General features: G+C 41.6%; 5 protein-coding genes, 2 long non-coding RNA genes and 1 other non-coding gene across 11 annotated transcripts; 3 read left to right on the plus strand and 5 right to left on the minus strand.

Moving 5' to 3' along the window:
• The first annotated feature begins 6668 nt into the window (after window positions 1-6668).
• patl1 (PAT1 homolog 1, processing body mRNA decay factor) lies at window positions 6669-35424 on the plus strand. Of its 2 annotated transcripts, none has more exons than XM_056408572.1 (20): window positions 6669-6748; window positions 7740-7845; window positions 8406-8630; window positions 8926-9183; window positions 9564-9649; window positions 9939-10019; window positions 12944-13144; window positions 13495-13593; window positions 16308-16394; window positions 18768-18985; window positions 19226-19370; window positions 21868-21985; window positions 22081-22178; window positions 23394-23453; window positions 29318-29463; window positions 29687-29846; window positions 34275-34400; window positions 34550-34641; window positions 34762-34950; window positions 35142-35424. In XM_056408572.1, the coding sequence occupies exons 1-19, from the start codon at window positions 6734-6736 to the stop codon at window positions 34913-34915; spliced, it is 2475 nt and encodes an 824-aa protein (XP_056264547.1). In that variant the 5' UTR covers window positions 6669-6733; the 3' UTR covers window positions 34916-34950; window positions 35142-35424. The 2 variants fall into 2 exon arrangements, with proteins under 2 accessions (XP_056264547.1, XP_056264546.1); XM_056408571.1 differs by having other exon boundaries at window positions 34762-34911.
• Window positions 35425-37108: 1684 nt separating this feature from the next.
• LOC130189660 (uncharacterized) lies at window positions 37109-43399 on the minus strand. The gene is made up of 7 exons (XM_056408574.1): window positions 41211-43399; window positions 39707-40208; window positions 39533-39604; window positions 39177-39395; window positions 38472-38844; window positions 37753-38332; window positions 37109-37624 (listed from the first exon to the last, which is right to left on the minus strand). Exons 3-7 carry the CDS (start codon window positions 39542-39544, stop codon window positions 37543-37545), a joined length of 1266 nt encoding a protein of 421 aa, XP_056264549.1. The 5' UTR covers window positions 39545-39604; window positions 39707-40208; window positions 41211-43399; the 3' UTR covers window positions 37109-37542.
• Window positions 43400-50835: 7436 nt separating this feature from the next.
• trnar-ucu (transfer RNA arginine (anticodon UCU)) lies at window positions 50836-50927 on the plus strand. Its single transcript is given in 2 exon segments — window positions 50836-50872; window positions 50892-50927. It is a non-coding gene; the product is annotated as a tRNA-Arg (tRNA).
• A 779-nt stretch (window positions 50928-51706) lies between these two features.
• LOC130190424 (fibrinogen-like protein 1) lies at window positions 51707-55986 on the plus strand. The gene is made up of 7 exons (XM_056409833.1): window positions 51707-51969; window positions 53018-53186; window positions 53812-53971; window positions 54097-54194; window positions 54321-54409; window positions 54870-55075; window positions 55257-55986. Exons 1-7 carry the CDS (start codon window positions 51913-51915, stop codon window positions 55489-55491), a joined length of 1014 nt encoding a protein of 337 aa, XP_056265808.1. The 5' UTR covers window positions 51707-51912; the 3' UTR covers window positions 55492-55986.
• A 3389-nt stretch (window positions 55987-59375) lies between these two features.
• On the minus strand, window positions 59376-60710 carry LOC130190426 (uncharacterized). Its single transcript, XR_008830958.1, has 2 exons — window positions 60392-60710; window positions 59376-59725 (listed from the first exon to the last, which is right to left on the minus strand). It is a non-coding gene; the product is annotated as an uncharacterized LOC130190426 (long non-coding RNA).
• A 7872-nt stretch (window positions 60711-68582) lies between these two features.
• Window positions 68583-71442, minus strand: LOC130190425 (uncharacterized). Its single transcript, XM_056409834.1, has 4 exons — window positions 70418-71442; window positions 70183-70314; window positions 69750-69773; window positions 68583-69354 (listed from the first exon to the last, which is right to left on the minus strand). The coding sequence occupies exons 2-4, from the start codon at window positions 70307-70309 to the stop codon at window positions 68666-68668; spliced, it is 840 nt and encodes a 279-aa protein (XP_056265809.1). The 5' UTR covers window positions 70310-70314; window positions 70418-71442; the 3' UTR covers window positions 68583-68665.
• A 2279-nt stretch (window positions 71443-73721) lies between these two features.
• On the minus strand, window positions 73722-117865 carry LOC130189799 (microtubule-associated tumor suppressor 1 homolog A-like). The gene is made up of 14 exons (XM_056408738.1): window positions 117553-117865; window positions 111750-111941; window positions 110327-110482; window positions 103339-103448; window positions 89487-89834; window positions 81850-81916; window positions 78529-78652; window positions 78284-78374; window positions 77768-77873; window positions 77461-77534; window positions 75977-76075; window positions 75131-75247; window positions 74825-74922; window positions 73722-74275 (listed from the first exon to the last, which is right to left on the minus strand). The coding sequence occupies exons 1-14, from the start codon at window positions 117863-117865 to the stop codon at window positions 74062-74064; spliced, it is 2109 nt and encodes a 702-aa protein (XP_056264713.1). The 3' UTR covers window positions 73722-74061.
• Window positions 117866-126562: 8697 nt separating this feature from the next.
• On the minus strand, window positions 126563-129851 carry LOC130190106 (uncharacterized). Of its 3 annotated transcripts, XR_008830905.1 has the most exons (7): window positions 129575-129851; window positions 128719-128743; window positions 128314-128476; window positions 128097-128185; window positions 127646-127692; window positions 127437-127515; window positions 126563-127121 (listed from the first exon to the last, which is right to left on the minus strand). It is a non-coding gene; the product is annotated as an uncharacterized LOC130190106 (long non-coding RNA). The 3 variants fall into 3 exon arrangements; XR_008830904.1 differs by lacking the exon at window positions 127646-127692 and having other exon boundaries at window positions 129575-129845; XR_008830903.1 differs by lacking the exons at window positions 127437-127515; window positions 127646-127692 and having other exon boundaries at window positions 129575-129828.
• Between the last annotated feature and the right edge of the window lie 14328 nt (window positions 129852-144179).

Below are 144179 nucleotides of genomic sequence, written 5' to 3' on the forward strand. Positions count from 1 at the left end.
TAGTGTAAGAAAATTAACATAATAAAAACCTACTTTATGAAACTTATTTAAGTCTGTATGTTTAGTAATTTGTTGTCTTCCCCTTCATTAATACACCAGAAAGTTCAACAACTAAACCAATCTAACATTAAGGTAACAACCAGCCAGTCAGCATGCGTGTTGTGGGTTTTTTACAAACAGAGAAAATCCGGTCAGCATGGTGTCACCTCTAGTTTTTAACCCCAACTGCAAGTATAAAGTGGATACAAAAATGCTGTTTGAGTAATGTCAACCAGGTTGCAGATGATGAAAAGGCAAGTGGTACAGAAAAACAAACTTGGCCTCAGTTAACACAACACAGAGCAAAACACTAAATTAAACGATTACATATGTGTTACAGCTTTGAGAGGAAGCATAAGAAATGTGTTTGTTCAATTAGATCATGTTGAGTGCATGTCCAAGAAAAACGTAACGACATGAAATTGCACAATATTCAAGTAAAAAAATTGATGTATTATGTCATGTAAGTCCTTGAAAGGGAGTTAAAGCGTCTTCAGCGTCTTTATTCTTTCATGTATTAGCCTTTCAATAGTTTAATAGTTGTAATTTACAAGAGGAATTTAAATCAAATCCTTGCATTTGATTGGACCGCTAAAAAGTGGGCATACTTAGAGTTATGGATCTACATGGGATGGTTGGATGCACACACACTCCCTCAACTGTTATTAGATGAACGAGGAGTAGGGAGAGATAATAGGGTCACCTGGCCAACATTTATCTGCATGTACTGTAGTGACGGAGCTGATTGTAAATCAGTTTCCCTTAAATTATTGAGACTTCTACCATGTTGTTTTGGAAATTAAAACCTCTCTAACTTCCAGACACACTACTCTTTCTATCTCTCTCCATAATGCTCTGTTAGCGACTACAATTGTACAAACGTTCAAGGAATGTTAACATGTAAACATTTGTCTCCCAAAGTCTCATTTGATTGAATATTTTTTTTACAAATGCCTGAGTGCAGGACGAGTCATCAGACATTTGAAACCGTAACAGAAGCTAAAGACGGTTTCACTGCACAGCAAGGTGGAAGCAATTGTAATTATTTAATGAATTAAATAAAAAAACGGGTAAATTGAAGTCATGTCTTTAAAATCCTTTTTCAAATATAGGCTTTTCTTTCTCTCTGCAGAGATATGTATTTGATTGTCAGTATATTGTTTGACGAGCTAATGGCTAGCAGTATTTGATAAATTCCTCCATTCTGAAAAGAAAGCTAATATATTGCTTCAAGACATTCTCCTCAAGACTCTTCCACAGGGTACTGTTAGCCTTGACAGGTTAGTGCCCGGTGAATTTAGATGCACAGGGCTGAGTATTAGTCTCGTTCATTCAGCAGTCAACTAGCCATCGTTTTTCGTGTGTAAAAATGAGTGCAACACCACAAATCTCTGGGTGCATTCAGTTTACAGGATTATCTTCATTTGTACAAATCATCGAGCCTCTTTCTTTTGACACTGCCTTCAAGAACAGCCATTTAAAACCAAGACCAACGTGTTTTTCCTCTGGACATGGTCTGGCAAAATTCTTGTTTCAAGCTAACTGAACTCTTACAGGATTTGGCTACAAAAAAGTATTCAGGATCAAATGATTGTTTCCGCCATTTTGAAAGCCGTCTTAAAGCTCTTACTTCTGCTCTCAGGGACGAGGAGAGATCTCTGAGGAGCCTTGAGCGATTAAACACAAGAGCAGCTTTCACAGAAGTCCTATAATGGCAGAAACGCCCATTTATTGGATATCAGTTATTGATTGGACACTGCAGCTTACTGGACTTCACTGAAGTTTCATTTACAGAGAAGACCTTCCAGATTCAACTCAAGCGTATCATCCCCACCAGTGGCGACTGGTGGAATTTTTTTAGGTAGGGCCATCCAATCAATTTCAGCAGTGTGATTCAATGCAAAAAAATCTAATATAGTATCAAATATTTAACATTTATTCCAACACTGACATAATAATGACATCTTATTCATACAATTCAGTATATATATATATCTATATACACACCATATAATAATATTCAGCATGATAATATATAAATATTGTACCATATAATCATCCAGCTGGTATTGATGTTCACTTTGCCCAACATGGCTGCTTGACGGAGTTATCCATGCATGCCCTGTGGTTCTCATGTGTTCTTAATGTTGTTGTCATGTTGTTAAAAAAAGCAGCCTGGCAAGAATGCACAGCTTTTGGGCCAGATGATGTTGGCCCAAAGCTGAATCTATTAAATACAATTCAATTCAATTCAGTTTATTTGTATAGCCCAATTTCACAAATTACTAATTTGTCTCGGAGTGCTTTACAATCTGTACACATAGACATCCCTGTCCCAAAACCTCCCATCGGATCAGGAAAAACTCCCAAATAACCCTTCAGGGGGAAAAAAGGGAAGAAACCTTCAGGAGAGCAACAGAGGAGGATCCCTCTCCAGGATGGACAGAACAATAGATGTAATGTGTACAGAAGGACAGATTTAGAGTTAAAATACATTCAATGAATATGACAGAGTGTATGAACAGTTCATAGTAGGCATATTCCACGATGGAGACCTCCACGATCCATCAGGCAGATGGAGGCAGAGAGGAGGAATGGGCGGAGTCTCAACAGTGGGCGGAGTCTCAACAGGACAGTGGCGTAGTTGGTAGCAGGAATTCCACGATCCAGACCTCGATGATCCATCAGGCAGATAGGATCTATGCCGTCTCATAGGGTCATCGGACCCTATGAGACGTGAAGTCAAAAGGACTCCGGGGAGAAAGCAGAGTTAGTAATGTGTGATGGAGAGATAAAAATGCATCCATAAGGAGTGAGAAAAGAGGAGATAGGTGCTCAGTGCATCCTAAAACGTCCCCCAGCAGCCTATAAGCCTAAAGCAGCATATCTAGGGGCTGGACCAGGGCAAACCTGATTCAGCCCTAACTATAAGCTCTGTCAAAGAGGAAAGTCTTAAGTATACTCTTAAATGAGGTGACTGTGTCTGCCTCCCGGACTGAAGGTGGAAGCTGATTCCATAAAAGAGGAGCTTGATAACTGAAGGCTCTGGCTCCCATCCTACTTTTTAGTCTAGGAACTACAAGTAGCCCCACATTTAGTGAGCGCAGCTCTCTAGTGGGGCAATATGGTACTACAAGCTCCTTAAGATATGATGGTGTATCACCAATCAAGTCTTTGTCGGTTAAGAGAAGAATTTTAAAAGTGATTCTTGATTTTACAGGGAGCCAGTGCAGAGCAGCTAGTGCAGGAGTGATGTGATCTCTTTTCTTAGTTTTAGTGAGAACACGAGCTGCAGCATTCTGGATCAACTGGAGGGACCTAAGAGACTTATTAGATCAGCCTGATAATAAGGAGTTGCAGTAATCCAGTCTCGAAGTAACAAACGCGTGACAAGATGTGCCTGATTTTTGAAAAATATTACGTAGATGAAAGAATGCAGTCCTTGAGATTTGCTTTACATGGGAGTTAAAGGACAAGTCCCGATCAAAGATAACGCCGAGATTCTTGACAGTGGTGTTGGATGCTAGGGCAATGCCGTCTACAGAAACCACATCACCAGATAATTGATCTCTCTTAAGTCGACTCATTTAAGAGTCGACTTAAGACTTTCCTCTTTGACAGAGCTTATAGTTAGGGCTGAATCAGGTTTGCCCTGGTCCAGCCCCTTGATATGCTGCTATAGGCTTATAGCTGCCGGGGGACGTTTTAGGATGCACTGAGTACCTATCTCCTCTTTTTTCTCTCCTTAAGGATGAATTTTCATCTCTCAATCACACGTTACTAACTCTTCTCCCCGGAGTCCTTTTGACTTCACGTCTCATGGGGTCATCGGACCCTATGAGACGGCATAGATCCTATCTGCCTGATGGATCATCGAGGTCTGGGTCGTGGAATTCCTGCTACCGACTACGCCACTGTCCTGTTGAGACTCCGGCCACTGTTGAGACTCCGCCCACTCCTCCTCCCCACCGCCATCTGCCTGATGGATCGTGGAGGTCTCCATCGTGGAATATGCCTACTATGAACTATTCATACACTCTGTCACATTCATTGAATGTATTTAAACTCTAAATCTGTCCTTCTGTACACATTACATCTATTGCACCTGTCCATCCTGGAGAGGGATCCTCCTCTGTTGCTCTCCTGAAGGGTTCTTCCCTTTTTTTCCCCCTGAAGGGTTATTTGGGAGTTTTTCCTGGTCCGATGCGAGGTTTTGGGGCAGGGATGTCTATGTGTACAGATTGTAAAGCACTCCGAGACAAATTTGTAATTTGTGAAATTGGGCTATACAAATAAACTGAATTGAATTGAATTGAATCTCTGAGGTGCTGAGGGCCGAGTAAAATTACTTCGGTTTTGTCTGAGTTTAGCATCAAGAAGTTGCAGGTCATCCATGTTTTTATGTCTTTAAGACATGCTTGAATTTTACTGAGTTGGTTGGTCTCCTCTGGTTTGATCGATAGATATAATTGAGTATCATCTGCATAACAATGAAAGTGTATGGAGTGTTTCCTGATAATATTGCCCAAAGGAAGCATGTATAAGGTAAATAAAATTGGTCCAAGCACAGAACCTTGTGGAACTCCGTGACTAACGTTGGTGGTTATCGAGGCTTCAGCGTTTACAAATACAAACTGAGATCGATCTGAAAAATAGGATTTAAACCAACTTAGTGCCATGCCTGAAATGCCAATCGACTGCTCCAGTCTCTGTAATAGGATGTCATGGTCAATAGTGTCGAACGCAGCACTAAGGTCTAACAAGACCAGTACAGAGATGAGTCCTTTATCTGCTGCCATTAAGAGGTAATTTGTCATTTTCACCAGTGCTGTCTCGGTGCTGTGGTGTTTTCTAAATCCTGACTGAAACTCCTCAAATAAACTATTTTGATGTAGAAAGTCACACAACTGATTTGCGACCACTTTCTCAAGGATCTTGGAGAGGAAGGGGAGGTTAGAGATCGGTCTGTAGTTAGCCAACACCTCTGGATCCAGAGTGGGCTTCTTCAGGAGAGGTTTAATTACAGCTACTTTGAAGGAATGTGGTACGTGGCCTGTTAACAAAGACACATTGATAATATCTAATAGAGAGCTGCCAATTAAAGGCAAAATGTCTTTAAGCAGCCTCGTCGGGATGGGGTCCAAGAGACAGGTAGACGTGTTAGAAGTAGAAACCGTTGAAGATAATTGGTCACGGTTGATGGAAGAAAAGCCATCTAAATATACACCAGGGCATACAGCGGTTTCCAAGGCCATTCCACTTGAGGACAGATTGGCACTGGTTAAAGGCAAGAGATTATTAATCTTGTCCCTAATAGTTAAAATCTTTTCATTAAAGAAGTTCATAAAGTCATTACCACTGAGGTCTATAGGAATACTTGGCTCCACAGAGCTGTGACTCTCTGTCAGCATGGCTACATTGCTAAAGAGAAACCTAGGGTTGTTCTTATTTTTCTCTATTACTGGTGAGTAATATGCTGCTCTGGCATTACGGAGGGCCTTCCTTTAAGTTTTAAGACTATCTCGCCAAACTAAGCGGGATTCTTCCAGATTAGTTGAACGCCATATGCTTTCAAGCTTTCGTGACGTTTGCTTTAGTTTGCGGGTCTGAGGGTTATACCAGGGAGCAAACCTTCTCTGCCTCACTGTCTTCTTCTTCAGAGGGGCTATCGAGTCCAGTGTCATTCTCAGTGAGCCTGTGGCACTATCAACAAGATTTAGGACACTGATAGGCTAAATTGTATGTCACTCATTTATATCTTTAATCAGTAATATGCTGAACTGCTTCTTAGACCCGTCTAAAAGCATATATTTTGAGTGTATATATATATATATATATATATTAGTGCTGTGAAAAATAACGCGAAAAAAAGTCACTTGCACCCTCAATATGTCGATCGCGGTCGCCGCAGAGCTTCGATGCTGGCGCGCGCATCGCTCTGTCTCGCGAGCCGAGAATTGTTGAGGGGGGGGGGGGGGGGGTAGACGAAAATTATAGGGTGACGGGTGGAGATTTCCCCCTGTCATAATAGGAGGGGAAACACTGGAGTTGATAAGCGTGTCTTCTTGTCTGATCAATACGCAACTGTGAGGTGCGCGAATGGACCGAGCGGTCAGCTGCTGATCACTCACTCAACGAATAGACGGTGCACCGAAGACCCATTTTGACCCAGGAAAAACCCTGAATGTATATATGGGATTAATCATGATTAATCCACAGAAACCTGTGATTAACCTGATTAAAAATTGTAATCGTTTCACAGCCCTAATATATATATATATATATATATATATTACTGGGTGTATTCCATATAATTTGTGTATATATATATAGAATATTTTTTTTTTAATGTGTATAATTTATAAATATTATTATAATATATATTTTTTAAAGCAATATGCTACAACAACTGAGGATGGCAATGACTGCTATAATAAAAAATAAGATGATGTTAGTCAGTTTATCCGTGCTCATGTGATTTGTGTAACTGTATTTAATAGTTCGCAACTCTTTCAGATTTCCAACGGTGGAATGAACGTTCACAAGATGACAACAGTCAGTTGCAGTGCCGTATCAAATGCGTGCTCGTTCACGTGGTTGCACAACGCACGTTTAAGTGGACTACGTCGCTCTGCGTCATTTGCGCGCCGCCTCGCTCCCGATGCAATTTTCTTCCCGAAAGCCCAAAAGATAGATGTTCCGATTTCAGGTTTGTATTTTACCCCATGACAAAGATGCCCTTTTCCTGACTATAATGCTAGATATGTTACAGAGAACTCGTGGTAATCGCCTGGGATGTAGAGAGTGAATGTTGTCTATTGTTTATCGACTGCTAAATTCAATGCGGTTGGTGGCCTGTGAAGCAGGCTGTTTGCCTGTTACATGAGCCAGAGGTGAGCGCTCCCTTCTGATGGATAAGCTTATTGTTGAATACATTGATAACCTTTATGAAAGGCAAATGTGTGATAGTTCTAAGCTGTGTCTAAACAGTTTTATTTTGGATAGTTATCAGGCAGCAGTGGCAGTTTTCCATCGACGTGGGTCCTGCGTGATGTAACAACAGCATTAGCATTGTGGCTAACGAGTTATTTTGCTAACGACACAGGGAGTGAGAAGGTCCGGGAAAAGACCGCCTTGCGTTCCGTGTGTCCATAGTATGTCAAATGAGCAAAGAGAAGCTTCTAGGTGTTATAGTTAACATGTCTATAGTCTGATGTTTTTCACAGTGTGAAATCCTGCTCGGCCACTGTTGATTTGGCCAACTAACGATGACACGGTTAGGCTAGCTTAATTTAATCGAAATAAGTCTTAGTTACTCAGTCTTAGTTATTAAACTGTTGATGATATTAACTAATCTAGCCGTATTCCCCAACTTCTTTATGTCCGTGTCATGTAGCATCCAAGACGGATAGTGTAGCAACTGCAGTGTTAAAACGTTGCATCGTCTGTTTTTTGGCTCACCTCTTTCATTGGCTTAATCCAAAATGTTTGCTTTTACGACACTTCCAAAGGTCTGAAACTCAAATTGGTTTAAGATTCATTGGAAATTGAGCCAACTATAATCTTCCTCCTATTTTCTCTTTAACCGTGTCATTTTAATTCCCCCATTCCTTGACCAAATCATCATGCCCTTCCATTTTCCTACCTTCCTCTTACTCTGTTCCTCGTCCCTTCATCGATCGTCCCTGCTGTCTTTGCAGTCCCTGGATGAAGACTGTACGTTGGAGGAAGAAGATGAGGGACTGGTAGAAGAGGAAGATGAAATCAATCAGTTCAATGATGACACCTTTGGAGCTGGGGCCAATGGTGAGTTCTCCAGAAAATTTGAAATGCTTTTGGTGAAATCACCATACTTCAGGGTATGAAAAAGAATCGCTCCTATGCTCGTTCATAATTATTCACTTTCATTGGAGTTTAGTTATAAGAAAAAGGTTTTAACAAAAGTCACACTTGTTAAAACAATAGTCACAATGAGACACTGAAGCGGGAAGACTTCTAACCAGAGTTGTTTTTTTTACCTTTTTAAGAAAGGCAGCAAAAAGGAAAGCAAGAGGTTCTGTCGTAAAACAGAATGGCGGCAGCCTGTGCGTAACCATATGTAGTTCATTGAGTGTTGCATTTTCCTTGTTTGTGTGCTTAAGCAACAATATGTATACGTATGTATTTGTATCACAATGAAGACGGTATTGCAAATTTCATGTTGTCACCCAACATGGCAATGGAAAAAAAATTGTATACTGCCCACCTAAAGGAGAGGGCAGTTTATCAAAGTATGTATGTATGTATGTCTAGAACTTAAGATTTCAGCACAGATGATTCATCGCCATAGAACAAACAACCACTCTGTTTGTCTCCTCTTCTTCCAGATGACGACTGGCAGGAGGAACACAAACGCCTCGCTGGGCTCGATGACAGGGATGGGTTAGGAACGGAGCTGGGGTTGGGAGGACGGGGAATGGGAGGAGAATTACATCAAGGCGGAGCTGAAGACTCATCCTTCACACAGCTCCCTTCCTCAGCGGGCCATCTCCCCCTTCCATCTTCCCTCCCTTCACTAAAATTCTCCTTGTCTTCTGCTGGACCACCCCCAGGTAAGTGTTGTAATAAGAGGAATGCTGACTTGACCCAGGAATCTGGTTCAGTTGCGGTATTTCTTACTTCACTGGAGATTTTTAGTCTTGAGATCATCTAAAGTACTTAGTTTGATTTTTAAAAGTTTAAATTTGGCTTGGAAACACGCCTAATTGATTGGATATCTCAACAGAATTGCTGGCCACAGATCTTTCCCTGACTGATAGTTTAATATTTTGTATGTAGACCAATAATATATCTCGAACAAAAGATATACAATTGGGTGAAAAATCCAAACTAAAACTGTCGTTTCAGATGTGGAGGATCGAGGAGGGGGAGTTGACTTGGCTGAGTCCTTGGCCAGACTCATCCTGGAGACTGACCCGGCCATCGCTGGGGTTGGAGCTGCTGAGAGACCGGGTCCATCCCAGAGCTCTTCGTGTTCCAGTCTGTCTGATCTACAGTGTTTGGACAGATCCAGAGTTCTGCCCCAATCCTCCACCATCTCTCATCCCAATCAACCACACCAGCATTCCCATCACCCCCAGCACCAGCTATCTCCTGGGCCCTCAGGTGAGAATGAGTGCAATCATTATTTTGTGTGACGTGTAATATCTGGCCTGAAACATAAACTTTGAACAGTACCAACAGAATGTGAAGAGGTTACAGTGTTGGCATTTTGTCAAAGGATTCTATGTATTGTGTTACAGAGATGGTAAAAGTGAATGAAATGCTGCCCCTTATTTGTTTGGAGCATGTGGCCAAGTGTTATACATTGCACCAAATTTGCCAAATGTTATGTGAATGTCCAATCAGTGCTGATGGTAAATGTAGTCCACTGAAGAAATATAATCTCCAGTGTGTGCTATATTGACATTGATTTAGTGAATTTCCTTGTTTAATTAGGCTAATACAACTAATAGAATCTGCTGTGTCCTCCTGTACTACTCCAGGCCTTCCTCTCGGCCCTCTCTCTTCAATGCTCAGTTACCAACAGCAGCAGCACTTACTGCGCAGAGGGACTGCTCCTATGGCCCAGGTTAGTCAATCTCCTCATATTTATTCGGACTATGCTGTAGAATATGTGGGAGAAGAAGCTTGCTTCAATTGAGTGGTGCATTTATAATAATGCATTATGAATATGATATTAATAAGGATGAATTTGTGTTCTTTTTTATTTCCACAATTTAATAATAAGCTTCTCATCTGGATTTCAGTTCAAGCTGTGAACTATATTTTGTGTAACTGGCTGTTTGCAATGAAATTTATTTAAACTTTGTTTGTGTAAAATATTTTAGCTTGAAAATGTAATTTCTCTCTATCTCTAGATGAACTCTCACAGTATCTGGGAGAACAGTATGGGTTTTGGGCCTCTCGGTGTCCCCCCCGGACTGTTGACACACATGGAGGTGAGGGACACTCGCACTTCTGCTTCTACAAAATGGCATGCATGTGGAGTAGAGCATAACTAAAAACATAGATTCCGATGAACCTAATAGAAAATGTTGGCTCTAACACATCTCTAACGCAACACATTTTGAAAGGGAAAGTAGACTTTACTTGAACTGCGCTTTTTTAGTCTTCTGACCACTCAAAGCACTTTTACACTACATGTCATCATTCACCCATCCATACAGTGATGGTAGGGTGCTACATGCAAGATGCCACCTGCCATTTCGGGACTATCAACAATCATACATCTTACACAAAGCTATTGGAACAATTTGGGATGAAGTGTCTTGCCCAACAATACATCAACATGGAATAGCAGAGCCTGAGATCAAACTGCCAATACTCTGATTGAAGGACGACCCTGCACTACCACTGAGTCACAGTTGCCCAACAATTATCATTGAAATGTTAATCCCCTCTTCATTTTTAAACTATTGCTTAATGGCCACCATTTAAATCCATCTAGATGTAATTGCATAACTGCAAACTTGTCGCTTTTTGGCGAAATTCTCCGTTATGAAATCAAAATATGTCATCCACTTGAATCGTGTAGATCCGAAGAGTTTTTTGCTTTGGGTTAGGAGGGTCAACTGGCCGGCCAGCGTTTCTGAGATTGCAGTGATACAAGGAGAAAAGGTGATGTTGTGATCTTTGCAGCGCACACACTGTTCCGCTCCCTGTCATGCTGCCTGCACATGCTCACTCACAGCGAGTGATCGCTGGGCAGCCCCGCCACCTTACAGTCAATTATTATTAGGGCCCGAGCACTGATATAGTTGAAGCAGAGGACCTAAATGTTTATTATTAGTATTATTAACCGCAATTTATGTTCTTAATCAGTACAGAACAATCAATTTTACGTAGCATGCACGTGTTTTTGACGTCAAAGTGTGTTTGTACAAGTTGTTATTTTATGGTAAATGGAGAGTTGTCTTTTTTTGAAATGCCTTATTGTTTTAGCATATACTTGTATGCTAAAACAATATTATATATATATTTTATTTTGCTGTGTCAACATCACCAATGGGTTTATGATTACATTTGGTTGTTAGTGGAGAACAGTGGTAGATGAAGTGTGAAATATTTGAGTTAAGTAAATGATACTACCAGTGTAAAAATACTAGCATTAGCATCAAAATATACTTTAAAATACCAGAAGTATTTAGGTAAGTAAAGTATTACTTCAAGATTATAATTATTGATTTATTAATGTCTTCATCACTTGCAAAGGTGAAGCCAACTTCTTTGAATATTAACCCTAGAACACTAGCATTGGGTGAGTTTCAAAATCTGAATTGGCAAAGTAACTGGAAACTCGCATTGCCAAAATATGAATGTCCCTCTAAGATGTTGTGGCGTATAATTACAGTTTACAAGAGCCCAAAGTTGTTCAGAGATACGTCCTCTTAGTTTTGCTCTCAAAGTGCACCAGATTTGTGCATTTAACTATAATATGTGCAAAATGTTCTTCTCGAGTTTGAACACAGTCTCTCAAAATCAATCCTGCGGCAAACACTGATGTATACAGATTATGTACAATTTGATTTTGTCATATGTAGGTTGCCAAAGTACTCAAGAAAATTGTCATGGGCTGACAGGCCTATGATGGGGAATTATGCACAAATATTATGTTGCTCTATATCAAGTATAGACCACAATGTAAATGTCAGGTAAATCGGATGCTGTTTGTCACATATGGCTGTGTTCCTGTTGCCAGTAGGTGGTGCCAGTAGGTGGTGCTAGGACTGAGTGAAAATTGGCTTGTAGACAGCTTAAGGCCATGACTATGATCAAGCATAGCATAGTTTGCTAACACCAGAATGAATTGAATGTTATTATTCTCATAGAAGCTAAAGACTAATTAAAAGCTATTGACTAAATTTGAAGTCGATCTGAAAAGGCAGAGTTTGTTCATGTATCGCACCTTGAAATAGGCAAAAATGATGGAAAAATTCAATGAAAAATCAAAATGGGTGACTGGTGGGGTTTAGAGCATGGTCCTATAATGATAATAATAGTAATAAGATTCCTTTTCATTCAATTTATTTTAAATCATACATTTTGAAAATTGAAGCAACGATCTGTACATATACGACATGTTCTGTCCCAGAACCTCGCATCGATAGAGGAAAAACTTCCCCCAGAAAAACCTGAACGGGGAGAAAGAGGGAAGAATCCCTCAGATAAGCAACAGAGAAGGAGATCTCTCTCAGCATGGACAGAACTACAATATGTCATGTTTACTGAATGAACATTCTGTAAACATGACATATTGCTTCTGTCCATATATTTACAAAGACATTTAAATAAATTCATCTTGACCAAAACCAATTGTCTTAAGGCTTTGCCTCGATCAAATGAATTAGTTGGTTGTCATTTCTTTTTGGCAGTAGGTGGTGCGATACCTATGTGAAAAATCTTGCATGAAAAAGGAAACATTTAAAGATTTTCCAATGTACCTTTTGAGTTACAACAACTTCCTGTTTGTGGAAAATGGCACCAAATTGTCACCATGTCAAGTTTCTTACATGAAAACTTTTTAGCATAACGACCTTCAGATCATCCTGACCGCTACCGAATATCGAATTAGATATGCATGTTTTTGAGCATATAAAGGCCCCCAAAAAGCCGATTAATTTGGCAGAAAAAGAAACATTACAGTTTCAACAGGGCCTTTGCCCAAGCTGGCTTTTTGTCCGCGGTCCCTAATAAGAATGCATAAGAAATGAAATTTCCTTTTCTGAATAGTGTCAATTACATGCTGTAAAAAATATTTCTCCGAATTTGATATACTAGGCTCAGTGTGGAAATAGCTCAACCAAGCGGTTTATTTTCGTCTGTATTTTTCTCATATTTTATTTACCCCATTTGTCCCCCTCAGGATAATCCTCTAATGTCTATAATCAACGAGGTGGGACTTCCGAAACGACCTCATCAGGGTGGGACTGATGAAGAACGAGATTTGTCAGAGAGGGTACCACCTCCACGCTCTTCTTCCCCTGTGATTGGCTCCCCTCCAGTGAGGGCAGTGCCTATTGGAACCCCTCCCAAACAGCCAATGAGCCATGCTCTAAACCATCAGGTGAATAACAGATGACCGTTCTTCTCATTCTACACTGTTTTACTGATATCCTTCCTCGATCATTTACCTCTTTTAACGATTTACAAGGACCAAATGAACACTAAAAAAGCCCCACATTATTGTGTCTGTTTGCCAATCTGAAAGGCTATTTGTCTTTGTTGAAGACAAAGGTTTTAAAATACACTTGCCTACCACAGTGAAAAGTTATCTGGTATTATGTTGCTGTTTCTGAGGTCAGTTAGCCACATCTTAGTGTCTTGCAGTCTCATTAGTTGTCGTACTTGGCGTGCTGCGTTATGTTGTTTATACTTAACATGTAGTTGGCTTTGTCTCTGTCTCTTCCTGTATAGGTCCATCATCCCATGGCAGTTCATGTGAGAGCCCAGGTTCAGCACAGATACCCTCCTTTCCCTGAGCGTGTGTCACCCAACACCCTCCTCAATATAGCTGTGAGTGTTTTTTTCCTCTTCTCCATCCTGCCCTCGGTTTCTCACCTTTGTTGATTTAAAGAACATTCTAGGGTTCGTACGGTCATGAAAAACCTGAAAAAGTCATGGAAAAAACTTAAATCACAAGTTTTGGAAAATTTGTTATATTCACATGTTCATTTATGTCAAGTTTGATATAATGAATATGTTTTTGAAAGAAAGACGCTCAAAATATAAGCCAGCATACGCTCTCATACTGGTGGCAAAAAAACTTCTAACTGTGGAGATAATGTGGCCACTGAAGGTTGCCAATTCACAGTCTTCTTTTAAACATCCAAAGATGCCAGCCTGCTATTTTGACGCTTGTGTTGAAAGCAAATGCTCATCTCTCTGCTTATTGGGGCTCCTTCACTTCAAGAGTCTCACGTTGTCAACGTGTTGAAGGGCCGATGTCTTTCTATCTGACCAAAGCCTGAACCACTATTTACAGTCCAATCAGATGGATTTGCACATAAAGGACAATAGTTTGATTACAATAATAAACATTTAGATAAATGTTTATACAAATAAACATGTATATAAATGTTTATTCTTTGAATTAAACTATTGTCTCTCATTCATTTGTTTCATTTAAGGTATACTGTATGCTTTGGAATTCACTTTTTTTTTTAACTAAATGTTCTCACTTTTTCACACATACACCAATATTTCAGTTAGGTCATGGAAATGAAGTTTAAAGTCATGAAAATCCATTGGTCAAAATGTGTAAGAACCCTGGTTATAGTGAAATGGCACAACACATCTCAAGAAATTGGTTTCTGTGATTTCATCCAAGAACAGCTTGAACATTAGTCTGCAAACTAAGGATGCTCATTAAAACATGCTTTCTCCTGACTGATAGCCGAACCCCGTTAACTGATTTGCTCTTAATGTTCTGTTGGGAAATGAAGCTTATGTGCCAAAGGAAAGGTTATGTGCCAAATGAGATATTGGATGGGACCAGTAACTTTCCAACTATTGCCTGGCAACTGGTCACGGCCAAGAATTATATAGCCTCCACTTAAAATAATATTTGTAATTTTTACGTTCTGGTTTTAAAGGATTACAAAATGTGACATGCTATGTCAATTAGTGAGCTTCCTGATGCTGATATTATTCTGCTAAGCAAAGTTAGCCAGCTGCTGGTGGTAGCTTCATATTTGTGGTACAGACACGAAAGTGTCATTGATCTTGACATTTAGCTCTTGGTAAGTAAATAAATATGCATTTAGGGCTGCAACTAACGATTATTTTGATAATCGATTAATCGGTTGATTATTTCATCGATTAATCGGATAAAAAAACTTAAATTTTCAACCCTTTATTCAAAACAGGGTCCGTACGGTCATGGAAAACCTGGAAAAGTCATGGCATTTTTAAATGGCTATTAGCAGGCCTAGAAAAGTAATTGAAAAAAATAAAATCCCAAAATATTTGGAAAAGTAATGCAAATTTGTTTTATTCAAATGTTAATTTACACGGAATATATACGGTATGCTTTGGAATTATCATTGTTATTTTAAATACTACATCTTCTCACTTTGTCAAGTATAGACAGAGTTTTCACAAAATGTTTAATCATGGATATTTGGTTTAAAGTCATGGAAAGGTCCTGGAGACCCACTGATCACCATGGTGATGACCCTGTTCACTGGTCACCATGGTGATGAACCGTCACAAACAGACTGACAGCTTTACTCTCCTGAGCAGTGGTCCCCATGTGGACCGGCCCCCTGAACAATATCAGAGACGTTACGATTTATTATTTTTTTCACCTGGCCCGCTGCCGTTGAGATTGCAGTGAGACGCGGAAAAAATGTGAAGTGGTGCTCTTCGCAATAAAACATCTTTGATGAGACGTGTCGAGTCTCGGCCAATCAGCGTTCAGATGTCGACAGCGTTTGGGAAGTTAGGTTAGCTTGAACGTTAGTCCGCTACATCTGCTGCTGTCACGCTGCACGGTGTAGCGATGCTAACAAAGTACCCGTACGTTAAACACGATGTGATTTAGCATATTTTTAGTATCGATACTTCATTAAAAGAGCGATCAGAGTGCACGCGCTGCTCCGCTCCGTTAAATGTTGTCTGCACGCGCAGCGCAGCGGTCACAGCGAGTGGCGTCGGGGCTTATCTCCATTGCCTTTCTCCGTGGAAAAATATTTTCCGCTGTCCGCCACGGAATAAATAACCACGTTTTCTACGTTATACTCTTGTGGAAATGCCACACACGTCGTGACATGTCGCGCCCTAGTGTCTGGGTTCATAACGTCACCCGTAGGCGCACTCAGCTCCGTGAATGTCTCCGACTACGTGAATGACTTCCGCATCCAGCGCCACGTGAGCAGCAGCAGCCAATTAGATTCATCAACAGAGGAGCAGCTCAGCGCTGATTGGCTCTTACAACGCAGCGTTCCGTCTGTCCGCTCCCTCCGCTCCGCTCTTGTTTCTCCTGCGCTGCTCTGCGCTCAACTCAACTTTTTTTTATACTCCGCGACGTATTGAGGGCCGTAATAATCGCGCGACACAACGAATCGATAATGAAATTCGTTGTCAACTATTTTAATAATAGATTTTTATCGATTCGTTGTTGCAGCCTGATATGCATTCCTTTAAAAAAGGAGGAGACATGAGAGACAAACCAACTTCCATTTTCATTATTCAGGGTTATGAAGTGTATATGTGCTGTTTTTGTTCAGAACTCTCCACTGTGTCGCGGTCCGTTCCCTCCCGGAGTTGGTACGGTCCTGTCTCAGATTCAACGGGCCCAGATGCGCAACTCTCAGGTTGGTATCATAGACAGTCTTTTTAGATTGCTGCAATTTCGAGAAATGGGGTTGATAATGATACAGTGCATCCGGAAAGTATTCACAGCGCTTCATTTTTTCCACATTTTGTTACGTTACAGCCTTCTTCCAAAATGGATTAAATTCATTATTTTCCTCAACATTCTACACACAAAAACCCATAATGACAAAGTGAAAACTGTTTTTTGCAAATTTATTAAAAATAAAGAACGAAAACATAACATGTACATAAGTATTCACAGCCTTTGCTCAATACTTAGTTGAAGCACCTTTGGCAGCAATTACAGCCTCAAGTCTTCTTGGGTATGATTCCAATTCAATTCAATTCAGTTTATTTGTATAGCCCAATTTCACAAATTACAAATGTCTCGGAGTGCTTTACAATCTCACAAGCGTGGCACACCTATTTCTGGGCAGTTTCTCCCATTCTTCTTTGCAGAACCTCTCAAGTTCCATCAGGTTGGATGGGGAGCGTCGGTGCACAGCCATTTTCAGATCTCTCCAGAGATGTTCAATCGGGTTCAAGTCAGGGCTCTGGCTGGGCCACTCAAGGACATTCACAGAGTTGTCCCGAAGCCACTCCTTTGTTATCTTGGCTGTGTGCTTCGGGTCCTTGTCCTGTTGGAAGATGAACCGTCGCCCCAGTCTGAGGTCCAGAGCGCTTTGGAGCATGTTTTCATCGAGGATGTCTCTGTACATTGCTGCATTCATCTTTCCCTCAATCCTGACTAGTCTCCCAGTTCCTCCCGCTGAAAAACATCCCCACAGCATGATGCTGCCACCACCATGCTTCACTGTAGGGCTGGTATTGGCCAGGTGATGAGCAGTGCCTGGTTTCCTCCAGACATGACGCTTGGCATTCAGGCCAAAGAGTTCAATCTTTGTTTCATCAGACCAGAGAATTTTGTTTCTCATGGTCTGAGAGTCCTTCAGGTGCTTTTTTGCAAACTCTAGGCGGGCTGTCATGTGCTTTTTACTGAGGAGTGGCTTCCGTCTGGCCACTCTACCAAACAGGCCTGATTTGTGGAGTGCTGCAGAGATGGTTGTCCTTCTGGAAGGTTCTCCTCTCTTCATAGAACAACGCTGGAGCTCTGTCAGAGTGACCATCGGGTTCCTGGTCACCTCCCTGACTAAGACCCTTCTCCCCCGATCGCTCAGTCTGGCTGGGCGGCCAACTCTAGGAAGAGTCCTGGTGGTTCCAAACTTCTTCCATTTCCGGATGATGGAGGCCACTGTGCTCATTGGGACTTTCAATGCTGCAGAAATCTTTCTGTACCCTAAGCCAGATCTGTGCCTCGATACATTTCTGTCTCGGAGGTCTATAGATAATTCCTTGAACTTCATGGCTTGGTTTATGCTCTGATAAGCACTGTCAACTGTGATACCTTATATAGACAGGTGTGTGCCTTTCTCAATCATGTCCAATCAACTGAATTTAGCACAGGTGGACTCCAATCAAACATCTCAAGGATGATCAGTGGAAACAGGATGCACCTGAGCTAAATTTTGAGTGTCATGGCAAAGGCTGTGAATACTTATGTACATGTTATGTTTTCGTTCTTTATTTTTAACAGATTTGCAAACATTTGCAAAAAACTGTTTTCACTTTGTCATTATGGGTTGTTGTGTGTAGAATGTTGAGGAAAATAATGAATTTAATCCATTTTGGAATAAGGCTGTAACATAACAAAATGTGGAAAAAGTGAAGCGCTGTGAATACTTTCCGGATGCACTGTCTCCAGAAAACTAAAATCATTGGACAAGAAAGGTTGAATTGGAGGCAATGCACAAAACGAGATTTAAAGACAAAGAAGATGAAAGAGTAGGATGCTTTTTTACATTACTCGTCGAATGACTACTCTGAGAATGTGATTGCTGTCCTGGATGTACATACTAATGTCAATCTTCTTATCTATTTTTCATAAGTGTCAGTCTGATATTTCTCAAGCCCAGTTTTCTTCGAGAAACAGGAGAAAATGGAAAAAGAAAATTCTCAGTACAAATGGCGCGACTGGGTCAGTGGTTAGCAGGTCCCTCTTTCGATCAGAGGATTGGTAGTTCGATCCCCGGCTCTGCGAGTCCTAGTCGATGTGTCCTTGAGCAAGACACTTAACCCTGAATTGCGCCCTGTGTCTACGGTGTGTCCCGTCAGCTAAATGTAATGTGTCTCATTAGCTAGAAAGTAGGCTTGGGTTTGTTCAGACTTATTATAACATTACATAAACCACGATGGGGCAGAAACTGCTTCTCAGACTAATACTGAGACGGCAGTTCCAACACTTCAATAGTTCCCTCTGAAATTACATGAATAATTCTCTCACACTGAGTAATTGTCTGTCTCTCTCTCTCCAGGTCGTTGGTTTTCCTCGTGGTGTACCAGCGCCGCCTTTGTTAACGGTTGGTGGCAGTTATAGGCCATTCTTCGGGGGGCCCCCTCCTCCACTTGGTCACAGAATGGGCCCTCCCCCTCATGGCCACCTCAACCACGCGCAACCCATCCGACACAACACCACCCACCTCCACCCCCAGCACCGCCGCATGCTCACCCAGCGCATGCAGAACCAGGGGGGGTAAGCAAGTGTGTATGTTTGTGGACACACACAGTATATGACAACAATGTAGAACTGCAAGGTTACACATCACTGAAGTCCTGGATCGCTAACCAACAAGCAACGCTAGCCTAAACGTATCCGTGACCAGGTTACAGGTTAAGATCAGTCGGAACAGAAAATGGCAGCTGTTGCTTTTCAGTTGCATTCCAAAAGCCACTGGGTAGACAATGTCATCTTGTCTTTTTGCCTCCTTTTTAGGGACCGTGGCAGGACTGGAGGCGACCGGCGAAGCAGGGACCCATACAGTAACCTTATGACTCAGAAAGAGAAGGAATGGGTAACCAAGATCCAGATGATGCAGCTGCAAAGTACTGACCCTTATCTGGATGACTACTACTATCAGGTTGGTTTTTAGAGGCTGTAGTTGCCAACGTAGGGAGCTTAAAATATCTGACCTTTTTTAATTATACACCAGTGACCACATTTCTTAGTGAGAAAATAATTGGTTTGCTGCTTTAGTGTTTTAGAGATTTTTGTTCAATGGTACTATGGTGTAATTATAATTACAAGCATTTCACAAGTGGCAAAGGCTTTTATTGACAATTACATTAAGTTTATGCAAAGAGTCAATATTTACAGTATTGACCCTTCTTTTTTTGAGACTATTTGCCCTGGCATGCTGTTTATTTAACTGCTGGGCCACATCCTGACTGATGGCAGTCCATTCTTGCCTAAACAAAGCTTGGAGTTTGTTTGAATTTGTCGTTTTTTGTTTGGCCACCTGCCTCTTGAGGATTGACCTTAAACTGTCAATGGGATTACGGTCTGGGGAGTTTCAATGTCTCGTTACTACCCGAGCCACTAAGTTATCACTTTTGCCTTATGACAAGGTGCTCCATCATGCTGAGAAAGGCATTGTTCATACTATTCTTGGATGGTTGGGATTAGTTGCTCTCGAACGATGTTGTGGTACCATTCTTTAGTCATGGTTGTGTTCTTGGGCAAATTGGTGAGCCCACTCGCTTGGCTGAGAAGCAACCCCACACATGAATGGTCTCGGGATGCTTTACTGTCAACATGACACAGGACTGATGGTAGTGCTCAACTTTTCTTCTCTGTACAAGCTTCTTTCTGGATGCCCCATATAATTGGAAATTACTTTACCCCAGTCCTCAGCAATCCAATCCCTGTACCTTTTGCAGAATATCGGTCTTTCCCTGAAGATTTTCCAGGACAAATGGCTTATTTTCTGCCCTGCTTGACACCAGGCCATCCTCCAAAAGTCTTTGCCCTCACTGTGCTTGCAGATGCACTCACACCTGCCTACTGCCATTTTCTGAGCAAGCTCTGCACTGGTGGTGCCCTGATCCCGTGGCTGAATCCGCTTTAAGAGACGGTCCTGGTGCTTGCTGGACTTTCTTGGGAGCCCTAAAGCCTTCTTCACAACAATTGAACCTCCTTTAAGTTCTTGATGATCCGATAAATGGTTGATTTAGGTGTGCTCTTACTAGCGGCAATATCCTTGCCTGTAAAGCCCCTTTTTGTGCAAATCAATGATGACTGCACATGTTTCCTTGCAGGTAACCACGGTTAACAGAGGAATAACAATGATTTCAAGCACCACCCTCCTTTTAAAGCTTCCAGTCTGTTGTTCTAATGTTATCAGCAGGACAGTCTGATCTCCAGCCGCGTCCTTGTCACCACTCTCACCTATGTTAACGAGAGAATCACTGACATGATGTCAGCTGGTCCTTTTCTGGCAGGACTGAAATGCAGTGGGAATGTTTTTGTTGGGGCATTAAGTTAGGGTGACCAGACGTCCTGTTTTCCCCGGACATGTCCTGTTTTTGAGACCTAAAAAATGCGTCCGGCAGGGATTCCAAAAACGTCCTGGATTTTGCTTAGTTGGATATTTGTGTTTCTCTGGGTTTTCACAAACTAGTATTTACCCCTTACAAGTTTTGGAAATGGTATCTCCCTTACGTTCCACCTTCTTGCGCGAGCTCTGACGGTATAGAGAACAGTCATTGGTCGACCGATCTCAGGGTTGCCAGATCCACGATAATTATCCTCCAAATACAACCATTTTGAGCCTTTGGTACGATACTTCACCATTTCCAATCTGGCAACACTGAGCACCTTGCCGCCTCCACTAGTACATTGTTGTTTGTGGGCATGCTATAAACTACTACCAGTACCGCCGCTCCCATAACGAGCACGACGTGCTGTGCGTAGGGCACCAAGTCCTGAGGGGGCACCACAAAATAGGCAACAAAAAAATCCTCATAGTAATAATAATTATAATGCCGATATTATTTCAGTCTAGAAATATTAGGCACCTTTTAGGCATGTATATCACAAAACAGACAGAACAAGAGAGATGTTTAATCGCTCAGCCCCCCCCCCCCCCCCCCCGAGACGAAGCGTCCTCTTTTTCACAAACTCAAATCTGGTCACCCTAATTAAGTTCATTTTCATGGCTCAGAGGGACTTTGAAATTAATTGCAATTCATCAGATAACTCTTCACAACATTCTGGAGTATATGCAAATTGCCATCATAATAATTTAGGCAGCAGCCTTTGTAAAAAAATATATTTGTATTTCTCAAAGTGTTTCCACTTCCCACAGTGTTGCATGGTGATGCATTCCACCAAATATCCTTCAATTATTTATTTTGTTTTCCTGTCTGCTTAGATGGCTCAATATTGATGTAGTCTCAGGTGTGAGGATTTGATTTATTGTCATCCTACATCTTGGAATTGAAATACAGTAGTCTATAATAGTCAAAATCTTTAATCTATTATTGAGAATATTCACACCGTGCAGATATAATTTACTCTGGTCAGGCAAAATTAGTTCAGGATCACTGAAACTTGTGATTTATGTGTTGCACATGTAGAACTACTATGAAAAGATGGAGAGACGTCAGGAAAGGGAGAGAGACAGCAGCAAGAAGGAACACACCACCAAACTGATCACTCCACAGGTCGCCAAGGTTGAACACACTTACAGACCAGGTAAATGACATCAGAGTACACCAGAGTATTATCGGCACATGATCACACGCATGATACTGGAGACCTTAAATGAATGCTTATTTGTTTGTCAACAGTTCAGTTTGCAGGCTCACTGGGTAAGCTGACTGTCTCCAGCGTCAACAACCCTCGCAAGATGATTGATGCTGTTGTGACAACCCGCACAGATGACGAGGTCTGTTTGCATGTTTCATTGTTTCTTTTTTAACACAATGTTCTCTTTTAGGAAGATATTGACTCCAGAGCAATATTTACTGAATTTGCAGTTCCCTGTACGACACGGTAGAGGTACAGTGTAGAACGAATTCAGTGTTTGTTACTGTGAAGCGGCTTAAAGAAGTGCTTAGTTGTAGCCATAAACCATTGCGCTGCTTGTCGATGTCGAGGTGTCTTTGGGCAAGACACTTAACCCCAAATTGCTCCCATAGCTGTGCCTACTGTGTGTGTTAGTTACTCCTGATGAGGAGGTGGCACCGTAACGAGTTTCAAAGGTTGTGAAAAACCCCTGCTGCACAAAACACTGATCTGTCACTACGTTTTACACTGAGTGTCCACACTCTGCTAGAGTTTTAGGGCACTGAAGACGATAAATTAAAAAAACTTGTGTGGACCGATACGTTTGAAAACTCCGTGGTTACCTCGTAGTGTGGGCGGGTGTAAATGTGTACGCTTGGAGACGATGAGGTAGACACTAACGTTTGCTACTTGATTGGGTCTTAGCAGTCACAACGTGTCCTTCCCTAATTCCTCATGCCCCTATCACTTGACCCTGCCTTCATTATTGATTGACTCCCAGTGGTTAATTCAACATGGACAACTGATTACACACATTGCAGATCTTGTACTATATTATATATATATATATATATCTACTATACTATCAGCTTTTATGCAGTTCAATTCAACATATTATACTTCTACTACTGCTGACATGTTGTTATGGAATCAATTAACGAGTAGCTGTCTAGTGGCGTAATCAGCCCTACATCTGAAGTCATGGTTTGCAGCTTTGAGGAAGACGACCGTCACAAAACTGAATTTCCATTTCTAATCAATTGTTATTTTGTTCTGCACTACTATTGGGAAGTGAGAGACAACAAAACCAAGGGAACGAGTGAGAGATGTGTGTTGACTACATTTACTGACTTATGATCCAGTAGATCTTGATTTTTAAAGTATGCCTGTGTGCCTGTTGGTGTGTGCAGTCTTTCTTTGGACCAATACCTACTCAAACAACTTGATTGGTTATTAGTGCCAATGGTGCCAATCTGTTCAATACTTTGTTTATAAACATTGTAGGCTGGAATGTTGATTCCGTTTTGAGCAATTTGTTGCTGCATTAAAACATTTACACTTAAATTCTAAGTCTTGTCTGTTTGTCTGTCTCCAGGAGAAAAGAGAGAAACAGGTTTGGAACAAGAGGCGACAAATCCTCTACACTGTGGAGAAGGTAGGACGCGGACGGCTGTACATGTTGAGCTCATGTTCAAATGGCAGGAAACACTGCTGGGGCCTCTTTACAGAAACCATTTAAACTTTGTCATTGATTTAAATGTCCTGGCAGTCAAACTATACCCATTAATAGTAGTGGTGCAAAGGATAATAAACTCGCGGTTCAGATCGTGTCACAGATCGGATCAGCACTAAAGAAAAAGGGAAGTACCCATCATTGATGATGACGGATACAGATCCCTTTGTTTGATTATACAGCTGGTCTCCAAGGATTCAGACATCTTTTTTTTAAATTATATTTTGTCTAGGGGTGGGCACGTTAACGCGTTAATCTTGCGTTAACGCATCAATTAATTAACGCCGACAATTATTTTATCGCGCGTTAACGCAGGTTTAATTATTTATTTTATTATTGTAAAAGTGTGTTGCTCACAGGCTTTTATTTTGTAAAAGTCTGCTACTGATTGCTGCGGAACCGGAAAAGAAAGTCATTCGCGGTTTAACAAATATGGAGAAGAGTACGGAGATTTTAAATGGCCATTTTCAATTTAAAGTTCATAAAGACGGCGGAGTCGACAGAAACAAAGTCATATGTAACCACTGCCAAGATGAATTGTCTTATCACCGGAGTACTTCCAGTCTTAAATATCATTTAAATGCTAAACACACCGTTGATGCCAGCAAATCATACAACCGTATGGAGCGAGGCTTCGGCAGACCACGCTGCAGGGAGGAGATAAACCAAGGCAAGAGAAGCTAACCAATGCTACAGCGAAGTGGATAGCTACAGACTGCAGGCCGGTTAGTTAGGGTGACCAGACATCCTGTTTTCCCCGGACATGTCCTGCTTTTGAGACCTACAAAATGCGTCCGGCAGGGATTCCAAAAACGTCGGGATTTTGCTTCGTCGGATATTTGTGTTTCTCTGGATTTTCATAAACTAGTATTTACCCCTTACAAGTTTTGGAAATGGTATCTCCCTTACATTCCACCTTATTGCGTGAGCTCTGACAGAATAGAGAACAGTCATTGGTCGACCGATCTCAGGGTTGCCAGATACACGATAATTATCCTCCAAATTCAACCATGTTGAGCCTTTGGTACGATACTTCACCATCTCCAATCTGGCAACACTGAGCACCTTGCCGCCTCCACGAGTTCATTGTTGTTTGTGCGGCATGCTATAAACTACTACCAGCGCTGCCGCTCCCATAGCGCACTACGCGCTGTGCGTCGGGCACCAAGTCCTGAGGGGGCTCCACAAAATAGGCAACTAAAAAAATCCTCATAGTAATAATAATTATAATGCCGATATTATTTCAGTCTAGAAATATTAGGCACCTTTTAGGCATGTATATCACAAAACAGGCAGAACAAGAGAGATGTTTAATCTCAGCAACATTTAAAATAGAAGTGCGCTATACACTACTTTTTAATTAATTATTGCATTTTGCGTAAACAAATGCGATTAATCAGGGAAATCATGCGATTAATCGCGATTACAAATTGTAATCGTTGCCCAGCCCTAATTTTGTCAGTCACAAATCATTTTAATCGCTGTGCAGTTGGTAAACCATCAAACATGCAAGTAAAAGATTGTTTTATTCCAACTTGTCATTAGCATTCACTGTAGAAATTATTGGATAACCTGGACCACCCTCTTCACCACCTACTGCAGGGACAGCAGAGCACAACAGACTGCTTCAGCTCTGCTGTCACAAGGACAGATACAGGAGAATATTCCTGCCCACTGCTATTAAACTTTATAACTAGAAAATGCATTTCCTGCTGAAAATGCGTTGGAATGCTAACATCTAAAAGCTTGAGGCTGAAATATAAAAACTAAATAGCTGAAAATGTCTGGAAATAGCTATGAAATGATTAACTGAACATAGGTTTAAATAGTTGCCAACAGCTGAAATAGCCTGAAATTAGCTTAAAGGGGACATATTATGAAAATTCCACTTTTTTTAGTGCTTCTATACGTTAATTTGGGTATCTGGCATGTCTCCCAACACAAAAACGCTGGAGAAAAAAAACCTCACGCGGCTTGTTGTGGTTCCTCTATCAGAAACGATATGCTTGAGTGCGTCCAAAGGGATCACCACCAACGTCTACGTAGTTTTTGAAGCACGCCCATGTAGGGAGTCTGGCTACATGGCCTTGGACCGCCCCCCACCACAACTTTGCAGGTAAAGTTTATTTGAAAGTTGTGTTCATATTACAGACATGAGTCATCAAATAAGTCATCAAATACAACGATTTAATAAATAAACAAGGTTTAAATGCTAATTAATGGAGGTAAAAACGTTGCCCCTGCTTGGTCACTTACTGTTGTCAGATAACACTTTAGTTTACGGATGGAACTTTACCCATGTAGCATTTATATCTTAATGGCGTTCCCGTTACTTGCATTTAGACAAACACTTTCACAAACAGTAACTTACATAAACACACTGTATTTGCTACATACTCATACATGCACAAACTATTCACATACTCTAATCTCTAGCACCACTATGCTCTCAAAACCGCAAACAAGACTGAGACCTTAGCCAATGTACAAAAAAAAAAAAATGTAGAAGTGACATTCAGAAACATCCTGTTGAGCCCTAACTTCTCGAACTTGTTCGGGAGCCTCTTCTTGTTCAGGGTCTGACTGGTTCAAAACGATATGGTTGCACGACGCTATCTTCATCTGCAGTAGCCATATTTCTACAAAGGTAATGGCTAGCTGGGCAGGCAGCAGCTAGGCGAGCGCATCTCATGGAGGAGGGGAGAGGGGGGAGCTGGCTCATTAGCATTTAAAGGAACAGGCACTCAAAACAGGTTAATCTGTGGGGAGGTGTTTTTGACAGGGTAAAAAGGGTGCTGTTTGAAATGATTCTTGTGGTATTTTGACCAAAATATGTTACAAACATTTCATTAAGACCCCAAGGAACCATATCAACTTGTGGAAAAATGGGCATAATATGGGTCCTTTAAACATCTATACATATCAAAATGTAAAACTGGAAAAGATCAGCAAAACTGTATCTTCTAAATATTCAAAGATATGAATCACAATCCAAGAAATGAGAGAGAGGGGGGGGGGGGGGGGAAGTCAGACATGAGAACAAGAGAGGGAAAGAAATTGAGTCAGAAGGAGAAAGATAGAATAGAATATATATAGAATATACACTTTTATTAATCCCCCCAGGTTATTTCTCTTCTGCATCCTACCATATTATTATTAGGGCTGCAGGGGCTGCGGGTGAGAAGCAAAAGCAAACTAGAGTGCACTTGCTCTTGACACTTGAAACTGATGGGGAAACTAATGGGAGGATCGAACCTCACCCCAACCCTCACTGCAGGACCTCCCCCTCCCCTCCTGCCGCCTAAATAGAAAAAGAGAGGGAAAAACCAGGGTGAAGGATGGACGAGATCTAAACACTCAGTGCGTTTACTTGATGGTATAATTCGAATCTTGCTTTAGTCGGACTATGCTATCTTTTGGGTCATCTGCTATTATCCCAATATACATGGCAGTGAGTAATTCGAATCATTGGCCGAAAGCATGTCATATCCGATACGATAGGTGGCGCTGTTTTCATTACAACTCGTGGTGATACAGCCATTTCCGCTTGACCTCTTCACCACTACCAACAACAACCAACAACAACATCAACATTTCGAGAAAGAACCATGAACTTTAGTATGTTCAACTCCTTCAATACATTAAGCATAAATTCTGTCTGCTCTTCGGTCCAGAAATGTGTGGTGGCTCTTGTGTTCTCCATAGCGTTGTTTGTTTGTTTTCTGCCGGCCAGGCTCCCGGCTGTGACAACTTATCGTCTCTTTCGACTTCCGGGTCACGACATGGGAGGGAGGGGGGAGGAGGGCGGCGGGATCTCAAGCATGCGCAAAGACGCAAAGTCCAGTTCCTAATCCAATTCACCGTTACATGCCGCGATAGTCGAATTATCAACCGGATCGGATCGAGTTATCCAGGGGTGTTAATCGGATCGTAGTCGGACCGCACATAGTCGAACAAAGGTGTTTACATGAAACGGATAATTCGATTTCAGTCCGACTAAGCCAGTTATTCGAATGCATGTAAACACGGTCACTGAGTGGATTTTCTACATTTGTTAACCCTGTCAAGAAAACATGATCAAATCACCAAAATAGTCTAATCAATAGAGGAAAGCTTCAGCCTAACGCGCCGATATGTTTGTTGAGTTTGTGGCTTAAATGTGACCTGAGCAACTCTGAAGCTTGTTTTCCTCTGTGTGTGAGATCTGCCACTGATTAGCCTTACGTGAAACACCTGTGTAACTGAGAGGCAGACAGCTCTGAATCTGACGAAAGCAACCTGTCGAAACCTTTGGATTTGACAGAGAAACATAACTGATCCTAAAGGTGTCTACATTAGGAAATGCTCAAGGCTTTTGTGAACGTTTACATGTCCTTAAATATCTTTTAGGTATAGAAATGAGAGTTTAATCGCAGTTCAGAAAGTTTTCCTGTTTGCTTTAAAAAAGTTGAAATTGTCAGATTTTCAATGGAGATGATCTTTCAAAGGTGGACTTCTCCCCTCGTTAAGGGTTCTCTAGAAAATCTGGGAAACTGTTAGATTCCATTGTCACATGTCTACGACGAGCACAAGATTTCCTACTACTTTACCAGAAAATAATGCCTAAAGAGTAAGAATTCCGGCTGTAGTGACGATATACAAAAAAAAAATCCGCTTGATCCTAATGCATCTCTCTTCTCTAGCGATGATGTCACAGCTCTAGACTTCCCCACACACACACATTGAAAACTCCAGGAGGAGCGGAAAAACACAAAGCTAAAACGGGAACAGTTAAATAACTAGGAGCTATGAAAAGAAGCTGAATTATAAAGTTATAGCTAACAATTCTGTCAACATTTTAAACGTGGAAATGTGTCTTTAGCTGAATGTATGCCGATATTGTAAGGTTTTAAAGTTGAACAAGTTTAAGCGGATTTGAAGATTTCCACCATTGGATTCCATTCATTATTTATTACATTAACAAATTTAGCATTTGAAAAGATAACAAATATTTGAAAATATACAGTAATAGGTGAAGGCTATGTGAACATTAAAACAATTAAATAGCTGAATTTACTGAAGATACTGTAAGCTTTTTAAAGTTGAAGTTTTTATCCATAGGATCTGATGAATTTAAAATAACATAAGTATTTAAAGATACAACAATTTGAAACATTTGTAATATGTAAAGTCTTTCCCCTCTATTCCTGAATAAGCTGCATTTTTTAAAATATGTGAATGGTTTAAATAGCTGAATATATGAAGGACTAGAAGAGGGACAAAAAAGGTACGGAAGAAATGGAATAAGTTTATTAAAGCTTACAAGAAAAATAGTTGGACTGCTCTAGCCAGATCTCCCTGAAATTGAACAACATCAATAAACCTTTCACCGCATTTTCTTTATATACACTTTTCATGTATTTAAATTTTCATTTATTAGAGAATTTTAAAATCTAATATGGTCTGCTCTATTTTATTGTGACTTTTTCAATACTTAATATTAATGTTATTCGGTGTAGCTTGCAAAGCAGCAGGCTCATAGAGCCTTGCTGCTGCAAGCGCACTGACTATTGCCCTGCGGGCTTCTTCTTATTAATCAAAAACTTTGGTTAAGCGTACCGGCCACAGCGTTGCTCACATATACTTACAAAATACATCAAAACGTGCGGCCTGACCGGGAATCATGTGCATTTGAGTCTCAAAAGCTATGTGTTTATCAGGGAGCCAGATAGCAGGGGGTTTTCTGTAATGAGCCACTTGATCCTAAATCCATTTGTGTCACTCTTTGTGTTCCTTCTGTCCACCAGATGTATAGTATGCTGTTGGAGGTTCAAGACTTTGAGAAACGTTTTATCCAGGCGCCAGAAGAAGACAGGGAGGCTCTTCTGGAACAGCATAAATCCAACACAATGCAGCTGTGTAACACCCTCCGGGAGAAGGAGTGGGATGACAGGTTAGAGGGAGGGATCGATAAAAGGGATAAATAGGAATGCCTTAACTACATGAGCATCCTTATTCTTATTCAGTACATCTTGCAACTTCGTACAAAACCGCATTTAGGAGAAGTGTATTGTTTTTAAAGGCGCTGTATGAATCGTTATTATTATTATGACATAATTAAAATGGCTAAAAATGCAGATCTTCAGACTAATTATTTTTCTCTTGCTCTTCATTAGAGTGAGTGATGAGCAGTGTGTGATGATCATGTCAGTGAGGAAGGGCAAGCGGCTCATCTCCAGGCTCCTCGCCTTCCTTCCCTCACCCCAGGCCACCGCCATTGTCATGGCGATTTCCCGCAACCTTCCTGCCCTGGCCAAGAAGGACAAGCAAGACCAGGTAACACACAAATCCAGACAGTTCCAGGGAAAACACCAGTTCCTAACAGAGGCTATTTGCTTATCTGTTTTCTGACATCTCTTTATTTATTCTCACTATGTAGGAGATGTAGGCATTCACAGCAGTGTCTGTCAGTAAAATACATAAATGCATGATGTAAACTGCATTGAATATTTCAAACTTAGAATTTTTTTTCACTAGACTGTTACTGATGTGTTGGCGATATGTGTTACTGATTGGTATTTGCTGCATATCCAGTAATTTGTAAATACATTTCTTAAAATGTTACTTTCGTTTATTTTCTCATAAACTGCACTGAGCAAAGACTGGCTCATGTATCCCACAATTGTCTAACTTACATTTCTGAACAGTATTGGGATTTAATTTCTAATGATCTTTTCAAAAAAAATCTCCAGAACTGTTTTTTTGGTCCAACAGATAGAAACATTTTATCGTAATCAAACTTCCAATTAAAAAAGGCAGGCCTTCTGTTGAGATCCTTAATCAGTTGACTTAAAATTGCCTTGAGTTTGTTTTTGTTTTTAATTGGCTCCAGCTGTGACATTTGTCACCAGGTTACACACACTTTCACTTGTTAAAACTAGGGCTGTGAAACGATTAACATTTTTAATCGAGTTAATCACAGGTTTTTGTGGATTAATCATGATTAATCACATATTACCGATATTCTCGGTATATTTTGTGAGAACATAGAGATTTATGACAAGACGGATATATACATTTATACATTCTTCTATACAATGGTGCTGCAACTCAGCAGTTATTTAGCAGTTTTCTTCCATATGGAACATTAATACATCTTCATCCTAAACAGAATGTTTAACCCTCCTGTTACCTTTCGGGTCAATTTGACCCCATTCAATGTTTAATGTCGGTGTTCTTTGGGGTCAATTTGACCCCAGACTGTTTTTCACTGTGTCAAACATATAAGAAATATCAACTTTTTTATTTATTTAAAGGGCTATTTAGGTAGTCAACAAACAAACATATAGTACCTCACACTTAAACTTGGGAAGCAATATTAATTCTAATAATTTTCTGGAGGTTTTAATTGCTGGGGTCAAATTGACCCCGAGGGTAAAATATGTTAGTAAAGGTAACAGGAGGGTTAAACAGACCATTTTTCTCTTGTTTGTCAACCATTAACTCCACCATGATACAATCTAAAGGCCTCTAGTCTTCCTCTAGCAGCTGCTGAGGCAAACTGACTGTGTGGGTTTTCTTAATGAACTGGGCCGTGATGAAAGGGACGGCGGGGACACCGCTGCAAAGCTGAAACCTCACCGACACGGACAGGTGGACAGATTGACAAGTGACTTTTTTTTTGCTCGGTCCCGATGTGCGCGCACGGAGCTCTGTGGCGCGCGAGACGGAGATCGATAAGTGTTAATGCAACGCGAAGAGACAGAAATGACATGCTGCTGTGGAGATACGATCAACAACAGATGTTTAATAAAAGAACAAAGACGTGCGATAGAGAACATGTCAGGGGCGGGCCAATCTTTTTAATGTCATGCGATCTACCAACACGACGCCGCGATCGACTGGCGGGTCGCGATCGACGTGTTGAGACCCCTGATCTACAGGAAGTAAAAGTCGTAACAAGGTTTCCGGAGGTGAACCTGCGGAAGGATCATTACCGATGAACAGACCGTCTGCATGAGAGCGGACAGAGTTCAGATTGAAGTGGTGGATTGGAAGCTCATTTTGCAAGTGACTTTTTTTTCGTCCCGACGACCAACAACAGACTGATTGGAAGCTCATTCTGCGCATGCGTTAAATGCGTAAAAAAAAAAAAAACTAGTTAAACCTGTAATTGAATTAACTGAGTTAACGCGTTATTTTTCACAGCACTAGTTAAAACGTGTTCAAATCAGTTTATTTGTATAGCCCATTTTCACAACTTACAAATTTGTCTCAGAGTGCCTTACAATCTGTACATATAAACATCCCTGTCCCAAAACTTCACATTGGATCAGGAAAAACTCCTAAACAACCCTTCACGGGGAAAAAAAGGGAAGAAACCTTCAGGAGAGCAACAGAGGAGGATCCCTCTCCAGGATGGACAGGTGTAATAGATGTAATGTCTACAGAAGGAATCATTATACACAAATTAAAACACAGTAACGGCACAATCAATGAATATGACAGTGTCTGAATAGTTGGTAGTAGGCATATTCCACGATCGAGACCTCCACGATCCATCAGGCAGATGGAGGAGTGGGCGGAGTCTCAGCAGGGCCATGGCATAGTTGGTGGTAGTCATATTCCACGATCCAGACCTCGATGATCCATCAGGCAGATAGGATCTATGACGAGACGTGAAGTCAAAAGGACTCCGGGGAGAAAGCAGAGTTAGTAATGTGTGATTGAGAGATGAAAATGCATCCACAAGGAGGGAGAAAAGAGGAGAGAGGTGCTCAGTGCATCCTAAACGTCCCCCAGCAGCCTATAAGCCTATAGCAGCATATCAGGGGGCTGGACCAGGTGAACCTGATTCAGCCCTAACTATAAGCTCTGTCAAAGGAAAGTCTTCAGTCGACTCTTAAATGAGGTGACTGTGTCTGCCTCCCGGACTGAAGGTGAAAGCTGGTTCCATAAGAGGAGCTTGATAACTGAAGGCTCTGGCTCCCATCCTACTTTTTAAGACTCTAGAAACTACAAGTAGCCCCACATTTAGTGAGCGCAGCTCTCTAGTGGGGCAATATGGTACTACAAGCTCCTTAAGATATGATGGCGCATCACCAATCAAGGCTTTGAAGGTTAAGAGAAGAATTTTAAATGTGATTTTACAGGGAGCCAGTGCAGAGCAGCTAATGCAGGAGTGATGTGATCTCTTTTCTCAGTGTTGGTGAGAACACGAGCTGCAGCATTCTGGATCAACTGGAGGGACCCAAGATACTTATTAGAGCAGCCTGATAATATGGAGTTGCAGTAATCCAGTCTAGAAGTAACGAACGCGCGAATAAATTTTTCTGCATCTTTTTGAGACGAGATGTGCCTGATTTTTTTAACATTACGTAGATGAAATAATGCAGTCCTTGAGATTTGCTTTGCGTGGGAGTTAAAGGACAAGTCCCGATCAAAGATAACGCCGAGATTCTTTACAGTGGTGTTGGATGCTAGAGCAATGGCGTCTATAGAAACCACATCACCAGGTAATTGATCTCTGAGGTGCTCAGGGCCGAGTAAAATTACTTCGGTTTTGTCTTAACATCAAGAAGTTGCAGGTCATCCATGTTTTTATGTCTTTAAGACATGCTTGAATTTTACTGAGTTGGTTGGTCTCCTCTGGTTTGATCGATAGATATAATTGAGTATCATCTGCATAACAATGAAAGTTTATTGAGTGTTTCCTGATAATATTGCCCAAAGGAAGCCTGTATAAGGTAAATAAAATTGGTCCAAGCACAGAACCTTGTGGAACTCCGTGACTAATGTTGGTGGTTATCGAGGCTTCAGCGTTTACAAATACAAACTGAGATAGATCTGATAAATAGGATTTAAACCAACTTAGTGCGATGCCTGAAATGCCAATCGACTGCTCCAGTCTCTGTAACAGGATGTCATGGTCAATGGTGTCGAATGCAGCACTAAGGTCTAACAAGACCAGTACAGAGATGAATCCTTTATCTGCTGCCATTAGGAGGTCATTGGCAATTTTCACCAGTGCTGTCTCTGTGCTGTAGTGTTTTCTAAATCCTGACTGAAACTCCTCAAATAAACTATTATAATGTAGAAAGTCACACAACTGTTAAGACCCCTTTTATATTCAGCTTATATAACATCTAACATATTGTGATTTAGAAATTGCGTGTTTAAAATGATTAATCTTTATCTATACAGGATTGATGTCATCTCGATTTGGATATACATTAACATTTTGGATTTAGTGTTTATTAAAGATGTTTCCTTCCCTCATGAGTCTATAAATGTGCTTGCGGTTTCATGTCACAGGGTTTTTATATTTACTTTAAAATGGAGGTGGGAAGCCATCTCAATCCTGCTGCTCTCTCATGATCATGACATTGTAACAAACAGTCGAAACAAAAGCCACACAGTAAATTAATACAATTGAGACTGTCAGGTGAGCCAGCCTGCAGCCATTATAAAACTCTGGGAAACCCTGTACTTGTCTTGTGTCACATGATTAAAAACGGTACTGTGTTACAATCTGATGTAATCGGACAAATGAATTGTATCTGCACTGTAAGGTTTAATCTATTAAATGATACTTAAAGACATCAATGTTCTATAGTTAAGAGGTATTGATGTTTGTCTTGTTTTGCAGTTTCTAATTTTATCACTAAAACATGTCTCCTACCCAATGGAATAAACTCTGAAATGCTCAGAACTTCCTGCTACCAGCAGCTGGCTTTTATCCTCAGTCTCTGCTCTCCCGTTCAGGTGCTGTGCTGGTTAGTGGAGCCGGTTTCCGCAGTGATTCAGTCATTGTCAAGCTCCGCCCTTACAGACTTGTTACAGGAGCTTCAGGGCAGTGAGGGCCAACTTGCTACAGTACTGCACAACAAGGTACACACACACACACACACACACACACACACACACACACACACAGCAGAATGATAGAAATACTGCTGAAGATGATCAAGAGAAATGGGAGGCACGGAGCAAACGCCAACAAAGCACCAAACATACACACAATGTTTGTTTCTGTCTAGTTTGGTGTGACACTGCTGTACCTGATCCTGAGTGAAGGAGAGAGGATGCAGAGCTCTGATCCTAACTGTCAACTCATGGATGACAATCGATGGTAAGCTGTTGGAGTGTCAGTGGTGTTTTCATGTTTCCTTTTCTTCACACTATGTGCGCACACACACACACTATGCACACACACACTTACACTTCTGCTGACCATCACCTTTCCTTCCAGGACTGAGTTGGTGTTTTCAGTGACGAGGGAGTTGCTCAGCGTCCCCAACTCATCCCTCTCTCCTCCCCTCTTCACACCTCCAAACCTGCTCTCCCTTTTCTCACGCTACGTGGATCGGCAGAGGCTGGAGCTGTTACAGGACAAGCTACAGTGAGTGCCATCAACAATAACTGGCATGTTGCTTTGTTTGTAAGTTGCAGCGTGTGTTGTAAATCATTTTGATGGTTTTTTAGGATATTTGTTATTTACTGGTCACATACAGATCTTGTCAGAGAAAACCGCTGCTTGAATGAACATATTATTTCACTGTTGCAGTAACACGATGTGCACACATATCAATATAAACATAATTACTAATAATTTGTTCTTTTCCCTCACAGGATCACTTCTTTCTCCAGTTAGAAGTTACAACAGACCAGATGCAGTTCTTTCTTTTTGTGCGGTGTGTGTGTGTGTGTGTGTGTGTGTGCATTGTGCGTGTGTATGTGCTCTAGAGATGAATCCCTTGTGGATTGAATTTTAATACTGAAGTATCTCTCGTGTGCGTGCGTGCATGCGTGCGTGCGTGTGTGAGTATGACGACTAAAATGAAATCTGCATTTTTAAATATCTTGTTTACGATTATGCCTGTGATGAACCTTCAAATTAAAAAGTATTTCTATTTGTGGTGTTTCAGTCCAATCTTACAGTGCTAGAACCAAATGTGTGATGCATTAAGTAATTCACTTCTAACATTGTCACACTCACAATGGACATTTTATTTATTTATATATATATATACAGGACTGTCTCAGAAAATTAGAATATTGTGATGAAGTTCTTTATTTTCTGTAATGCAATTAAAAAAACAAAAATGTCATGCATTCTGGATTCATTACAATTGAACTGAAATATTGCAAGCCTTTTATTCTTTTAATATTGCTGATTATGGCTTACAGCTTAAGAAAACTCAAATATCCTATCTCTAAATATTAGAATATCATGAAAAAGTATACTAGTAGGGTATTAAACAAATCACTTGAATTGTCTAATTAACTCGAAACACCTGCAAGGGTTTCCTGAGCCTTGACAAACACTCAGCTGTTATAAATCTTTTTTTTACTTGGTCTGAGGAAATATTAAAATTTTATGAGATAGGATTTTAGAGTTTTCTTAAGCTGTAAACCATAATCAGCAATATTAAAAGAATAAAAGGCTTGCAATATTTCAGTTGATTTGTAATGAATCCAGAATGCATGACATTTTTGTTTTTTTAATTGCATTACAGAAAATAAAGAACTTTATCACAATATTCTAATTTTCTGAGACAGTCCTGTATTGTAATCATTTTGAAACCGCGTTCAGACAAACAAAAGCTGATTCGATGTCCCCTACATACAACAAATGACATGGAAAACCCATGTGGTTGATAGAACTGACGAGTTTATTTACTCAAGTCTTGTTTTATGCATGGTGACCCCTTTAACTGGATTATCCATCAAATGATTCCATGGCTGGCCTTACTACTTTGTGTTTCACAGAGTCGGCATACCCAGATGTTTTCTAATAAAAGTACATGTTGAGTTGTTTATACTTTTTCAAAATTGATTGTTTTTTAAATGGACCTATTTGAAAAAGCTATTCATCAAATGGAAATACGACCGTGAATGTAGTAATGCGTAAGACGTTTATGTCGTGGATCTTTCAGACATCCATCCATCATCAATACCGCTTCATCCTCATTAGGGTCGCGGGGGCGCTGGAGCCGATCCCAGCTGACATAGGGCGAAGGCAGGGGACACCCTGGACAGGCCGCCAGTCCATCTCAGGGCACACATAGAGACATACAACCATTCACTCTCACATTCACACCTATGGGCAATTTAGACATCAATTAACCTGAGCTGCATGTCTTTGGACTGTGGGAGGAAGCCAGAGAACCCGGAGAGAACCCACGCTGCCACGGGGAGAACATGCAAACTCCACACAGAAGGACCGCCCCGACCGGGAATTGAACCCACGGCCCTCTCGCGGGGGCAAGACGTGGATAGTGGGAATTCACTGACAGCCAATGAAATTGCAGTATTATCTACGCTGTCCAATGTCCTGAAAAGCCACATTTGGACGCGGGTTCGAGACTCAGTTGGGCTGTTTATCAAGAAAAGTGTTCCCTACTTTGCTATTTTTGGAGTGTCACTTTATCCCAGTGGCAGACAGATTATATCAGTACTTGACTTATTTATTTATAACCTATATGTAACATATTAGTTTTCTTCTCATAAACATTTGAATTGCAATTACTTAAATTAAATATGTCTTGACTGTTCACTAAAATGATTCACATATTAATGACACATGTAGACATTAGTCCATGAAATATATTTATTCACAACAAGGACAGTAAATATTGAACACACAGGCCATAGTGCAAGGTCACACAAACAATAAAAACAATAAAAATAGTAAAACAAATATAATTTATATCATAAAAGAATGTAATTATTAAAATAAGAAAAGATATATACATGACAAAACACTGCCCATCTCTCTTATTTGCTCTTGTCAACGGCCCATCTGTTTTTCCCGTCTCATAGAAGGCAGATGCCTTGAACTCTCTCCACGTCATCTCCTTCTCCATGCCCTGGTCTCTGTACAGGGAAAATACTTTGGCAGGACAATAAACGTACTTCCCTGCTACCCCCGGGAACCCGGTGTGAATGTGAGGGCTGTTTGGGCCCTGCTTCAGTCCCATCCCACAAAAGCGACACCTTGGACCAGTGTTCTGGGGTTCTGTGCTGGGATTCAGTTCTCTTCCTCTTCTGCTGGCCTCTCTCCTCCACCCTTTTCTTTGTGGCAGACAGTTCCTGCTGAAAGAACTGTGTTCCTGCAAAGTCATTAAATGGCATTTTGGGTTTGTCAGACCCTCAGCACCGTAAGCTTTAAAAACTTTAGTGGAGCAGTACAAGTATCTGCTGGTAGAAGAAGTGGATGGAGTAACCATCATTCTCATACCTGGACTTTGGCTGACCACAGGAAAGGCACGTTTTTGTCTGCTTCTTTGAAGCCACTGGTTGTTGTTGTTGCTGCTGATGCTGTTGTTGCTTTTCAATAATATTTTGCACAATTTGCTCAATAGAGGCTTTAGTGAGGGTCTGACTAGGTGGAGGTGGGTTCACGACTGCAACAGGCATTGTTACAACCGGCACCCGGGTCGTCTCGCTGCCCTTTGTCAGAGCGTGCCAGAGTTCCTGCCGCTCTTGCAGTTTTTCGGGGCTGGTGTTTAAAGACGAGCTGGTGTTCAGTAATTTGCAGAGGTGTTTAACGTATTGTAAGATGTGGTGTTTCGTTGTTGGGTGGAGCATGTTGTTTGGGTCTGTGCAAGAGTTGTGAACTAGAGCAGCATAGTCCTGGTGCACTAGCTTGAGCATGTCCTTCATGCCACGGTGTTTATTGAGCAGGTTGTCAATAGTTGCCTTCATGGGGGCCGGCCACCGCTTGTGGTCCAACACAAACACTCTCCCCCCTGTCTTCACAGGTCCAGTGCGAGCAGCAGTCGGCGAGGACAGCAGCGGCAGAGACGGCCGACATGTTTCTACGAAGACAAAGACAAAGGATACAATAAGTTATTCAGATCTACAGAAGGGGAAACCTCCTGAAAATGAATATGATTAAAATTCAGTTCCTACTAACTAAAGTCTGGTCCATTACTATGCCTGTGTGTTTGATGTTACCTGGATCTGTCGGAGGCCCGGGAGTCACGTCTGGTTTGACAGCAGCAGAATCCACAGGAGGGCGTGGAGGAAACTGGAACAGCTTCTGTGGTGCCATGAAGAGTGAGGATGACTGGACAGTAGGCACGCTGCTTTGAGGAGGTGGATTCAGGGCCGGGGGGGCAGAGTCCGACTTGGTCCTGTGCTTGTCCCAGTCCACAGGAACTGGGCGGCAACCAGGCTCAACGTACTGCAGGCCAAACTTTTCTCCAGTGTCGGTGCTCGAGAGATGAAGTGCTGGATACTTCATCTGTCCCAACACCCGTTCGGAGGCTGCGTTGAGCTGGGCCATCAATGCAGGATCAAAGACGGCTGGGAGGTGAACGCCCGGCTGCTGCAACGGAAAAACCTTTGTTTGTTATTTATACTTTGACAGTACACAAAAACTGCTGTTAGTAAAGGCAGAAAGTATCTTTACTTCACCTGCTTTGTTCAGCCAAATCCAATCAATCAGACTGTTTGTAACATGATTACGTACAGAGTATATTTCATTCATACACATGTGTTCATGTTGCAATGGGTTAATATTCAGGAGCCAGTCATCACTATGTCACCAAGGCAGGGGAAGCACCTTGACTTCAAACACACAGCAAACACATGCCAACAGGTGTTAGGAGCACAGCAGTTTCTTGTCATGCACATCAGAAAACAAAGATGGATACGTACCCTCATCAGGACCGGAGTCCATTCATCGTCACGAGGACAACAGGCGGAACACCAAAAGACAAACAGGACCAGAACACGGTCGACACCAGACGAGTCCTGCTGCATGTGGGAGAGGAACTCATGGTCCCAGTTGTGTCGGTCGGCAGCACGGTGCTCTGGGTTAAAGACCTCTTTCTCGTCGTCTGGCAGATGAGGAGGATGACGAAGATGCAGAAACAGCTATAAAACACACACAAAACAATATCAAATATGCTGAATAGAATACAGGATTAATAGCAAATCGTCTGAACTGTAAACGATTGTGAATCTTCAGGGAGGGGAAACAAAGAAATAAAAGAGAGCACATGTATACTCACAGCTCTGCACATGTTGCTTTGAAGGAGAGATGCTCAGCATCATCCTCTCCAGCTCTTCATCTTCATCCATCACTGTGATGCAAACAAACAAGTTAGAAAGAAAGAAAGAAATATCTTCTTGCATTTGTGCTTGTATGACTTGCATGTAGATCCCTGACAAGACACCAGACTCACCAATGGCTTCAGCAGGAGCATGTGAGGCGTGTGACATCACAGGTGAGGCGTGTGACATCAGAGGGGAGACAGTGGGTGGCTGCAGCTTCTTCTTCAGGTAGAGTTGTAGCTTATGCATCTTTGTGCCTGCAGTGCAGTTCTTCTTCTTCAGGATGAAGGATGCATAGCCGTCCTCCCTGCTCTCCCAGACCTCTCGCCAGGTGCTGTAGGCACGAGTCCCAAAACCCACCAGCTGGTCATCCTCCGATGCTGCTGCTGTCACAACTGGCTTGTGTTCCTCATAGTTGAGGAGAGACTGGATTCCTCCAAACATGAGGGAATAGTTGAGAAAGGACAGGAGGCTGTCCTTGTTGTGCCCCGCTGCCATGAACACTCCTGCAGCTTCCTCTCTTTGCTGGTTCCTGATGAGGTAGATGGTGTATCAAATGTCATTCTCCAGAAGCCAGCGGAAGGAATGAAACAGCCATTCTCCCAGGGTAAAACACATGTCTGCTCATCTCTCCTGTTATGAAAAAGAGTAGAGTATATTAGTAAGTATATTAATACGCTATAGACAGGCATTGTTTCCAAACAATATAGTTTCTGAACCTTAAGTCCTTTGTTGAGGCACACTATTTACATGTCAGTGGCAGGCAGGCAGGCAGGCTACCCCCCATCTCCTGTGCCCTGAACATCTTGTGGAAAAGTACATGGAGGTGAACTCCCCCCACCCATCTCCTGTGTACATGGAGGTGAATTAACACCCCCCCCCACCCCCCCACAGTCATGTGACTCAAGTAACAATTAAGTGTGAAGTGTCTTATCAAGAAAGGATCTCCATTCCCTTGTGACCATCCCAAAAATACCTGCATCAGACTATGAGTATACTTTTATATATACACCGTATCACATTCTGCTGTTCTCTGTTTTAACAGTGGTGGAGAAAGTATACAGAACTTCTACTTCAGTAAAAATATAAATATTAATACCACCACATGGTGGTCCTGCATTAAAAAATAAATAAAAGTAAAAGTTACAATTACTTACTACTATGTTTTAATATGCTGCTGGTCGTTTAATCTATAATTACACCTTTATTAGTTGAGTGTAATACATGTGGAGCAGTTAATATACGTGATATGTTAAAGTAAAGCTTCATCAGTCACGTTAACCGAGGAGAAGTGCGCGTTTAGTGAAGTGACGGGAGTCAATAAAAAGAGAAACTCCGTGACTCCGTGACTCCCTGTTTAGAGTTTACCGTTCCTTCACAGCGTGTATGTAACGTAATATCCACAGTATTGATATGGTCATGTAACGTCATATCCACTGTATTGATATGGTCATTCCGACAGCATTATTTATTTAATGATGTCGCGTTAACTTCCCGTTTCAACAGCGCAAGAAAGTCACATACACGGAGAAACCAAACTGAAAAAACACAACCAACTTTACAGTGCGAACAAGAGACTGTCAAGACTAATTTTCATTACATGTTAGTTCATTGTAATAAGTTAGAACGACTTACTGCTTGACGTAACGGTGGAGCTCCAGAGATCCGTATGTGCAGTCGGTCCTTCTCACAGCAGACTGAATGAGACGGAGGAGGGGGAGGAGCGGGAGGAGCTTCACTCTGAAAACAGCGCCACTGAGCTGCGAGTGGCCAGAGATATATTACATCGGCGATTTTAGACACCGCCATAGAGAATGAATGGGAAGCTGTTTAGGGCCGTTTAGCTAAAGAATCCCCGGTGCCCGGGCGACAGTGCTAGCCACTACACCACCGTGCAGCCCACGTTGTAATATTGTATTGTACATTGTATTATGAAATAAAACAGCAGAATGTTTTTATAATCTTATCTACCATTGCCAGAATTTACATAAATAAAAAGGCTTCAGTACAAATTCATGAAAGTAAATACAAATTTATATTCTCTGATTATGATATTAATATAAAATAACCCCACTTGTGCATCTGCTCCAGTAAGTACAGGGGATTAAATGTGTTTATGCTTCCAGAGTGTGTCAGTAGCCGACACCTCAGTTAGACATATAATCTTCACCTGAACTAAAACTGAGAGCGTACTCAATTTACAGCTAGACATTACGCAAATTACGTATGTAACTATGGTTCTATGAAACCTTCCTGATCGCCAGAGGCGGTGCTTAGCACTGGATATCTTCCGTCTTGCGCATAGCAGGTCGAGTATTAATAACGACAGTCACCTGTGACCTCGGATGACCCCGCCCACCGGGTATAAATTCCGGTGTCATCCCGAGATCAGTCCTACGGAATTTTCTCGCGAACTCACGAGATTCCGAGTGACCAAGAACTCTGGCGGTCATCCAGGATTCATAGAACCATAGTTACATACGTAACTTGCGTTCTATTTCATCCTTCCTGACCGCCAGAGGCGGTGCTTAGCACTGGATGACTTATATCAACAGAGTCACGAGGAATCCCAAGGAAACTACCTCGTATGACTCAAGCAGAGGATCTGGACGGAGAAACACCTGCAATGCATGGAGGGTGTTCCCGTTCACTGTAGTCTCTGGTGAATGTGCTCAACGATGCCCCTGAGGCTGTTGCACATATATGCACCTATATTCCCTACGGGCATACCTCTCGGGGTCGCCCATGATGTGGGAACGCTGTTGGTAGAACAACCCCCTGCTCTGGATGGCAGAGCATGGACGTTCACCACCTATGCACAGGCAATGGCCTCCACTATCTAGTGCAGTGGTCGCCAACCCGTCGATCGCGATCGACCGGTCGATCTCGGAGACGTTCCCTGTCGATCTCCAAAATAAAATGAAAATAAAATCAGAAACACATTGTTCCTCGTTCTCGAACATTTTCTGAAGTGTCTTCTGAAACGTTTTCTTCCTAACTGGAAGATCGACGTCAGAAAAGATCTCCACCTGATTTTAATGAACGCCTGAAAGCGGGTTCTCTGACAGCCGTGTTGTCAGCTGTGCTCCCCGAAAGAGGGGAGCGTACCACAAGTGAGGCGCAGGGGAAATGCAGAAAGACCTTTATTCATAACTTTACATATTACACAAGTTCAAAGTACAAGGACATACAACTACGTCATCAATAAATAAATGTTGTAATGCCTGTACCTTAGTGTAAATGTTTACGTTACGGCATTTACAGGTTACGCCTGCGCATGCGCAACTGTCGAGATTATTGGCGATTTGCCAGGTTTTACCTCCGTGAGATCGGCTTTTCTGCTTTTGTCCTTCAAAACAAAGCTCAACATTGAGCTTTTTTTCTTGTCTGATAATCTGGTTTACTTGAAAGTGATTGCAATTATATTTATTCTATTATTTGAAAAAGCACAGATGCAGGAGTCACAAATGGTGATTCTCATATTTATTATTATTATAATTATTTAAATCTGAGGATGTCTTTAGAGCTGATGTGAATGTATTCACCAATGGGCTGACTTCAGAACCAGTCCCAGATGATAAAACTTTCATGAATACCACATTTGCCCCGAAAAACTCGTCAGTGAAGTTGAGAAAATCACCAAATCAAAGACCAGGAGCTGGATTACTGACAGCAGCTCACAGACGGCCTCAGACTGTCTGTCTGTGCTTATGAACTAACTACAAGCTCACAGACAGAGGTCAGTCACAATTCAATTCAATTCAGTTTATTTGTATAGCCCAATTTCACAAATTACAAATTTGTCTCGGAGTGCTTTACAATCTGTACACATAGACATCCCTGCCCCAAAACCTCACATCGGACCAGGAAAAACTCCCAAATAACCCTTCAGGGGAAAAAGGAAGAAACCTGCAGGAGAGCAACAGAGGAGGATCCCTCTCCAGGATGGACAGATGCAATAGATGTCATGTGTACAGAAGGACAGATTTAGAGTTAAAATACATTCAATGAATATGACAGAGTGTATGAATAGTTCATAGTAGGCATATTCCACGATGGAGACCTCCACGATCCATCAGGCAGATAGGATCTATGCCGTCTCATAGGGTCCGATGACCCCATGAGACGTGAAGTCAAAAGGACTCCGGGGAGAAAGCAGAGTTAGTAACGTGTGATTGAGAGATGAAAATTCATCCTTAAGGAGAGAAAAAAGAGGAGATAGGTACTCAGTGCATCCTAAAACGTCCCCCGGCAGCTATAAGCCTATAGCAGCATATCAAGGGGCTGGACCAGGGCAAACCTGATTCAGCCCTAACTATAAGCTCTGTCAAAGAGGAAGGTCTTAAGTCTACTCTTAAACGAGGTGACTGTGTCTGCCTCCCGGACTGAAATTGGAAGCTGGTTCCATAAAAGAGGAGCTTGATAACTAAAGGCTCTGGCTCCCATTCTACTTTTTAAGACTCTAGGAACTACAAGTAGTCCCGCATTTAGTGAGCGTAGCTCTCTAGTGGGGCAATATGGTACTACAAGCTCCTTAAGATATGATGGTGCATCACCAATCAAGGCTTTGTAGATTAAGAGAAGAATTTTAAAAGTGATTCTTGATTTTACTGGGAGCCAGTGCAGAGCAGCTAGTGCAGGAGTGATGTGATCTCTTTTCTTAGTTTTAGTGAGAACACGAGCTGCAGCATTCTGGATCAACTGGAGGGACCTAAGAGATTTATTAGAGCAGCCTGATAATAAGGAGTTGCAGTAATCCAGTCTCAAGTAACGAACGTGAACCAATTTTTCTGCATCTTTTGAGACAAGATGTGCCTGATTTTTGAAATATTACGTAGATGAAAGAATGCAGTCCTTGAGATTTGCTTTACGTGGGAGTTAAAGGACAAGTCCCGATCAAAGATAACGCCAAGATTCTTTACAGTGGTGTTGGATGCCAGGGCAATGCCGTCTACAGAATCCACATCACCAGATAATTGATCTCTGAGGTGCTCAGGGCCGATTAAAATTACTTCGGTTTTGTCTGAGTTTAACATCAAGAAGTTGCAGGTCATCCATGTTTTTATGTCTTTAAGACATGCTTGAATTTTACCGAGTTGGTTGCTCTCCTCTGGTTTTATCGATAAATATAGTTGAGTATCATCTGCATAACAATGAAAGTTTATGGAGTGTTTCCTGATAATATTGCCCAAAGGAAGCATGTATAAGGTAAATAAAATTGGTCCAAGCACAGAACCTTGTGGAACTCCGTGATTAACGTTGGTGGTTATCGAGGCGTCATCGTTTACAAATACAAACTGAGATCGATCTGATAAGTATGATTTAAACCAAATTAGTGCCGTGCCTGAAATGCCAATCGACTGCTCCAGTCTCTGTAACAGGATGTCATGGTCAATGGTGTCGAATGCAGCACTAAGGTCTAACAAGACCAGGACAGAGAGGAGTCCTTTATCTGCTGCCATTAAGAGGTCATTTGTAATTTTCACCAGTGCCGTCTCGGTGCTGTGGTGTTTTCTAAATCCTGATTGAAATTTCTCAAATAAACTATTATGATGTAGAAAGTCGCACAACTGATTTGCGACCACTTTCTCAAGGATCTTGGAGAGGAAGGGGAGGTTAGAGATCGGTCTGTAGTTAGCCAACACCTCTGGATCACAGCCATCACACTGACTGGAGTCACATGACTTGATGGCATTATGATGAGAGCTGAACTTACATGAGTTGCACTGACTGATCATGTTGTCAGTGTCGTGTTGTAATGTAAATAAATACAACATTTATATTGGTAGTTCATCCAGCTGCTCATTGAAATGTGTTTTTTCTTGTTCATATTGTGTGTGGTGAACAAATATCTTACTTTTTATATTGCACTTAAATTCTGTGTTCCTGGTCTCATCAATTTGAAAGCTGGACCAATGTGTTTTGATTTCATTCAATTAGAATTAGGCCAAATAAAAAGCCTCAAGTCATAAGTCCAGTCTGGACCGTCGTTTTCTCTCAACGCCTCAATAGGTAGATCTTGCCGGTCATGAAGGTGGAGGTCAGTGATCTTGGGCTCAAAAAGGTTGGTGACCACTGCTCTAAGCTAACAACTTCACAGTGATGACAGATGTTGTATTTGTTGTTGTTTGTTATGCTGCCCACAAGTAGCCAACATTTGAATGCAGCTTAACGGACAACCACTGCTGAGAGAGCAATGAATAGGTCGAGAATGGTTATTATATTTTTCATGTCAGTATACTATCATGTATTATTAGTCTACTCCTTATCCTGTCCTTACTGTACAATTTCAACTCAAATTTAAGTCAAGTATATCGACCTCTATTGACCAACCATCAACATACGCTGATTCACATTTAAGTATTACATTTAAAGACAATAAGAGATAGATAAATATTTATTTTATTTTATTAAGTCGTTGTGCTTTTTGTGTTCCGGTGGGGGAGTTTAGTTTATCACAGTCATTGTGTGCCTTCTTCCCGATATGTAATCCTAGAGATGATTAGTATGAAAGACCCTGGCATTACAGGCAAGTATGTTCCACCACAGGAATCAGTTGACATTAAGGTCTTCCCATAGGTCATACAAATGGTCAGACAAGATGATAGACATATATACATACTTGTGCATGAAATTCCAAAAGCTGGTCTGCAGTCAATGCGGGTTGAACTAGCACAGTGCTCACGACGAGACTCACTGCCTTTACAATAGAATTGTTTAGAAAGGACCGGTGGTTCTCCTTTTCTAAAGGACCCCAAAAAGGATCTTGGAGGACCACAGACAAGCTCCCTGCAGACCACCTTTTGAGCCTCAGAGTCAAAGCCATCCTCACACACTGAGGCCCAGCCCTGATCAGACTTCACCTCCACACTGCCTTGGCAATTACCTAATGACCCAACAAGCTGCACAGACTCTGAAAACAGACAGAGAAATAAAGATGTACCATTAAAAATAAATCGGTGTTTTTGCCGAAAATGATTGCTGCGCTGACATGAGTACGTTTGTGTAGTTTTGACCATACAAGCTGTTGGGATGAACATGGAAGCTGTGTTCCAAAGTTTGCGAAACACCTTCCGCCTAACAAAGATAGACCAATTAAAGCTCAGCAAACCGGCCTGTCTAGCTTTGGATTTGTCCATATGCTTAAGTGGCATTCCAGGAGCAGAAATTGTTGTTCTACATTTAAAGAATTGAGAAGCTGGTGTCATTTTTTAACGGAGCTAAATGTTTATTTAGGGAGTGGGCAGGGCTTAACAAATGGGATCAAGGATTCAACATGTTCCACCGTGGGGTAAATCAATAGAAACATGTTTCGCAGTTGATTTCAGGAGTTTAAAACTAGAATTTGCATGCCAAACCTTAAACCTATGGTCACAACCGCTGTACTTTCTATGTTTGAGGGAATACCAAGGCAACATGTCTAGATTATGGTCATGCTTAAATTCATTACTAAATCATACGTATACCTATTCCATGAAATTTACATGAAAATGTTTTTATAATAATGTTCATAATTTTCCTTCCTGATACACAGACCTGAATAAAAGACTAAACTGAAAGAACAACGACTCTGCTAAGCCCAAACTGCCTCAGCAGTCAACAGTACTCACCAGTTAACTGGCTCTGATGTCTTTCTTCTGGTTTAAGACTGGAGATCTCTGTCGTCAGCAGAAGAAAATACCCACATACGTCCGATCTGAGAATTAAACTATGCTGGATGGACAGCATTTTTAATTTAGCTCTGGTTTCTTGTAAACCCAAATCTGACCCTACATTCACTTTTGATAACTTGCTCTGTGAATACATCATGTCTGGACTCTGCACTCTTGAATGCAAAAGTTTGTTTGCACAATTGTTTCTGCAACCTATTCCGTTGCTTCACCACATGATCATAAAGATCTTTGCTCCAGCATGAAAAGTTTAGTCTTAGCTCGACACAGCTTATAGAAAGGTGAAAGTCAATAAATAATCGTACGGGTGCTTGTCCACCTGATCAGGGCCTTCGATATCTACTTCTGGTCCAGTTCAGGCCGGGGTGTGTATCCAGCTAGCTGAAGTGACTCATTGTACATAAAAAACAAAAACAAAAAACACATCAATAAAGAATTTTAATACACTTAAATAAATAACTTTAATACTGCCTCCTTTGTTGTGCCTCCTGCCTCGAGGTCCAATCCTACAACTCATTATTTATAATTACTGTCATTGAATGTGTTGTAACTCTGTAAAGATGTCCATCTGTACACATGAGATATATTGCTTCTGTCCATCTGGGGAGAGGGATCCTCCTCTGTTGCTCTCCTGAAGGTTTCTTCAATTTTTTTCCCTGTGAAAGTTTGTTTTCTGTTTTTGGGGAGTTTTTCCTGATCCTTATTTGTAATTTGGGATTCTGGGTTATACAAAATATACTGCATTTAATTTAATACATTGTGGCATCACAAGGGGACAGGTAGTGGAGGGACGCTATATTCAGTACAGTATACTCAGTTACAGCGGCCACACCACAAAATGGCCGCTCTGGCTCAAACTACATCTCCCAGACTGCCTCACCACTCACCCATCTGCAGGTGCGTAGGGCATCTAATTGAGGCAGGGCTGGGAGGCTTGATAAGAAGCAGAGGGAAGAACACACAGGGGAAAGGAGCTCGACAAGCCATGTGTGAAAGGTCAGCTAGGACATGGACAAGACCCCAGCGGAATACAAACAGGAGGACTTTGTAACATGGACTTTGATACGATAAGTTTATTGTTTAAGGAACCTTTTTCTCCCCCCGGACGCTTTTTGTTGGGTAATGAACTTTTTTGATTTGTTTGAATGAATAAACATTCCCTTTCATTTTTAAACCTTTCAATTTTGCCTGTTTTTACTCCTCCCATGCACTGCCCCACCCTAGCCGGCATTACGGACAGCCCGTGACGTGACAACATATATACCAAATATAATAAGGACGGAGAAGAGAGGTGCTGGATGGTTTACTGTACAGCCTGGTCAGCTTGTTCCTTGTGTTTTTGTCTTTGCTGCTTCCTGTTGCGTGCCTCTGTGTTGCTGCCAACCGGTAAGTAGCATATCTCAGGGCAAATTCAGCCACTCCACCTGAATTTTGGCCCATGAAACACTCCAAACTAGATTCAAAGAAACTCAGCAGGATTTTTCTCTGATATCCATCCATGATGCTGAATTGAGGCTTGTTTGCCTTTTCCGGCATTCCTTCTTGCATGGGTCCCACGGCTTTCCTTTGTTGCTATCCTCCAAAAATGTGTCGCATACAAATTTGTATATAAAGAAACAGAGAAACGGATGTAAATACCAGAGCTTTGTGAGATTAAATGAACAAAACCTTCGGGTGCTCTGTAGACCGGGCGGCAGGCCGGGCAGGGGGCCTGAGCAATCCGATCATAGACAGCATAGACTAGCTCTAGGGACGTGTTTGGTGCTTATGCACCAAACCGCAGTTCAGAGTATCCGGCCTTCTTGGAGTCGGTAGGAGGGGCCCTGGAAAGAGCGTCGCTTACCGACTCCAACGCTCACGTGGGCAATGACAGAGAAACCTGGCGGGGGGTGATTGGGATGAACGGCTTGCCCGATCTGAACCCGAGCGGTGTTCTGTTATTGGACTTCTGTGCTAGCCACGGTTTTCCATAACGAACCCCATGTTCGAACATAAGTGTACCTGGTACCATAACACCTTAGGCCGGAGATCAATGATCGACTTTGTAATCGTATCATGTGATCTGCGGCCGTATGTCTTGGACACTCGGGTGAAGAGAGGAGCAGAGCTGTCAACTGATCACCACTTTGTGGTGAGTTGGATCAGGAAGCTGTTGATCCGGACGGGGGACATAACTGGACAGTGGAAAGAGCACTTTGAGGAAGTGGCTGCTAAGGTTGTCAAAAAGATCCTTGGTAGCAAAGCGCCAGGGGTGGATGAGATTCGCCCTGAGATGCTGAAGGCGCCGGGCATTGTTGGGCTGTCTTGGCTTACACGCCTCTTCAATGTCGCGTGGGGGTCAGGAACAGTGCCCTTGGACTGGCAGACCGTGGTGGTGGTTCCCATATGCAGCAGTAAAACAGGCGCTGTACCGGACCTTCTTGCTAATTTAGTGGTCGGTCTACGTCACCTATGGTCACAAACTTTGGGTCGTGACCGAAAGAACAAGGTCGCAAATAAAAGGCCGAAATGAGTCTCCTCCGTAAGTAGTATGCACTGTGTATAGTTATCCAACATGTCGGATAACATCCCAGTGACAACATCGCAACGATACCTGCTAAGACAAGTATATTAAGAGTATTAAACACCAGTCAGTGGTGAAAGAGTATATTTGACTTAATTAAAAATACACAGTTAAAGTTAGAAAAACTTAAGCTGCAAAATGTTTTGTAATAGCTGCTAAATGTATTGAAAGTATCACAAGTAAAAGTACTCATAAGGCAGCAGAATGACTCATGTCAGTGTGATTATTAGTGGATTATTATTACATATAATACTAATGCAGGTTTAATGTGTTTAAAAAGTAATTCAATCGTAAATTAGTGCAAGATTAATGATCCCTGTTCTCCCCATAGTTGCATGTTGAAGTGTCCTTGAGCAAGACCCTGAACCCCCAGTTGCTCCCTGGGTGCTACACTGCTCCTTAATAACTAAGGATGGGTCAAATGCCCCACTTGGATAAATAAAGGATACATTATTATTATTATTATTATTATTATAGCTATGGATACAAATTGAAGTTAAATATGAACAAATACAAATGCAGATTTTACAGTCGTATAGCCAGTAATTTACAATCCAGCAATAGGTGAATAAAAACAAAAAAAGTGAAAGAAAAAAAGATTACTGTGGAAAATATTGAATACACATAGAATATAAATATGTACACAAATAGAAATTCAAATTTGGCAAAAACTAATATAACCAGACATAATCAGATGACGTTCATAATGTATTACAGTTTACGTTACAGTATAATTACTAATGTAATCAACATGCAGGTTAGTTTATCAGATAGGTCACCGTTAAATAAAATTTTCCATTAGTCACATTAGGAAGCAGGCTGTATGTAACGTTAAACAGTGATGCGAGAGGTAACGGTAGTTTGAGACGATAGCTCGTCGTTCGTAAAAATATTTTCCAACCATCGATCGGGTAGTTTTCTTAAAACATTGATATATCTCAAATAATTTGTATTAACAAAAGTCCAGAAGAAAAATGAACTTACTTTCGTGTTGTTGATAGTAATTTACGGCCTCGACTCAACAGGTGGCTCCGTGGCGCAATGGATAGCGCATTGGACTTCTAGGCGTACACTTAAGAGGTGATTCAAAGGTTGTTGGTTCGAGTCCCACCGGAGTCGACATTTTGCTGCATAATCTTTCTTGACTTAAATACGCGGTCATATATGCTTTTACAATAAATACAGATAGCATACATGTATTATTATGTTTGGTCAAGTCATGGTTTAATTACTAAAAGCTGTTTGCTCTCCTGTTTGGCAGCTTTTTGGGATATAGATTCCAAAAATCTGTCTGGCAATGTCTGCCGTCTGGCTGCTGTCTGGCAAGACATGTCCCACTGTGTGGAGGACTAAATATATAATCGCATATTTCAATTAATTCATATTTTTATAATAATAAGAAAGCTGAAATATATACATACATACTTAACTCGATAAGCAAAAACATTTTGGCAATTAAAATATGAATTGTGGAAAAACAGAAACATTTATCAAGTTAATTGTTTTTTAAAAGCTTGGAGTTATTTGCTCATTTCATTTATGAAATACGTATTTATTCATTTAAGCTTTGTTATGCATTTACAAATGTATTTGTTGCTGACTGTCATTTGTTGTCCTCATAAATAAATGTTTATACTTTATACAAAAGTCTGTATGCGTGTGTCTTAATTAATTAATTATGTAGGTGGTACTAATCTAACTGTAAAGCAAGAGTGGTCACAGGATTTATGCAGCTCAACTTTTGCTTCACACTGAGGTTAGTACCATATCTCTCAAATAAATAAGAAATATAGATAGACAAAAATAAATACATACTATAAATGTATTTTGTAGATGCTGTTTGTAGATTAAGTCGGAGGCATTATATATAAACAGGAGACAATGATTATTTACTTCAACCACTAGATGGAGGCCATTTTACAATGTGTCAGTCCATGTGCAGTCTAATAATCTCCAGCCATACAGAGGGGAGAACGAGCAACAAACAACATCAAACATCCAAACAGGAGAGAGGAGATGAGAGAGGAAGTCTGTGAGACTCTAAAGACAACGTAAGACCAGAGTGTCTGGCAGTTTGATTCAGTCACCAATTAGATCACTGATCATGGGAATGCTGAGGATATTAATGGCGTTTCTTCTTCACATGGCTGCCACTCTGGCGGTAAGAAACACTAACTCATACTCAGACTGTAATATAGTATTATAATACTGCCATATTCCTTGCACGGGTATTTGTGTGCAAATATTCTGATTAAGATTGCTGGCTTCATGTCAAAGAGGTGATTGGATTTTTGTTTTGGTTGTGACAGTAGTAAAAAATATAAATGACAAACAGCAACAATCTCTTTCTTCAAACCATAATAATAAAAATAATAATGCATTTTATTTGTAAAGCACTTTTCATTCGAAAAGAGTTTCAGAGTGTTTCAGAGCTACTAGATAGTTGTTAAACTATAATAGAAAACAAAATAGCTGTAAGTGATTTACCATCCACTAACCCCACAGTTTTTTATAGGGACTATTTGTTTCGTAAATTACTAGTTCCAAAGCAAAACTGCTCATGGTCGGGTGTAGATTATTCAAAGTAACAGGAACTTTGTTTCTAGAAAGATGTGCTGCTATTCATGTTTTTAATGTAGTTTTTTTTAACGTTAAAACAATAGCTGAAGACAAAGCAGACATGGTCGGCCAAAACTCTCAAGTGGTACTTTTTTATGTACGTTTGTTTCTGTGAGATTTATTACATTGATGCTGGTTTCATGTTTAAGGGGATCAATTCATGGCTGCTCTCGTTAGTTTTGCTGCTTTTGTGTCAACTGACCCATGTGATTACAGCTACAAATTTATTTAGCAGCTTTGTGACACTGGGTCCTAAAAACGTGCCTCCGTAACAATGCAAGAATACAGAATACAGAATACATCTTGAGGGTAGCTGTGACTACAATAAACCTTATAAAAACTAGCAGCCTTGTTGTTATTCTGACTTCCATGCCCTTTTCACCCATTTGGTCTGTGATTGTTTGAAAACTGCAAAGATTATAGATTATTTAATTTTTTTGTTATAACACAATTTATTTTTCCTGACCTTTTAGAGGGCTAATTTTCTTTGCCTAACAATTCTATTTTTTATCCAAGAAGCACGTTGTTGACTGGTTCTGACTAACCCTGGATCTGCCAGTTACTTAATTGGTCTTTCTTTCTCTCTCTAGGCTCCTGTGCCGTGTGAGGAGAAGGTGATCCGTTTGGAAGCGGAGATCCGGCGTCTGATGAAGGTGATCAATGACCAGCATCGCTACATCCAGGAGCTCCACAACAGCCAGGTCCAGCAGCTGGAGAACATACCCAACTCACACCTGGGCCCCGAGAACCTCTATAGAGGTAGGGAGAGATTTCCATGTGTGCATTTGAAATCTTCTTGTAGTGTGTTAATCTATCTGCTTAGCTGCATACACAGCAAGTTAATTACTAGCTACTTACCTACCAGCTATACCGTAAGTGTCAGGTGTCTCATAATGTGTACAATCTGTCCACATATGACATCCCTGTCTCAGGACCTCACATCCGATCAGGAAAAACTCCAAACAAATAAAAAATAAAAAAACGTACACTCCTTTAGCTCATTGTTTTAGTTTTCTGGTTTGCTAAATCTTGAACTGTAAATGTTAGCAGAAACAGCTTTGTAAGGCAATCATGCCAGGTCCTGGCGTGTAGTTTTTCGCCTCCAAAGGTCCAAAGAATATTCATAAATGAAAGCCCTGCTTTAAAGCCCTGATAACCAACTTTTATCGAGCAGCCAATCAGCAGATATCCTTTTGTTTAGTCAACACCTTCTCATGACCCTGCAGCTGCTTCACAGGAATAAAAAAACCTTCCAGCTAAAAATAATCTCTCAAACATGTCTAGCAAATATGTCTGTGTGTTTTTGTTTGCATCTATTGTATACAAAGCTATTCTTCATCTACCTTGTTTAAATATTTCATATTGTATATCTTTGTGCCTTCAGACTGCACTGAGGTGTTTGCGGACAGTAATGTGGCCAGTGGGCTGTATGTGATACGTCCAGACGGCTCTCCCACTGCACTGAGCGTCTACTGTGACATGAACAACGGAGGAGGATGGACTGTCTTCCAGAGGAGGAAAGACGGCAAAGAGAGCTTTGACCGGTGTGTGTGTGTGTGTGTGTGTGTGTTTGTGTGTTTGTGTCATTTTGGAATTTTGTCTCCATGTTTCGAGAGAATTTGACATCGTAAGTGAATGTAGAATCAGTATGTGGCCCCGGTATGTGCAGAGCCTGGGTGGAGTACAAGCATGGATTTGGAGACCTCTACTCACCCGATGGAGAATTCTGGCTGGGCAATAAACCTCTACACGATCTCACTTCACAAGGTATGTCTATCTGTATGTTTGTGTGTGTGTGTGTGTGTGTGTGTGTGTTTGTGAGTGTGTGTGTGTGTGTGTACATGATTTGTTTGCCATAATAGGTGCAACGCCTCTGAAACTCATGTTTTCTAGGAAACTATGACCTGCGGATTGACATGGAGGACTTTGAGGGAAATCAGCGCTATGCAGAGTACAAGAACTTCAAAGTGGATGATGAAAAGGTGAAATGGAGACACTGCAAAAAAGTTTGACAGTGTAAAAATGAACACCATCTAGACTCATAGGTAAGGATAAGGATAATAAGAGTGATCACAAGAAAAAGTTGACTCATTCCACAGGATTCAACATTTTGAACCTACAACGTTAGTTATCTCATTCTCCTTTGTAGAATAAAATTAGTTTTTTAAAATTCTGCAGCCTGGATTTGTTACATTTCTGTCTGTAATCAACTACATTATTTTTGTATCTGGTAAAAACAGCTTGTCCATCTGTCTCGCTTCTGATAAGCATTCTTTTTCAGTCTATAACCTTGCTCTCTATTCATTTCCCATAACAGTAGCAGTCTTATTTAGACTACTTACAACAGTAAGGACATCTGGCTCCAAAAAATACCGAAGCACTTTTCGTTGCAACAATGATTAATCCAAAACTCTTTTCTTTGACTCCCCTGTTTACTCGAAGGACCAGTACCAGTTACATATGGGAAACTACACTGGGAATGCAGGGGACGCCCTAGCTGACATCCACGGCCGCCCCTCTGCCGGGAAGAAGTGGACTGGTCCAGGTAGTGGGGTCAAGTTCAGCACTTTTGACCAGCTGAATGGTGTTGACGTGGAAAACGATGCCAAGTGTATTAGACACAGCAAGTCAGGGTGGTGGTTCAGCAGGTAATAGATGTATACTTCAAATCTCACTATAGCACAGCAGTTATGCTGTGAAGTACCACATGTGGAAACATTGATTATTTATATAAGTGAGCAAACATTTTAAATGACAACACACACACACAGTAATTACTGCTGGCCAAGTGTCTCATCAATTTATTTGTATTTTACGTCCTCATCACAGGTGCGATTCAGGCAACTTGAATGGTCACTACTACAAAGGGCCGTACCAAGCAATGGCTGATGATGGGGTGGTGTGGTACACATGGCACGGTTGGTGGTACTCCATCAAATCTGTGGTCATGATGGTACGAGCCGCTGACCTTGAGCATCCGCCACCGGTCAGTGCACCGTTGCCGGAACAACTTGACCCCAGCAAAGCGGCAAGCGAAGCCATTGACATTTCTCATGTTCAATAGGCTAAGAGCAAGTGTGTACTTACTAGAGCTGAAAATACACTTAATTTACATCCATTGTAAGGTGTGATATTGATGTTAACTGGGTGGAATCAGTTTTATCTCACTCACGTCCTGTACTCGCCTTTTTGACTTTTTCAATATTGAAAATTAAACAATGTTGCTTTGATCTAATCTCATATTTTATTTATTCTATGTCCAAAATAAATCTGAACATAGTGAATTGAGACAAAAAGGGAACATCTGAGGTTTTTCAGGACAGACACCAGACAGACAAAGTGATTCCGTAAAAGAGAGTCTGGGAGTTTTCTCTGTGGAAATGATCACTGGCGGGTTTTCATGTGACCCAAAAATAGGACAGATATTAACTAGTTCAGTCTTGCTTTGTTTCCGTTTGGGCACAAGGTCATTTAGAGGCTGTGTGTGTGTGTGTGTGTGTGTGTGTGTGTGTGTGTGTGTGTGTGTGTGTGTGTGTGTGTGTGTGTGTGTGTGTGTGTGTGTGTGTGTGTGTGTGTGTGTGTGTGTGTGTGTGTGTGTGTGTGTGTGTGTGTGTGTGTGTGTGTGTGTGTGTGTGTGTGGGGGGTTGTATGGCTTCGTAAATGTGAGATTGAAAGGAAACAGTAAAGGAGGAGAGGGGTGAACATCATCCCGGCAGCACACTTCTTCTACATTGTTGGCGCTGAGATAGTGTTTGTGTCTCCGAACTGGGCTGCTCAGATTAACATCCAAAGGTTCACATAGATTAAGGTAGATGTTCCTCAGATGAATATACATAATATAAGTTCCTGTTTGCCCAAGAAGAACACCAAGTTCATCCACTTCTTCCAGATGTCCAATGCAAATAATTTATTGAGCTTTGCTCTTTAAAAAGAATTGAAAAGGCAAACAAATCTGTGCTAATCCATCGAGAGGTATGCATCATTTTATGATTTGCCAAACCCAAACAACTTTCAGTCTTTTTCCACAAACCTACATATGCCACAAATCCAAGGTCTTTCTCATCCACCTCTTAAAAGAGAGGTATAAAAAAACAGGATGAGCAGGACTTAAACATATTGTAAAAACAGGTTAGGACCCTGAAGTGAGCCAGTTATTAATGCTTTCTTCAGAAAAAGAAGAAAGGTTTGTTGAAGAACCAGGCATCTGGTAGAGAGCAAGGCCAGTCCCACTCAGACATACTGTAAGTGCATCGGTGCCACTGCAATGGCGTATCACTTTCAAGAGAAGCGTCTTTTATGCAATTTATTCCAAATGTACAAGTGTATGGAGGACTCAAAATGACTTAAGTATAAATAAATAAATGCATGAATAAATATAGGAATAAATAAATAAATGCTTAAATAAATGTATAAATAAATGCTTAAATAAATGTATAAATGAATAAATAAATGTATAAATAAATAAATGCTTAAATAAATGTATAAATAAATAAATAAATACAGGAATGAATAAATATAAGTTATAAATCAACAGGACATCATTAAATAAATATATTTCTACATTTCTGTATTTCTTCATTTATTTATTTCTCTATTTATGTGTCCACACGTATTTCTTCATTTATTTATCTGTGACATTTACGTGTCCGTATAATCAAATGAGCTGGGGCGGTCCGAACCTCATTGTTGAACAGGATTGGTCAAATCAGGGAGCAAGACAGAAGTAATCGATCCCTAGCACTTGGACCTGAAGTGTAGACGAACAGCGTGTATTATGCATTCTTGTCTGTACATTCTAAATACTACTGTTGTTGAGTCACGGAATGTAATTTAAGGATGTTTTCAGTCGAGAAGTTAGTAGTTTAAGCATCAAATCTGTGGTCGGTTTATCGAGATTCAGCCTAATAAGGATATGCGACGGAGATTTGAGCTCCTGCTCGCGGGACCACTGAGCTCCGGGCGCTCAGCGCGCTGTGCGGCCGCCGAGAGAAGCCTGATCTCGGCAGGACTTTTTGAAATGCTCCGCTGGCTCTGACGCCTCCGTAGCGGCTAAACATGAGATATAATTAGGTTTTGGAGGATCTAAAGAGCACAACGAGTTTATTATTTATTAAAAGATAACGTTACGTCAATTTGACTGAGATTCATAACTTCATATTGTAGCGACCCTGGGTCAGGATGGAAAGCTACGAGACGTTTTATAGTTATTACCGTTTATTCGGGAACAAGTACCAGGCTACTGTGGGCGGAGTATACGCCAAACGACAGTGAACACCGCAACACATTCTACTCCACTGTAAAGTATTTTACAGTGAATACAGGGCTCTCAAGTTTTGAAGACAGGAAAGCGTGACATTTCCATCAGCACCCGATGCTCACCTGTGCGCGCATCGCAGCTGAGCGTTGCGCGCGCCGGCATCGAGCCGGCATCGAGCCGAAAAGAATTGTTGACGGGGGGAGGCGGGGTGCTAGTGACTTTTTATTTGCCCTGTCCCGATGCGCGCATACCGGCGTCGGAGCTCTGCAGCGACCGCGATCGACCAATCGATCACGATCGGCGTATTGAGCACCCCTGCATTCAAACATTAAATAGCCGAGAGGTTTTTTCAGCGTGAGAAATACGATGTGTGGCGGGAGTGCGTGAGTTAAGACCGAAATGCGTGAGTCTCACGCTCAATGCGTGAGACTTGAGAGCCCTGTGAATAATTGGAGTAAATTCATGAACAAGCAGTAGGGGCGAGATCCCCCTAGCGACGCTGGCACTCAGTGGCACCTCAGTGGCAACTCACTGGCACCTCACTGGCACCTCACTGGCACCTCACTGGCACCTCACTGGCACCTCAGTGGCAAGTCTGTGGCAAGTGCCACAGACTTGCATAGATAATGTATTTGTATTTTTTTAGACTTACTTAAAATATGCAATACGATATTGCTGTACAATACTGCTGTACTATATTGAATATTGTTTTGCTACTACTACGTTTCACTTCGTAATATATAACACTTATATACCATGATATGTATAATGTGGTCCGCCTTTCTTTAATAATAAAAAATATATAATTTTTTTTTTTACCATGTCATACTGTTATACCTCCATGAAATTCTCCTTTGAGGAGATGCCACTGTTAGTCTAAAGTTTAAGCACTGGCACTCAGTGACACTTGCCGGCACTTGCCATCAGTTGCCAGCAGTTGCCAGCAGTTGCCAGCAGATGCCACTACTAGTCAAAAAGTGCCACTACTAGTTAAAAAGTGCCACTACTAGTTAAAAAGTGCCACTACTAGTCAAAAAGTGCCAGCAGACGGAGGGTCGGCCAGGCGCGTCTGCGGCATGTCTGCGCAGTGACGAGTCTGCGACGATTTAGTGACAAGCTCCACTGAAGTGCCCGGACAGCGGAAGAAATTACTTTCATGATCACAAAATGGAGGAGCTGCGGTTTAGCTAGATAGATACACAGATGGATATATATATATATATATGTATATATATATATATATATATATATAGAGATAATTTGTGTCTTTTTGTAGACTTACTTACAATATGCAATAAGATAGTTCTGTACATTACTGCTATACTATATTTAATATTGGTTTGCTTCTATATATTTGTAAGGTGCTGTGATGCTTGAGTTAGGTTTATAAATGCAATTAATGTGATGGTTATTAATTGAATACTAGGCCAACATTAAATTACAGAACATTACTGCTATACTATATTTAATATTGGTTTGCTTCTATATATTTGTAAGGTGCTGTGATGCTTGAGTTAGGTTTATAAATGCAATTAATGTGATGGTTATTAATTAAATACTAGGCCAACATTAAATTACACATCAAAGCACATATATTTGCTGAATCAATAAAGCTACAGTTGTCATGGGTGTGAACAGAATATGAAAAGAACGAGACGCAGAGAAAGTCCGAATACAGTATTCACGGAACGTATTAGTAAATATGAAACACATTTAATAAAACAAAACACAACATGTAAAACAATAAACTCTCATTACGCAACTAATCACAGTGCTTGAATGACCCATCCACCTTGTAACCCTTGTCCATGAATTCCTCAGAAAACCTATTATAATCACTTTGATATTCAAAGTTGAAATCCAAGAGTCTTTCAGCTCCGTCGTCTTCTTCTTCTCCCGCATGTGCTTTTCCGATGGCCAGCTGTTCTGATCGGCCCATTAGCGTCAGTGCGGGTAATGTCACCTTCCCCTTCAAAGGCCATGTCTGGCACCACTTGGCTGCCAACAGAGCATGCTCAATTTTTTTGAATTTTCCAGAATTCTGCATGAGAAGAATATGAACATTACAAAAACACACACCATTTATTTCAAGTACATTTCGTTTTTAAGTCACTTTGACGATACAATATGAAACAATAGCTAAATGTAATTAATTAAGAAAGAAAAGCGATACATTTGAATTCTAAATCAGCACAGTAATACTGTAGGAGCTATTTATTTTGTGTTAGTATTTAGTTATTCTATTTGTAAGTATTCTTGTTTAATTATTCTAGATGTTTGCCTATTCAGAATATACATATATTTGTTAAATTAAGCCATTTGTCGTTGTTGTCTATGTATACTTAGTCTTTGGTTTGTTCCTTTGTTTATGAATTGGGTAATGCTACTGATTTATCGAACAAATGGCCACTACAAATACTATTTCAAAATGTCTATAGTGATCTGCACTTAATGCTTGTGTACTGTGGCTGGAGTTCCTTGAGCACCATGTATGTTGTTTCAAAACCACAAATGGATGGATGGAGTAGGTGGTAGAAGCAGGATTTCACTGCAGTTTAAATAATATGGTGGTACTCCAATTTGGAGTCCACCAGCAAAGTATGTACAATGTTCCTAGAGTTCTTATATAAAGGAGGGAGACTTTATCCTTTTGTTTAACTGTGTAATTATTTGTTCAGACATGATATATCAGACTTTTAACAATTACCTGTTGGTCTGTCGGCTCAGGTGCAGGGCTGTCGTTTTCCTTTTCTCTTCCACTTGGAATTAACAGAGAGTAAATTGTGACATTACTTTCACGATTGACTTTTCTTAAAATGTCACACTTTACAGAGAGTGCTGGATTATTATGGCAAGCTGATTATAGGCATACAGTTAGCTGTAGAAACACAATTCTTCAAATACATATGAGAAATTGCATTTCCCTTCATCACTAAACCTGTTAGTGTTCATAAAAATGCATGAAATCTACATTTAACACACAAAAGCAAAGGAATTACTTAGATCTCATAAAGAAAAAGGTATTACCTGTGCATCTTCCTGTTTTAAGAGGAGGCTTTCTGCCTCGTGTCTCCAAAGACCCAGTGTTTTTCTCAGCCACTGAATTGTTACCTTAAAAGCAACATAAATTCACATTTTGTGACCACATTTAAGTTCTGTGTATACAAAGTTGTGAAATCAAATTAATCCAAGATGTAACAATTTCACCAAACCTTTACTAATGCGCCATTTGGGCATACAACTATCAGCAGGGCCACCAGAAAGCTTGTTCAAATGAATACTCCTGACTTATTCAACAAAGTATGGTCATGAAATCTATTTTTGTGCTGTATGTTCATTTATTACACCATTATCGAGAGCAAATATATGAATAGAATCATGCAGTTTATGCTTATGGTTTATGCTTGTGTGTTTTTAGAAAAAATAGCACACATTCACTGGATAACAGTAAAGCATGGGTATATGTAAAAAAACAACCAAAGTGACAGTGTATTTCACACCAAATACCATTTATTATTATGAATGTGAGGGTTTTCTCTCACAATTGATGTGTAGTGTGTATATCATATTTATTTTAATAAATACTATGAATCCTACCTCTGGCAGAATTACATCTTCCAGGTACATCTGCTGTTCTAGCTCTTTGCCCGTTACAGGCAGGATGTTCTTCAGCCTGTTGATCATCTCTGAAGTCTAAAACATTTTACAAATGATAGTTATTACATATGAACTCCAAAGTACAGACTTTTTTCAGAAGCTTTGATGAAAATGTCATGCTTCTGTTTTTTGACAAACATTATTAGAAATACAGGTCATACTTTCCTAACGATTAGAGACAAAGAGAAACATGTCTTGCAAGTTACGATGAAACATGGCAATGTTTTGAGCATACCTTCAAGTCATCCAACAATGTGTTGTTGGATGAGTACATCATTTGCAATGCCGGATAAAACTCCTTGTTTTTATGGAGATAGTGTCTGTTGGAAAGAAGCGTGCCATCTCTGATCTTTTGCTCCAGATCCTGCAAAGAGCATAACAATTCTGATGTCATGTATTTCTTTTACCATCTCATGTGAACAAGTTCAAGTATTGATAGCCCAAAATGAATGGGAGTACAAGTACAAGGCACATTTATAAAAGCTGTTTAACACAGTATAGTAATTTAAACTCTAAATCAGAATAATTTACTGAAAGGTTTGGATTGTGGGTGTCAACTGCATTTGAGAAGTTTGACAACCATCCATGTAGCCAACAGACTGCATTCCCAAATACTTTGTCAACATAACAATTATTGCATAATTTTACAAATGTAGGAAGGAGTTATTAAAGACATTTATAAAACTTGTTGTAGTTTTTTTGTTACCTTTATTTCTTGGTCAGTTAACATGCTGTCCACCGCAGTTGCTTCCAGGCTGACCTTGCTGGTGACAAAAAGAAAAAGCCATTTCTAAGCAACCAGTCTGCTACACTGATCTTTGAGGTTGTGTTTACGGTGTATGAATGTAAAATGATTGTAAGTCGCTTTGGATAAAAGCATCAGCTAAATGTAATGTAAAAAAGGATACTGATGGAAGGAAATGCCAAACTCATGCAAAAGTTGTTTCAAGGTGAGATCATTAAATAGCACTTACACATTTGGTTGGACAACTTTAGTGCAGCCACAATTGAAGCCTTGTTTCGTACAGTTTTCACCAATTCCAGCACAATGGAAATGAATCCATTTACTGCAATTTTCACACTGTAGCCATTTATAGCCCTCCACGTCTTGGTGGAGAAACCTAAGTTGAACAGAAAATCAAAAACCTTAACAAAATAGTTAAATGTGATATGCCGACTGAAAATGTTATATATATTTGAAAAGCATTTTTTTTAATTTATTTAAAACCTGCAGATACAATATGTAGTATCTGGAATAAGTTATTGTTTGAGGCTGCAGATGCAACAAACTGAAACTTCTTCCCTGTGTAAAGCGTATAGGAGAACTTCTTCGGTGGTTTGCTGAATTAAAAACATAGCGGCCAGGTCTTTGAAGAGAATCTGCTCTGTGTGTGGATATAAATGTCTCATTCCAAGGTAACGAAGACACAATATTTTCAATGATTAGGTGATAAAACACTTCATAAAAAATAGTTAAATATATTCAATTTCTTCCAATATCTCCTAAATATGTACGTATTTTTTCAAATGAAATGCAAACTTGTGACATACATTCTTGTCCCCACCACACGTTGAAAAGTGCAGGCTCCAATGCACCATGCAATGCAATGGCAGTTGGAGTCACATTTGTTCCCTTCAGCTATCTGCAGCTTCTTCTCTTGCCTTTCCATTTCATCTGACACATCCTTGGTGAGAGGGAAGGACTTTTTCGGAACATAAAAAGGAGAAGTGGACAGGTTAAAGTCCGTACGACGCATTACAAATATATATATTAAATCTAGAAAAAAACGGCATTCAACGTCATCAACATTACTTACTGTCTCTGGGACATCTTTTATCATTTTAGCTCCATGATATGTCCTCAGAGTCCGACATTGAGTCATTGTCAGTGTCTCTTCTTGGACATTTATCTTGGTCACCTCATTCTCAGCAGCCTATATGTCAAAGAGATGATAAGAGTGTTAATTGTACAAAATCTGCTGAGTTATTTAAATTTATATTTTAATAATGGGCATAGGCCTATTGTAATATGTTACCTGTGCACACTGTACACAATAGTTTTACTTTCTTGACTTTCTTTTATTAAGTCTGTTAATATTCCTGAATTTCAGCCATAGAAAACAAGTACTGGACATAAGTCTTAAATAGACATTAATAATAATTAATTAGACATAATAAGAAAATAAGTAATATGAAGAAGGGGTTGGTTTAGAAAAATTAAATAATAGGCTGGTCACATTTAAAATGATGTGATTGTCAAATTCAAAATAGTGTGGCTTATAGGGCTATAGACAATTGTTTGAAGCTGCATTCAAAACCAGCTTAAAAACAAACTATTTGTCGACATAGTGACTTGGATTTACTCACTGAGCAGACAAAAATCCCACAATTCACCGAGTCCTTTTGAAGCCACTGGACAGGGTATCGCACCCTCCAATCCTGCAGCCCACCCTTCTTCCGAAAGACATTTCTGGGAGTGGCAAAAAATACAATTACATGTCAAAGAGATGAAAAGGCGTTATTGTGTCATATTTGTTTTGTTGTAGTTGACGTAGATTTACTTCAGAAGATCCATATCATCCTCGCATATCCCGGTCCAGGTCTTCAGGGAGTCATAGATTCGGATTTCTTTTTTGGAGAAATCCAGAACCTTTTAAACAATAATGTCAAGATGTAATTCAACATATTTGTGGTTTATTATGTGTTGTGCTGGATAACATGATGACATAAAAAACACTTTTTTTTACGATATCAATGATGCAACCATCTCTTTACTCTATAACCATTCTCTTCAATGTTAATGGTATGTTTCTAAACCGTCAATACAATGTAATAGCTGATGCATACCCATAGAATGAAGTGGTTGCCAGTTTCGTTGGTGATATGACCCACAATCCTCGGCAGAAATATGATTTCGGCATCCTGTTGTTGAATAGATAATTATAATATGAATCCATCAATGACAACGTCTCCTGAAACATTTCATTTTTAAAGGGTATTAGTGATTGTCTTTCTTCGTATTCGTTCACATTTCTGTAAAAAACTTACCGGGAGATAATTAACAAGCTTGTCATTGACATTTTTGTTCATGATCCAGTCTCTGTGCCACAATATGAAGTCAAAATGACCAAGTGCTGCACTCTGTAAACAACATACATCATAAACAACATACAACAACATACAGCCATAAAATATTCCAGTGACCATGTGACATCACTCACCTTAGAGTTGTCCATGGCAAGCTGAGCCACACGATAGTTGACAGCCTAAAGGAAAACATTTAATCCTAATCATATGCAAAGCTGCGCATGTATATATATATACAGAATTTACCGAAATCTTTTGAAAAACTTCATATTAATGTAATCATTGGAATTTGAAACTACGAACAATATACATATAACTTACATCATCAGTGAGCCATGGCATAACCCATGCCGATTCGCCCAGCAGTTTCACAGGACAGACACTGCAGATGTCCCGTATGGAGATAGGAAACCGCCGATGGAGCTTGGCTAGAACATGTCTTGCATCCCGTGCCCCTGTCAGGAGTGTCCTTAACTTATCCTGAGTGATATACACATGTGAAAAGTAAAGTAAAATAATTGTATAACTGTAATTTTCGGAAGCTCCAAATCATGTAGTATCCACAGTTATTTACGATCATACAAAAGAAGCCATATATTGAAAAGATAGAGATAATTAAAAGTATTGACACATTTAATGTCGGTGAAATGATTGTTTCCATTGTGAATCTCACCTTTTCAATATCCTCAATGATGTACTTCTTGGCTGAGAATACCGTGGTTTTGTCCATGGCAGACTCTGGTACCAAATGTGGTGGTTCAGTGTCTGTTTGCTGAATTAAAAAAGTGTAAATTGTTTAATAACAAATTATTGTTTTTTAAATCACAGCATGAACTTGCAAATGTTGACATATAGTCAAACTTCAGCTATTTTTCAACTATAACAGGACAACATGTGTATAAATTGAACGTTGCAGCATGAACAATTGGAGACGTTGGTCAGAAAATCTGAAGATGTTACCATAATTTACAGAAATATATACAAGAAGAATTCAACAGAAAATGTGTTTGCATTTGTTAAGGATGGCCAATTAATTATAAATATGATGAAAGACATTCACGTTTACAGCCAGCCACAAACCAACATTTCTTATTGTATATATTTTGAACAGTAAACACACAACACATTATGCTGTACAATAGCAGGCACTTTGTGGCAATGTAAACAAAGGCTAGTTTCTCCAAAAACATGTTTGTATCTAAAACCCAAACCAATGAAGTCTATAACAAACGGTTGTCGACAAAATGTAAATTATTTTAAGACTTAGTTGGATGCTCTTACCTGTTGATTCCAACACCAGCCTGCCATACTGACCTACTGCCAGCGGTGTGCTGCAGAGCTTCATCATATTCTGCAGGAATTTACTGTTTATTTTCTCATTGTGTAATTCAATGAGAATTCGTATTGTCTGTTTGAATTGTGCCTCCTTCATCTGGCAGCAGGAATATCGAAATGCTGCGAGCTCTCGATTAAATTGTTCTGCCACTGAGGAATTGATCTCTGAGCGTAAGGAGGGGCAGATGTTCAAGCTCCTCAGTTTTTCCGCCGGTTTGCGTTGGTTTTTCTGATGAAACCTGTCGTAGAGTGCATACCTGTCATTTGTTTTGGTTATTGGGTGCAATGCAGTGAACCGATCTGTTGCTTGTCCAGGTGGCTGTGGTGCCCCTGGAGACCTGAGATAAGTAATCCACTCAAGGTTCACTTCAAGTGTTTTTTCCTTGGCTTCATCGATGTTGGTCTTTGAGGGTGTACAGAGCCGGCCATCATGGGGCTGAAAGAATTTTTGTTGTGTCCTATTGTTCATGTGACGAGAGACTTGACCTGCCACATCTGAGATGTATATTGTCGGAAAACTGCTGAAGCTGAGAAGTCCATCGACGTGATCTCTGGCTGATTCTGTCCAAAACAGAAAGTTCACATAGTACACCACGCCATGTGTACATGCGAAGTGCAACACACCACCTGGAAAAGGAAGCACGATTTAAATAACAATTTTACTCACATGGTTTTAAAAAACATGTTCCCTCTTCTATTTCTCACCTCCTGTTTTTTGCATTTTAACAAAGAGCTTTGGGTAAATCTCTTTAAAATTGAGCAGCTCCTCCAGTCGGTTGATGAGGTCAGTTATGGAACCCTCAGTCGTGACACCAAGTGCTGCACAGGCATCTTGCAGGTCTTTCTTTTGTGGCTGAAATAATCAATGCAGCTTTCAGTATACATTCTAATAAAAAATATGCACAACTTCAATAATCATACACTTTTAACTTTATACACACCTTTTTCGACTCGAGAAGTGCAAGTAAGACATCTTCATCCACCTTTTGGATAGAGGAGGCCTTGGTTTCTCCTGACCTTTTTTTCAAACCCTTTTTCAATTCTGTCTTTGGGAGTATGTTTCCAGCCCGTGTGTGCTTTCCCATCCATGGTGCTAAGGCCGAGTATGTACGCAAGGGCCTGTACGGGTTTACTGTGGTAGTTCCTATTAAAAATGAAAGTATAGATGAGATACACTTAAACTACATAGTTTGATTTCTATTGTTGGTATTCTTTTGTTTTGTTTGTAAATGTGCATTAACAACATTCTTGACTGGCATGTTACGTTTGGTTATTACAATAACGGGAAGAATTAATACATAATTAGTATCAATGGAGCAGAGTACACCAATAGTACTACCGGCATTAACAAAGATGACATACCTGCTGTGAAGCCCTCAGCAATCATCTCCTTGTCCAGGTCTGCCCAGGTCTTTTTGATATCTATATTGAGGTCTGTGTCGGTCACAGTGTCCAGGTCTGGCCTCTTGAATGTCCCAACTGAGAATCAGCAAAGAGCAACAGTAATTAGTAAAGTATTAAACCTATTAGCCTTTTTGAATTCAGTGTCATCTAAAATGTATTGAACTGGATAACTCTGTTATATGACAGAAACATCAAGCTGGGCTACTTTTTAAACTACGTATGATATCCGAAGAGCTGCACATTGTAGATCTATTCATGCACAATACAGAAATTTGTCTCATTTTGTGGATGAGGGAGGGGGGATAAGAAACATAAGATAATGTATGTTAGACATGGATTTCATCAATGTACCTGGCACATCGAAAGCCACTTTCCAGTTGGCATCACCAATTACTATGGGAGGATTATGGCCACATTGGTGACAGCTGTAATCAAATCCAAAATCCATCAAGGACAGGAAGTGGTGAAATGCTTTCCGTACTGTCTGGTGGTGGTATGTATTTGTGTTAAAAGGTTGATGGTGTCCAACATACGTCCACAGGCTGTCTTGTTCTGGAGAGCAGAAGAAACAGCACATGGAGAGCATTTTCTACAAAACATGTTATTTTGAACCAACACGCAGAACATAACATACACCAGATTGATTATGGATACTTCAGAGAATCATACACTGAAAGTAAGTGTTTTAAAAGAACACCCAACACAATGCTATCATGTGTCATCAGTTAATTTATAAAAAACTTACAGCCAAACCAGAGAGCAGCAGTGCACACAGCGGGAGAGTCAGCAACACCCTGTCGTTGAAGTTATGAAACCCCGCTGTGTAGTCTTGAAAACGGACCAGATTAGTGCAGACAGGGCACTTTTTTATGCCAACAGAGACACCTTCAAATTGAGCAAAAGGACAAAAAATGTCAACCTACATTAGCAAGTGAGAGGTTATGCTAACAGAAGAGACCAATGTTGTTTGCCTGTAAAATGTGACAATCTGCAATATTATTATAAAAAGTAATTACTCCTACATTAAATGTATTTACAAAGACAAAGACAGACATTTACAGTTTTGCATACACCAAGGGGTAAAGTAATGCACCAACAAATTCAGGAAACCTGTTTATGTGATAGATCATGTAATTACCTTTTTGAACGTATGAAAAGCCATAAACAGTGGCTTGGGTTGTTTTTATTTCCATTATCGTCAAATCTGGGGGTGTTGGTCCTGGACAATATGGGCAAATCATCTCACTAGGGATGAAGCAGTTCGGGGGTGGCTTCTCCTTCGTGCGGACATCAAGTGGTATATTTGCTAGAGGGGGGATTCTCTTGTGTTTGGCCAAGTACTCGGTCATAACGGCAACCTTTTGATCATTGACAGTGTATGAGGGACATGGCACTTCTGTTTCGAGTAGCTCCGTTTCCATGTTCATTATCTGTTCTGGATGGGTATCACAGTTAGATAAATGGTTCGGAGACTCTTGGTATATCCACCACATGGCCATCATGTGGTGGACACAGCGGTGAGACTGTCCACTTCCTCTACACGGACAATGCCACTGACCCCCCACAGAGTCAAAGCTGACAATGGTCCGCTCAAAGCGGCACCAATTGTCCCTTTTGCCGGTGAAGACTGAGAAGAACAGCCATCTTTTCGAAAATCCAACCTCTCCATATAAAATGGGGTGGATACTTCGGATGTTTTGGTTGCTGACTGCAACTCCTTGCAACACTCGCTCCATTCAGTCGATATAAGCGCTTTGTCCAACATTTCCTGGAGAGAAATATGTTGGACAGATGCTGGGGGGACATATAGATCCGCATATTTAATTCTCTCCAGGTGTATGCACTCCTTTCCAGGATATCCCGATGCATTGGCTAGTTCCATCAATTTACGGCACAGTGCAACTTCACACTCAATGGCAGGAGTGCTAATGCATTTCACCACATGAATCGGGAGCAGGGGGCCCGATTCATGTTTGGGAGTCACATAGATGCCATGGTTTGGGTCGATGCACAAGATCGGTGTCGTTGGACGGTTGTGAGCGTCGCGAATATGGCGTCTTAGGTTGGCAGAGGTTGTAAAGAATACAGGGCAATATACACATGGAAAAGGTTTCTCTTTCGGGGAAACCGTTTCTTGTGTTATTTCACCGGATTTCTCAGTGGCAGCATTGTCCTTTTGAGTTGTTTCTGAAATAATAAAAAAAAGGATATAGAGAACACATTATTTGACAGTTATTTACTTATCTTTTCCTACATTTTATGAAACAAGAAACGGCACCAATTTCTGGAGTAAATGTGCTTAAAGTGTCAAGTTGTGAAGTATTAAGGTAAAAAGTGTAAAATACAATAACCTGAGTTGAAGGGAATTGGCAGGGATAATCGTAATAGTCGGAAAACAGAAGGTACTATAATTGAATGCATAGTAGAAGTCGGCTAGTATTAATGGTACAGGTTTTAGGAGGAATATAGAGCTATATATGTAACAAAATGAGAGAGGGAAAATTAGTGTGTGGCTGTTAATGATAGCAGTAAGGCTTGATGGATGGATAGATGATTGTGCGAGACGTAAAAGAAAACATTACCTCTTTTCTTGGATGATTCAATCCCTGAAATTGATAGAAGAATTGGTCATAACACTGAATGAATTAAATATATGTATTTAATATCTTAACGGTACATGTTTCTATTTAATAAGAGGATTTAAACAAAAGGAGAGTCAACTCTTCTGATTGAAATATGACCTTTTGGTACAACTAGAGGCGTCAGACTTATTTACAGGTGATATTTTTTGTTTTGGGATATAGAAATTGAAAGTGAGGACAATGCTGTAATTCAGTACTTGAATTTATTTATGTCAAAACCTAAAACAAGGAAATTAATATTCAAAGCCGAATAAGAATTATGTCAACAACGACATTCAAGAAGCAAGAAACATTCAAATGTGTCATCAATGATAACATGTATTTCCCTTAGTTGTTGGCCTTCTAAATACTTTTGAGTGGAACATAAACTTACCGTGAATTTGTAGGAGGTGTTTCCTGAAGCTCCAAATTCTTGCAAAAACCCGGTAATTGCAAAAGGGACAATGAGTGTGTGATCTGTGAGTTTGTTGGATGTCCTTGCAAAAACATGCCAGCACCATTTTCTCTGGAAAAGATAATTAGCAAGAATTAGGGATATAAGTGACATTGAAATGTGTTTAAACTGATGTAAGAAAATGGGAGCATAGAGTATTTTCATATTTAAATACCTGCGTCTCCATCACGAAAATGAACAGCATCCCTTATATGCTTTGCTTGGAGATGCACTGCAGTAGCCTCTGTTGGCAGGGTGCAAAATATGCATTGTGGACCAGCAAACTGAATAACAGACTCCGTAGAATTAAAAACCTGGTGTGAATCTGTAAGAGAAGATATGTATTTTTTATGTAATTTGACCGCAACATAACAGGAGGGTTAAACAAAATTAATGTTGGTGTGTTATCACTAACAAGTGCCTTTGAGTGAATATATAATATAATCTTTGTATATTATTTTTTATATACCTGGATGGTATTTAACATTAGCAAAAATTTAGTTTCTGATGAGGAGTGGGCTGAAGACATCCTCGGCTACACATCCATCCAATAAACAGGGAGCATGAATTTTCCAAGCCAAAAGTTATGGAGAATATTTTTTGACCATTCAATGTTTTCATATTTGCATAAACACCACGATGCGCATCGTCGAGAAAAGAACATTTAATTGTAGTTATTTTCCAATCTGCATTTATATTTTATAGATTGTTACCATCGTGCCGACGTTATCGCTTCTTCTTTTTTTTTAAACTTAAATATTTAACTAACCTAACCACAATAAAGTTAAGATATTCAAAGTAGGCCTACTGCTGCCTGGAGGAAAGGTCTCAAAGTGCACGAGGCTTACCTGCCATGTTGGGATCTTTAAGACCACGTCCAATGTCGATGGCGAGTAAGCGGAACAACTTTGTAAATAGTCTTCGACACAGTAGGGGCGAGATCCCCCTAGCGACGCTGGCACTCAGTGGCACCTCAGTGGCACCTCAGTGGCAAGTCTGTGGCAAGTGCCGCTCGGTGCCAGTACTCAGCGACAACTCACTGGCACCTCACTGGCAACTCACTGGCACCTCACTGGCACCTCAGTGGCAAGTCTGTGGCAAGTGCCACAGACTTGCATAGATAATGTATTTTTTTAGACTTACTTAAAATATGCAATACGATATTGCTGTACAATACTGCTGTACTATATTGAATATTGTTTTGCTACTACTAAGTTTCACTTCGTAATATATAACACTTATATACCATGATATGTATAATGTACCCGCCTTTCTTTAATAATAAAAAATATAATTATTTTTTTACCATGTCATACTGTTATACCTCCATGAAATTCTCCTTTGAGGAGATGCCACTGTTAGTCTAAAGTTTAAGCACTGGCACTCAGTGACACTTGCCGCACTTGCCATCAGTTGCCAGCAGTTGCCAGCAGTTGCCAGCAGATGCCACTACTAGTCAAAAAGTGCCACTACTAGTTAAAAAGTGCCACTACTAGTTAAAAAGTGCCAGCAGACGGAGGGTCGGCCGCAGTGACGAGTCTGCGACGATTTAGTGACAAGCTTCACTGAAGTGCCCGGACAGCGGAAGAAATCACTTTCATGATCACAGAATGGAGGAGCTGCGGTTTAGCTAGATAGATAGATAGATAGATAGATAGATAGATAGCTAAAATAGCTAGATACACAGATGGATATATATATATATATATATAGTGTCTTTTTGTAGACACTTACTTACAATATGCGATAGTGATGTACATTACTGCTGTACTATATTTAATATTGTTTTGCTTCTACTACGTTTCACTTCGTAATATATTGTAGCGACCCTGTGAAGTGGCTGTCAATCAAAGTGTGGCACCGTGCGTGCTGGTCGAGGGGGCGTGCCTGTGATTGGCGGAGTAGAGGGGAGGCGGGGTTAACCTGTCGGAAAACGGGAGTTAAGGGTGGTTGACGGGAACCGTTGTTGTTGACATTCGAGCTGCTAAACTGAGAGAACAGCTGTCTGTGTTGGTGTGATCTTGACACGCTGTCTGTGTTGGGTGGACGAGCACGCTGTCTGTGTTGGTGGATGCCTAATAAAGGGAGGATTAATAACGTCGTCCCGTCTCCGTGTCATCAGTGCCATAACGTCCGAGACATTACAATATCATGGTATATAAGTGTAATAGGTTACGAAGTGAAACGTAGTAGTAGCAAAACAATATTAAATATAGTACAGCAGTAATGTACAGCACTATCTTATTGCATATTGTCAGTAAGTGTAAAAGACACTAATTAATATATATATATATATATTAATTAGTGTCTTTTTTATATATATATACACACACATCCATCTGTGTATCTAGCTATTTTAGCTATCTATCTAGCTAAACCGCAGCTCCTCCATTTTGTGATCATGAAAGTGATTTCTTCCGCTGTCCGGGCACTTCAGTGAAGCTTGTCACTAAATCGTCGCAGACTGCGGCCGACCCTCCATCTGCTGGCACTTTTTGACTAGTAGTGGCACTTTTTAACTAGTAGTGGCACTTTTTAACTAGTAGTGGCACTTTTTGACTAGTAGTGGCATCTGCTGGCAACTGCTGGCAACTGATGGCAAGTGCCGGCAAGTGTCACTGAGTGCCAGTGCTTAAACTTTAGACTAACAGTGGCATCTCCTCAAAGGAGAATTTCATGGAGGTATAACAGTATGACATGGTAAAAAAAATAATTATATATTTTTTATTATTAAAGAAAGGCGGGTACATTATACATATCATGGTATATAAGTGTTATATATTACGAAGTGAAACGTAGTAGTAGCAAAACAATATTCAATATAGTACAGCAGTATTGTACAGCAATATCGTATTGCATATTTTAAGTAAGTCTAAAAAAATACATTATCTATGCAAGTCTGTGGCACTTGCCACAGACTTGCCACTGAGGTGCCAGTGAGGTGCCAGTGAGGTGCCAGTGAGTTGCCAGTGAGGTGCCAGTGAGTTGCCAGTGAGGTGCCAGTGAGGTGCCAGTGAGTTGCCAGTGAGGTGCCAGTGAGTTGTCGGTGCCAGTGATTGCACTCGCCCTCTCTCTGAACAAGAACAGTTGATGTGGTGACGTCACACGACCAGAAAGACCGTCCTGCGTCCTCGAGAGTCTGGACTACCAAGACCAGACTCCCAAGACCAGACTCCAAAAGAACACGAGGCTGTACTCAGTGCACTTGGAATTGAGAAACGGCTGAAGTCAAAAAGCTGTCTAGGCTAACTTCTGCTCACGGTGAGCTGAGCGAGCCAACTTCAGCTTCATGTGCCAGGCAAAAATAGTAGAGCACAACACACCAGGTGCATCACACTCCTGTGACCAATCATGCTTTAGACAGAGGTTCGGACCGCCCAGCTCATTTGAATATACGGACACGTAAATGTCACACATAAATAAATGAAGAAATACGTGTGGACACATAAATAGAGAAATAAATAAATGAAGAAATACGGAAATGTAGAAATATATTTATTTAATGATGTCCTGTTGATTTATAACTTATATTTATTCATTCCTGTATTTATTTATTTATACATTTATTTAAGCATTTATTTATTTATTTATACATTTATTTATTTATACATTTATTTAAGCATTTATTCATTTATACATATATTTAAGCATTTATTTATTTATTCATGCATTTATTTATTTATACTTAAGTCATTTTGAGTCCTCCATACAAGTGTATCATTAATATGCAGCAATACTGCTGTGACTGAAGTATTTCTCTTGTAAAGGTTATGAGTACAAGCAGGATGTCTCAGGAGAGGAAGGGGTTGTGGTTTTGGCTTATCTGGGAGATAGAGGTGCTGTTGTGGGGAAGGAGGCAGAGTTCCGCGGTGAGCCAAAAGGCGAGGTGGGTGAGAGGCGGCGGGGACTCGACAGCAGGTCACCGTTGTGCAGCTTCCACAGCAGCTCCTCGTTCTCCATGGACAGACGCTTGTTTACCTTCGACTCTTTCTGCAGTGTCTGCTGGAGTTTGGCTTGTTCACTGGACAGCTGCCTGCAGGGGGAGACAGGATGAAGTTCACACAGGTCAACTTTTTGTAAAGTGTAAACTGAACTCTCAAATTATAAATAACAGAGGTCAACCGTCCATGTGTGATCCAACACAATATACCCCTGTATTGCAACAAATTGATTTTGGTCTGATTGAACTGGAAATTCTCTTTACTTCTAAATAAATCAAATGTTGTGAGAAAGGGACAATATCAGGTAACCGTGGTTGTCGCAGGACTGCAATAAGCGCATCCAATCATTTCATGCCTGCTTACTTTCTCTCTGAGGCAAATATGCAATTTGTTATTGTTGGCTATACAAAATAGACTGAATTGAATGCAATTGAATGTTGACAGCTGTGAGTTATTTCAACAAAAACAATAACCATGTTCATTCTTGATGTTCATAATGATAATTTGGGTTGAGTTACAGGTCTTATTGAGTCATGAAGCAAAGACAGACGGATAATCTGAGGCAGATAAAGACGGTAAGATTGCCTCCTCTGCAGAGAGATGAGTCACCATCTCACATGCATAGCACCTGAAGTACGTACTTGGAGAGAGCAGCATGTTTGTCCATCCTGGCCTTGTAGTCCTCGTTTTCCTGTTGGACCTTGGTCAGACACTCGTCCAGTTTCACATTAGTTTCCAACTGTGACGAACACAGCCGCACAAAAAGACTGTTGAGTGTATATGCATACGAGCCTCTGAACAGTGTCAATATGGCTGGACTGCAAGTTTTGTACATCTTCAATTTGCCCTCAAAACGATTTTTAAAAAGTTACGTTATTTTCAGAACATTGGACTCTTGTGAGACCACAGTGGTGCAACCCAAAATGATAATATGTGAGAAAGCCTACCAGTTTGGTCATCTCCATGACCTTCTTCTCCTTCTGGTGCAGCTGGTTGTTCTTGATCTCCAGCACCACCTTAAGACTGTCCAGCTCCTGCTCCAGGTACACTGTGTGGGAGTCCTTCTGACAAACAAACAAACATATGAAACATGAACCTTGAAAGCACAGTAATGTTGATTACAGGTCACCATGCGATTATCCTTATTATACCCTTTTTGTGAGCTCAGGAACACAAGAGGTTGTAAGTGTGTGACTCTCCCAAACCAGCAGTGGGAAGCAGAGACACATATTCAGATCAACACTGTCTATCAATGTCCAAGACCTCCAAAATGTTTGTGTTTGAGTCACTATGACAGAAAGCTATTATTACCTTTGCATTGAAAATGCGGAAGGTTATGTTTTGATCGCCGTGTATTTCTTTATTTATTTCTTTATTTGTATCCGTGTTATTCGCAGAACTCAAAAAGTATTCAACCGAATCGCATGGAATTTGGTGGGATGATTGGTTATTATCCGGGGACCAGTTGATTAGATTTTGGGATCAATCGGGTCAAAGGTCAAGGTCAAAGGTCATGAACAGGTCAAATCTTCTTGAATGGCATGAAATTTGGTGGGATGATTGGTTATTATCCGGGGACCATTTGATTAGATTTTGGGATCAATCGGGTCAAAGCTCAAGGTCAAGGTCATGGAAAGGTCAACATATTTTTTTTACCATAGCACGATACATTTGTGTCCAATTGGCATGCAACTAATGCCAAAATGTTCATAATTCAATGCCCAATCTTGTGATATGCGAAGGTATGCGCTCTACCGAGTGCCCATTCTAGTTATAGATGTAACCATCTTTACCAAATTCTTGTCAGTAAGTATCTGCCTCCTTCTCTCCTCCTCTGCCTTCAGCTTTTCATTCAGAGCCCCCTTCTCTGCTGACAGCTCACATATTTTCTCCTAGTAAGAGGGAAAGAGGAGGACAAAGACAGAATAATTATTGGATGAACACTGAGCTTTGGTTCGTACAATGTTAGGACACCTCAGAGTAAAAACCAGAAGGTAAACTCAGAATTAATGCTTCTTACCTGTGGACCTGCCGATATAAAGAAAAGAAAGGAAAAGGTTCAAGACATGCTTAAAGAAGTGACACATTATAACTTGTAGAACTGACTTTGCTGTGGCACGCAGAAATAAAATGTCTATGTTAAACCATACGAAGAATTTCTGCATTTTTTAAATGTTACAAAGTGCAGCATTTAAAAAAAAAAAAACTGGCAAGGTTTCTTGTTTGATTTCTGCAGCACCTGTTATGTGAGCAAACACATCGAATGGCATTAAGGAAAGTGGAGAGCCTGTGTTTATTTGTCTTATTTGTTTTGTCTTACGACTATATCTTGAATAAAAACAGATTAGCACTGCAGTGGCACTTGAATGGAACTTACTTATGGTATTTTTGTGGTTTGGCTTTCCTGAAGAAATGTTACTTTTTTGATTCGTGTTGTTCTGAGTTTGTATTCATGGTTGAATGCACTTATTATAAGTGGCTTTGGATACAAAATATGTTTATCTAATGTAATGTACTTGTCTGATTGTCTAATGTTATGCACCACCCACCAAGACAAATTCCTTGTATGTCCAAAATACTTGGCAATAAATGGTTCTGATTCTGATATTGTTGCAAACAAATGGAGGCCGACTGAAGCACAAATAAAGAAGTTATAAACGTTTGAAAAACTATTTAGCAGAACTATCCAAGTGTCTGGTATCCATTCACGGGCTCATGAAAACTATTTTCGCTAAACCATTCCGAAATATAACATTGAAAGAAGAAGAAAGAAATATACACTTTTATTGATCCCCGTGGGTAAATTCTTCTCTGCATTTGACACATCCTTAGTTATTAGGAGCAGTGGGCTGCAGTGAAGCGCCTGGAGAGCAACTGGGGGTTCAGCTTCTTGCTCAAGGACACTTTGTCATTCAACTATGGGGAGAGCGGGGATCAAACCGGGTACCTTGTAGTTACAGGACAACCACCCATGAGCTACAGCCAAACCATTGCACAGGTTAATCAGGAAACACTTTATTTTTAGCAATAAGTTAGCGAAAATGGGGCTTCATTCTCCTTAACGCCATTCGATAGAACACTTTTTTGGGACCTAAGAGAGCCTGATGTGAGTACTATATACAATGTATGTTGTTTTGGGGTGAACTACACCTTGAAGTATGTTTCTGGTCAGGAACACTGACTAAATAATGTTTTTAAACGTTGCAATAAGTGTCAGTTTGTTTCATTGCGGACGTTGTACGCTTTCTTTTAAAACTTCAGTGTTTCGGTCTCTTACAGAAAGAGATGTTTCAGTCTCCTTCAGTGTTTTGTTCAGGTTCTCCAGGTCCATCTGCTGGATCCTCTTTAGCTCTGAAATGCACAAACATACATTAGCATAAAATTATTGAGCAAACTGCCTGACTAATCAGTAATCACTCATCTTGAAAATATTAATTTTCAAAGCAATAAATGCCTGAACAGTTCAACATAAAAATCTCTTATGGTGGTTTAGTGCTTAAAGTCCTCAGTTTTGTTTTACCGGTAATAGACTATTCCATATGTTGAGCTGTGAAGGGTTTTGTACGTGTTGGTTCTGCACACACCTTGTATGGAGGTATCATGCTGCAGTTTGAAAGACTCCATCCTCTTGCTCTGACTCACTTCCTGGTTCTTCTTTTCTGCTTCCTGTTGGCTCTTTAGCTCCTCCACCTAAAGGATGCAGGCGCAAAAAGGGAAGCCATGTTCAACTAAGAAATGTCTGATCGAATCTCTTACTGCTCGTTCATTTGAGCTTCTGGTTCTGTCCATTGTGATTCTTCTATTACAACTGTAGTGTAGACTGTTGGATCACATCTTTGCATAAGACAGAAGGTTCAAAGTGTATGTGGGGTAGTTGGAGGTGTTGCTCAAGCACAAACACAACGTATTAACATGGATGCAAATTATTGTTCATTATGAGTATATATAACTCTGTATTGGTTTCATAATAACACTTGGTTTATTGGGAGAGACGTAGGATCTAAAACGCATTTTACAGGTAACCCTTTGTTACTGTATACTGTATAAGAGTGACTGTAATAACTGTGTGTGTGTGTGTGTGTGTGTGTGTGTCTTCCGACCTGCTGTTCCATCAACATGCGGCATTTGTCGGCCTCCTCCTGGTATGTCTGGTGGACTTTGTCCCACTCTGTTTGGTAAAAACTCCTCAATCTGACACACACAGAGAAAAGGTCAATTCGAGACACAAGTTACTTACAGTATAATCATCAACAGTGTGGTAACACACACAAAAGAAAGGTTACATATACTGTGTGTGAGGCTGAGTGTTCAGCTGTAAACACATCAGCAAAAGTGAATACCGCACCTGTCCTCCAGCAGCACAAGCTCCTCCTTGTGCTGCTTCTGCAGCCTGTTCAAGGCCTCCTCCAAGCTGACGCGCACCTCCTCCTTTCCCTTCTGGAGACGCTCGCAGCACTGTGACGATGCAACTGGAAGGAGAAAAGAGTATCTGCTTTTGACTGAAAACACTTCACTAACTCATGTTTCTTATGAACACATTGTTTCATTGTAAAGTAGAAGAAGATCTTAAACTCAACTACAATTAAACATTTTGTCAAACAGTATCTCAAACATACAGTTAATAAACCAGTGATATAAAACTAAACTAAATGACACAGGGCTGTACAAACAAGATAAAAACACTACATATAAGACCAACACATATCTTGGATAAGGAGAGAAAAGAATGACATGGTTTGGAATCAGCAGTTTATTATAGTTAATTTGAGTTTATTATAACATAAGGTCAGACTTAGAAATCATTTTTGAGGGTCAGGGTAGTGGAGGCCAGATGTGGAGTTGGTCAGCCATCATTTCTCAACTATTTTGACCATTTACTATTTAAACAATAATTTAGTGTCATTTTGGCAGCGGGGCGTGGTTAGGCTGAGCTGCAGAGGGGACGGGGCGAGGGGTGGTTAAGGGAACGGTGCCGGAATGAAATGTAATCAGCCTCAGCTGGGGTCAGTCATGTGTTCATGTCTCTTCCCGTTAAAAACAGGAGTGGCGGCTGAGGAACGGGAGAAGACGGAAGCAGAGCTGACGGAACAGAGGTGACGGAGTTGAGAACCGCAGCGACCGGGAAAAGGATACCCGACCCCAGCGTAATTTGCAATCTAAAAAAAAACTAAGAACTAAATGTTGTCTTTGTGCCTGCCCGACTCGGACCCACGGGGACGACGGAGGAGCGTTAAAGTCATTTTTGTCACAAACCAACACAATCAATCATCATACATTATTGTAGTTCAGACTACACTGAGATGGAACATGCTTGGAACAGTCAGTGTCTCAACAGGTAATAATTAACAGATTTATTTTCTTTGTGTTTGTGTGTACAGGTCTTCCTCAGCATTCCCTGACCACCACATTCCAATTTCATTACTCTTACAGCAGACAACCCTGAAACATCTGCAAGTCAGCTCAGAAATATGCAGCACGACTCATTCTCTTTCTTACAAGCACATGCACGCTTCTCTGTCTTTATGTCATTGCCATTATTACATGATTTCTATTCTGAAATATTTGTATAGCTTTTGAAGCAGTTTTCTGTACTGCAGCAGCAGAACGAGTCATCTACTAGGAACCTATATGGATGCCATTACTTGAAAGGTACATTTGATCAAATCAACAACCTTGTTCACACACACACTTACTGTGCCTGGAATAACAAGTATAACTATGAGCAGTTGCCGTTTCCCTCTGAATAGAGCCATGTAGTGCAAGTGAAAGCGCCTGTCACCATGGTGATGGAGACACAAAGCCAGCAACAGCTGACAGCAGCTTAAACACAAGCTTGCTCTCTATCATAGACTGGACAACACAAACTGTGTTGTGTGAAACAGCAGGTGCTTGCCATGTTGCGGCATGATTGATATAAATACATAATTTCAGAAGAGACACCTTTTTTTCTCCCTATTATGAAAATGCCTACCTGCATACATTTTGTTTTCCCAGGAAAAATATAGCAAATGGCACTTATGTTGTTAGAGTTCTTTTAACACAGGGTTATCTTAGAGGTGGTGTCTCAATCACAGGCGAGAGGCTAGCCCTTCCAATCAAATACATTGTTGGAGTGCTTGCGCTCAATGTCCCCCACAAGCCACGGTGAAAGTGCAGTGCCTGCAATTTCTATATTTACGTTCCTGTATCTCCACGGTGTAAAACTTCACAGGCAAACAAATAAAACCACCTCACATTACCCAATGAGATAGGAACAGGTTGTTCCCGTTCAGTTTGACTTGGAGACTATGAAGGTTTAACAGACAACTGTGTGTGTGTGTGTGTGTGTGTGTGTGTGTGTGTGTGTGTGTGTGTGTGTGTGTGTGTGTGTGTGTGTGTGTGTGTGTGTGTGTGTGTGTGTGTGTGTGTGTGTGTGTGTGTGTGTGTGTGTGTGTGTGTGTGTGTGTAGGGATCTGTACATAGCTAACATTCCTCAGCTCTGTGCGTAAAGAGATGAGCCACTGGTCAAACACGCAGTAAAATAAAATATTATAGTCACTGCGGCTCAGAATGATGGACGAAGGAAAAGTGGAACATATTTCCATGTGCATGTTTGTGTTCAGAAATGCATGCCATACAATGCACTGTATGTGTGTCACTATGGTGTGATCGCTTGACGGATTGGTGCATGTGCGTGTGTGATCTTATTTAATCCTGTTGTATCAGCCAAACAGACAGAGCTGCTATTGTAATGACACACACTCCCAGCTATCTGACTATATGCATACATACCAGTTCCAGTTATTATTTACCACACAAAGCGTAATTATTTCCAGTGGATTATCAGTTGTTCAGATCCTCCAAATAGAAAACTAATTTTAAATACATTGTTTGTGAACATTAATGTAGAACTCATATAATGTCTCAATAACAGACTGAATGGCAGACTGCCAAACTACTGAGTCACATACATCAAACACACACACACACACATACATGCACGGTCACGGTGACTTTTGAAAACTATTTTCTAATCATTTTCCAAAAAATCCCCAGCAGTGACAGGTGATCTCTTGTCATTTAAGTATTACTTATCTGCCGCAATTATGTAGAAATTTCACTTGTCGCTTGTGATGGTTGTGAAGGGCAGTGGTTGGAATTGAGAGAGGCCTTTGTATATCCAAACTCCTATTAGTAGACTTGTGGCTTAAACCTTTTAACATGAGATAGACCACCATTTAAAAGTTAGTGATCTCTAACCACAACGCTTTATTGTGTCCAGTCAGATGTCTGAGAGGACTTCTCTATATGTCCTCTTAACAAATAACCATTATTTTTGTTTGAAAGCTCTTTACAATGGTTCAACCAGACTGACGATTGCTTTTTGCCTGTTTTAAACTTGTTTATTGTAATTAAACTAATGTCTCAAAGTTAAAAACCGAAAATAATAACCAGCTTTTGAATGGCAATTGACCTGTCCTCGATAAGCTTTGTGTTTACTGTCATATAGAGACATAGAGAGAAAGAGAGAGAGAGAGAGAGAGACAGAAACAGGGAGAGAGAGGGAGAGGGAGAGAGAGGGGGGGGAGAGACAGAAAGAGAGACAGAGAGAGAGAGAGACAGAGAGAGAGGGAGAGGGAGCGGGAGAGGGAGAGGGATGTGGATGTGCAGTTAGATCGTCTCCTACCCAGTTCGTCTCGGAGGTTTGTCAGTTCCAGCGACAACCCGTTCTTCTGCTTTAGGGCTTCCTCACTCTACACAGAAAAGAAGATGAAGAGGACATTCAGTCAAATATATGCTGTATTCAGTACACACTTGTAGGGAATTCTATATGGACGATATCGTGTGTTAGAAAAATTCAGGTCATTCTATGTGCAGGACTCAGCTTGTGACCACTTATTTCTAGGATGCACTGTGAGTTGAACACTGTGAAGGGTTACATATTTCTCAACATGACTTTGGGATAGCACTATGGAGTGAACAGTGAATGACAACATTTTCCATTGTGTATTTGAAAATACACAGATAAGTGATGCACTCAAAGTTCACAACAGGACCTTTGTACAGGTCAATTGTCATTGGAGAGGGAGAATTGTGACCAGGAATGTAATAATTCAGATAAAAGGCAAATATTAGACAAGTCTAAGATTCTGTCTGCTCACATCTCCGAACTGACCCAAAAGAGCTTCCCCGGCAAATACAACTTTTAAAGGTTGTCTCCAATTAAAAATGAACAAAAGAATATCTTGGGGAAAAAACTGCCAGTCCAAAGGAAGAGGATCACACAATTAAATGAATATAACTATGTTTTTCCATTTAAACACTGTAAGGCTATACAAGACCAAAACACAGACACACACACACACACACACACACACACAGTTGTACACATATGGACTTGGACACCCCTGAACCTATATTCTCATATGTTAAAACATTACCATAACTTTCTAGCACACACATGAACACACACATAAAATAACAAACTTTACAAGGGGAGTATTGGAATTTACAATGGAAACCAAATGTCCATCCTCCCGCCTTCTCGCTTTCAAACACACACACAGACACACATACAGCGAGAGATCCATGAAGTCCATCTGTCACCTCAGAAAACAGATGGTTCATGGCTCTCTCTTTACTCTCTTTAGTCACCCCTCCGTAAAAAAAAATCAAAGCCGACAGCGGAAACAACTCGCAGGAAAGTGTGTGAAAGCGGACAGGGAAAAGGTTTCTTACAGAGGAAATGTCAACTGTGTATAAATACAGTTTAAGACATTGTTGTAATGGTAACCAGAAGATGATGGTGGGAATAAAAACAGTTCGGGCCCCGTTGTGGCCTTCATGTAATATTTTTGCAATTTTCCATGACATTCATGATCCAAATGAGACTGTTTTGTTCCTTTTAACAATTATGAATGGGTTAGTGAATGAAATTCCTGACTTCCTTGAGTTGATTACATGGCTCAGACTGAAAGACCAACAGAGGTGAAGAGAGAGAAAAGAGCAGCAACAGATGCATGTGAAACAGAACCGAATTAAAACCGAAGTAAAACAAACAAACACACACACACACACCTTGTGTTTCTTCTTGCGGCGATGTGGGAAGGCCTTGCTTGGTTTTTTATGGGTTTTGCTGGTCGTGGAGCCCATGTCTCGATTAATGAGGACACACACACATATTCACACACACATACTTTAAAATCCCGTCAGTTCTCTCTCTCACACACTGATTCTCTCCCTTTATCACCAATGGAAAACAAACTCTCTCGCTCGGCCCTCCTGCTGAATGTGACGCCCTCTTTCTTACACTGACTTCCACTCCTCCCACTCTATACCTGTTCTCCACGCAGTCCTCACGCCTGAATACTGTACGATGGAGGAATGCGATTTATGTATGCACCACATTGTTCTTATCATTGTTTTTATCTCCCTTTCTCTTATTCCCAATCAGTCATTTACACAAACGTCTGGTGTCTCAGCATTTCAGTCATCCCTCTCTTGTCTTTACTCATATCCTGTCTTACTTTTTCTATTTAAAGTTTATGTTAAAATAACATTATTCAGTCAAATTACTCAGTCTGTGGGGGTAAAAGAAAGTTTTTTTGTGACATTTTCTTTCCAACTAGCACAAATTTACGTTTTACAACACTAAAGACAAAAACACAAGACATAAAGATATTTTTGTATTCAGAGTAGTACTTTCTCCCACCACAAAAACCTTTGAACATTTTAAAAGAGGATTTGCCATTTGTAAATTAACTTATATGTCTTGATTTCAAAACATTCAATACTTATTGTAACAGAGAAAAGTGGAAAAGAGAATTCAAAAGGAAAGATAAAAAGCACCTGTAATACTTAAATAATCCATAATTTCAAAATACTTTTTTTAGTGTTAACATTTGAATTATACTCCCATACGGAGTTTCAGGGTGTTAAACTCTTTCATGTATGGTTGTGAACATATGAAACACTCACAAAGTGCACATATTAAATGTGCTAAAAACGTTAAAACCAGCGGGGGTTTTCAGAGTTAAATATACGTCTACAGATAATCCTAGACACCCAAACTAAAGCCCAACTCATTTCGCTAAACCGAAGCCACACCCAAAGCCCACCCACAAGGGGAAAATGTGACGTTTATATTCACCAGTCACCTTTCAAGTGTGTAGGACAGATTAGATAACATTGGTATTCATGCTTTTGATAACAACAGACACACACACAAACACACACACACACACACACGCATAATGTCAGACATGCATTTCAAAGAGCTTCAGGGCTTGAACTGCAGCTGCTACATTCCTCCACTCCTCCCTACCTTCTCCTCGTCACTCCTCCTTCACCTTCACTTTTTCCACCGGGCCATCCATCTAATCAATACCCTCTCGGAAGGCTCCTGCACTGTAACCCTATGAAAGCTCTCGCTCAGCTGATCTTTCCATTACAATCCCATGCTTAGACAATATGCTGCTGGTAAATATCCACAGAAATGGAGCATTTATCTGTATACACAAAACCATTGTAGTCAGGCTCCGATTCAAAACGCTGATGCTGAGAGTTATATCTCAGTTAATCACATTATACTGTCCATGTGCAGGGTTTTTCCTGGTGGTAAAAGCTTATTGAACAGATAATTCACTGCTTTCCCTCAAAGAGAGACATGCAGGCAAGTCATACAGTATCTTTCCTGTACTTCTCACACACTCACTGAGGAAAAGTGTATGTAAGTTTGTGTGTGTGTGTCTGTGTCTCAGGTACATTTGTATTATCTTCAAAGTAAGAATAAAAGGCAGTTTCTTAGTATCATTTGTACGTTTTATCAGTGAAGGGTCACCTTGTAGGTGTGTGTTATTGCTGTCTTTGTCACCACAAGTAAAGATAATGATTTGGACTACATGGGTCAAATTCCAGGTTTTATAATTTGCTTTTTTGTGTACAATCCCCTGGGGGTCTCACTGACTAAAGGCATTAGGCTCCATAAATATACAATCGCTGGTCTCAGTAATCAGACAGCTAATATTTACTGATCAGCCTATCCATAGACCTCTGTGAGTGACCCACCTTGGCGCCGGAATTGGTCAATAAAAAGTCATCAGCTGGTAAGTTAATAGCTCACTACAGAATTATGCAGGTAAAAAAACACCAACATCTTTTTATATATATACAACCACCCCAAAAGAGGAAATGATATCATTCAGCCAAAAGAAGTGTAAGAAGTGTATTAATGAAATGAATGAATAAGTGTTATATATATATATTTATCAGCTCATACCTTGTAAAAACATCTTACTGGTATTGTAAGTGTTTGAGCTACAGAGCTGCTGAGCCACACATGAGAGAGCAAGCCGAGTAAAGCTCTTGCCAAGTAGGTTAATTCTACGCATGCACGCACGCACGCACGCACACACACACACCAGCACATCAATGTAACATGGCAGCAAGATGCCTCTCCTTGCTGCCTCCTAAAAACAGCCCTCCATATGCATGTCAACCAGCAACTTAAAAAGCAACACCACTATAAAACCAATAGTGTGATATGAGCGATGCTTTAATTATAGTCTATAGACTGTGGGTGCTTTGAAAATGGAGTGATGTTACAGCAGAAGAAAGGGACCCATCCCCACTAAATGATCCACCTTATTTACCAGAAAAACTTTTATTATTTTTATTTTGTAGCTACTGCTTCCAACATGTTTTAATTTCAACAGCAAAACTAGAAGAATCCCCTCATTAAAGCTGCACAATACATTAGCATGCTAACTAGCCTGCAGGTGTAAAAGGCATAGCAAGGATACATTAAAAGTGTGAAATCCCCACATTTCCTCCCAGCTCACTTTTGATGTTTTAAAATCGGTCTCATTTGCGATCCATCTAACAGAATGAGGGGTTGTATATCTGTGTGCAAAGCAGACATGCTGCCACAGATCATGTCAATAGTCTGAAGCTGTCCCGTTATTAATGTTAATAGCTAATGGCCATCTTTAATGTGGAATCCGTGTGTGCTTATGCCAAGACATTGTCGGACACCGTCGTTTTCTCTGGCCCTCTCCCAAATTTGCAGACAGACGGATTGTTTAGCCGAATGTCGTCTTTCAACCGCTGGCTGTCGAGGTGGTGCCCAGCGAATAATGTGGGCTACGTAGACAACTGGAAGACTTTCTGGGGAAAGCCTGATCTGATGAGGAGAGACGGCATCCATCCCACGTTGGACGGAGCGCGTCTCATTTCTGCAAATATGACCAAGTTGATCAACGGACAGCCATATCTGTGACAACGCAAGGTTCATGTCAGAAAGCAGAAACAGAGTAGCCCCACGCCCCTGTCATCCCTGTCACCCAGTGTCCCCCATAGCACATCCCTCCCCCGGAGCCTCCACCCCCTCTCACCCAGTCCCTCCCAGAGCTCCATAGAGACTGTGTCTGTCCCACGGCCACTTAAACTTAAATTAATTATATCAAAAGAAAGCAGAAGAGGAATCGTACACAATAACCTTATACAAGTTAACACCATTATTTCAGCAGTGCAACAAAACAGGACTATTAAATGTGGTCTCCTAAATATTAGATCTCTGTCATCTAAAGCTGTGTTACTAAATGATTTAATATCAGATAATCACATTGATTTATGTTGTCTACCTGAAACCTGGCTGAGTCATGAAGAATATGTCTGCCTAAATGAATCGACTCCTCCAAGTCATATTAATACTCACATTCCTTGAGGCACCGGTCGAGGAGGTGGAGTAGCAGCCATCTTTGAATCGAGCCTATTAATAAATCCTAAACCTAAATTAAACTACAACTCATTTGAAAGCCTTGTTCTTTGTCTTTCACATCCAACCTGGAAAACACTACAGCCAATTCTATTTGTGATTCTGTACCGGCCACCAGGTCCATATTCAGAGTTTATATCTGAATTCTCAGAATTTATATCAAGTTTGGTTCTTAAAACTGATAAAGTTATGATTGTAGGAGATTTTAATATTCATGTGGATGTTGATAATGATTGCCTTAGTGCTGCATTCATCTCATTGTTGGACTCGATTGGCTTCTGTCAGAGAGTACAGAAACCCACTCACAGCTTTGGCCACACGCTTGATCTTGTTCTTACTTATGGCGTTGACATTGAGCATTTGAACGTCTTCCCACAGAATCCTCTTCTGTCAGACCACAACCTCATAACTTTTGAATTTATACTACCGGAGTGTACACCGTTAGTCAAAGGTTTCTACACCAGATGTCTAACTGATAGTGCTGTAGCTAAATTTAAAGAAGCGATTCCTTCTGCATTTGATTCAATACCACGTCTCAATATAACAGAGGACTCCTGGTCTAACTTTAGTCCGTCCCAGATTGATCATCTTGTTGATAGTGCCACAGGCTCACTGAGAATGACACTGGACTCGATAGCCCCTCTGAAGAAGAAGACAGTGAGGAAGAGGAGGTTTGCTCCCTGGTATAACCCTCAGACCCGCAAACTGAAGCAAACGTCATGAAAGCTTGAAAGCATATGGCGTTCAACTAATCTGGAAGAATCCCGCTTAGTTTGGCGAGATAGTCTTAAAACTTATAAGAAGGCCCTCCGTAATGCCAGAGCAGCCTATTACTCATCAGTAATAGAGAAAAATAAGAACAACCCCATGTTTCTCTTTAGCACTGTAGCCAGGCTGACAGTGAGTCACATCACTCCTGCACTAGCTGCTCTGCACTGGCTCCCAGTAAAATCAAGAATCACTTTTAAAATTCTTCTCTTAACGTACAAAGCCTTGATTGGTGATGCACCATCATATCTTAAGGAGCTTGTAGTACCATATTGCCCCACTAGAGAGCTGCGCTCACTAAATGCGGGACTACTTGTAGTTCCTAGAGTCTTAAAAAGTAGAATGGGAGCCAGAGCCTTTAGTTATCAAGCTCCTCTTTTATGGAACCAGCTTCCAATTTCAGTCCGGGAGGCAGAGACAGTCACCTCATTTAAGAGCAGACTTAAGACTTTCCTCTTTGACAGAGCTTATAGTTAGGGCTGAATCAGGTTCACCTGGTCCAGCCCCTTGATATGCTGCTAAAGGCTTATAGCTGCGGGGGCGTTTTAGATGCACTGAGCACCTATCTCCTCTTTTTTCTCTCCTTAGGGATGAATTTTCATCTCTCAATCACACGTTACTAACTCTGCTTTCTCCCCGGAGTCCTTTTGACTTCACGTCTCATGGGGTCATCGGACCCTATGAGACGACATAGATTCTATCTGCCTGATGGATCATCGAGGTCTGGGTCGTGGAATTCCTGCTACCGACTACGCCACTGTCCTGTTGAGACTCCGCCCACTGTTGAGACTCCGCCCACTCCTCCTCCCTACCGCCATCTGCCTGATGGATCGTGGAGGTCTCCATCGTGGAATATGCCTACTATGACACTCTGTCATATTCATTGAATGTATTTTAACTCTAAATCTGTCCTTCTGTACACATTACATCTATTGCACCTGTCCATCCTGGAGAGGGATCCTCCTCTGTTGCTCTCCTGAAGGTTTCTTCCCTTTTTTCCCCCCTGAAGGGTTATTTGGGAGTTTTTCCTGATCCGATGCGAGGTTTTGGGGCAGGGATGTCTACAGATTGTAAAGCACTCCGAGACAAATTTGTAATTTGTGAAATTGGGCTATACAAATAAACTGAATTGAATTGAATTGAATCTTCCAATCAGACGATGTCCATTTTGATGTGTCCTTGGCAAGACCCACCCACGGTGGGAATAGGGTTAGTTACTCCTGAAGTGCAGGTGGCTCCTTGCATGGTATCCCCTCTCATCAGTGTATGAATCGGTGTGATTGGGTGAATGATGTTATGTAGTGTTAAAGCGCTTTGAGTGGTCGGAAGGCTAGAAAAGATCAACACAAGTTCAGTCCAAGTACCATCTAACAAGCTAAGTGGACTGTTGTCTTTACCCAAGTCTCACAATACTCAAGCAGTTAGCTCTCACTGCTACCAATATGTAAAGTCTAGAGTCTGTCCTGGGAAGTAGGTTTTGGATTGTTTCCTGAAAAATTAGTCACTGACCCGGCATATTTGCAGTGCAAATGTTGGAATGTGCACACTACTGAAACCCGCTTTGACAAAACATCACCACTAAAAGCAACACTAGATTATTGCCATTTTTTCACAGTGTGATATTTCTCTGCATTGTAAAAATGTGCACATCATGACAACGAGTAAAACATCTGTTCCCCTTCGTAAAGAACAGTAAATAAAGAATGGAAGCTTTCACTCCACCACCAGTGGCGTGAGTGTGTTTTGTCTGTTTGGTAAACATAGAAATAAGTTGAGTATACCTCAGTGAAGAGTTGTTGGATGACTATAGCCAGAGCCTCCACTCTCTTATTCCCCTGGACGAGAAGCTTCCTAAGCTGGTTGATGGCCTGGTTCTTCTTCTCTGCCAGTTCTTTGCTCTGGTTCTGTTTGGCAGTGACCATCCGGTCCGCCACAACAGTCCCAGCTGCACCATGCTTGGAAGCATTAAGTAGGCGAGATGCTGTTTTGAAGCTGGATCTTGAACCGGTTTTTGCTTTGAACCGAAGACCAGAGGTTCCAATTGTGCCTGAGCCAGTGTTAGTGGTATCAAGGGCCGGCACATGGAAAACTGCCGTCAATGGTGCATTAGCATTCACCACATCTGGAACCTATAGCAAGAAAAAATACCACATATCTTCTTTATCAAAGACACCAATCAGAAGAATTGATAATAAGGGAAATATATTATTTCATAGGTAAACAAATTATTCTGAACGACTGGTCTTAAGATAAATCCAAATACAATTGTATTCTACTGATGTCCACACTCAAGCAATCCGTTGAGAAAATACATCCTTTTTAAATGCTAAGCCACATCTTGAGACAAAGTCTTGTTAACACAAGAAGAAGATAATTTATAGAAATACAGATATAAAGATGAGAAAAATAGCCATAATATTATAAACAAATATGCATTTAGCTACTTTCTATGGCTCACTTAATAATGTATTAAACTTGTATCCATTTAAAAAATGCCTGTGAAACTATAGAACTTGTTAGCATGAACATTGTCAGTTTATTTGACCTAAACTCACATGAAGACAAACAAACATTGAAACTGCATTTTTTTCATCTACGTAATTGTGGCAGCTGTCGCTAATTTGGAGTGTGGCAGCTGTCGCTAATTTGGCCTCGGCTGCTGGTGATTTGCAATCAGTCAGCAGCCGAGGCCACGCGCATAAAAGCTCTCAGTGGAGAGTGGAGCGGGTGGGTGAGCAGAGGCGCAGGTTTTGCGGTCTGTTTGGGTGTGTGCGCTGCTGAATAAAAGATGTCTCTCGACCAAACCTCGTGGTTCCGGGCTGATTCTTGGTGCTGGGGGGGGAAACCCACGGGTAACGGACGCGGTCTTGTTACACTGGAGCCCAACGTGGGGCCCCCGGAAACCCAGCACCTGGAAGGGATGGAGCCTGGGAAACCAGAGGAGGAGCTGATGAGCAGCTTGGGCCAGATACTGGCCCGAATTGAGGAGATGGGGCAGGCACAGGTGGAGGAGAACCGCTTGTTTCTCAAGACCCTCCAAAACCCGCCGGCGCTGTGGCAGACTCCCGTTCCCCGTGACCCACAGCCGACCCCCGAGGCCCGGGAGCCGTCGGAGCTGCCGACCCCCGAGGTCCAGGAGCCATCGGAGCTGCCGAACCCCGAGGTCCAGGAGCCGTTGGAGCAGCCGACCTCCGAGGTCCAGGACCCGTTGGAGCCCCAGTACCAGTCGGAGCTGCCGACCTCCGAGGTCCAGGAGCCGTCGGAGCTGCCGACCCCCAAGGTCCCGGAGCCGTCGGAGCTGCCGACCTCCGAGGCCCAGGACCTGCCAACCTCCGAGCCCCAGGACCCGTCGGTGGAAGGGAGTAGGTTAGGCCGGATGGAGCCCCGGCCTAAATCTGGTGGTGGGGAGTGTGGCAGCTGTCGCTAATTTGGCCTCAGCTGCTGGTGATTTGCAATCAGTCAGCAGCCGAGGCCACGCGCATAAAAGCTCTCAGTGGAGAGTGGAGCGGGAGGGTGAGCAAAGGCGCAGGTTTTGCGGTCTGTTTGGGTGTGTGTGCTGCTGAATAAAAGATGTCTCTCGACCAAACCTCGTGGTTCCGGGCTGATCCTTGGTGCTGGGGGGGAAACCCACGGGTAACGGACGCGGTCTTGTTACAGTAATATTTAAAAAATCTGGCACATCTTGTCTCGAAAAGATGCAGAAAAACTGGTTCACATGTTTGTTACTTCTAGACTTGATTACTGCAATTCTTTATTAATTATAATTATATTATAATTAATTACTGGCATACCATATGTGCCAATCGCAGGGAGTTCACCGGGATGCCAGCCTCACACCCGCAATCTGAGCTTGAGGTCTAGTATAGAGTATCTTTCTCAAGCGCTATACAAATCGTATCATTAAATGTCTTTTAGCAATCGCATACGTCGCAGCATTGGGCATCCTCTAATGGAATCACATTTGTTGCAGCACCACTCAGCGATTTGTTAAGGGGGAATCGCATTTAATGCAGCAGCAACAGCATCATGGGGGACCATTCTGTCAGTTCCACGTAGAATGCCCTCTCGACCTTCCCCATGCATCGCATAGATACATCTATTCTTCGGACTCGACCCATTCCTTTTAGCGTGCCTCAATCCCTTACCAGTCATGCTTTAACCAGAGTTTCGCTACTACTCCATGTTACCATATCTACTATTATCGCATCTGAAGTCTCAAATATCATGTTTGCCCACATTTCGATGCATGCATATACTGGTGGTGGTGCTCAAACTGCGGCTATCAAGGTTACCGCTGACCATTAGCCATTTCCGGCATCAACATCGCAAGCAGGCCATTGTTGGCTTAAAAATCATGCTCAGGCCAGTAGTCATCGTGGTGCTTGTCATGTTTAACTCATCATGGTAAATCGCAGATTCTAATCACTTAACCTCAAAGTTCTGTCATGCTCATTCTTATGTCAATCTCTTGGCAGCTCATGCCATCATTCGCCACCGGCTCATTCCGGTTCGGTGAGTAAACATTTTTTTGGGGGTCCAAGCGCCAAAGACTTTGAGACTTCATCATTGCATATCATCTGTTAACAATAAACATTGTCCTTTCTTCATCTAACTGGTCTCTCCCTGATTGAAATGGAGCTATAGCGCAAGTTCAGACAGGACCATAAGATAAGATAAGATATTCCTTTATTAGTCCCTCAGTGGGGAAATTACAGGATCACAGTAGTATAGCTCACTGATAAACGAATAATAAAATAGAAACAAGTAATATAATAAGCATTAAAAAAGAAAACATCAGTAGAATATAATAAGCATTAAAAACAGTAGAATATATGTACAGACTGAATAAAAAGTATATATATATATAGATAGATAGATAGATAGATAGATATATACTTTATTAATCCCCAAGGGGATTTTGTCAGTCCAGCAACACACAAGAACAAAAAAAAAACCAAAACACAAAATATAGGAGAAGGGTTAGATCTGGGAAAACTGTTGTGAGAGCCTAGCCCACCCGCCGGGCAGGAATGTTCTCTCTTCTCTCTGTGGCAGCGGAGGCGGAGAGAGAAGGAGACGCCTGAGTACCTCTACCTGTCTGGGGTGGGTGGTGGAGGTGGTCCGGGTCCCAGTTTCTGGGACCTCTTCTTTCCACCAGACTCCTCCCCCCACCTGTCCCAGGTGCTCAGCAGCTGGCCGCCTAATGGAGCCAGCAAAGCTAACCAGTAAGTTAACTGTGGCGCTGGTGCCACCAGCCGCTGTTGCTGCCCAGCAGACAGCAGCACACAGAGTGCAGCACACTGGCGACATAGACCATAATCGTTAAAGCACACAACGCTCTCGCTGAAAGATCGGCAGGAAAAAGAGGTACATCATCTCCTCCTTTCTTGTCAGTTCGTTGTTGATGGGCAGTTCAGTTCAGAGTCAGTAGCCGATGGAGTGTCCCAGGTACTCTCCTCCACCATGTCCACCACCACCACCCCACACCACCCAGAGGTGTAGGAGGCACCACCCTCTCGTCCACCCCACACTCTCTGGTCTTCTTGGGCTCAGCGTCCCACTTGGTTCCTCATCACCACCCTTACCAAGTCACTCACCACTGCCCTGTACTCCTCCCTTCCCGCCCAATCATCAGAGTACACCCGCAGATGTCAGAGAGTACTCACAGAGAGTGTAGAGAGCATGAAACTACGTCACTGGACAGAAGGGTGAGGTGGGGAGACAGAACAGTTTCCACTGGGATCCACCAACTGCAACATCACACACTGTGTCAGTCCCAGCCCCATTCTCCAGATTGAGGAGATGGGCCTGGGTAGTATGTGCATCCAGGAGATGGTGGTGACCAGCAGCTCACCACTCACAGGCAGCAATGCACAGTGGCTAGATGGGAAGACACTTTGTAAGTCACACTAGTGCCAGTTGAGACAACCATCCAGGTGGCACTGAGCTCTGGTAAGCAGCCACATATAGGTGATGGGACAGGTACAATGGGCGGCCAAGAGTCAGGCAAATGCCAGAGGTCCAAGCGCTGAGCGGCCGCTCCAGCACCTCACCACGTGGGAGGGCAGGGCCACCCCCATCAGCATGGAGGGGGCATGGTGCGGACTTTGGGACGGACGCCAGATGGTGTTCCACTTGGGACAGGGGGGACCAGGCGACGTCTTCCACACGACTGACTTCGACTCCAGAGCTGGGCTGAGGAGGTCTTTAGGACCCTGCGACAGCTGGGTGGCACCTGGTAGCTCCCCAGGGAGGGACCCTTCAGCTGCTGCAGCTCTGACTCTGGTCGTCACAGAGAGAGGGGAGGTGGGTGTCCTGGCGTTATTGAGGGCACAGAGAGGGGAGGGGTGTGCAGAGAGGGGGAGAGGAGGTTGGGAGGAGGTGTGGGGGGGAGAGGGGGAGGGAGGTGGGAAGAGGAGGTGACGGGAGGAGAGGCTGAGGACCTCGGAGGGGAGCCCTGGCTGTCTCTGCCCCTCACAGATCCTCTTGTTCTCCCTGTCAGCCCCCTCTCACTGTGCTGCTTCCTGATCTCTGCCCTCCCTAGGCTTCCCTCCCTTCAGCTTCCAGCTGAGTTTCAGCTCTGGCTTGGCTCCTGAGCCCCTCCTCTCCAGAACCTTCTTCAGCTTGCTCTTCACCTTCAGGGCTTCAGCTTGTGCAGCAGCTCTGTAGCAGCTTTCAGGCTGATCAGAGCTTGGGGCAGGGGATGCACAGTCCGTGTGATGGGATGGTGTGATGTTGGGTCAGCAGGTCCTCAGTCCCCTTGATGTCTGGTGGTGTGTAGTCCGAACTTGATGTATTCCCAGATGCAGTCGGTCATACATCCGTCTCCGTCAGCCCCACCTCCCACAGTCCACTAGAGACCAGAGGAGTCCACCTGACAAGAGACAACCGCCTCAAGACCACCTCCTCACAAGACTGGTGTACACCAGATTCAGTAGGTCATGATCAGCTGGGGAGGGGGGCAGGAGGCCAGGCGTTCTGGCGACCAGCAGTGGTCTCCTTAGTATTAGCATACAGCCAGTTAAGCGCCAGAGTCCAGAGTTTGTATGTTCCTAGTTTGATGGTTATCCAGTGTATGGCCTAGCAGAGCAGTAACAGTGATGGTGTGGTTAAGCACAGGCTGATGATTCAGCAGAGCAGACATAGTGGAGTGGATAGAGTGTCCACACGCCAGCTGATGGGCGTGAACACACGCGCACCAAATATGGTGGCCCAAAGTCGCGACATAGTAACAAGAGGCCCCCGTGGCTTTTCGCAAAATGTTCAATGTCAGGGCCGCCGCCAGTTCACAGCGCTCTTCTGCACGCCGGCTTCACGTGGCACCTGTCAGGGTGGCGCCACTTCACATTCCTCTCCTTCCTCGGTCCGTGCTGCCTCAGCGCTGCACTCCAGTCTCCCTCGGGCAAAGAGACTGCTCACTAGAGAGGTGAAGGCAGCTAATCCGCCCGAGCCAATGCCTCAGTGAAGCACAGCCCAAGTCTCAACCCAAGACCCGGGCAGCGAGCTCGGTCATCCGCTTTAGCGCTCTCAGCCGCTCAGACCATCGACGGCGCGGCCCGGATCATCCTCAGTTTAGCCCTCCGCTTTCACAGCCTCCAGCGGCCAGCCGAGCTCTCACGTGAGCGAGGCAGGATCACAGGTCTTTCTCCAGGCTTCCGCCGCAGAAGCGCTGAGCTGCTGGTGAAGAAGAGCCACAGGCCCCAGTTCGATGGTATAAGTTCACCAGCAGACCGTCCGACAAGAACAACTGTTAACAGTAGAAGTAAAAAAGAAGAAAAAATGGTCCCAGTGTCCAACAAATTAAGAAACAAAACGGAGAGAAGAGAAAGAAAAAAAAAAGAAAAAAGAAAAAAAAAAAAAATAAAATGAGTATATAAACAAAAGTACTTCAGCATATTGCACATGTTGTTGCACCAGGTAGTGGTAGAGTGATAAAGTGATAAACTGCTGAGTGACCAAGTTCAGTTTGGTTGTGAAGTGGCCTACCGGGAGCTCAGCCGGTTGTGTAGCCTAACCGCAGCGGGAAGAAAGGACTTGCGGTACCTCTCCCTCAGACACGCGGGATGAATCAGCCGGTGACCGAAGGAGCTGTGCAGCGCTACCAGAGTGTCCTGCATGGGGTGGGAGGCGTGGCTCATCATGGACGACAGCCGTCATCATCCTCCTGTCCCCACCACTTCCACGGTATCCAGAGGACGCCCAGCACGCTGCTGGCCTTCTTTATCAGCTTGTCCATTCTCCTCCTGTCAGCTGCAGTGATGCTGCTGCACCAGAAGACCACTCCGTAGAAGATGGCTGATGCCACCACAGAGTCGAAGAAGGTCTTCAGGAGTGCACCCTGCACCCCGAAGACCTCAGTCTCCTCAGCAGAAAGAGTCTGCTCTGTCCCTTTTATAAAGTGCATGTATGTGGTCGGACCAGTCCAGTTTGTTGTTCAAGTGAACACCCAGGTACTTATAAGATTTGACGATCTCAATGTCTAGTCCCTGGATGCTCACGGTACCGGAGGAGCGTTTCCGGCGGAAGTCCACCACCAGCTCCTTGGTTTTACTGGAGTTAATCTGGAGGCGGTTCCGCTGGCACCATCCTAAAGTCCTGGTTTAGCTCTCTGTATTCCCTGTCATCATCGGCGGAAATGAGGCCGACGATTGCAGAGTCATCGGAGAACTTTTGCAGGTGGCAGTTAGCAGAGTTGTGGTTGAAGTCCGATGTGTAGATGGAGAAGAGGAATGGAGCCAGAACGGTTCCTTGTGGGGCTCCTGTGCTGCAGGACACCGATCTGACTCGCACCCGTATCCGCACATACTGAGGACGGTTGGTGAGGTAGTCCAGGATCCATGCGGTCAGGTGGTGGTCCACTCCGCTCTGCTCCAGCTTGTCCCTCAGAAGCAAAGGCTGTATGGTGTTGAAGGCACTGGAGAAGTCGTAGAACATGACTCTCACAGTGCTTCCAGCCTTTCCAGGTGAGAGAGGCATCTTTGTAGCAGGAAGATGACGCGTCATCCACCCGATGCCAGATTGGTAGGCGAACTGGAGTGGGTCCAGGGATGAACTCACCAGAGGGCGGAGATGGGCAAGGACCAGCCTCTCCAGGGTCTTCATGAGGTGGGCTGTCAATGCCACCGGCCGGTAGCTATTGAGGTCCTTGGGCGCGGGGTCTTTGGTACCGGTACCACGCAGGACATCTTCCATAGCTGTGGTACTTTCCCAGCCTCAAGCTCAAGTTGAAGATGTGCTCCGCTATCCCGCACAGCTGGTCTGCAGGATTTGAGAAGCCTTGAGCTGATGCCGTCTGGACCCGTGGCCTTCCTCACTTTGATCCTCCTCAGTTCCCTTCTCACCTGGGTAAGGGACACTCTGGGGGTGGGTTGCTGTGAGGTGTTGGAGTGGGTTGCTGGTTGTGGAATGCTGTGTATGAGAGGTGTGAAGGGAGCCGAGTGTGCTGGAAGAAGGTGAGGGAGACGGAGAGGGGGCAGTGGTCCACAGGGGTGCAGATGATGGGGTTGCAGCAGCCGGGAGGTCTGGTTGGGGGAGTGGTGGGTGGCGGTCAAATCTATTAAAAATAAGTTCAAGTCGTTCACCCACTTTTGGTCCCCTCAGGCTGTTGGTTGGGCCCCTTGAACCCAGAAATGGCTTTGAGGCCCTTCCAGACACCGACGGTGTTCCTCTGCTGCAGCTGGTCCTCTATCTTCGTCCTGTAGACATCCTTCCCCTCCCTGATCTTCATCCTCAGCTCCCTCTGCACAGTCTTCAGCTCCTCTTTGTTGCCAGATCTAAAAGCCCTCTTTTTCTCCTTGAGGAGGGCCTTTATCTCTGGGGAAATCCAGGGTTTGCCGTTTGAGAAGCACCGTACAGTCCTGGTGGGTACGGTGTTCTCCACACAGAAGTTGATGTAGTCCGTGATGCAGTCGGTGAGACCGTCGATGTCTTCCCCATGGGCATCACTGAATACTTCCCACACAGTTGTTTCGAAACAGTCCTTCAGAGCCTCCTCGGCTCCATCGGTCCATCGTCTAACTGTGCAGGTCACAGCTGGCTGCTTCTGTGCACGAGTGGTGTACACAGGCAGGAGGTGCACCAGGTTGTGATCAGATCGGCCCAGGGGAGGGAGTGGTGATGATGAGTATGCCTCCTTGGTGTTGGCATAGAGAAGATCCAGTGTCTTATTGTCTCTGGTGTGGCATTTGACATACTGGGTGAATGTGGGCAGAGTGGAGGACGGAGGGCATGATTAAAGTCCCCAGAGAGAAGGAGGAGAGCATTGGGGTGCTGTGTCAGCAGCCTGCTGGTCGCCGAGTGGATGACGTCACAGGCCGCTTCAGCGTCAGCAGAGGGGGGGACATACGCAGCCACCATGATAACGTGCGAGAATTCCCTTGGCAGATAGTGTGGCCTCATGCTAACAGCTAGCAGCTCAATGTCCGTGTGCAGGTCTGCTCTTTAACAGTGATGTGCCCAGAGTTACACCATCTATCATTCACAAACACTGCCAGTCCTCCTCCCTTCCTCTTACCGCTCTCCGTTGTCCTGTCCGCCCGTATGATGTGGAACCCGTCGAGTGCAGCGTGCGTGTCCGGAGTTAGCTCTGTTAGCCACGTCTCCGTGAACACCACGAGGCTACACTCCGGTATTCCCTCTGATGGCGAGTCAGCGCCGCTAGCTCGTCCATCTTGTTAGGAGAGACCTCACGTTTCCCATGATGATGGAGGGTAGAACGGGTTTGTAGCGTCTTTTCCTGGCGCGACGTTCCGCCCCCGCACGGCTTCCCCGTTTCTTCCTCCTCAGCTCACGGGGAACATAGGGTCTTTCCTCGGCAGTAGCACCGCCGAGTCCCGCAATGCCATCAGCTGGTCCTCGTAAATAACTGGACCGTGGTTGCGTGCTGGGTCCCCAAACACGGAGGTGAAAATAGCGATTAACAGCAGATAGACCACGACAAGCTCGACGTGTCCAGCTGCCATACTGCACCGTTAAACTGTAACTAGTAGCAGGGGAAAAAAAAGTGACAAGAAATAACGAGGAAAAAACACATAATATACTAAAACTAAGTTGTGAGCAGGAGCTACTGTGAAAGGCAGCCACGCGTGCAGCGCCGGAAGAAAACACCTCATGTCTGCCATTTATCCCTCATTTGTCTGCTAATCATTTCTCACACATGCTCACTCATTGTTTACTCCCTGTCATCGGCGCCGTCAATCATGACACCAGCTGCGCAGATCAGCTGGTCCACTCTATCCAATAAGCACAGGGAAACAATGACATGGCGAGCAAATCCGCTCGCTACTTTCTCATTCAAATAGGATTGTCTCTCTTCCTTTAGTTCATTCAGGGTGCTTTTACGCACCCCTCCACCTTCCCATCTCCACCCAGTCTTCACAGATCCATCAGCTTCAACTCATCATTCCATCAGCTCATCAGCCACCATCAGGTCTGGACTCCACGTTGCTGATCGGGGCAGTCGGCCCTCAATTACAAATCTCCCCGTAGAGTCCAAACGCCAAAGACTCTGAGACTTTATTTTTATTGCATATCCTCTAACAATAAACATTAGAATTTTTTCATCTAAGTGGTCTGTTCCTGATTGAAATAAAATAAACTGAATTTAATTGAAAGAATGAGAGAACATCTTGTGGATTATTTGAATACCAAAAGCCAAGGGGCGGTGTCAACGCGGCTGGCTGAGTGTCTTTAAAAAGATCTCCCGGGGCCAAGTCTGCAGTGTGCATTTTCTACCTGTGAGGCGAGACTACTGACTACTTGGATCCTGCTAAGTATCTTCTTTAAACTAGTTTTATCTGCTAAAGTTACTGTTGTATTTGTTGTTTAAAGCTGCTGGATTGTTAGTCTGTCCTGTTAGAGAGGTGTGTCCTGTGTTCCGACACCTGAATCTTCACTGATTGGACGAGCGATCGTCACCTGGTTTCTATTGAGTGTCATTTGAATACCAAAAGCCAAGGGGCGGTGTCAACGCGGCTGGAGGTAATTGGCACTAACTTGGGCTCATAACCGGGTGGGGTTTCAGGCGTCAGCTGTGACTCAGCAGGACAAAGACATGACTCTTCCGGAGTCAAGACTCGGAGGACAAAGACATAGGAGTCTTCCGTTGGAGTCAAGACTCGGAGGACAAAGACATAGGAGTCTTCCGTTGGAGTCAAGACTCGGAGGACAAAGACATAGGAGTCTTCCGTTGGAGTCAAGACTCGGAGGACAAAGACATAGGAGTCTTCCGTTGGAGTCAAGACTCGGAGGACAAAGACATAGGAGTCTTCCGTTGGAGTCAAGACTCGAGGACAAAGACATAGGAGTCTTCCATTGGAGTCAAGACTGAGGACAAAGACATAGGAGTCTTCCGTGGAGTCTTCGGGGCTGAGTATTTCCCATTTTTGAATATGTGTGTCTTTTCCATACCTGTGCGTATCTCTACTAGTAGTTACTAGGACTCGCCTCATTCATGTACCCCGAACCCTACCGTTAGTTACTATAGGACTCATTCCATTCATGTACCCCTCTGTTATCCTTCCTACCCGTTCTACTCACACCCAGCACCTGGTCACAGGAGGCCTCTGGAACTGTCAGTCAGCCAACCGCAAGGCCGACTTCATCTCTGGCTTTGCCTTGGAGCAGTCGTTGACTTCCTGGCTCTCACTGAGACCTGGATCACAGCAGACAACACGTCTACCCGGCTGCACTCTCCTCTGCCTTCTCCTTTAGCCACACACCCAGACCCTCTGGTCGGGGTGGAGGTACAGGTTTACTCATCTCACCCACATGGTGTTTCTGTCCCTACCCTTCCTCTTTATCCCACTGACTTTTGAGTTTCATGCGGTGACCGTTACTCATCCGGTTCAACTTCACATTGTTGTTCTCTACCGTCACCCTGGTTCTTTGGGAGATTTCTTGGACGAGCTAGACGTCCTCCTATCGAACTTCATGAACACGGCCCCGCTCATCCTTCTGGGTGACTTTAACATCCAGACAGAGAAGTCATGTGATCTCTTACTCTTACTGTCTTCCTTTAACCTCTCACTCAGTCCCTCCCCTCCTACTCACAAAGCCGGCAACCACCTTGACTACATTTTCACAAGAAACTGCTCTACCTCTAACCTCACTGTGACTCCTCTCCATGTCTCTGACCACTTCTTCATCTCTTACTCTCTCTCGCTCTCTGGTACTGACAACCCACCCATATCTACAGACTCTGCACCTGTACGCGCAACATTCGCACCCTCTGCCCCTGCTCTCTGGCCTCCTCTGTCCTATCTGCTCTCCCTCAACTGACTGCTACTGACTCATGCATCCTAAGTCTGGTGCAGACCCTGTGCTCTCTTCTCTGTCTTCATCTCTTGATTCTCTTTGTCCTTTTAAGACACGACCGTTCGAAATCCTCTCCGGCTCCGTGGTTGTCGGACTCGGTGCGCCGAGAGAGCCACCCTCTGACGACGGAAAGAAAATGGCGCCGTCGAATCAAGCGGAAGACTTGCTCTTCTATCAATCTCTCTCTCCTCCTTCTCTTCCTCTATCTCTGCAGCCAAAAGCTCGTTCTACCTGACCAAAATTCAGTCTTCCTTCTCTAACCCCAAAAACTCTTCTCTATCTTTTCCAACCTCCTTGATCCCCCTGTCCCCTCCTCCTTCCACCCTTTTGCCGAGCCACTTTGTCGACTACTTTACAAACAAGATAGACGACATACGCTCCTCCTTTACAAATCCATCTTCTATCACCTCACCAACACTAACTTCTTCATCCCCTCTCTTCCTCTTTCACCCCTTGTCTCCCAATCAAGTTCTTAGCTTGGTGACCTCCGCCCGACCGACCACCTGCGCCTTCACCCCGTCCGTCTCCCATTCTCCAGGCTATTGCCCCTGACCTTCTGACCTTCCCTACCCATCTTATTAACAGCTTCCTCTCAACTGGCTGTTTCCCTAACTCTCTGAAGGAGGCGAGAGTCAACCCTCTCCTGAAGAAACCCACTCACCCGTCTGAAGTCAGCAACTACAGACCGGTCTCTCTTCTTCCTTTTCTCCCAAAACTCTGGAGCGAGCTATCTTGAGCCAAGTGTCCTCCTATCTCCACAGTAACAACCTTCTTGACCCTCACCAGTCTGGATTCAAGGCCGGCCACTCGACAGAGACGGCCCTCCTTGCTGTCTCTGAGCAGCTTCACACTGCTAGAGCAGCCTCTCTCCTCTGTCCTTATCCTTCTCGACCTTTCTGCAGCATTTGACACCGTGAACCACCAGATCCTGATCTCTTCTCTTCAGGACCTGGGGATCTCAGGCACTGCACTCGCTCTTTTCTCTTCCTACCTTAAAGACCGCACCTACGGGTAACTTGGAGAGGATCTGTGTCTGATCCTTGTCCTCTCACTACTGGGGTTCCTCAAGGCTCCGTCCTGGGTCCCTCCTCTTCTCTCTGTACACAAATTCTCTCGGCTCTGTCATTCGTTCGCATGGCTTCTCCTACCATAGCTATGCTGATGACACCCAACTGATCTTCTCGTTCCACCGTCCGAAACACAGGTGGCGGCACGAATCTCTGCCTGTCTGACTGACATCTCTCAGTGGATGTCTGCTCACCACCTGAAGATCAACCCTGACAAGACTGAGCTACTATTCCTTCCAGGAAAGGCTCCCCACCCACGACCTGACTATCACCTTCAACAGCTCTGTGTTGGCCCCTACCCTGACTGCCAGGAACCTCGGGTGACACTCGACAGTCAACTCTCCTGACGGCAAACATCGCTGCGACGACGTGTTCCTGTAGGTACATGCTGCACAACATCAGGAGAATACGTCCTCTTCTTACTCAGAAGGCGGCGCAGGTTCTGATCCAGGCTCTGGTCATTTCACGCCTCGACTACTGCAACTCCCTCCTGGCTGGTCTACCTGCTAAGGCCATCCGACCCCTGCAGCTCATCCAGAATGCAGCAGCTCGACTGGTCTTCAGCCTCCCGAAATTCACCCACACCACTCGCCTCCTCCGCCTCTCCACTGGTTACCGTGGCTGCTCGCGTGATCCGCTTCAAAACACTGGTCCTGGCGCATGCTCTAGACGGATCGGGCCGTCTACATCCGGGATATGGTCACACCGTACACCCCGGCATGTTCTCCGCTCGGCAACAGCCAATCGACTTGTGACTACTGCACCTCGAGCTAATCACTCAAATCCAGACTGTTTGCTGTCCTGGCTCCTCAGTGGTGGAACGAGCTCCCCACTGACATCAGGACAGCAGAAAGTCTCTACATCTTCCGTCGGAGACTGAATACACACCTTTTCCGACTATATCTGGATTAAAACACAGATTAGCACTTCAGTGGCACTTAGATAGCACTTACTTATGGTACTTTTGTAGTTCGACTATGTTGAGGAAATGTTACTTCCTGTATTCTTGTTGTTCTTAGTTTGTACTCTAGGTTGAAATGCACTTATTGTAAGTCGCTTTGGATAAAAGCGTCTGCTAAATGACATGTAATGTAATGGATTACTTCTTTAATTATTCCCATCAAATAACATGCCTTATACGTCCTTTCATCCATCAGATACTGCTCAGGAATGATCACCGGTTTAGTTTCTCGCCCATAACTGAATTTGCATCTCAAAGGTTGAAACTTAAAAAAGAAGAGGACATACATACCAGATCTGGTGGAGGATGCTGCTTTCTTTGGTTGTTTCCTCCTGTGGGTACTGCTCCCAGTGAGCTGCAGTTGGAGTTTGTGGGTCTTGCTGGTGCCTTGTTTTTGTCCACTGCAAGAGAACTGCAACATCTGAGCGTGTGGGTAGCAGGTACAGCATTCAACATGGTGTCCACACACTCCCCATGGACACAGAATGCTCACACGTTCCATTAACGTACCACAACATCGGGACACAGAAAACTAAAAGAAACCCCAACATACACACATACACACTTGTCTCATACATCTTCTCTCATCTGGTAATGGAGAATACGCCATATTGACTGTTCAGGGCTGAGGCAGATGCATTATGGGATGCGTGGTAATGGTTTGTGTGTGTGTGTGTGTGTGTGTGTGTGTGTGTGTGTGTGTGTGTGTGTGTGTGTGTGTGTGTGTGTGTGTGTGTGTGTGTGTGTGTGTGTGTGTGTGTGTGTGTGTGGGGGTGTGTGTGTGTGTGTGTGTGTGTGTGTGTAAAAGTGCGTTCACACCAAAAGCGATGAGATTTTTCCTTTAAGTTTCAATATTTCAACTAGGGGCGAAAATTGCGCCGCTGAAAACGCGTCGCCCACATTGCCTCGCCCGGAAAAATATTGCGTCTATCGCAGCCACACGCGACTTACGTTGACTTTTCATGGGATTCGGTCGCGCGAAAAAATCGCATCGCTTTTGGTGTGAACGCACCTTAAGTACTTTGTTTACGTTGCAGACAGTGAAGGAAAGCCCACTGACATACAGAGACCCGTCTGCAACGCTTGTTTCAAAGCCACACAGACCAAACACACATCTGTAAAGTTATGTAACAACGATTGCTCATACTGAAGGAAGTAACGATGTATTCATCTGGTCAGATACAGACAAAAGGCTGACATAGCCGTGTATAATTAATGTTGTGATGGCACCATGTAGTTTTAATTAATATCTTGCTGTAGGCTAATACTAATAGTAAGGTCATTTGTTAAGTGTTGGAAAAGCTGTTCAGGAACAAGCTGGTAAAAAAGGGAACCATACAGATGTTTTATTATGTGGTATCATATTGTATTTATGATATTGTATTGAATTCTGGTATCTGGTATCATGATATTTATGGCAGGTATCGTAGGCCTACAGAAGTTATAATGTTGGTATCGTGACAACCTGATAGAGGCAGAACAGACTCAAGGAAAAGGCTCATCGCTAATCAGAGCAAACGAGTCCTTGAATCAGAATCAGAATCAGAATCAGTTTTATTGGCCAAGTAAGTTTGCACAAACAAGGAATTTGACTAGGTAAAGTGTCTCTCAGTGCTTACACAAAATATACATTTCAACACAATACAATACAGAACAAACAAAACAAAACAGTGCAGTACAGAACAAACAGTGCAAAACAGTGCAACGGTCTAAGAAGTTTAAGAAAGTGACTTAAAGTATATACAAGAGGAATGGCTATATACAGTAGCTGTGAAACAGTAGTGCCAGAAGAAGTGGAGAGTGTGAGAAGTGCAGGGATAAATATATATGCTACAGTGGGTTATTGTTTAGTAGTGAGACGGCGAGGGGGAAGAAACTGTTTATTTGTCTCGAGGTTTTGGCGAACAGTGATCTGTAGCGTCTACCAGAGGGGAGGAGTTTAAATAGTTTGTGTCTGGGGTGGGAGGGGTCTGCAGTGATTTTTCCTGCCCGTTTCCTGACTCTGGAGGTGTACAGGTCTTGGATGGTGGGCAGGTTGGCACCGATGATCTTCTCTGCAGACCTGACTGTCCGTTGGAGTCTGTTCTGATCCAGTTTGGTGGCCGATCCAAACCAGACAGTGATTGAAGTGCACAGAACAGACTCTATAATTGCGGTGAAGAACATGGTCAGCAGCTCCTGAGGCAGGTTGTACTTCCTAAGCTGGCGCAGGAAGTACATCCTCTGCTGGGCCTTCTTGATGATTTTGTTGACATTAGGTTCCCACTTCAGGTTCCGGGAGATTGTGGATCCAAGAAACCTGAAGGATTCCACAGCCAACACAGTGTTATTGAGTATGGTGAGGGGGGGCAGTGCTGGGGGGCTCCTCCTGAAGTCCACTGTCATCTCCACAGTTTTAAGCGTGTTCAGCTCTAGGTTGTTGCGACCGCACCACAGGACCAGCTGTTCAACTTCCCGCCTATATGCAGACTCGTCATCATCACGGATGAGGCCGATGACTGATGTGTCACCTGCAAATTTTAGGAGTTGAACAGATGGGTCTCCTGAGGTGCAGTCGTTGGTGTAGAGGGAGAAGAGCAGTGGGGAGAGCACGCATCCCTGAGGTGCACCAGTGCTGACTGACCGGGTGCTGGATATTGTTTCTCCCAGCCTCACCTGCTGCTTCCTGTCCATCAGGAAGTTTGTAATCCACTGACAGGTGGAGGCAGGCACAGTGAGCTGGGTGAGTTTGGTGAGGAGGACTTCTGGGATGATGGTGTTGAACGCTGAGCTGAAGTCCACGAACAGCATCCTTGCATAGGTCCCTGGGGAGTTGAGGTGTTGCAGGATGGAGTGCACATGTTGACTGCATCATCCACTGACCTGTTTACCCGGTAGGCAAACTGCAGAGGGTCCAGCAGGGGGCCTGTGATGCCCTTCAGATGGGTCAATACCAGTCTCTCCAAGGACTTCATGACCACAGACGTCAGGGCGACGGGCCTGTAGTCATTCAGTCCAGTGATGGAGGATGTTTTGGGAACCGGGATGATGGTGGAGCGTTTGAAGCAGGAGGGGACTTCACACAGCTCCAGAGATCTGTTGAAGATCCGTGTGAAGATGGGGGCCAGCTGATCAGCGCAGGCTTTCAGACAGGAGGGTGACACACCGTCTGGGCCTGCTGCCTTCCTCGTCTTCTGTCTCTGAAAGAGCCGGCACACATCCTCTTCACAGACCGTCAGTGCCGGTGGGGGGGTCAGGGGGGAGGGGGTAGGTGATAACAGGGGATGCAGATGATTGTGTGAAGTCTGAGTTGGAGCGGGTGAGGGGTGTGAATGTGGGGTGATCAAACCTGCAGTAAAACACATTCAGATCGTCAGCCAGTTGAGGGTTCTCCATGGAGTGGGGGGAGGATTTCCTATTGTTGGTGATGTCCCGCAGGCCTCTCCACACTGACGCACTTGAAGGACTTGTTCAGGCCAAAAAAGGACGTTGGTTCATGATTGACTAACCATATTATATATAATGATGAGCAAGCTTTGTTCATAATCAAATCAGTTTATAATTGTGGTCAGAACAATCAAAAGCCTAGTTATAAAAGCTTGAGGTTTCATCAAATAACGTGGATGTGGTGTGGCGACAAGAAAATCTTTCCTTTCAAATGGTCTTATAGCAATGCTTCCAATTGCATTGGTTTGTTAACTTACCAGCGTTTATTACATTAGATGTCATTCAGTTGACACTTTTATACAAAGCAACTTAGGCCTACAAACATGTTACATTCATACACCGTAGATCACAGCGACAGTGTGCCAAACCCCTGATAGAAAGACGGACCTGCTAACGACTGATCCACAGTGACCCCCTTTATGTTTCATCTTCTATAACTCAGTCTTGCAGGTGTGGAATGCATCATATTTATTCATTAGCTTCTCTTTTTTCTATAACTTTCAATTGACCCTTGACTAAGTCCAGCCCCTGGAATGCAGACTGGCCTGGACAAATGTAGCATAACTCCGTTCAGAGACTCTCATGTCATTTCAGGTGTTCATCCTTTTCAGGCTGGTTTTGTGGATTTGGAGGTAGTCATGGTTAAATATTGTGATATTCTTGAATCCATCCAATCCATTCCATTTATGTGTAACCTTTCTTGTTCCTCACCCACATGCTATGTTCACAGTAAAATTGAGACGGACCAGCATGTTCTGTTGCCAGTAGATGGCAGTATCTATCTTCAGGGCCAGCCCTGAATACCAGCACTTACTGAGAGACTACAGACTCTTCAGTCGCATTTAGATTATATTTGAAATATTAATTGGGTGCAGAACTATTTCTCACTCAATAAGGATGAAATATGACCTGTACTAAATGATTCTCTTTGTTGGAATGTGAATACGGTTAATCTGAGACTACACCTCAAAAATAATACTCAACTTCAAAAGTATTAAATTTCGGATAACACCGCAACACTGATGGTCCTGCCGGTTGCACTGCATTACTGGCCCAAAAGCTGCACACCGAATATTCTCCTCCACTGTCTCTCCACAAGGATGTGTGCTTTCACTATTTATCCTCTACACAAATACAGGACTGTCTCAGAAAATTAGAATATTGTGATAAAGTTCTTTATTTTCTGTAATGCAATTAAAAAAACAAAAATGTCATGCATTCTGGATTCATTACAAATCAACTGAAATATTGCAAGCCTTTTATTCTTTTAATATTGCTGATTATGGCTTACAGCTTAAGAAAACTCTAAAATCCTATCTCATAAAATTTTAATATTTCCTCAGACCAAGTAAAAAAAAGATTTATAACAGCTGAGTGTTTGTCAAGGCTCAGGAAACCCTTGCAGGTGTTTCGAGTTAATTAGACAATTCAAGTGATTTGTTTAATACCCTACTAGTATACTTTTTCATGATATTCTAATATTTAGAGATAGGATATTTGAGTTTTCTTAAGCTGTAAGCCATAATCAGCAATATTAAAAGAATAAAAGGCTTGCAATATTTCAGTTGATTTGTAATGAATCCAGAATGCATGACATTTTTGTTTTTTTAATTGCATTACAGAAAATAAAGAACTTCATCACAATATTCTAATTTTCTGAGACAGTCCTGTATGTGTCAGAGCAGGTATGAAAATAGGACCATTTTAAAGTATTCAGATTATTCTGTTATTGTTGGGCTCCAGGGCATAGAGACCAGCTACGGTCCGGTCATCCACGACTTTGTGAAGTTCTATCTTAAATCAAACATATTTTAAACACATAAAACCAAAGACATGATAATTTATTTTAGAAAACTTGCCCACACAGATTAAGTTATATCCATAAAGGGTCAGACAGTGGAATGTGTGGAGTCCAAGAAATATCTTGGGACAATTATTGACCCCAAACAAAATTTTGAAGCAAACTGTGAAGCCGTGTGCAAAAAGGGGCACAAGTTTTGTTTGAGGAAACTGTCCTATTTCCACATTGAAGATCATGATGATCTTACTTATTTTTGGTGTCATGGTTTGGAAACCTTTCGTTAAAGAATAAATTCTCTGCATCAGATTGTGAAATGGTCTAGCAGGCTGATTGGTGAGTCACAGCTGAGACCAGAGTCCCTGTACACCAGGCGGTTACAACGGATAACCGGCTCCATCTTAATGAAGTATCGATACTAAAAATATGAAAAATCATATAGTTTTTAACGTACGGATACCTTTTTATTATCGATACACCATGCAAAATTACAGCAGTAGATGAGCTTACATTCACGCTAACACTAAACCCCTAAAAACGCTGTCGACATTTTAACGCTGATTGGCCAAGACTCGACACGTCCCATCAAAGATGTTTTATTGCGAATATCACCACAACACATTTTCTCCGTGTCTCACTCCAATCTCATAAATGCCGGCCGGCCAGATGACTAGACCCCCCCCTTACCCCAATTCCCAAAACAAATACTCTGGATAAACACGATTCACGTGGATGACATGTTTTGTCATTCAATGCTCGGCACACAAGGAAATAGAGGCGTTAAAAAGAACGAAGAGTAAATAAAAGAGAGTCCATTGAGGTGATCGCTGCTATTCAACCCTTCAAACCAAGAAATTGCCAATGAAAAACAATAAAATAAAAGCCAAAGTTTTATTTGAAAAATCTATTCCACCAGCTGGCTGGCTGGCTGGCTGGCTTGCTTGCTAGCTGGCCCCCTCCCTCCTTCCCTTCCACGATCGCTTGGTCATTCACTCACTCCCTCATCAAGTGTGATGAAACCCCAAAATTGGGCAGGAGCCTCTCTCATTCTCACACTCAAGCATGCACACACACACACACATACATACACACACGCATGCACACACACACACGCATACACACATTGAGTTATATTACTATTTAAGTAATTGTACCCTGAAATAACTTAAATAGCACTAAATAATATGCAACTCAATTGTTTACTACTTACTGTGTACTTCTACTTCAGAGAAAAACATTGTAGTACTACATACTTGACAGAAAAATGTTACTGGTTACATTGGAGATTCAGATCTGGCTAAAAAAAGATAACAATTCAAATATAATGCTTATCATAAACTATTCAGCATCATATTAGACTTGAAAACTCCACCTCCAACATACCTAAGTAATTTGTGCTGATAATGCCTCTCTTCCACTTTTCACTTAGTAAAAAACTGAATGCAGGACTCTTCCTGCAAAGTATTTATAGTTTTATAACCAATAGTTAATAGTTTTACTTCAGACAACATGTTTTAAGCAAGCCTACCACTACCACTCCCAACACCAACATTCACAGTTAGAGAAAGGGTGAGAAGTATTAAACAGTATTAGCATATAACGATTTATTAGGATATTCTGAAAATTGTTGAATTATGTTACTATTCTACCTCATTACCTCGAAATAATTAAAAGAAACTCGAAAATCAACTGCACAGTAAGTAAGAGGAACACATTGTGGTACTGCATTTTCCTGACAGTGGTGAGGTTGCAGATGGGTTGCACTTTTCACATACCAGTTTGTTCAGTTCATTCAAGTTAATTCTAACATTTTGTTCACCTCAAAATGTCTTGTTGAGGGTTCATTTGAACTTTATCTGAGCTCTACGCTCTCAGGATCATGTCAGGCCAAAATAAAAGGTGCCGACGGACGAAATGCCAAACTCAAAACGGTAGTCCATAAACCAATGCGTGAAATCACAGTGACAATTTCCACTTTATATCTACAGTCTATGTTGTCAACACAAAACAAAACACACACACACACACAAACACACAGCCTCTCACACACCGTACCTGTGCTGTTTATTTGACCGTGTTTTGCTGAGCTGCTTCTTTGCAAGGGACACTGGGATGCCTGCTTTGTCAGGCCCTGATTGGCAGCAGGGGCTATTGAATGGGCGGCTGCTGTTTTTGTTGTGTTGTTATTGTTTACTGTTGGGGCCTTCAGACCTGTGAAGAGGACAAAGAAGAAGTCAAAGTCACAGAACTTCTTTAAATGTTTTTTTTGTCACTGGCTTGCCAGATGTTGATGCTTAAACGTTCCAGTTGCAGTTAAGTTAGCTGCAATTGTAAAAGCAATTGACCCTGATTGATGTTTCCACTCTTCCCTGAGAGGTGTGGGTCACCGAGTTGACAACTAAGACAGAAGATTTTAATTTAGCGAAGCCAAATTATGACCAGGATTTTTTTATTTATGTAACTATCTTCTCCCATCCTTTTCTTGTTCATCAGTAGTCCATTTTTAGAAGCAATTTTTTCAGCTGTAGCCACTATTTTAGGCTGCAGAGTAGAATCCCTTGTACTACCCACAATGTACCCACTCTGACTCAGAGGGGATATGCCACATAAACAGATGTCTGTTTCTTCATAGTCTTCTAGCCGGCTGGGGGACATTTTAGGATACACTGAGCTCTCCTCCTCTCTCTCTCCTTTACATATCTTTATTGCACATTACTAACTCTACTTCTTCCAGTCTGTGTGCCTTCTGGCCTCACAGGGTCAATTGGACCTGGCTGTGTCTGGAGCTGGTCCTGGCTTCTGGGCCCGACTCTGACTCCTTGTTCCTGCTTCCTGCATCCTACCCCTGGCCTGGCCTCCTTTCTCAGTTTTTGACCCTGTCTCCTTCTTGGTTCCTCATTAGCATCACCTCTTTTGAGATGCCTCCTGCCTAATGGCCCTGCTGATGATTTTGCGGAATCTATGACCAAGTTACAGAAAACCATCATCAAACATGGATATCATACATGTTTGACAGCACCTGCCATCAGTGTCTGATTTGAATATAGAAGATACCAAATTCAGTTTATGAACTTACATGATATTGTATTGAATATTTATGAAATCACTTTTTAAAATATTTTTGAATGGAGGCTAATTTTAAAAATCTCACAAACCCCCCTGAAGAGCTCTCGCTCTTGCTCTCTCTCTCTCTGGTTCCACCCCTCAGAACCCATGCAGGTGACGCCCTTGGCCCTGCCGCCAGACAACCCTGGTGGCCCCATAGCAGAGTACCAGGTGTGGGTCGGTGCTCTGGCTGCTCCAGCATGGTAGATAGTGTGCTATTGTTGTACGATACAAACACACACATCATTTTTAGTCTGAGTCTTCGAGCAACTGTGTGTGTGTGTGTGTGTGTGTGTTTGAGAGAGAGAAAGTGAAAGTGAAGTCAGTTATGTTGTGTTTAACAATAGAGGAGAAGAGAGGCCCACAATCTTACCTTTGCTTGTCGCTCCACTGATCTCGGTGCTTCCCTGTGATGAGGAAGTTAGGCTTGTGGGTAATCCCTTCACAGGACGTTTTGATGCGGCATGTCGTCTGACCGGCCCCAGTGCCTGCTGATTGGCTATTGGTTTAGAGTTGGATGTTGCAGGACCCAGGACAGCTGCAGTGGTGCGAGGTTTTGGGATACCTGGGAGACAGAGTAATACAGAAGACAATAGATACAGAAATAAAGAAATGGACTTTGAAAATAATATTTGATCTAAAACACTCTGATGAACTTTAATACTAACTGGAAACATAATATTTTGTATAAATCACATATGTATATGCAACTGAGAAAATAATAGACTTCAAAAGATATCAGTGAAGCAGTGCATGAGGTAGGTAGGTATGTATTCATGCCTTAGACAATTAGCTTCACTACATCCATTTAGGAAGAAACACTGACTAAAAATCACTTCTTTGACCAGAGAACAAACAAGGATCTAGACATTTAAATGAGTCGTAGCTGCAACAGCTATAATATTAGTTTAATGTCACACTTTATAATATTCATTGCCTCATAGCTTCTGAACTAGCAAAACTATAGGAGGAAGACTAAGGCCATGCACAGGTAAAAAAAGAAAGAAAGTGATGAGGTCACTGTAACACTGCATTGTTGTCAGCTCAATATACACACACACACACATGCGTGCACACACAAATGCGCAGACATACACACACACACACACACACACACTCTGCAGAGGTCACCAATAACAAGACTGCAGTGTAATTTCTTTCAAGAAAGTTAAGGATTTGCTTTAAATAAAATTCAAATATTGGCATAATATTAATCATAATTATTTTTTGCTAAATTTAAATTGAATTAATTCACAATCCACACGGTAAGATCTCATGAAAATAATCATGGGGCTAGCAGAGGTCACTAATAACAAGACTGCAATGTAATTTCTTTCAAGAAATGTAAGGATCTGCTTTAAAGAAATATCAAATATTGGAAATATATTACTATTATTTTCTTTATGAAGTGCCTTCATTTAGAAATCAAACGTCAGAATGTCTTGATTATCTCTGGGTGACACCTTGAGGTACTCAACCATGAATCAGAAGTGAAAGTATTTTGTAACTATGCACCATTGTGTTCTAAATCTATTCTGAAATTAGACACACATTTGCGCATGAATGTGATTTTCTATATCTTTTATTTTGACATTTTAAATCAGAACATCTAATATTGGAATAATTACCTTCTTTTATGTATTGTATTCATCATTCATACAATTCGTGATTTTTCATCTCTTCAATTAGTTTAATCTATCACTATATCTGCTTTCTCCCCGGAGTCCTTTTGACTTCACGTCTCATAGGGTCGTCGGACCCTATGAGACGGCATAGATCCTATCTGCCTGATGGATCATCGAGGTCTGGGTCGTGGAATTCCTGCTACCAACTACGCCACTGCCCTGTTGAGACTCCGCCCACTGTTGAGACTCCGCCCACTCCTCCTCTCTACCTCCATCTGCCTGATGGATCGTGGAGGTCTCCATCGTGGAATATGCCTACTGTGAACTATTCATACATTCTGTCATATTCATTGAATGTATTTTAACTCTAAATCTGTCCTTCTGTACACATTACATCTCTTGCACCTGTCCATCCTGGAGAGGGATCCTCCTCTGTTGCTCTCCTGAAGGTTTCTTCCCTTTTTTTCCCCTGAAGGGTTATTTGGAAGTTTTTCCTGATCCGATGTGAGGTTTTGGGGCAGGGATGTCTATGTGTACAGATTGTAAAGCACTCCGAGACAAATTTGTAATTTGTGAAATTGGGCTATACAAATAAACTGAATTGAATTGAATTGAATTTCGTCATATCACGTTCACCGGAAGTTCGCTCTTATTTTGAAGACAGTTTTCACACGCTCGTACCGTAATGCCTGGTATATACGTGTACTGAAAAATATCGGGCGGGCTGGCTTGACTGTGTTTTCCGAAGTGGCGGCTGACTTGACCGCAGTCAAACACGCCGCCCGGAAATATATCGCGTCTATCGCAGCCACACGCATCTGTACGCTTTTCATGGAATTCGGTCGCGCATGTACCTGTGTTTCTCAGGACATGCAGCCTGATCTCCAGCTAAGCAGGGACGTTTCTGCGGTCCTGCTTGTCCTTGCTACAACAAATAGATTGGACAGGGTTCTACTGGCCTTTAAGCCGTGCTTTGTATCGTGGGTGGACACTAAGGTGTTTGGAATGGCCCATTCCACAATAATGACGGTAATGCAGTCTCATCCACTATTCACAGAAGAATAGTAGAGTGTCTACTGGTTTCACTGTTGATTTATTCTATAGCTCTCCTAAATGTGCCCATAGGGTCCTAAGTTCTTCTTATACATAGGATATACATATCCTTGTAAAGGATTGTACTGCCTTGGCTAATTGCTTTTCAGGGCGTTGTTGTGAAAGAAAACATGTATAATCAGTATAAATGATAAAATAACACCATCTCAACAGCTTAGTGCCATTGAACTATTCATTAAACAGGTCTCGTAAACTCAGTTTTAATGATAATTTCGTCCTTCCAACAGAAGAACATTTGTTAAACATGTTGGGGAATACCACTTTGTTTATTTACCTGAATCAATGTCTCCTCTACAGCACGACATAAACTGCAGCAAACAGCTAACCTGAATCCCAAACTACATACAACCACTAATAAGGACATCCCACAAGTATTCTACTGCATTTAGGAGTGCTATGGGACCTATGATGTGTGAGAAAAAACGAAATCATAATAAACAAAAAGCAAATTCATTTTACATTTTTTTTTAACTAATAGATTAGTTGTTTAAATAATCCTGGAACACAGAAACAGACTAAATGCCATCACATACGAATAGGGATTCAGCAGTCGTTGGCAATCACAGCTCTTCTATCTGAAACACAATACATTTTGTCTCTACGTCTTTTCTCAAGGTTGACATTAGATTACTAACTCACCTATTTAAATACACATTCCTCCGAACAAATGACTAATGAATGAATACGAATAGATATGCAAGCTATCCAACTATCTTTTGGGCCCCCAGGAAGACTCTGACAGACCTGTTTTCTCCCGAATTACCTCATTAAGGTTTAAGGTTTAAGGTTTAAGGTTTTTTATTTGCCATCTGTGCCTAGACCAGCAGTCCAGACACATCGGAATTATTTTTGCAGGGTTCTCCGAGTCAAGAGGTACAAAACAACACACTATAATAACAGTAACAGTAACAATAATAGAAATATGCACACAGACTTACTGTTCTTTTGTGAATCCTGCATTTGCTGAAAATTATTTTCAATTTATACATTTGTACTGTTGGTTTTGTATGTTAATTACCCACAATTGGATCTAATATTGTGTGCGGCACCTATGACAAACTGCAACAAGCTAATTTCTCCACAGACATAATTAAAGTTTCTTTCACCAACTTTCGAGAGAGAGAGAGAGAAAGAGCACAATAAAGGCTTGTTATAAAGAGAGGTAAAAAATGAACATGTGCTCACCGCAATTACATTACCTCATACATAACACACGTATCCACATACCCCCACACACACACACACACACACAGTCTCTGTTAGTGAAGGTAGAGCAGCCTTTATACTTGTACTGCGACTGAAGCCAGCAGAAAACATCTGGCTTCATTTGTATTTAGTTGTGATGTGAAGCCAGCTGAAGGAAAGCATCTGAATTGTAGACGGCATTGCCCTGGCATCCAACACCACTGTAAAGAATCTTGGCGTTATCTTTGATCGGGACTTGTCCTTTAACTCCCACGTAAAGCAAATCTCAAGGACTGCATTCTTTCATCTACGTAATATTTCAAAAATCAGGCACATCTTGTCTCAAAAAGATGCAGAAAAATTGGTTCACGCGTTCGTTACTTCGAGACTGGATTACTGCAACTCCTTATTATCAGGCTGCTCTAATAAGTCTCTTAGGTCCCTCCAGTTGATCCAGAATGCTGCAGCTCGTGTTCTCACTAAAACCAAGAAAAGAGATCACATCACTCCTGCACTAGCTGCTCCAGGGCTCTCAAGTCTCACGCATTGAGCGTGAGACTCACGCATTTCGGTCTTATCTCACGCACTCCCGCCACACATCGAATTCCTCACGCTGAAAAAACCTCTCGGCTATTTAATGCTTGAATGCAGAGGTGCTCAATACGCCGATCGATTGTTCCGCTGCAGATCTCCGACGCCGGTCTGCGCGCATTGGGATGGAGCAAAAAAATAGTCTCAATCACACGTTACTAACTCTGCTTTCTCCCCGGAGTCCTTTTGACTTCACGTCTCATGGGGTCATCGGACCCTATAAAGACGACATAGATCCTATCTGCCTGATGGATCATCGAGGTCTGGGTCGTGGAATTCCTGCTCCTGACTACGCCACTGCCCTGTTGAGACTCCGCCCACTGTTGAGACTCCGCCCACTCCTCCTCTCTACCTCCATCTGCCTGATGGATCGTGGAGGTCTCCATCGTGGAATATGCCTACTATGAACTATTCATACACTCTGTCACATTCATTGAATGTATTTTAACTCTAAATCTGTCCTTCTGTACACATTACATCTATTGCATCTGTCCATCCTGGAGAGGGATCCTCCTCTGTTGCTCTCCTGAAGGTTTCTTCCCTTTTTTTCCCCCTGAAGGGTTATTTGGGAGTTTTTCCTGGTCCGATGCAAGGTTTTGGGGCAGGGATGTCTATGTGTACAGATTGTAAAGCACTCCGAGACAAATTTGTAATTTGTGAAATTGGGCTATACAAATAAACTGAATTGAATTGAATTGAATTATGTGACCCAGGAAATCAATGTTAGGTAAGAGCTGGCCCTCTAAAAATGTGCTTCGTGCTTACTGTTGATACACAAAAACACACTTGTACACACAATTGTCTGACTCCGCCAGTCCAGACCTTTCAGTGATTAAATTCCTTCTTCAATCCCTGACTTAGTACATTGTTATACCAGTGAACTTGACAAAATTTGATGATCAGTTCTTCTGTCATGTTTTGGGGAAAACCCACAGAGGGATGGTCCCCTGCTTATAATACTGGTAAGGAAGAAAACTGGTGGCTCAGTGTTGTAGATCATATTAGTTGAGAGAACTCATGGCAGCAAATGCAAGTTATGCAACACACTTATTCAGATATCTTTCTCAGGCCTAAATCGTTTTCAATAAAAGTTTCTCCTGCTCTGAAAATATCAGCCCTATGCTTATCCTATGATAAGGATATTGATGTGCATAGCATAGCATGAGTTCTGCCTATGAATCAGAATAACAGAAACAAACCGACTATATGCTGCTGCATACATGTGACCAGCATGGAACACATTCAACTTGTAAGTGATGTGATGTGCGGCTCCATTGCTGTAATGCAACACTACAGCTGAAACACACTAACGGAATGACGGAACCGTAAGTCACCAACTGCGTGCACACACACAGTGTGGACATCACATAGCAGCATGTGCTAGGACCTGAAAAATAGAGTGCGTGTGTGTGTGTGTGTGTGTGTGTGTATGTTTGTGTGGTATGTGGAAGGCATTTTAACTTGCAGGTCTGCAGTGTCAGCCTGCTCATTTCCTGAGTCTGGAGTCTATATGCCTGACAGAAAGTGTGTCGTTGAACAGAGCATTCATAAAATCCATATGCAGTGTGCTGCTGTATGTTTACAAGTAAGGTATTATAAAGTAAATGTGTCTCCACTGAAATAGCTCATGTTTTCATCTGTGAAGAAACCATATTGACTCACCCTGGCACTGACTTTGGCTCTGCTTTGTTTGAGATCCGCCTCCAGCACTCTGTCCACTCTCACCCATATTGGAGCTATTACTCTGGGTTTGCCGAGGCCCAGCGCTCCCCGGTCCTGGAGGTCCCGTCCCTGACCCTGGAGGTGCAGCCGGTCCCGAGGGCCCCTTATCCACTCTTGAACCTTTCCCTTGATGCCTGGAATTGGGCCCCAGCTTTGAGGAGACTTTCTGTAGAAAGAGATTATGTTTAGTGACAGCGTCCCAGCCTAGTGGACCCAGCTCCGAGCTGCGTATTGAGACCATGGTGTCAGCCATTCTCCGCTCTGAGTCAGAAATGTGGACTGGGGAGGCGGAGAAGGAACAGAGGGGAGGAGTATGAGAGAGTGTCTTAAGACAGAGAGGGAGGAGGAAAAGAGAGAGCAGGAAAGAAGAGGTAGGAGGGGAAATTGGGTTTTTGCAGCAATCACTAGAGGGTTAAAAAAAGTTGTATTGTTTTGTCCAATCCCGTCTCTGACCAGGCCAATTTTGTTCTCTCTCTGTCTTACCCCCAAACCTACATGTTCCACCCCCTCTGACTCTATAAACACCAGCACACATGGTGTGAGTTTGTAGATGGGGGCCTGACATTTGTCGTAGACTTTTAAAGCACATTTAACATATAGAGACTTCTTTGTTCTATATGTATTACCTATTTGTACTAACAGAGCAGTCAGGGACTTGAGAGAGTGAGAAATAAGTTTGAGAATGTTCACAAATCCATTCTTAAGTCAATTTAGGTCAAGACATTCATTAATAAAATCCTTTTAGCTTAGTCACCTCCCGACACAGAATCGGAGGGGATGAAACACTACAGAGTGTTCTTGTAACGTACAGCCTCCTCGACTTTTCAGCTGAGCCCAAGGATTACTGTAGCATACCAATACACACTTAATCATGTGTTGACATGTGAGCTGGTAGCTGGGCTGGGCCTAACTGATACTCTGTTTGGTATTACACGGATGGGTGGATAGTCAATGTTACTGCACACGTGTAACACCATTTCTCTGAATTTAGATTAAATTATAAAAACTCAGTTAATCTAATTATAGAATTTATCTGAATTCCTGTCAGTATGAATGGGAATAACATGAAATCCTAATATTGAGATACGGCACGTACTTATAACCATAATATCAGCTATTGCAATATAAAAGCTGATGCACAGAAAACATACCAGAGACCAAGTACACATACTGTTCACGTACCACTGCCTCATTTAAAAAACGTTAACACTTTTGACTGTGTAAGTAAATTATGTTAAACAACAACACAGTTTAGGGCACAAGACTACAGCTCAACCGGCAGATTAACGTCAATCTTTTATTTAGTTCAATTCAATTACATTTATTTTGTAAATCATGAATGACAAATTTTCCTCAAAGTGCTTTACAATCTGGGCCAAGGTCAGTGAGAGAGGGTATCCACTCCTAGTGGCAAAATGCAAGGTACCACTTGCAGGACGAATAATTCAAACATACATCGAAGGCACATTGCCTCCAGTAGCTATTTGGGGTTAATTGTCTTGCCCAAAGACATTTTGACATGATCTAGGAACCGGGAATCGTAAATATTCAGATTGGAAGATGACTTACTCTATCTCTGAACCACAGGTGTACATTTTGGTGAACAGATCCATCTTCGCTTTATCAAACCCATCACCCAAAATTGGAATTGGGTGTGTGGTACTCGGTTTCCACTCATGGGATGGACCTATGCAAGATATTTTGCTGTATCCCCTGGAATGTACACAGGTCTCATAGTTGAGTAAGTTTCTGTGGACCACAGCAGCAGGCTCCTAGCTATTTCCAGCAGTCAGGCTAAGCACAAGCCGCCCTGGTAGTTGATCATCTTTTAGTACCATGGATAGATCCAGACATTTTATGTGGAAGGATGGAGGATTCCCCATTTTCCTCACAATTTGAGACTAGCCTATCCCAACCTATTTAGAGAGGGTTTCTCCCACACTGATATATGTGAATTCACTCTCTCGTAGGGAAGTCCTGATGACATGCATGCTAGGTCTGTCTGCAGTGAGGTAGAGATGTTTAGTATTCCCTTTTAGTACCAAACTGGATTGAGGTAGGGACAGCCGAACCACCTCATCCTCATCTTTAAGTGTTCACGACAGGGAGAAGGGCAGTTGTGCGGGAATAAACCCAATAGTGACAGCTTAAGAGGGTGAAGCCAATACAAGGTTGAACCAACATCTCAGGCCTTTTTAGATCCTAGACAATGATCACACAAGTCTAAAAAAGAAAAGAAAGAAAAGACATTTTATTTATCCCTGTGGGTAAATTTTTCTCTGCATTTGAGCCAATGACAGGCAGTCTTAGTTCAAACACACATAAACTCAGTACATAATACTCACCCTGCTAGGATTCATTGCTTCCCCAGCTGCCTCATTCTTTAAAGCCTTTGCAGTACTTTCGTGAGCATCTCCACACCTCCAGCTGTGTTATGTTTCTTAGTCACACAGAGAGAGAGAGAGAGAGAGAGAGAGAGAGAGAGAGAGAGAGATTGACTACTGTACATGTGAGCTGTCACATGTCACAATTTGTATTACTGAAGTGTTAAGAAAAATGAAAACTACAGTTCCTGGTCGGGTGTTTTAAATGGAGACAAGTTGAACTGCGATCCAACTTTAGCCTCAACATTTTTCAGGTCTAGTTGGGAAACTTTACTTGCCTCCTGACTGCAAGCTTTGAAGGCTGTGGAGCAGTTGAAATGGCAATGGTTGGTTTGTTTTTTGCTGCTATGGCTGGCTGACTGGTGTTAGGTTTGGATGGTTTGGAGCCCTCTGCACATTTTTCAGTTTCCTTAAGTTGAGGAGATGCAAATTCCTTACCATCTTGATCTGGATTTGTAAGAGAGGGGGACAAAGATAATATCTAACTGGTTTCATAAAGGTGCTCAGAGAGATGCTGTGTATGGCCTTCCACAGGTAGACCAAGGGGACATGCCCTTTCATCATCAACTACACTAACAGCCAACACAGCAGAGCTGCTCATCTCAGAGTTTACAGGCAGAAACAAAGCCTCCTCTCCATCATCATCAGCATGGAGTTCTGTTGTGTCAGAGACTGGTGTCGGGGAACTATGCCTTCTCCCATTACTAATTTGACGACTGAGGTAATCATTGCCGCTGTTCGTCGTCAGCGACAGTGCCCGTGTCAGATTGTCATTGTCGTTCCAGATGTCTTGACGGTATTCACAGCTGTTTGCGTTAAGGTAAACAGACACTAAGTTTTCATTTGATTCTGATAGCTCTGTTGCTGTTTGTATCTTTTCCACAGAGATGTCATCAGGTTTACTTTGCTCCTCTGGTACCCATTTTGAAATAAAAACATCTGTAAATGTGTCTATTTTGATCATCACTGTTGTCATCAGAGTGACCTCAAACATGTCATATTAAAGGGGACTGTTGTTCAGGCCCCCACTGAAGCTGCTGAGACTCCACAGTGACTCAGGAGACGACTCCCCCAGACATGAGGAGCAAGTGGAGGAAGGAGAAGAGGACATTGGGAAATCATTCCCATTATGGTCTCTTGCACTGTGATATGGAGGCATTTTTACCCCTGACAACAAAAAAAAGCTCAGTGGGCTGAGAAACACTCATCTTTCGACCAGAAAGTACAATGTTGTAACTGTCTACTGAGCTGTGATGTGTAGGCCTTTATTAGCCCATTTGCTTACTGTTGTTGTTCTTGTCGGTTGTGCAACAACTATGAACATTATATTTGTATAGCTGTAATCTTTTTTATATTCTCTATGTTGACTATTGATAGAATGTCCAATGCATGGAAGATTTATACATCTATGTTTTGATAGTATATTTAATATGTCCCCGAGTTTCAATCCATCCATTTATACATTGTAAACACTGCACACAGATGCTGCAGTATTTCCAAAAGAGCTGTAGGCTACTATACTGTGTCCTTGTCAAGTGCAGAACTATCATTTAGAGAAGTATCAAAATGCACCCTGATCCACACATTTTAAGAACAAAATCCACATTTTCTCTGCCGTCGAAGACATCTGAAAAAAACCAGCAAGAAAACAATGTGAAGGCCAAATATGGCCCGCCACGTCATTTTATGTGGCCCGCGACGGCATGAAATAAATATGATGCCTTTTCTTAAAAAAGGGAGGAAAAAAATCTTGTGCTTTTATTTTGAAGGTCATTTTTTTGCCAGCGGACTGCGGTCTGTTCACTCTCCTTCATGCTGGGTTTGGGCTCGATCACACCAGACGCGCCTCTCAAAAACGCGTAGCCCGCAAAACCATTGATTCCCTATGGTACGGCGCGACTTTCAGACGCGCCTTTTAAATGCCACGAAGCGCGGGTTTTTTGCGTTTTTCAGGGGCGGTTAAAAGTTAAAATATTCTCAACTTTAAGCGCGAGGCGCGGAGGCGCACAGCTCATCAATGTCACGCTCGGCCAATGCAGCCAATCGAATCAAGCAGGAGGCGGGCTTTCCTTCCTGTTTTCCCGAGGAGAACCTCATATTAGCGGTATTTAATTACAAAGAGCTTTATAATTCTAAATCTAAACACGACTCAAACTGACTCCTACTCGGTCGGAAGTGAAACTGAAAGCCTCGCCATCGAGACACAATTGGCGGAATAGATGGTGGTGTTCGCCGTACTCTTTCCTTTCTTTTTTAAAATATCTTTAATCCAAAATCAACGATTGGTTGCGCATGCAGGTCCGTTTCACAGGCGCACCGCGCTGTTTTGCCCGGCAGGTTTTTGACAAGGCGATTTTGGTGCGGCTGCGTTTTTTAGAGTCGCGTCTGGTGTGATCGAGCCCTTCACGCCAGATGAGAGGCGAACACTTGCGTTGCTTTACTAAATGTACTCGCGTGAGTTCACTCGCCGGACTATTTGTCAGGTTTTCTTCACTCGTGCTAGAAGCGCCGGAGAGGGGGCGTGGCTTATCGTGGCATAACAGTTCGTTACCACCGTCCACCACGGAAGAAATACACACTCTTTGTTCTGTTGAGAAAGTCCCACACACGTCGGACCATCAAGCCCTCGAGTCTGGGTTAATAATATAATATTACATATTATATTATCCGTAGCCGCACGCAGCTTCTCCAGGAGCTGCGTCTGGATGACGGCCGCTTCCAGATGATCAATATCCTCCGTAGGTTCTGATTCAACGGTATGACGTCAGTGATGTCACGCGGAGCATTTCAACAGTCTCACGTACTTTTACCGCCCGAGTTTAAAAAATCAGCCCGAATGAGGCGCATTTTTCGCGCCATGTCATTCACGCGCCCGGCGGACATCCAGACGCGCGTGCGTGCGTGTGTGACTACATTGACTTTGTATTAACAAACATCCCCAGTTCCCCTATTATGAATTCCTCCATCAGGTCTATGTCAGTGGTCACTAAGGTTGAAGTGAGTGCTGCTTCATGTTTTTCAATATTTATAATATAGTCAGAAGAAAAGTTAATGTTGAAAATGTGAATCTTTTTTAATTACCCTTGTTTAATTTATTTAGAGTTTGTGTATAAAAGCTGCTCCTCAAGACTCTGACTTGTAGAGCAGCTTTATGTGTCATAGGTTCAGTGAGTGAGACATGAATTACATCTTTTGAGGCTTTTTAAAACCAGACTTTTTTATTTCATGTTTATGCATGAAAGCACTGTTTAGAAAATGTTTAAAGTCTGAAGTTACTGAGTTGTAATGTTTGTTGTATTACCTTGTGTCCTTAAGATTCACTTGTTGGTTCATAATTGACTGTAAAAGGGAATATTACTAAATAGTTTTGTTGTGCATACTGTGATATGCTGAACTCTCAAGTTGAAACTGCACCATCTTTTCATTAAATACATTTGAGAAGTTAAAAATGTCCCTCGATTTAGGTCTTAGCTTGTCATTCAGGGGTGATAGTGCGTCCCAAAGCCAGACCAGAGAACCACTGCCCCAGACCAGTGGAGAACCACCTGTAAATATAATGAAATTAAATTGATTTATTTTATAATATTAAATACATTTGCATATATAGTTATACATTTATATAAGTACACCTAAATAAACAATAAACAAATGCAAAGACAGTTATTTAACAATATGTTCTGGAGTAGTTAGAATTAGACCGTGTTAGTGACAACCGACCCTTTGAGGGCAGCCATGAGGCTGATGTGGCCCACGGTGAAAATGAGTTTGACACCCCTGCTCTACGACATTGTAAACATCAACAATAATTAAAGTAAACTTAGTGCTGTTATACATTACAAAGATGATTAATTTTGTTCACGTTGAACCAGCAGGTGAAAAACCTTGAACAAATAAATTACACACCCACACAAACTGTTTATTTAAGACATTTAATAGGAAACGTATCTTATCAAGTAAGCAGTTTCAAACTTAATGAGATGTAGAACTCCTGTAATTAATAAGAATCATCTGAAAATAAATATCTCCTAATTGGTGCTAAAACGGGTAATGTAATTGATTGAACAACATTATGATTTAAGTGTTTATAGTTTTTAAGTACATCTTATTTTTTGCACAACCGTCACACTGTTTGCACACTGATGGTAGACGTGTTGAGAAACGCTGCCTTCTGCAGGCTAAAATGATAGATATAGATCTTCATATTTACATTACTGGCTGCAACTATGGTGGTGGGACAAAAACCATACCAAACTCTTGAAAGTGTTTCTGACAGTGGCGGGCCGTCAGGGCCTTCTAAGACTTCTCTGAGGGCCTAAACATAATTACAAAGTTAAAGCTATTTTATAATTAAAAAAAATAAAAAATAAAATATCTTTTTAATTTTCTTAATTTTTATTTTCTTATTGCACTATTGTCTTCCTCTGTTGCTGCGCTTCCATCCGGCTACGCTGCTTCCAGTCTCATTTATTTTAACGGGAGCTTTTATCCAATCAGATGTCAGCTCCACAGTCTCTATGGAAGAAGAGCAGCTCATCTCAGGCCTTCACACAGGCCAAGTACAGCCTGGTGAAGTACATGGAGACCTTATCGGTGATTGACTAATACTGATACAACTTGATTGCTCACACATATCTGCACTAATTTAGTTTTGCACGTTATTGTTTTGAAAATATATTCAGTGTAAAACTCAGTAAAACTCTTTATTGCCAAATATTTTATCTTGTTTTGTTTAGTTTTTCACAGGTTGCACTTATTGTTATTGTTATTATTATTATTATTATTATTATTATTATTATTCAAGATATCCAGTGCAAAACATGTTAATTGCAGCCACAATAAGCTATTTGCCAAATATTATTTATTTTTTGCACAACTTTATTTACATTGTTTTTTGTCTGGAGTAATCTGGTTTAATAAAAGTGATTGCAATTTTCTCTATTCTATTATTTGAAAAATCACAGATGGAGGAGTCACAAAAAGTTATTATGCAATATTAATGCTCCGACTTTGAAATTTAGCAATTTTCAAGATTTGATTACATTTTCAAGATATTCGAGGTTGGTTACTGGCAGCTATGTGTGCGGCTCAGATGTGTGAAAGAATAAAGAATAAAGAAGCAAAGAGACAAAAATATTGTGCATTTTTTACTACTGTCACTAGAAAGTCACTAGCCAGTTTGACCTGAAAATGGCAATTAATCTGTAATGTGTAAAGAGACTTTAGAGGATTTAAGATTGCTCTCACAATCTTAAAAGTCCTGTATTTTTCTAGCTTTGATCTATGTCCAATGCTCACTTTATGCTTCTCTGGAAAGCAGGGTGAAAGTTTAATAAACAAGTTATTAGTTGCAACTGTATGCATATTTAAATAGATATTAAATCACACTTGCCACTTTGAGAATCCACTTGTTTCAATGTTCTTTTATTTGTTTGTTTACCATATTTTTATTTGTAAATATAAATAATTTTCTATCTTGAAATGATGCCTCATAGCACTGTGTTTTGGGTTTGTTATGCACCTTTCGGCAAGTAAATTCCTTGTATGGGTAAAGTACTCATCAATAAACAGTTTTGATACTGATTTAGAATTCTACCAAGGCCATTAGATACATTAAATATGACAATAGATTTTTAAAAAATTGTAAAATCAAGATTCACATTTAAAATTCTTCTCCGCAACAAAGCCTTGATTGGTGATGCACCATCATAGCTTAAGGAGCTTGTAATACCATATTGTCACACTAGAGAGCTACACACACTAAATGCGGGGCTACTTGTGGTTCCTAGAGTCTTAAAAAGTAGGATGGAAGCCAGAGCCTTCAGTTATTAAGCTCCTCTTATGGAAACAGCTTTCACTTTCAGTTCGGGAGGCAGACACGGTCTCCATATTTAAGAGAGGCTTAAGACATTCCTCTTTAATAGAGCTTATAGTTAGGGCTGAATCAGGTTTGCCCTGGTCCAGCCCCTAAATATGCTGCTATACACTGTAAAATGTAATGAGTTAACTTTACTTGAAAAAGGTGAGGAAACCGATTGCCTCAAAATGTCTAAGTAAAGTAGCTCAATAATTTTAAGTTCTTAAAACTAAAAATAAATGAGTTTCGGCAACTGATGTAATTGGAGTAAACATAAGTTAAGTCAACTCATAATATGTCAGTTCAGACAACTTAAAAGATACGAGTGAAGGTAACTTAAAATCTTTAAGTATGTAATAAGTTGACTTTACTTGAAAAAGGTGAGGAAACCGATTGCCTCAACATTTCTAAGTAAAGTAGCTCAATAATTTTAAGTTCTTAAAGCTAAAAGAAACTAAGTTTAGGCAACTCATGTAATTGCAGTAAACATTAGTATAGTTAACTTAACAATTATTAGTTACTAGGTTAACTTAAAAAAGACAACTTAAAAGATCAAAGTTATATTAAGTAAACAGTACTAATAAGAACTAGTTAACTTTACTAGTCAATGAGATCCCATTACTTAGAAATAGTGAGGAAACCGATTGCCTTAAAATGATCAAGTAAGCTGAACTAAAAACTGTAAGTTGTTGAAACAAAAGAAGGAGAACAGTTACAATGGAAGACAACGTTTATTTAGAAGAAAAACACATGTTTTAAAACTCAAACAACGTGCTTAAAACGCTGAACATGTTGCCAGATTAGGTTTTGTAACGCAGAAATATGATGAACACAGCGTTTTCGGCATTTGCTAAATTTCACGACAGAAAAACAACAAAAACAGACATTTTCTAGAAAAGAGTTCAATTGGAGATAGAAGGGTGAAGTTCTCGGGCCTGACTGCACATCATGAACACAGTCCCTTATGGCATCAGTAGATTTTTGAGTGATTGTATTTTAGGGTTTTTGGTCCAAGTGAGAAGCACTCTATGAATAAATTCAGAAGGTCTTCCTCACTCGTTGAGGATACTCCGAATTCAGGGGTAAATAAGTCCGAAGAGTAGCCACACGGCACGGGGAAGATTATCACGGTCACCCATCACGACTGTTCCTCCCAAAACGATGGCAGTAGCTGTAGACTCCAGGTTCAGCGAGTGAGGAGGCCACGATGTCTTCAGCACTGTCAGGGTCCCAATGGAGGCGTGGGACACGTCCAGAAGGTCATCAGAGTCCTAATAACAAGAGCAGCATAAAAAACACAATTACATGTCAAATTTCACATTGCATTTCTATGGTAGAACACACAATGGTTACCTGGATTCTGATATTATTAGATAATCAAGTGAAAGATTCTCAGGAGTGAGTGCGATGATTAATTCATTGATCATGTGATTCACTGAATGATTGCAAAAGCTAATAATAAAGAATATGAATTATCATATTTACAAATAGGGATATTTGAATGGAACAACAATAATAGAGCAAATGTAAAAAACAGAATGTAGAAGGGCCTGAGAACAGGTCGATGCAGTTGCATCACAACACACCCCGATCAGGACCCTTTGGTGGCATCTGCTGTGTTTCCATAGGGTCAAGTCGAAGCTTCATGCCATCCTAAACTCACACCTTCAATATAGAAAGACCAACGTTTAATACGTGGGCAACCAACCATATTCGTGGTAAACATCCACATTTCTTTGTCACTGCTGCTTCTGGGAAATGTGCTCCTACCACAGGAGGCTGAACAGGTACCTACCATCTTCAGCCGTCACACCTGCATCATATTGGCTGCTCCTGAACCTCCTGTGGCAGGAGAGCGAGCATATTGCCCAAAAGCAACAAAGAAATAGCGATAATGTTACAAGTGAAAACCCATTTTGGTAACAGGAGATATTAGTAGAACCCTCTACCATCATGCAGACATGTGAAGGTGTACAGATGCCCATTTAGGTGTGATATGATTTGTAATTTTTTATTTTGAAGGCCTTTGGGTTTTGAATGGGCGACTAGAGAGCTGCAACTGGACCTGACTGGAAAGACGGGAGATCCCACTAAAAGGGCCCCAATCAGGGATAAGTGAATCAAAAAGTAGAAGCACTGATTGGAAGAGAAGTAGCCAATAACAAAAGATTAACAGGCAGAACACATGAGATAGATTGGGCATCCTGTGGTGTGGAATTAAATAATTTTGACTAAAGTCTACTTACAAATTCTTGAAGAAGTCTGCGTTGTCATCTCCAAGGATGAAGGGAGAGCTACGGAGGACTGCTGTTCACCTCCCAGTCACATCTGTACTCTAAAAAAACATTTTAAACACACACAATTCACAAGTGTTAATGGACAATCATTTGACAGCTCTGCATGCAATGCTGTGACACTACTTTATTAACCACATAAAGAAAAATGACTGCTTGAGAAACTTACCCCAGGTGTGACTTGTTGCAGATATTCAAGTTTCTGTCCGACACTTTCCCCCTCTGGGTTTTGAACTTCTCCAGGAAGCGAGGAGTATATTTGTCGAGATCTTTGAAGAACTCTGATTGCAACTCAGATTTTTGCTTGATAAGCGACAGAACTCAGCCAGAATCTAACGGAAAGAGAAATAAATTAAGATGTAGTCATATTAGACCTACAGTAAACACATTACAACATACTACATCACACTGGGCAGAAAACTAGTGGCTTCTAGATTGAACAGATTACATCAGCTCCCCTCATCGGCCCTTCATGGTCGTCACAGGAGACTCTCTGTGTGAAGACATGGACTCAATCTGGCAACGCTTCCATGTGTTATGCAGTAGTGTGTAGAAGAAAATAAGCAATACTTACAATTCATTGCCAGGTTTTTCAAAGCCTACAAAAGAAACAACAAAAGCAATTAGTCAAACTGCAAATAACTCCTCGTCAAGATGCATTTTTACGGCTAAAAAGCCATCAGTTTAATGGAAGATTTCACAGACAAATATGATTACAAATGCTTATCCTAGATATAGATAGATAGATAGATTGAAGTCATAAATAGTCTGTAGGGAGGTTGGTAGGGAGCTTAGTTTCAAACTTGCTATTGGTTATAATGGATGTCATTTCCATTAAATATCACAAAATAAGAAATGATGTTCAAGTAAAAAATAAAAAAACGTTGTACCACATTCGCTGTGGCCGAGAAGTTCTCCATCATACGGTTGTGGTTGAATTATTCCTCGTTACTGTAGTGTTATGAAGTGTTAATAGGGTTTTGAGCCCGTTGTATCTCCAAGTATCTTTATTAGCTTAACCATACATAACACCGTGACTGACTGGATTCGGGTAACTCCAAGAGCGGACTGACGACTGTACACGCCCCCCCTCTGATCACACATGCCTTCGTATCACTCCGCATGTCTATAAAGTAGTACCATTACATTATAGTTACATTCAACCTGACATTGCATTCACTCTTAACTCAGTGACAGTAGCGTTGTGTGACTCCCGTAGTGCTGCGTTAATGCACACGAGTGAGACAGCCACGACGATGTCCGCCATTAACATTGTGACTCGTTTGTTTTGACGGTCTAGCTAGCTTACATTAAACGCTTCGTAAAGTTAACATTCAACTACGAATATACATATGAACAATATGGCGAAGATACGACGATGTTTACTTCGGACATGAACGGCAAAACGTTATTGAGACGCTGAAACTTACCTGAAAGTAACTCGCACACCTGCACTGCCTTCTCGCTGCCGCCAATCCGTCTCGAGCAAAGAACGTCTTCAGTGGTCGACTGCGCATGCGTATTCGAGCCGAGTGCTGCCGAGTGCTGCCGAGTGCACCCGAGTTTCTTCCGAGTCCGCCTCACTCATTTTTTTAAAGTAAAGCTTACTTGAGATAATAAGTTTAATAACTTTACTCACCAAAAAGTGTTCTTTACTAAGTTTCTTAAAGTAAGGTCAACAAAGTAAGCAGAAATGAGTAAAGCTCACTAATTTTTTTAAACTAAACTTTACTATTACATTTTACAGTGTAGCTTATAGGCTGCTGGGGGACGTTTTAGTATACACTGAGCTCCTCTCTCCTCTTCTCTCTCTCGCCTTATGGAAGAATTTATGTCTCTTCAAACCACATTACTAACTCTACTTATTCCACTTGAACACAGAACAAGTGAAGCTGAAACTATCTACAATGTCGTTAAAAGGGACAATTGTACCCTGCAAAAAATTCAAAGACCTACAAAAAGGTACAATTGTCTACAAGCGCTAATGCCTAGAGAAGTCGTATGTGGAGAAGAAAACCAATCCTTTGTTCAGAAAACTGATTAGAGAATAGTGAGTTATGGTGACCCACGAGAGCACAATATTGATACAATTGGAGTAAGTCACCGCATCATTGTAAGGAAAGTGACACCTGAACCCAAACCAACAATCAAGCTCAAAGGTGAGTTTCCCTATGTTTGCAAGACTCAGATCAAGGAAATCAAGGAATCTAAATTCATTGAAAGAGTTGAAGAAGATGCAACCATCTCTCAGGAAGATCTCCACTTCTTGACTAAACTTAGTGATGAAATCAAACAAAAACAAGATGGTCATTTTGAAATGCCCTTACTTTTTAAACAAGACAGACCCAATCTACCCAATAATAAGTCATGTGCTGTTCAGCGTCTAAAAGGCTTGGAACGAAAGCTCAAGAGAGACCAGAAATACTGCTCAGACTACTTGAACTTTAAGAAAGATATAATTTCTCGTGGTGATGCAGAGAAGGTTCCCGAAGAAGAACACAACAATCAACCAGCCTGGTATATTCCCCATCACGGAGTTTACCACCGTCAAAAGTCTGGGAAGATACGAGTCATCTTTGATTGCTCAGCAAGATTCCAAGACTCGTCATTGAATGACCAACTTCTTACTGGGCCTGAGCTCACAAATACCTTGGTGGGACTTCTCTGTAGGTTTCGCAAGGGCCCGATCACTATTATGTGTGATGAAGACCAAGGCTGTGTCTACTACCGGACACTTTACGAAGTACACTGCAATATAGTGCACTGCAATACAGTGCACTGACATCTGTAGTGCACTCCGTCGCTGATAAGTGCTGTATCAAATGGAGCACTTACGTTAACCACTTGGCAGAAGTGACAGACGCAAATCTGTTCACGGCACCCGCGAAATTAAGCCGGGAGTGACGTACGCAAATCTGCTTGCGATACCCGCGAAACTTAAACTGACAAAATGAATGCACTTCTTGCCCTCTTGTTGTCCCTTGTTTACCCCTTTCTCCACCCCATGTGGAAAATGCGATACCTCCACAATCGCGGCAGGAGCCTCCGTGGTCTACCGCTTGTGCTACCGTAGCCATCTCGTCCGCCATTGTTTTAGAAATAAAATGAAAAGCTGGAGAAAGGGCTCCTCCTCTTCCGCTACGTAGCCAAGATGGCGCCCGTTTAGGGCCAGTAGTGTCCATCGTTTTACACTGCATTTTTTTGCCCGTTTGCAGTGCGCCGTCCGGGTACTTTCAGCTGGTTTTGTCAGTGTGGCGCACTGAAAGTGTCCGGTAGTAGACACAGCCCAAGACTATACCTGAGGTCCCTATGGTGGGAGAATGGTGACCTGGCGTTTCCGCCATCAACTTTCCGGATGAAAGTTCATCTGTTTGGGACAGCCTCCTCGCCCGGCTGTGCCAATTTTGGTCTTAAACATATCGTAATTGAAGGTCAAGATCAATTCAACCAAAATGCTGGACTAGTGAGTGTAACGTCTGATGCTGAGGCAATTCAATTCGTCAAGGAAGCAAGAGGTAATTGCAGCAAAGGCAAGCTAAGACTACACAAGTTCATCTCCAACAGCAAGCATGTATTGAAATCAATACCAAACGAAGAATGTGCTGAAAGCGTCAAAAACCTTGAACCAATAGCACACATGAAGTCTAGTTGCCTGTTCTCGGTGGTCTGGTTCAGAGTCTCGTCGAACAGAATGAAAAACGCGCACTGTTGGACTTCGGTGATGAGCTCTTTGTTACACGGCGCTGGATTTCCTCTGGTGACCTCCAGCGTTGTAGTTGACGTTGTTGCTAGCAGCGGAGCAGAACTAGTCACGGCGGGCTGCTGGCTATGGAGGACTCAAAATGACTTAAGTATAAATAAATAAATGAATGCATGAATAAATACAAGAATAAATAAATAAATGCTTAAATAAATGTATAAATAAATAAATGCTTAAATAAATGTATAAATAAATACAAGAATAAATGTATAAATACAGAAATAAATACAGAAATTAATAAATATAAGTTATAACTCAACAGGACATCATTAAATAAATGTATTTCTACATTTCTGTATTTCTTCATTTATTTATATCTCTATTTATGTGTCCACACGTATTTCTTTATTTATTCATGTGTGACATTTACGTGTCCGTATATTCAAATGAGCTGGGCGGTCCGAACCTCATTGTTGAACAGGATTGGTCAAGTCAGGGAGCAAGACAGAAGCAATCGATCCCTAGCACTTGGATCTGTAGACGAACAGCATTTATTATGCATTCTTGTCTGTACATTCTAAATACTACTGTTGTTGAGTCACGGAATGTAATTTAAGGATGTTTTCAGCCGAGAAGTTAGTAGTTTAAGCATCAAATCTGTGGTCGGTTTATCGAGATTCAGCCTAATAAGGATATGCGACGGAGATTTGAGGTCCTGCTCGCTGTGTGGCCGCCAAGAGAAGCCTGATCTCGGCAGGACTTTTCGAAATGCTCCGCTGGCTCTGACGTCTCCGTAGCGGCTAAACATGAGATATAATTAGGTTTTGGAGGATCTAAAGAGCACAACGAGTTTATTATTTCCTAAAAGATAATGTTACGTCAATTTGACTGAGGGTTAAGATTTATAACTTCATATTGTAGTGACCCTGGGTCAGGAAAGCTACGCAACGTTGTATATTTATTACCGTTTATTCGTAGCCTACGCCAAACAACAGTGAACACCGCAACACATTCTACTCCACTGTAAAGTATTTTACAGTGAATAATTGGAGTAAATTCATGCGCAAGAACAGTTGATGTGGTGACGTCACAAGACCAGAAAGACCGTCCTGCGTCCTCGAGAGTCTGGACTCCCAAGACCAGATTCCAAAGACCAGACTCCAAAAGAACACGAGTCTGTACTCAGTGTTCTTGGAATTGATAAACGGCTGAAGTCAAAAAGCTGTCTAGGCTAACTTCTGCTAACGGTGAGCTGAGCGAGTCAACTTCAGCGTCATGTGACTGCGGTCAAGCCAGCCGCCACTTCGAAAAACACAGTCAAGCCAGCCCGCACGATTTTTTTCAGTACACGTATATACCAGACATTACGGTACGAGCGTGTGAAAGCTGTCTTCAAAATAAGAGCGAACTTCCGGTGAACGTGATATGACGAAACACGCCTTTAAATACAGATATAGTGATAGATTAAACTAAATGAAGAGATGAAAAATCATGAATGGTATTAATGATGAACACATTAAATGAAATAAAGTAATTATTCCAATATTGGGATATTCTGATTTAGAATTTCAAAATAAAAGCTAAAGACTTTCACTTCTGATTCATGGTAGAGTACCTCAATGTGTCATCCAGAGATGATCAGGACATCCTGACGTTTGATTTCTAAATGAAAGCACTTCATAAAGAAAATAATAGTAATATATTTCCAATATTTGATATTTCTTTGAAGCAAATCTGTAAGTTTCTTGATAAAAATTACACTGCGGTCTTGTTAATGGTGACCTCTGCTAGGCCCATGATTATTCTCATGAGATATTACTGTGTAGATTTTGAATGAATTCAATTCAAAGTTAGCGAGAAACAAATATTATTAATATTATGGCAATATTTGGATTTTATTTTAAGCAAATCTGAAACTTTCTTGAAAAAAGGTACAATGCAGTCTTGTTAAGGGTGACCTCTGCTAGGTCCATGATTATTCTCATGAGATATTACTGTGGAGATTTTGAATGAATTCAATTCAAAGTTAGCGAGAAACAAATATTATTAATATTATGGCAATATTTGGATTTTATTTTAAGCAAATCTGAAACTTTCTTGAAAGAAGGTACAATGCAGTCTTGTTAAGGGTGACCTCTGCTAGGTCCATGATTATTCTCATGAGATATTACTGTGGAGATTTTGAATAAATTCACTTTAAAGTTAGCGAGAAATCAATATGATTAATATTATTGCAATATTTGGATTTTATTTAAAGCAAATCTGAAACTTTCTTCAAAAGAGCTACACTGCAGTCTTGTTATTGGTGACCTCAGCTAGGTCCATGATTATTCTCATGAGATATTACTGTGTAGATTTTGAATAAATTCACTTTAAAGTTAGCGAAATCAATATGATTAATATTATTGCAATATTTGGATTTTATTTAAAGCAAATCTGAAACTTTCTTCAAAAGAGGTACACTGCAGTCTTGTTATTGGTGACCTCAGCTAGGTCCATGATTATTCTCATGAGATATTACTGTGGAGATTTTGAATAAATTCACTTTAAAGTTAGCGAGAAATAAATATTATCAATATTATGACAATATTTGGATTTTATTTAAAGCAAATCTGAAACTTTCTTCAAAAGAGGTACACTGCAGTCTTGTTAATGGTGACCTCAGCTAGGTCCATGATTATTCTCATGAGATATTACTGTGTAGATTTTGAATAAATTCACTTTAAAGTTAGCGAGAAATAAATATTATCAATATTATGACAATATTTGGATTTTATTTAAAGCAAATCTGAAACTTTCTTCAAAAAAGGTACACTGCAGTCTTGTTAAGGGTGACCTCTGCTAGACCCATGAATATTTTCATGAGATATTACTGTGTAGATTTTGAATAAATTCACTTTAAAGTTAGCGAGAAATCAATATGATTAATATTATGGCAATATTTGGATTTTATTTAAAGCAAATCTGAAACTTTCTTCAAAAAAGGTACACTGCAGTCTTGTTAAGGGTGACCTCTGCTAGACCCATGAATATTTTCATGAGATATTACTGTGGAGATTTTGAATAAATTCAATTAAAAATGATGAACAGCACGACCGTCTGCATGAGAGCGGACAGAGTTCAGATTGAAGTGGTGTATTGGAAGCTCATTTTGCAAGTGACTTTTTTTTCGTCCCGACGACCAACAACAGACGGATTGAAGCTCATTCTGCGCATGCGTTAAATGCGTTAAAAAAAAACTAGTTAAACCTGTAATTTAATTAACTGAGTTAACGCGTTATTTTTCACAGCACTAATATATATATATATATATAGTCAAATCAATTCAGTTTATTTGTATAGCCCATTTTCACGAATTACTAATTTGTCTCAGAGTGCTTTACAATCTGTACATAGAGTAGAGAGGATGAGTGGGCGGAGTCTCAACAAGGGGCCATGGCATAGTTGGTAGTAGGAATATTTCACGATCCAGACCTCGATGATCCATCAGGCAGATAGGATCTATGACGTCTCATAGGGTCCGATGACGAGAGATACAAATTCATCCATAAGGAGGGAGAAAAGAGGAGAGAGGTGCTCAGTGTATCCTAAACGTCCCCCAGCAGCCTATAAGCCTATAGCAGCATATCAGGGGGCTGGACCAGGGCAAACCTGATTCAGCCCTAACTATAAGCTCTGTCAAAGAGGAAAGTCTTGAGTCTACTCTTAAATGCAGTGGCGGGCCATGCATTTTCTACCTAGGCCTTCAATGCCGTCTGACTACAGCTGAACAACCTAATGTAATAATGATATTAGTTCACCAGTGTTTCGGTCCGGGGCTTTTATTGTGAAGGTGCACATGAAGCACAACACCTACTAATACATACCTACAGAGTGCAGATACATAAATATGCGCATGACGGGAAGCTGCGTCATTAACAGACAATGCTTGTTCCTAGAGTCTTAAAAAGTAGGATGGGAGCCAGAGCCTTCAGTTATTAAGCTCCTCTTTTATGGAACCAGCTTCCACCTTCAGTCTGGGAGGCAGACACAGTCACCTCATTTAAGCAGTGGCGGGCCGTCAGGGCCTTCTAAGCCTTCTCTGAAGGCCTAAACATAATTACAAAGTTAAAGCTATTCTATAATTGTTTAAAATAATAAATAAATAAAACTTTTATTTTCTAAATTTTTATTTTCTTATTGCACTATTGTCTTCCTCTTTTGCTGTGCTTCCATCCGGCAGCGCTGATTCTAGTCTAATTTATCTTAACGGGAGCTTTTAGCCAATCAGATGTCACCTCCACAGTCTCTATGGAAGAAGAGCAGCTCATCTCAGGCCTTCACACAGGCCAAGACAAGTACAGCCTGGTGAAGTACATGGAGGCCTTATCGTTGATTGATATAATCTTCAACAAATCATATCGTTAGTTTGACATTATCCTCAACCAATCATATCGCTAGTTTGACATACTGGGTGTATTTTTTGAGGTCTTTGGCAGTGCGTCCATAGAGGGCGCTAGGGCGCTGCCCCTCTTAAAATTTTGAGATGAAAAAAAAGAAGAACAAAATATAATATACTGTATACTGTCAAAAACATTATATTCCAAATCATTTCAATAATAAATAAACCGTGTTGACGCGCTAAATGTGTGTGGGAGACCGTAAGCCCCTGTAAACAACCACTTAAGTTAAATGTGACCAAAAATAACATATCGCCACTCATCTTCACTGAGAGAAGCCCCGCCCCCTTTTACGGGCGCCGGCCCAACATGTGTGTACGGCATCGTTGCGGCAAGGACGGCTTCTCATTGCAGAGCTACCAACTCTCACGGTTTCGCCGTGTGACACACGCTTTTGCATGTTTTCACACGCTCTCACGCCACACAACCAATTTCTCACGGCAAAAGAAATTCTGATTTTGGCCCGAGGCGCGTTGGTTTCTTTTCAAACTCCGCGACGATAGATGGCGCTAAGGAGCGCATCTATAAACCTATTCGCTGCATAGACATGCTATTTACTCCAAAGAGTCCCGAGTTAGCAACAGAAGAAGATTTTCAAACAGACACAACGAGCAGAGACTACGGTGTGTTAATGCAGGGCTCGGAAGTGTCACGCATTAAGCGTGACACTCACGCATTTCGTTCTTACGTCACGTACTCCCGCCACACGTATTTCTCACGCTGAAAAAACTCTCGGCTATTTAATGTTTTAATGTGCCGCAGCGCGCCAACATGAGCTGGCCGCGCTGCCCTCACCGTGGGGGAATCAAGCGCTCCCCTGGAGCTCTGCTGTGAGGTGCCACTTATCAGCCAATCAAAAAAAAGAAATGGGCTACACAACAGCCAATCAGAAAAAAACCTATCTGGGTAAGATTTAATCCAGCAACCAATGAAAATAAAGCATCCTGGATAAATATGTCACTCTTGCCTGTCTTCAAAACTTAAGAGCCCTGTTAATGATTCAATTAAGTACTCACTCTCTTAAACTTTAAATCTTGAAATAATTCGTTGTGTTTGTGCGTTTGATTTTGTGTGGTGATGTAAACTCAGCTGTCATAACAAGCAGCAGGAGAGCACCTTGTTAACCTCTTGGTAAACTGCATGCTCAAAACATCATAGCATTGTTTGTTAAGGCTGCCCACATAGCATTTATCACTTTATTTACAGGCCTAGGAAAAGGACCCTCTCAAAAAAATTCCAAACAGCACTTTGAACAAGTAAGATGTATTATCAAGAATTTAACATAAAGACAGGACATTTGTGCAATAGAATTAGGCATGTTTTTGTCAATGAGAGTAGAGTTATTAAAAAACATTTTAATTCTTTAAGGTAGCAAAGATGTCTCGTAAAAGACCTTTGCCAGGCCAGAATGCAGGGTACAACATGAGTACAACGCCACATTTATTCAAATTTCCTGATATTATAGCCACCAACGTGTGTGGCTGAGTGAGCGGCAACATTTTGGTCACCCCCGACAAAATCTCACTCCAAGGTTTTTTGAAAAGTTGGCAGCTCTGTCATTGGCAGATGAAACGTAAATCTTGGGGCGCAAAAATTTGCGCCCTGGCCAATGACATTGTTTCTTATTTCACGTGATTGGACTATTCGGCCAATCAGAGACCGTTATCATTCCCTCAGCCCAGAGAGCTCCACGGAGCTCCGCGAGCAGGTAGCTAACGGAGCTGGTTAGCTGGAGGCTCAGTGAGTAATGCGCTGTTTAGTTTCCCTGTCTGTTGTTCCAAAGTCCTGGGACTGAAACTCTCTGGACTACAACGGGGATGAGGGATCTAAAGAGCTTCAGACAAGTGTAAAGCACGAATCTTGCCGCAGCCATCTAGCTAACAGCATGAAGCTAGCCCTGTTTGAAGAGCAGAGCAGCAGAAGGATTCTGAACTGGCATCGAAAACACAACGAAGAAGTTCGGAAAAACAGACACATTCCCTCAAGAATGATGTAAACAAGGCTCGTCACAGACATGATTGACTTTAACCAGAGAGTTATTGAGAAGTTTGCCAACTTTAAAGAGAGGAGGGCTACTTTTCTTTACACGTAGTGGGTCTACTCTGTCAAACACCCAATGTAACATGTGCTGCATCTCTTTCTGACTCTATTCTGCTCTGAACCTCTTTCATGTGAGGGTGAACCTCTTTTATTCTGTAAACCTCTGAAACCCAACCCAATGTTCCTTAAAGCATTCTGCTCTGAACCTCTCATGCCTAAAGTTACAGTGTGTTGATAGTTGTTATTGGACAGTGTTGAGCACTGTGTTTTCTTGAAATAAAGCTTTGTTTTTTACAATATTCTACTCAAACCCTCTTTTCTTCTCATTGTTGAGTGCTATTTAAACCGTGTCGCCCAACTGCGCCCCCCTCCCCCCCCCCCAATTCACCAACCGCCACTGGTCATTGGCCTTCTGGAAGGCCATGAAAGTACGTCAGATTAACCTGCGCTGTGATTGGTTAGTGGGCCCGCATGCAGTTCAACGGAGAGGAAAAGGAGATAGATTAGCGGTGGTCAAGAAGTCAAGAAGTCACCACAGTTTTAGTTTTTTGCCTTTAACTTTTAATGGCGAATGGAGGAGAAGTGAGCTTGGTGGCGGATTTAATCTCAAAGCCTTTCTCAAGGAGGACGTTTCAGGAAAAGAAGGAAATTATAACCTACGGCCGCACCACAGCTAGCTAGCTTCATTGAGTCTTGTGTTGGCAAAGAGAGGAGGATGGACTTTAACTTGAAGTGAAGGGAGTTGGTGAGTGAGCTGCTTGTTATGTTCATTTGTCTCTGTTGTTTTTATTATATGGTTGTTTCTGGTTATATTGAGTGTGCCACAGTTCTGTCTGATTGTGTTGTCATGTTTTGTTATAGATAAATGTGGCTGGTTCTTGTAAATGTGTTCTTGTCATTGTGTTTGTTACGGTGGTGTGGACTACTACAAGTAGCTCCACATTTAGTGGGCGCAGCTCTCTAGTGGGGCAATATGATACTACAAGCTCCTTAACCCTCCTGTTACCTTAGGGTCAATTTGACCCCATTCAATGTTTAACCCTCCTGTTACCTTAGGGTCAATTTGACCCCATTCAATGTTTAATGTCGGTGTTCTTTCGGGTCAATTTGACCCCAGGCTGTTTTTCACTGTGTCAAACATATAAGAAATATCAACTTTTTTATATATTTAAAGGGCTATTTAGGTAGTCAACAAACAAACATGAAGTACCTCACACTTAAACTTGGAAAACAATATTAATTCTAATAATTTTCTGGAGGTTTTAATTGCTGGGGTCAAATAGACCCCAAGGGTAAAATATATCAGTAAATATAAAGGTAACAGGAGGGTTAAACATTGAATGGGGTCAAATTGACCCTAAGGTAACAGGAGGGTTAAGATATGATTGAGCATCACCAATCAAGGCTTTGTAGGTTAAGAGAAGAATTTTAAAAGTGATTCTTGATTTTACAGGGAACCAGTGCAGAGCAGCTAGTGCAGGAGTGATGTGATCTCTTTTCTTAGTTTTAGTGAGAACACGAGCTGCAGCATTCTGGATCAACTGGAGGGACCTAAGAGACTTATTAGAGCAGCCTGATAATAAGGAGTTGCAGTAATCCAGTCTAGAAGTAACGAACGCGTGAACCAATTTTTCTGCATCTTTTTGTGACAAGATGTGCCTGATTTTTGAAATATTACGTAGATGAAAGAATGCAGTCCTTGAGATTTGCTTCACGTGGGAGTTAAAGGACAAGTCCCAATCAAAGATAACGCCGACATTCTTTACAGTGGTGTTGGATACCAGGGCAATGCCATCTATATATATACAGTATATATATCATCTTATCACCCCAATCAATCCGATTATATTTCTTGAAATGTGCCTTCTGGCAGTTAGCTTAATGGCATTATCCCATGAGATCTAAAATAAGTATCTCAACTCTTTCAGAACAAGAAGCTCATATATATGTGTATATACTGTATATGTATGCGGAGATGAATATATAGAATATTCATATAGAATTAGGAGTTTGAATATGTGTGTGAATTTGTGTACTGGCCAGGGAACATAATGAACACATCCATAAGTTTCTTAAGCACTAAATAAACTTCATGACCAGCTTGGCAAAGAGCAGCTTTTCCGATGTTCTGCATCGCCGACACTGTACAAAAATGTACCACACTAAAAAAATCACAAGGCTCTGCATACAGTCTGTGAGACAGTCAATGCCCGGCTGTGGCGTGTGATGTTCAATATATGGCTCGAGAAGGTCTGTAAATAATAATAATAATATAATAATAATTCCTTGTGAGCAGAATGGATAGCACTCGTATAGTAAGTCATGATGGGGGGATAAGAATTCTCTACCTATAAAACGCTAATCTAACTAATGTCGCTCCTTCATCAATGGGATCTCTGAGGAAGGGACCTGCCATTTCCTTCAGTGGGAGTGGCCAGTTTATCAAGCTAGATTGAATGAGCCTGCACTGGAGCAGGTTAACATTTTTGGATATGTTGCTATGGGGATTTTTCAAAACTTGCTTCGTGGACCCGAAAAGCCTGACTTGTGTGATCTCATCCTGAAAGTTATCCAGCTAACTACATTAGCCAGGTACGAGAAATAGGATCCCGGAGAGACAAGTGAATGAATAATAGTTAATGTGTATTATAATGCCAGATAGTGCATCCATTAGTTACACTGACTTTATTTGGTGCTTGAACTCAATGGAGAGATTTGAGATTGCGCTGTGTTTGCCCTGAGTTACCGGCAGCAATATATGAATCCCTAAAAGGGAAAAGGGTAACACGACGATCGGATCCGCCCAAAAGGAGCTATTACTTACACTCTGACAGTGACAGCCGGTATAGGATATGTGCTGCTAGTTAGTGAGCAGTACGAGTGAGAGGCCTATGAGGCTGGCTTGAGGGGTTGGTCATCCTGTCCAAACATACGCTAGAGCTTAATTTCTTCAGGTCTGTTGCAGTTGGCCCTAGCCACCCTATCTATTTGAGTTCACAAAGATTACTCATACAAAATAAGGATGGTAATTAGAGATAACTGTCAGGAAGGTTTTATTTTGCTTCAGCCCCATTTTTGATATTGTGTTTTAAACTGTCTATAACATTATAATAAACATGAGCAAATATATTGATGTTGTACATCAAATTAAAGAAGACAACTTTTAGGCTACAAGTATCAGTGAGCCATTTTTGTGTAAATATAATTTTGCCAGTGTGTGACGGCACCTGCCTATCAGACCATACAAGAGTGGTTTTGCCATATTTGTCCTGCTATTTGTCCTGCTCACTCACCTTCAGGGAGTGAGCAGGACAGGCTTAAGTACAAGCTTGATTGGAGATTGGATGCAGCTGGGAGTACCGGTGAGTGGGGTGACCTGGCTGGCAGGCAGAGAAGAACATAGCTGAGGCTGCATGACCAGTTGAATCAAAATAAGGACAAAATGGCCGGTATCAATAGACTATATTGATACAATGGTACACGTTTGTATTCTCATTATGTGATCACTAGACCTTATAGAATACTGTCACATTTAACATCATAATATAATATATAATATATATACACAAATTATATGGGGGATAATACAGTGAACAATTAGCTGTTTTGGTATGGGAGTAAAGCAATAAGTAATATACAAACTGTAATATGTACCGTGTGTGTGCGTGTGTTGTGTGTGAAGAATGCTGATGATATATGAAATAACCAGTAGCCAATTGAATAAGCTACCCTTTTGGGTTTATATATTTATAAATCTGACACTCAAGGAGTCAATGCCTCACCAACCATGAACCTCACCACACGTCACTGCTATCTATCCAATAACTTTCAATAACACCAGTCATTAACTTTCCTTATATGCTGATGCCATTTTACTATATGTTGACAAAGCCCCTACGTCCATTCCTCATATTCTAAGTACCTTTGCAGATTATCGAAACTTGTCAGGTTCTAAAATTAATTGGACCAAATGAGCTCTTTTACCATTAAATCAATGTATAATACTAAAATTCCCTACCTTCCAATATCCCTATAGTTAAACAATTCAAATACCTCGGAATTGAAATATTGAAATCCCTTAATACAATCATCTCAAAAAACTACATGGACATTTAAAAATTGGAATTGAATTGGACCTTAACAGATGGACTCAGAAATCAAAATCGCTACAGACTCGGATTTAAATTGTGAAGATGGATATATTACCTAGAGTTAATTTTGTATTCATCTATGTTACCCTTATCTCCACCACCTAATTGCTGAATTGAACTTCACTCCTTAATCTCCAAGTTCATATGGGATGGAAAACAACCACAAATTAACATGTGTAAAAATAAATGTGGCCTCTCAGTACCAAACTTTAAATATTAATTTTGGTCTTTTGTTCTGAGACCAATCTCAATTGGTTGAACCCAGAGGCATCGGTCTCTTGGAAACCAATTGAAGAAAATACTGCCTCACCACGTAGGTTAGAGGACCTGGTTTATTCTAATAGGCCGCCCAAACAAAATAAACCCTCTCTTGGCCCAATTATATCTTTCGCACTATTAACACAACGTATGGCTAAAAAAGAGACCAAACAAATTTTAAATGGCACCTCGAAACTTCCATTTTTAAAAACTGTCTATTACTTACTGGTGGGGTCCCATTCTTACTGGTGGGGTCCCATTCTCTTCATCAACATGGGTGAGCAAAAAGGTAAACAAACTAGCAGATATTTTGAATGAGAATGGTTTGAGGGCTTTTGATGACATACCTAGCTCATCCTTTTTCCTCTACTTACAACTAAGAATTTACAACTACACTCAAAGAAATAACTTGTAGGATTTACTTAATAAAATCCTCGTAACAATTTGCACTAACACTAACTAAGTAACTTTTACTGTTGAAGGATTAAGTAAATCCTACTAGACAGTGTTAAGTATAACATACTTAATTTTAGAGTAAATAACCATGAAAATACTAAGTAATTGTTACTTAATTATGCTTAAACATAACTAATATTTATTTAGCTAATTAAGTAAGGTCTACTTAACTTTTTCACAAACAGAAATTTCAATGTTATGAAATTATTAAGTAAAATCTATCATTTAGAGTTATGAATTAACTAAGTAGATATTATTATACTTTATAAATTAGGATTTACTTAATAAAATCCTCGTAACAATTTGCACTAACACTAACTAACTTTTACTGTTGAAGGATTAAGTAAATCCTACTAGACAGTGTTAAGTATAACATACTTAATTTTAGAGTAAATAACCATAATCTATATACATCACAAATCACAGCCACAATGCAATTCAAAATATTTATTTTGTCAGCAAATAAGATTCAATTTTATAAAAACTCTTGTTTTTCTTAAATAAAAATTCAGTGTCAAGAAATTCACACTTAGGATAATAAAGAAAAATAAAATACAAATATATAAACATTTGTTTTAATCTGCAATCAAGTGACAGAACAGGTGCCGAACTTGACACAACACCAACATGAATGTTGAAACAGCTGCTGAACATTTACAGTCTGTGTACATTTATGCAACCCTGCATCACAAAAATTATGTTCCCCCAGACCTAAAATTCAATTTGCAGTTACGTTTGACTGAAATGTATTTCTCTCCAGATTACGTTTGTATTTGACGTATTACAAATACGTCTCTGATCAACGTATCTTTGCCGTTTGTTATCTCTCTTTTCTACAATTCTGTTATGAATTGGAAAAAGCGTCCTCTAGTCTTATTTATTATTATTTTATATGTTTCGCCTGCGTATTCTGACAGCAATAAGCGTTGTAACGGATCATATGAATTGGCGTGAAGATTTACTGCTGGTGACTCTCCTTTATTTTCTTTCT

This window comes from Pseudoliparis swirei, chromosome 24 (assembly GCF_029220125.1).
Source record: "Pseudoliparis swirei isolate HS2019 ecotype Mariana Trench chromosome 24, NWPU_hadal_v1, whole genome shotgun sequence".
NCBI classification, from domain to species: domain Eukaryota; kingdom Metazoa; phylum Chordata; class Actinopteri; order Perciformes; family Liparidae; genus Pseudoliparis; species Pseudoliparis swirei.

Bases quoted from the DNA above. Each gene is read 5' to 3' on its own strand.
- LOC130189660 (XM_056408574.1), bottom strand. The intron at 38,333-38,471 runs GTAACATCAAAC...TTGTCTTCGTAG, and splicing joins CGGGCCTCCGACAGATCCAG to AAACATGTCGGCCGTCTCTG. The intron at 37,625-37,752 runs GTATGAGAATGA...ATGACTTTGCAG, and splicing joins TGTGGTCAGCCAAAGTCCAG to GAACACAGTTCTTTCAGCAG.
- LOC130189799 (XM_056408738.1), bottom strand. From the start codon at position 117,865: ATGGCTGACACCATGGTCTCAATACGCAGCTCGGAGCTGGGTCCACTA. The intron at 110,483-111,749 runs GTAAGATTGTGG...TCCTCTTCACAG, and splicing joins CAGTGGAGCGACAAGCAAAG to GTCTGAAGGCCCCAACAGTA. The intron at 81,917-89,486 runs GTATACTCAACT...TTTTCTGTGTAG, and splicing joins TCCAACAACTCTTCACTGAG to AGTGAGGAAGCCCTAAAGCA.
- LOC130190424 (XM_056409833.1), top strand. From the start codon at position 51,913: ATGGGAATGCTGAGGATATTAATGGCGTTTCTTCTTCACATGGCTGCC. The intron at 51,970-53,017 runs GTAAGAAACACT...TTCTCTCTCTAG, and splicing joins ACATGGCTGCCACTCTGGCG to GCTCCTGTGCCGTGTGAGGA. The intron at 55,076-55,256 runs GTAATAGATGTA...TCCTCATCACAG, and splicing joins TCAGGGTGGTGGTTCAGCAG to GTGCGATTCAGGCAACTTGA.
- patl1 (XM_056408571.1), top strand. The intron at 9,184-9,563 runs GTGAGAATGAGT...GTACTACTCCAG, and splicing joins GCTATCTCCTGGGCCCTCAG to GCCTTCCTCTCGGCCCTCTC. The intron at 13,145-13,494 runs GTGAATAACAGA...CTTCCTGTATAG, and splicing joins GCCATGCTCTAAACCATCAG to GTCCATCATCCCATGGCAGT.
- LOC130190425 (XM_056409834.1), bottom strand. From the start codon at position 70,309: ATGGTGCTGGCATGTTTTTGCAAGGACATCCAACAAACTCACAGATCA. The intron at 69,774-70,182 runs GTAAGTTTATGT...TATCAATTTCAG, and splicing joins ACACCTCCTACAAATTCACG to GGATTGAATCATCCAAGAAA. The intron at 69,355-69,749 runs GTAATGTTTTCT...TTATTATTTCAG, and splicing joins TGAATCATCCAAGAAAAGAG to AAACAACTCAAAAGGACAAT.